The sequence below is a fragment of the Myxine glutinosa genome, chromosome 1 (genome assembly GCF_964187855.1).
Source record: "Myxine glutinosa chromosome 1, kmMyxGlut1.1, whole genome shotgun sequence".
In the NCBI taxonomy this organism is placed as follows: Eukaryota; Metazoa; Chordata; class Myxini; order Myxiniformes; family Myxinidae; genus Myxine; species Myxine glutinosa.
The window spans coordinates 65,926,235-66,058,232 of NC_136261.1; the positions used below are offsets into that span (position 1 = coordinate 65,926,235).

A 131,998-nucleotide genomic window follows, 5' to 3' on the forward strand; every position below is an offset into this window, starting at 1 on the left:
AAGAGATATAAAATGCTTGCATTGTATGAATTCAGGAAAAGGCAGTGGTGTTGATATTACATGTCCCCAGATTTTCTGAAAAACCCTTTGCCCTAAGTGTAGAAAATAGCTTGCCAAGTTTGTCTCATATTATCTTGGATTATGGGATTGCAAATGTATGACCGAAAGCCAAAGTGATTGCAACCCTAAAACCAGGGAGATATCATTCTCACGTTTGCAATTACCAACCAATAACTCTGCAAAGCTGTAGTTATCAACGGCTTAAGCGATTAATCCTTCTGTGAAGAATTCCTACAGTGGAATATGTTTTGAGTGACACTCAAGCAATCTTTCGCCTAAGCCACAGCACATGTGATCGAAAGCCAAACCATCGCCACTGAAAATGAAAACACTGGGATAAAAAGAAGTCCTTCGACACTGGGATACACAGGATATGCACCCAACCTTCTGAAACAGAAAGTTTCAAGTCGTATTTGACAGCAAATTGAGCTCATGGGGAAATCAGAAAAATGACCAATCACAGAGATCTGTGCGAGCCCCCAACACTTTTGTCAATGACCTGCTAATCTTATGGTTGGATACATGTTGTTTTCTGGCGCTCCAGAGAGTGGACACACTCTTTACTTTTTGCAAGGTTTGTGGAATGATCTGAGGTTGTCTTCGGTTGGATTTGCCTTCCAGGAGAATGCAAGTCGTTTTAAAGCAACTACCTCACCACAGAATTCAGAGTACCAAGAGTAGGAGGATGTATGGTTCAGATAATTGAATAGATGCGATGAATCTGTGCATAAAAGAGAGCAGGTTTCTGGAGAAGAATTCCCAAACTGAATATCAGTGGCAGTGTATATAGTAGACCAGTCCTGAAGTAATTATAAAAAATGTTTTTTGTTTATTTTACTGTGAATACGTGAAGCACAAATGTAGAAGCAGGTCACATGTGATGAACCGCAAATACGCGCAGGGTCCGCGAATGTTGAGGGTCGATTGAACTTCAAAACTGGAGGTTCTTGGAAGTATTATGACAGGCGATTTGTGTTATACAGTCTTCAAGTACTTCAGTCTTCAAGTTGGTGCAAACACATTCAATTTTAATAAAATAAAGATTGTATATGTCATATTCATGGTTATTAGTAACTAACAGTAAGTTTCCTGTTTGGAATGATTTTCAATTTTGTTTGAATATCAGAAAGGCAAACAGAGGACAAAATCTCACTCTCTGCGCTTGTGCGATTGGGACGAATTCAGAGCCAAAAGCAGACTTGTCTTCCGATTCATGTTCCGATTCGTGTTCAAAATATAACATTCAATATTAATAAGTTGTTCCTCGTTCATAAACTCATAAGACAATCAGACAGACGGACGGATGGACGTGACCCAATTGTTTAATGCCGCTTTTCGCTTTGCGTATGCGGGGTAGAAATCCACCATCAATTCAAACACTAATAAAAAAATACCACTCGGCCCATCCTTCACAAGGAAGTGTTCAAAAACAGCAGCAAGAAACGATGTGAACAAGGTTGGTGCAAACACACAGCCCTGCTTCACGCCCTTCTCAATTGCGAAAGGAGCCGACAGCCTATTATTAATTTTGATGTGACCATTCATATCGTGCAGACTCAAGCAGTCTTTCGCCGAAGCTACAGCACATGTGATCAAGTTCTTGCCACTAACCATCGCCACTGAATGAATCAGTGAGGTATCTGGCCTACCAGTGAGATACAAAGTATGAAATTGTTCAGCCTGACAGAGGTATACGCTCCGAGTGCCGGTGTAGGAGGATAAAATCACTCCCCAGGATGAAATCACTCCCCCTAGGATTTTAACACTCCCCCTTGCAGGATCAAATGACCCCAGGATTATAACACTCCCCCTATATATTTTGTGATTTAAACAATATGTATTGCATGGTAATGACATACAGCCATGACAAAGTTAATGAATATGAACATAAAATGATAAATGAATTTATAAACAGGGCAGAATGATGTCCTTTGTAAACGTCTCTCCCTAAAAATAAAAATACAATGTTTTTCGCATCCCTGTATTAAACTGGGTAAATCAAATAAAGAAAAGTATAAATTTAACATTCAAATAACTATATATTTTGATATTAGAGCATTCGCAGTAATCATTACGATACATTTACGATGTTTTATACGAAAAGGATATTTTCATTTCAACATATATGTCATTTTAAGTTACGTTCAATAACTTTACTTTGCTATAACTTTACTACCCCTAACCCTAACCCTATACATATAGATATGAAATGAAGTACACTGCATGATATAAAAAAACAAAAAAAAAAGCATAATAACTCTCATGTGAATATAAATGAACGGGAGTATTGATTAAATATACGGGGAAAACGGGACTCGTGTCTTCTTTTGTTGTATTGAAATAATGATGGGCTCAAATATAGTACATGTATTCAACAATTTAACATTAAGATCCGACAATATGATGCACATGCTCACACGGTATACACTAAAATACATAGTAAAAGCTCTGTTGATCATTGCAACGATATCTAACATCCTGTGAGTTATATTTCCAAAGTAACTAAATATATCTTTCCATTCTTTCTGGGGGATTGACTTTATCCTAAAGGGGAGTGCTTTGATCCTGGAGGGAGTGTGTTGATCCTGACAGGGGGAGTGATTCTGTCCTAGGATAATTACACTCTAGAGTGTGCCAGTCCTAGGAATAGTTCACTCTAGAGTGTTTTATCCTTGGACAGAATCACTCTAGAGTGAGATTTTAGGGGAGTGAGAGAATCCTGCTACACCGGTCTGGTTACCTCCGCCACCGGAGGTGGGCGGATGTTGTCTTTTTCCCACTGTCTGTTTTGCTGTGAACAGGATATTTAAAAAAAATGGAGGACAGATTCGGACGAAACTTGATGGACAGGTTGCGTTGGTGACAAGGAAGAATTGATTCAATTTTGCTGAAGTTTCGAATCCGCATCCGCATCAGATAATTTTTTTAAAGTTAATCTTCACCAGCGAGTGATTGGGCTAAAACCGATATATGGAGCAATATCTCAAACAGTTATGGAAGGATTTGGACGAAACTTGGTGGACAAGTTGGGTGTGTGACAAGGACGAATCATTGTGATTTTGGTGAAGATCCGAATAGGGATGCGGTCATTTTTGGTGATTTTGTACCCATACGAGAATTATATATATATATATTTCAGTGATTCTTCACCATGAGTGATGGAGTCAAAAACGATACATAGCATGATATTTGAAAAAGTTGTGGATGGATTATGAAAGATGGATGAGGTGGTTAGGGGACAAGAAAAAGCAATTAGATCTTGGTTCAGGTCCGGATCCAGATCCGGCCTATAAGTAGGATACAAAACATAAACTCTTCAGCCTGACGGAAGTATGTGTTCTCCCGATTGCCATTCTAGTTCTTCCTGCCATCACTTTATTTCCCCTTGTATCTTAATTTTACAAGCTCAAAACGTTTTTTTCTTTCCGCCAGATGCAAGACAGAATGAAATAAAAACAAATGAAACTCTGAATGGGGGAAATATCCCAGTAAGTATTTTTCTTTTCTTTAATATTTTATCTGATGGGAAAAAATAGTAAATAAAAAACTGCTTGTTCGGATTTTCAGGAGAATGAAGAAGAAGAAGAAGTGCAATACTCCACGGTGCACATCAAGAGTATAACAGCAGAGGCGGTGGAAGATTCCGATGACACAACTGAGTATGCTACACTGTAAAAACGTTAGAAAGAAGTTGCTGAAGCAGGATACGAACAACGCATTTTGTTACTTGGACTTATTGTTTAATAATTTCACGAATTAAATAATGAATCTCATTTATTGGCTGAAAATGTATGAACATTCCATTGGCTGAACACCATGATGATCTTTGCAGAGGCCCTTTTCTTAAGTCAGATGTTATTGTGTTAAGAGATAAGTGTAGTCTTTGATACCTTTTTTCAAATGGTATCCATGGGAATGTCCACACGTGGCTCGCAGACTTCTTCTGCTGTTGTCGTTAACGTAAGGCACCAAATGGAATTCTCTGATCTCCCCTTCCTGTCCAGGCTGGAGTTCCTCAAGGCAGTGTTCTGGGCACTGTGCTTGTTCTGCTCTTTATGATCTCTCTCACTCACTGGAAAATCCTATCTTTTTGCTGATGACCCCACTCTGCCGCTGCATATCTCAACCCTCAGATCGGCAGGCAGCAGCCCCATCACTCCATGCAGACCTGGATAAAATCACAAACCGGGCAAACAAGTGGAACATGTCTTTCAATCCTGACAAATCTCACACTCTCACGATATCTGTCCGAAAAGACCACCTGGACAACCCTCCCATCTACTTTCTCAACAATGCTCTCGAAGAAGTTATGTCACTCAAGCTTTTGGGTCTCACTATCTGCCATGATCTTTCCTGGGAAATCCACATTTCCAAGCTGGCCTCCAAATCCAGTCGCCGACTGGGCATCCTCCATCGTGCGGTCCTTTCTTGGTAATTCTCAGCTCCTCAACACATACAAAGCTTCATCCGCAGCTTGATGGAGTACTGCTCTCCCCTCTGGGCTGGTGCTCCTGCCTCACACCCAGCCCGGCTTCACGCTGTAGAAACCAAAGCTTTTACAATCATTGGCATCTCCCGCGATGAAGCTGATTCTGAGGGCCTTTCACTCTCTCACCACAGGCAGGTTGTGGTCTTTCTGTTTTCTACCGACTCCTCTCCGGCCTAGTTCCCCCTGCTCTCTCTGTGCTCTGTCCCCCAAATATTCCTGCAGGACACAATATCTGCCAGCAACCCTCTTATGGTTAAACTGCCAAAATCGAGAATCTCTGCTCACCTTCACTCTTAGGCTATCAGCTAGGGGGGTCAACCAGTACCAAATTGAGGGAGTAAGGCTAATAATGATTTTTGACAAGGTTTTTACCTCTAGAATAAGAAAATATGTGATAGCAAATTCAACGATGTAGCTAAATGTGTGTTATCACCCATTGATACATTTCAATGGGTGAAATGTATCAATTCATTGATACATTTCCACTATGTCGAAAATACGTGGTGGTGCGATACTTTTTTCCATGTGTATACTTGCAAATCTACTGAATGCCAGTTATTTTCGTGCATATTTTGTGCATAAAGTTGTTGCTATGATGGCAGCCATTTTGTGAAATTGGGCACCATATTGGATTCTATCTTCTTGGATTAAAGTTCAGATGATGTATTTCATACTTTAAGAGAGTTGTAAAGTCTTAAACATCTCAAAACGCAATGCTAATTGTTACAAATTCCTACAAGAATATGAAACATGGTGTTTTTAATAGAAAAACATGCATTTTGGCGGCCATTTTGAAAATGAGGTGATAACACCCATTTAGCTACATGGTTGAATTTGCTATCACATATTTTCATATTCTAGGGGTAAAGACCTATCCAAAAATCAATATTAGGCTTACTCCCTCATTTTGGTACCAATGGACCCTATTTTGGGGGTCTGGCTGATGGCCTATCTTTAATTCCCCTTTTTTCCTGCCTCTGGAACAAACTCCCCCACTCCCTTCAATCCCACTCCTCCCTCCAGGTCTTTAAAACAGCTGTTCACCACCATCTCTTATCTTCCCCTTTCCAAAACCCTGATCTTTTCAACTCCCATTAATACACCCCAAATCCACCTTTTTCAAGTTCCGTTTTCTTTCCTGAAATTCCTCGTAGTGCCCATTTGTTTTATCCCATGTACCCCACCCCAGCCCTCTCTTCCTCCACAGATCTCCTGATGTCCATGTTCTCAGCTGGTGTTGTACTTCCCTTTATCTCCCCCTCTTGTTTCCCACTCCCTTTATTATATGTCCTACGTGTTAGCTCTTACACGAGCCTCGACTTATTATACAAAAAAAAGGAAATTCAGTTAGACCAAACCAACAGTGGCCATGCATCGACAGCGGAGCCGCACTCCCAAGCAATGATGCAAACCCACAGGGATGTGCTTCCAGAATAAAGAAAAAAAAGTGGGATTATGGGATGTTTCCTTGTTATAGGTATCATTTTGGTGCCCATCCAAATTTGCCTTGATGGTAATAGGAGTCAACCCTGAGGCATTGCGTGGCATCACAGAGACAGACCTGGCAACACTTGTGCCCAGCTTAACTCACATATTAATATTATGTCCCAAAGGTGGTTATAGACATTTTAGATGTTTGGAGGTAACTTCCACTTCGGTTGGCATATTAATAGACAAAGAAACACACAACCCTTCTCTGGAAAGGATTGACACTTCCTCAAATTTTTGATCGCTTGCACTTGTAGCAAAATTTCTCCAGTTTCTTCTTCGAGGAGTTTGATTATCAGGTCTTCATTAGCACCTTCAGCCATACGACAGCAATGTTATTTCATGTATCCAACATCAGCTTGTCCAATTGTTTTTAACTACTGTTTCTACCCTAATCTTAAATGCCAAATGTTAATGTATTGGTCAGTCATCATTAATCCTGTCTCCACAGGAAGTGTCGCCATTTTTATTGGCCCATTAATGAGTAACACATTCGGTTCCTGGAATGAAAGACGGAGTTGTGTCGAAACAGTTGAATTCATCTACTTCTGCTGTAAGGACAGTTGATATAACTCCATATAACTTCAAAGTGAAAAGAAAGTAGTTTAGCTTGGAGCGAAAGAGGTGGCACATTTATATTAGAAAAGTAGTTCACTCCTGTAACAAGATTGTGCATTAAATAAAGATAATTTGCCATTTTAAAGCTTTAAAAAAAAAGCATTTCACTCTCTGAACATCGCGACTATTCACGATCCATTTCCCAACACCGCCTTTGTACTTATCACTCGTTCAACTTGTATACCCTCGAATACAACATGAGTGTGGGGGTGATTCCCTAATATCAATATGTAACTATTTTATTAGGTTGTTTCATCATTTCATGTTATAATTTGGATGAGAAGGTTCATTCAATCTCCCTTGTATACGAGGAATGAAGTCCTTCATCCAGCTTGTTTTGCTTTGAATCATAGAAGTGGAGGTTATTTCGTCGATTTAAAATTAACCGCCGCCGCCTTCCATCTGCTTGATCTGCCTCATTCACAACATCTCAATCACGATGTGTTATAGTTTGTCGCTCCACTGTATAGCAGCTTTGCATTTTGCCAAATGCATCTGCAAGCTTCTCTGGTTTCTGACTGTTACCCTGCACACGCGAAGCGAAAGCAATTGGTTTATGTCCATCTTATCAGTTTATGATTGGGGAATAACATATTTAAATCGAATATTGTATTTTGAATGCGAATCGAAACTTGAATAGTAAGACAAGTCTTTGTTTCACCATACCTTGGCTCTGAATTCGTCCCGGAGTGATAATATTTTTACTCTCCCTGCCTGGTAGTCAAACAAAATAGAAAATCATTCCAAACAAGAAACTTACTGTTTTTAAAGATTGTATAAAGGCCAAAAACAGCAGGCATGTGGAACTCATGTCATATGTTAGATAGGGTGATGTAATAGATCCTGCGGAAAATGGCGGTAACACCAAAATTAATTTATTTATATGACTTTTACAATCTTTATTTTATTTGAATTGAATTATATACTTCACGACAGTAGAATACAAATCATCTGTCATAATACTTCCAATAACCTCCAGTTTTGCAGTGCTTCAATTTCAACAACTAGGGCATGCCCGTACTATATCTATATCTAAAATTATATCCCCCCCTCTATTTACATGAAATGGTTTGGTCCATGAAATGTTTTGGTCCATTCGCAACGCCAAAGCGAACGGCGAACGCTTTACATGAAATGGTTTGGTGCATGAAATGTTTTGGGTTATTCGCAACGCCAAAGCGAACGGCGAACGGCTTGCGAGTACAGTGACAATCCCCCCGGGGTTTTAATTAGTTTTAAAACATCGTTTAACGCCAACATAGCGCCAACATAGTTTGCCGACGGGAAATAAATGAATACGCTCTCAAATGTGCCATCCGAGGCAGAGTGTGTCCGCCACGTTCGGCACACGCGATAGCTCGCTGCTCTCTGATTGGTTGAATCGTTTTTTGGACATAGCTCGGTAAGTAATTGTCCGATTAATATGAAACCTTGAAAAGGCACATCCTCGGGTCCCCAGCAATATACCTGGCAAGTTTAAAGTATATCGGACCCGTGGTTGTCGAGAAACAGCGGTCACAGACAAACAAACGTACAAACGTACAAACAAACAAACACACAGAGATTACTGGAATTATAGATAGATGGTGCAATTGGGGCGGTGTATAATGATGGTGTTCGAAACTGCTTCTGGTCTACTTCAATAGCATGAAACATCTGGATTTTTAAACGATCGTTAAAATTGTTCTTTTAAAATTGAAGTACTGCATATACCTGAACACTGGGTGGGATATCGTGTTCTGTGAACTCTCCGGTTATTTTGAAGTACAAGGAAATTTCCTTTGAATATTGTGAGAGGACAGTTGGTGGGAAGGGGAGATGAAATTGGTACAAAGATGAGTAAAAATCAAAGATTGGCAATGTGTAGAGAGTTGTTCTATTTGATTCAGTGGTTTTTGTTTTTCATGTGATGAAAACTGCAAGTTCACAATATTTGAGCAGGAGCACTTTTGCATCACAAACCTTCCTGTGAGTTCCCTGAATCCACCGTCATTGGTTTAATTGAAATTCGTTAATCTTTTCTCAAGTTATAGCACGACAGACAGACAGCTTCCTTTTATCATAAAGATGCAAAATTGTGATTGTAAACTTCCGGTATATATTTTTGTTTGTTTCATGCTTCGTCTATTGAATGAGTTTTCCAAAGTTTTTCCTTCATGTATCCACATGTGGAAATAAATTCCATTTTATTGTATATTTGACATTGTGTTTTGTCAGTTGTTCCTGTTCTGTGAAAATATGCTTTTGAAAATATTGATTGACTGGTGTAAAGCCCGCCAAAAATGACGTGTTGGAACAGTTTTTGACAGTCCAGCCCGGTGAGCATGCGGAAGTCTGAAGCCTGGGCCTAGTGCCAGGTGTGCTTGTATCTTCTTTATTTATTAGACATCCTACAGACATAAATTGACACTCAGTTTACTCTGCACGGTGCGTTGTACATAACATGCAGCAAATTTCACCACCCCGCACCTTGTATTTATTGTTATAAAAAAACAAAAACGCTTCTGGACACAAACCTTGAGGCTCAGTTTGCAAGCCATCGTCTACATTCCAATAGAAGAGACATAATTACTCTTCTTTTGGGTCTTCGGAGTCGTCGGGGTCTTTTGGGTGCTCAGGGTCTTTGCGTCCTTGGGAATCTTTTGCGTCCTCTGGATCTTTTAGTTCCTCTGGGTCTTTTGGGTCGTTAGTGTATTTTGGGTCTTCGGGTTCTTTTTTGGTCTTCTGGGTCTTTTCAATCTTTGGAGTTTTTATGGTCTTTGGGGTCTTTTAATGGTCTTTGTGATATTTTGATTCTTCCCAGTCTTCAGGGTATTTAAGAGTCTTTGGGGTATTTGGGATGTTTGGGGGGTATTTTGGGTCTTCGTGGTTCTTTTGGTCTTCAGAGTCCTTGTGGTCTTTTGTGGTCTTATGGGTTTTCATGGTCGTTTGGGTCTTCAACGGTTTTCAAGGTCTTTTGAGTCTTCTGGGTCCTTGGGGTCTTCGGGTTATTTTGGGTCCTCGGGGTCTTTTGGATCCTTGGGGTATTTTGGGTCCTCAGAGTCTTTTAGGTGTTTTAACTGGTGGACACATAGTCCTGTTCAAAGATTGCCCATCAAAACTCTACTCAAATCCCGCCTAAAGCACTACTCAAAGCCTTTAAAACCTACCCTTATGAAGGGGGACAGACATCACACAAATACACAAACACACATTGTGATTTATATGGTAGATTCTTTGGGAAAATCATGACGTGGCTGTTCCAGTGACCTCATAACGAGATGGAATGGTTTTCCTATTAAAGGTAAGCTCTTTGACCATCTTACAAAACAAACGTGACAACCATTGGAAATATCAACCCAAGTTGCAGTTTATTATTCAAGGTTAATTTACGTTTGTTGTTTGCATGTATTCAGTTAAAACAATTCCCACGCAACTGATTTAAATTCGGTGACATTCGTCTGAACATTTTCCTTTGTTGTCTGAAATTGGTTCACAACCGTTACATGTCCCATCATTTGGTTGGCCTAACTCTCTTGTCCATATTTTCTCTGCATTGCTATCATCCGGCATTTATAAGATTCGTTTTTCTTTCCAATTTGGTCAGAGTTCACATCAAAACAGTTGAAGGAATCTTTGCTATTCCGTTTAAGGAATCTTCACCTTCACATCAAAACCTTTGCTTTTCATGGAAGAGAAACTGTGATGTCATCATGATGACAACACGACTGCACGCCCAGAGGGGCATCGAGCAGTTAAAGAAAGCAAAGTCAAGGGTGGCACTAAGCAGATGAAAAGCAAAGCTGCTGACCTGATTTTGTCCTTGTTGGGGCTCGTCAGGCAACATATCACTGTTTCCTCCACTTAGTGACTTTGAAGCCATCCGGCTTATATACTGGCTAATGATGCCTCACTAACTGTGACTGGATCTCCAGCGATAAAGCTGATTCTGAGAGCCTTTCACTCTCTCACTGCAGGCAGGTTGGTGGTCTTTCTGTCTTCTACCGATTCCTCTCCGGCCCTGCATCCCCTGCTCTGTCCCCCAAGTATTCCTTCAGGACGCACAAGATCTGTCAGCAACCCTCTTCTGGTGAAACTGCGAAAATCAAGTCTCTGTGCTCACCTTCATTCTTTCATTCCCCTTTTTCCCCACTTCTGGAAAAAAAACTCCCATACTCTCCTGAAAGTCCTTGTAGTGTCCATCTTGTTTATACCATGCGTGTACCCCACCCCAACCCTCTCTCTTCCACAGATCTCCCAATGTCCCTGTTCTCTACTGTTGTGGTGCTTCCCTCTCCCTCCCCCTCCCTTTATTATATGTTCTACATGTTAGCTCTTACACCAGCCTTGACTGCGTATACAAAAAAAATAGCATAATTGGGGTCCTGATACCTCACCATGTGTGCACTGTTATGCAAAACATGGATGGAAATGAGGATGGATTTATACTGTGTTGCTCCAAGGGGAAAGTTCAATTACCTCTACTATTTACCATACCTGCTCGACTACAACAACTTTCTTCAGGTGATGATGGGAAATGTCGCAACTTCTGAAACAACATCCGAAGTTACAATTCGGCTTTAGCTTTTGCATCAATGGGTGCTCAGATCTCATCTCTTCCAGGAAATGGACCATACTGTTTCAAAATCCACGGTCAAAATTATCATCGCTGTGGTCCATTACATCCATCACATGTGGATGACCAACCAAACCACAATTTGTCCAGGTACGGACGCTATCTTTGAAAAACGTTACACCTCTATATCTCCGAAACTGCTCCATGCAAAAAATTGAAACGTGGCTCATTGTAAGGAACTCCGCATTTTGAATAAGTGTCGTTAATGATGACGTCATCGGTGCCTTAATTGTGACATCATATTCGAGAGGTACAAAGCTTAGTCTGTTCAGTTTGAAATTTATTGAGCGTGATCTACGCAACAATTATATTGGAGAATGTAAACTTATGATGTCATCGCTCCCGTGTTCTGGCAGCCATATTGGATCAACGAAAAAAAACTTTCCAAAACAGAAGAGTTGGCTCGCACGAAGTTGACTGCGCAGTGTATGTATTGTATTCTATGAATACCATCTCGTATCTCAACGAGTTGATGTTGAACTCTAAGTGAGAATAATTCTAAATTTAAAAAAACTTTCATCTAATGCACTCGAAGCACAGGTTCAACCTAAGCTCCAAACAGCTATTTCAGATATCTGGGATTTATAAAGAAACTATTTCTCCCATGTGCATGGACATGTATTGATATGAAGTAAATAAATTGTGAAGATTACATCATTTCTGTATTTGATGATGCCAGTACCCATTTTGTAAAACGCTACATATAGTATCCAACTCAAGATGTCCAAATGTCATACACGTCTGTGCCTGCAGGTTCCCCATGGGTGCTCCACTAGTATATTCATATATCTTTAAACGCAAAAAGAGAACCGAAATTATGAAGCTGTATCCGTCCTCGAAACCTACACTAGAGTCAAAAAACCAGTTTAGCAATTGTTTCGTGACAGTGTTGTTCTTCCTTCCTCTTCCTCTACTCGAACAGGAGAACCGTTCAATTGTCAGGCCCATTTGGAGGGGAACGTCTTCAAAAAAGACCCGAGCAGATGAAAGAGAATTGATACATTGTTCATGTTAAATTTTAAATTCATTTTCAAGATCTTTCCGAGGATTTTCCATGGCAAACTTCAACAACCTTCGCGGTCTGCTTCCTTTGATGTTTCTCTTTCCATGTATGTACATATGTCCTCCGATCATTTGCATTATTATTATATGTGATGCGATTTTGTATCATAAAGATAATGAATGGTAAGATGTATAATTTTAAATAGCATTTCAATTCATGTGGTGATCAGTTATAAAGAAAAACTTCGTCATGCAAATATTTTAATACAATGTTTTCATAAACACAATATGTTGAATAGAATATATTCTCAAGGTGATGCTCACAGTTGGAATCAATACCAAACGAGAACAGCGCTTGATAGAGAGCAAACCTCCACCAGGCTGAACAGTTAACGGTTTATAACCCACTGATATTTTGGATCGGGAGTCGGACCTGAACCAAAATCTAAGTTTGCTCTTGTCACTTACCCAACTCATCCACCTAGTTTTTTCATAAGTCGTCCAATTTTTTTTGAAATATCATGCTATATACAGTTCTTGGTCCTGTCGCTCAATGGTGAAGAATCACTTAAAATGAAGAAAAAAAACATATCCGAATCCGGATTCAGATGCGGATCTTCACCAAAATCTAATCAATTCGTCCTTGTCACACAGCAAACCGGTCCACCATGTTTCGTCCGAATCCGTCCACAACTTTTTGATATATCGTGCAAAACAGATTTTTTTATGTATCGGTTTGAGCCCAATCACACACTGGTGAAGAATCACTTTTAAAATTCTCTGATCTGGATCTGGATTCGGATCTTCACCAAACTTTGATCAATTCGTCATTGTCACATACCCAAACTCTCCACCAAAGTTCGTCCAAATCCGTACACAACATTTTGAGATATCCTGTTCACAAACAAACAGACAAACAAACAGGGGTGAAAACATAACCTCCATCCACCTTTGGAAGTGGAGATAATGAACACAATCCAAGACAAGTTCTTTATGATATATATATATACTAGCGGGGTCACCCGTGGGAATCCCACGGGCATGGATGTGTGTGACATTTCGACATATTGAGTTATATGCTGCACATTCATTTTTACAAAATGGTTACTGGCAAGTCATCAGATCCAGAAATGGTGTGAATTTAGTTATTTCACATAATATGTGACCCCTCACTCCTCTCCACCTGACACTCTCCTGTCTCCACCTGACACTCTCCTGTCTCCACCTGACACTCTCCTCTCTCCACCTAGCACTCCTCTCCTCTCCAAACCCTCACATCCCTCTCCTTTCCAATCCCTCACCTCTCCAATCCCTCACACTCCTCTCCTCTGCAATCCTTCACACGCCTCTCCAATCGCGCCTCACACTCCTCTCCAATCGCGCCTCACACTCCTCTCCAATCGCGCCTCACACTCCTCTCCAATCGTGCCTCACACTCCTCTCCAATCGTGCCTCACACTCCCCTCCAATCACTCCTCTCCAATCGTGCCTCACACTCCTCTCCAATCACGCCTCACACTCCTCTCCAATCGTGCCTCACACTCCTCTCCAATCGCGCCTCACACTCCTCTCCAATCGCGCCTCACTCGCCTCTCCAATCGGCTTTCCCCGTCTCGTTTCTCTCCTTTTTCTCCCGTCTCGTTCTTTTTCTTGCTCCAAATCGGCCCGTCGGAATCGGAAATCGGCCCGTCTCGCCCGTCGGCCCGTCGGAATCGGAAATCGGCCCGTCTTGCTTTTGTGCTTGTGCGTAAATAAATTGTGTTCATGACACCATTTCTGGTGTTGGGCTAGCGGCTAGGGTGCCGGCTTAGGATCCTGGGTTCGAATCTCGGTCGATCGCCGAATTAATGCCAGGGGGGTTGACTCAGCCTGTCATCCTTCCGAGGTCGGCTAATTGAGTACCAGTTCACTGGTAATTCCCTGTTTGTCGTTGAAGGCGGCAAAAAGGGTTGGCGTCAGGAAGGGCATCCGGCCGTAAAACATTGCTTCAAAAAGGGGACAAAAAAACAACAACTACCACGGTCCCCGAAAAGGCCAACCCCCGCTTTGCGGGGAAAAATGGCCTCTAAACGGTGGTTTTTACACCATTTCTGGATCTGATGACTTGCCAGTAACCATTTTGTAAAAATGAATGTGCAGCATCTAACTCAATATGTCGAAATGTCACACACATCCATGCCCGTGGGATTCCCACGGGTGACCCCGCAAGTTTGCATTGACGTTCGTCGATGGACTCGTTCGCCCGTCTCATTCGTTTTCTTGCTGCATCCTGTTCAAGTCTGCGTTCTTCATCGATCGTCTCATTCATTTTGGAAATAGAAGTTTCCACGCAGCGCATGAATTGTCACGATCCTCAAGAGGAATTTGTCTCGTAATCATCAAATGATAAATGGCAAGTAAATTATATTGTGGAAAATTAAAGATTTCAAATAAACCTATTTAAAGTGTATTCGCACATAACTAATTTTAAAAAACGAAGAAATATCTCTCGGTAATTTCCTGAAACATATTTTACTTCCGGCTAATAATGTTGAATTAAATAAAAACGAAGAAATATATGTCGGCATCATTGTTGACGTTTTTGTGACGACTGTCATCAAACGAAAAAGTAATATATCTTAACGGAAAAGCAAAAGCGAATTTTTAATATATATCGACACGTTGCCGTCGGTGTCATGTTGGGCGGTGTATGATACACCATGACGCGATTTTTAAAAATATATCTCTGCATTTTCCCGCGTGTGTGGAATGTTCTCAATTATTGCTGACACCGAGTCCAAAACCATCGATAAAAATGAAATCATATGGTGAGTTAGATTGGAGATAAAGGCGTGAGAGAGACTCAATGGCCTTGAAGTTGAAGTTACAGGCGTTTGAGAATTCATTTCGTTCTATAAACGGCAACTTTCATTGGATTTCCTTCCCGTTTTTTTTCAACCGAGTCGAAAACTATGTTAGCGACTGTGAAAAATGAAATGATATATCGAATTTTTAATATGTATCGACACGTTGCCGTCGGTGTCATGTTAGGCGGTGTATGATACACCATGACGCGATTTTAAAAAATATATCTGCATTTTCCCGCGTGTGTGGAATGTTCTCAATTATTGCTGACACCGACTCTAAAACCATCGATAAAAATGAAATCATATGGTGAGTTAGATTGGAGATAAAGGCGTGAGAGAGACTCAATGGCCTTGAAGTTACAGGCATTTGAGAATTCATTTCGTTCTATAAACGGCAACTTTCATCGGATTTTCTTCTCGTTTTTTTTCAACCGAGTCTAAAACTATGTTAGCGACTGTGAAAAATGAAATGATATATCGAATTTAAAATAGATATCGACACATTGCCGTCGGTGTCATGTTGGGCGGTGTATGATACACCATGACGCGATTTTAAAAAATATATCTCTGCATTTTCCCGCGTGTGTGGATTGTTCTCAATTATTGCTGACACCGAGTCTAAAAGTAAAACCATCGATAAAAATGAAATCATATGGTGAGTTAGATTGGAGATAAAGGCGTGAGAGAGACTCAATGGCCTTGAAGTTACAGGCCTTTGAGAATTCATTTCGTTCTATAAACGGCAACTTTCATTGGATTTTCTTCCCGTTTTTTTTCAACCGAGTCTAAAACTATGTTAGCGACTGTGAAAAATGAAATGATTTATCGAATTTGATTTGAAATAAAACTGGGGGAGAGCAAGACACCACGGGCCTACAAAACAGGACTCAAAGCTATGCGAGTTAATAAAATGGTGGATATTTGTTTATAGCCACTCCCAGAATGGGTGGAGCTATGGGTGGAGCTACTCTGCAAACCGAGTAAGCCACACCCCGGACAGACACCATAGCATCTTGGTAGTTCTGCTGCATAGCTCTGGGACTCCCTGCAAAACTCGACGGCAAAATGACGATACGACCGACAGGACGTTGGTTATCAGCAGCAACGTTCTGGACGTGGTCCAGTAGTCCTCTGTATTCCATGGCTCTAAGGGTTTCCTGATTTTGTTTGAAGTATTGCAGTCGATTTGCTTCTGCCTTGCAATAACCGTCGACAACATACTGCTGGAACAATTTCCCCGAAGAATGGATAGTGCTGAATTCATTTCGAATAGCCAGTCGGTAGGCATAGAATTCACGATGAGTTACCTTGTTTCGAACCGCAGTCTGTCGCTGGTGAGGCATGTTTATCATCCATCCAGGCTCGCCATGTGGAAAGAGAATGGGATATGTCATGGGATCAATGTGAGAGGAAAGTGGAGAGAGATTGTGTAAGCCCTGGTCATGCAAATGAACCTGGAAATCCCTGTTTGCAGGTGGTTCACCATCTTGTCCACTAACGAAGACAGCAGCAATTTCATCAGCAGTTGGTATGTTGTAACGTCTTTGGTCGTCTGCACACAGTCGACGAAAATGCATTTCCAAGGTAGAAGGGAGGCGATCTTCAAGGACAGCTTTCCTGATTTCTTCCTGTTCACGCTCGAACATAGTCTTGTAACATGTGACATAAGGATTAACGTCAGATAGTATGTTGTGCAGTTCTGCCATCAATTCTTGCAAACATCTGTGATTCTCAGGTCGATTCATACGTTCCTTTGTAGCTTGAGCTGTATCCAAAATAAATAATTGTGCAAATTGTGCTTGTTCATGTACATGTGATGGATGTAATGGACCACAGCGATGGTAAATTTGACCGTGGATTTTGAAACAGTATGGTCCATTTCCTGGAGGAGATGAGATCTGAGCACCCATTGATGCAAAAGCTAATGCCGAATTGTAATTCCGGATATTGTCTCGGAAGTTGCGACATTTTCCATCGTCACCCTGATAAAGTTGTTGCAGTCGAGCAGGTACGGCAAATAGTGGAGGCAATTTAACTTTTCCCTTGGAACAACACAGTGTAAATCCATCCCCTTGTCCTGTTGATTCATTTGTGAAATGGTGTGCAGAACAGTACACACATGGTGACGTCATTGGACCGCATTTATGCTCTTGAACAATATTATCGGATACTTCGGCCGGATCCATTATGGCTGCGGTTGTATATGTTTGCTGAGCACTCCAACGTCTTTGTTGCTCAGCATGCCGTGCGAGTCTGTGTTGGCGTTCATCGACGGTCTCGTTCCCGCACCTCATCGTTGTTGCAGCAGCATCCTGTGCGAGTCTGTGTTCACGTTCGTCGAGGGTCTCGTTCTCCCTCCTCATCGTTGTTGCAGCAGCATCCTGTGCGAGTCTGTGTTCACGTTCGTCGAGGGTCTCGTTCTCCCTCCTCATCGTTGTTGCAGCAGCATCCTGTGCGAGTCTGTGTTCACGTTCGTCGAGGGTCTCGTTCTCCCTCCTCATCGTTGTTGCAGCAGCATCCTGTGCGAGTCTGTGTTCACGTTCGTCGAGGGTCTCGTTCTCCCTCCTCATCGTTGTTGCAGCAGCATCCTGTGCGAGTCTGTGTTCACGTTCGTCGAGGGTCTCGTTCTCCCTCCTCATCGTTGTTGCAGCAGCATCCTGTGCGAGTCTGTGTTCACGTTCGTCGAGGGTCTCGTTCTCCATCCTCATCGTTGTTGCAGCAGCATCCTGTGCGAGTCTGTGTTCACGTTCGTCGAGGGTCTCGTTCTCCCTCCTCATCGTTGTTGCAGCAGCATCCTGTGCGAGTCGGTGTTCACGTTCCTCAACTGTCTCGTTCTCCTGTCTCATTCGTTTTCTTGCTGCAACCTGTTCAAGTCTGCATTGACGTTCGTCGACGGACTCGTTCTCCCGTCTCATTCGTTTTCTGGCTGCATCCTGTTCAAGTCTGCATTGACGTTCGACGACGGACTCGTTCGCCCTTCTCATTCGTTTTCTAGCTGCATCCTGTTCAGGTCTGCGTTCTTCATCCATTTTGGAAATGGAAGTTTCCACGCACCGCATGAATTGTCACGATCCTCAATAGGAAGTGTCTCATAATTATCAAATGACAAATGGCAAGTAAATTACATTGTGAAAATTTAATATTTCAAATAGACCTATTTAAAGTGTATGCGCAAATAACTAATAAATAAAAAAACGAAGAAATATGTCTCGGTAATTTCCTGAACTCGGTAATTTCTCGGTAATTTTACTTCCGGCTAAAAATGTTGAATGAAATAAAAACGAAGAAATATATGTCGTTTTGTGACGACTGTCACCAAAGGTAAACGGTGAATTCACTCGGTTTATTCGGTTCGGCTCGGTTTAAAGAAAAAGCGATAATGTCGAAATGTTGACGTCTGTGTCATGTTGGGCGGTGTATGATACTTGTTGGCTGTTGGGCGGTGATATGGTGTATTTTTAAAAATATATCTCTGCGTTTTCCCGCGTTGCTGACACCGAGTCTAAAACCATGATGGTGAGTTATATTGGAGATAAAGGCGTGAGAGAGACTCAATGGCCTTGAAGTTACAGGCATTTGAGAATTCATTTCGTTCTATAAACGGCAACTTTCATCGGATTTTCTTCTCTTTTTTTTTCAACCGAGTCTAAAACTATGTTAGCGACTGTGAAAAATGAAATGATATATCGAATTTAAAATAGATATCGACACATTGCCGTCGGTGTCATGTTGGGCGGTGTATGATACACCATGACGCGATTTTAAAAAATATATCTCTGCATTTTCCCGCGTGTGTGGAATGTTTGTGGAAAATTAAAGATTTCAAATAAACCTATTTAAAGTGTATGCGCACATAACTAATAAAAAAAACGAAGAAATATCTCTCGGTAATTTCCTGAAACATATTTTACTTCCGGCTAATATGTTGAATGAAATAAAAACGAAGAAATATATGTCGGCATCATTGTTGACGTTTTTGTGACGACTATCATCAAACGAAATAGTAATATATCATAACGGAAAAGCAAAAGCGAATTTTTAATATATATCGACACATTGCCGGCGGTGTCATGTTGGGCGGTGTATGATACACCATGACGCGATTTTAAAAAATATATCTCTGCATTTTCCCGCGTGTGTGGATTGTTCTCAATTATTGCTGACACCGAGTCTAAAAGTAAAACCATCGATAAAAATGAAATCATATGGTGAGTTAGATTGGAGATAAAGGCGTGAGAGAGACTCAATGGCCTTGAAGTTACAGGCCTTTGAGAATTCATTTCGTTCTATAAACGGCAACTTTCATTGGATTTTCTTCCCGTTTTTTTTCAACCGAGTCTAAAACTATGTTAGCGACTGTGAAAAATGAAATGATTTATCGAATTTGATTTGAAATAAAACTGGGGGAGAGCAAGACACCACGGGCCTACAAAACAGGACTCAAAGCTATGCGAGTTAATAAAATGGTGGATATTTGTTTATAGCCACTCCCAGAATGGGTGGAGCTATGGGTGGAGCTACTCTGCAAACCGAGTAAGCCACACCCCGGACAGACACCCAACAGATAGACAGACAGACAGACAGACAGAATCATCTACGGCTATTATAATATAGATTGTCACGCAACCGTGATTAACACCACAGTTGCGGATGGCCGATGACGAGAACTCAATAGCGGATTCCAAATCAAACACTGAAACTAAAGTTAAACGCGCGGAATGGCGGGACGGGACACAGCAAAGCTCCGCCGCCTTATCTAGTAAAATCCAACAGGAAAATGCGTTCAGATATATTCAGAAAATAATATAAGGATTTATTAACGGTTCCGAGAACAAAGAAATATGATGCTCTAAACCCCCTATATGGAGTACTCCCACTCACCAGAGTTACAAACCACAGGGCAGACGACGAAATGAACAAAGAGGGTGTGTGTGTGTGTGGTGCGCTCTTAGCTTTGCTCGCTCGGGAGCGTGGCGTGGAGATCGTGCAGGCCTCGGATGGCTAGGCCCTGACACGTGGGTGGGAGTGGTCTCCCCGACGCGACTCACTCGCCGACCCCAGTCCTCTCGCCCCGCAATTCTCAAACGCTCGCCCCGTCCGAAGGACCACGGTTTCTGGGGCTGTCGTCTCTGCCCGGCGCCTTGGAGATCGTGAGTGGTTGGCGATGGTGCGCAAGAGGCCACGAATACGGCCACCAACGGGGCGAACCTCGGCACGACAGCCGCCCACGCAAGCACGCGATCCAATCGCAGCGAAGATGGAGGGAACGAAGGCAGGAAAGAACGAGAGGGGAAAAATGTCCAGTGCACTCTATCACGACGGAATCCTCTCAGCTCCCCCAAATGGCGTCCGCTCCGCCTCGTGTCGTGTCCACCCACCTCCGAAGTCCTCTTCTTCTCCTTCGTGTCGTCACTTCCCTCATGCACCGTCACGCCCTCTCGTGACGTCCATTCGTCCGCCCTTCCCCATGACGTCAAAAGATCCACCCCCTTCTCATCGTGTCTCAGCAGGGTGCGTTTCGGTCGGTGTTGTTCCATTGATGTGAAAGGGAAGGGAATTAATTAATGTAGGTGCGCTAGGGGCATTAATTCCTACTGTCTAGGTGCGATGCCAAAAGGGACATTGGATTGACCACAGGGGTGGGAAAACACACAAAGTTACCCTCATCGCCATAACTACTTAGCACTTCCTGTCCCCGAACAGGAAATATAAACGCAATTATCCCGGCATACGCCCACACATACTAACTTAAAGGTACATCGTGGGTTCTAGCTATCGCGACATCCCGGAGCATTTTCCCTACTCAGATCTACTCTGCTCTACGTATTGCTCTACCAAATTCATAACAATATCATATATATATATATACATATATATATATATATATATATATATATATATATATATATATAATTATATAATTATATAATTATATTATATATATATATATATATATATATATATATATATATAATATAATAATATAATAATATAATAATATATATATATATATATATATATATATATATATATATATATATATATATATATATATATATATATATATATATCTCCATATATCTCCAGATATCTCCATATATCTCCATATATCTCCATATATCTCCATATATCTCCATATATCTCCATATATCTCCATATATCTCCATATGCAGCCTCTTCCGGTCCGGTCTGGAGATGACGCTGGCGTTACTTGGTCGCCGCTTCTCCGACTGGGCCTTTGTACATAGTTTGCTTTTCTGGTGGTCGTGGCGGATTTTTGACCGTTGGGTCTGCCCTCTCCTCGGTCCCGGCTCTGCTCTGTCCTCGGTCCCGGCTCTGCTCCTGGCTTCGCCTGCCCGGCTCCTCCACTGTTTCCTCAGGCCTGCACCCGTTGTTTGTGTCTGTTGTTTGCCACGGTGGCTGTTTGCCGCTGTGGTCTTGATTAGCGGCTGTGGTCGTTTGCCGCTGCGTTTGCCGCTTTGTTTGCTGCTTTGCCTCCTCGACCTTGGCCTCGTACTCGTCCCTTCCCTCCTGCCTGGCATGGCTCTGAGGTACTCCGCCGCAAGGCTCCTTCTGCTCAGCACTTACTCCACCCCATCGTGCATCTCTGCAATCAAATACCACGGACTCCTGCGACGACCCAGATATATCCATAGAGGCTCCGGTCGTAAGTTTGTTTATTTACAAACAGGTCACTTCATTCCCGTACTCTGGTCGGCTCAGCGCACTCCCACTCATCGTCCCAGCGCACCTGGTCACAGCAACGCACACGATCGCACCTCCTGTCTGCAAACCCTGGCTAAATCACCTGAGTTCATCCCCATCGTACAAAACAACATGAAGCTCACCCTGTTCAATACCTGGTCCTTCAAGAACAAAAGCCTCATCCTGAATGACTACATTCTGGAAAATAAACTGGACTTTTTCTGTCTCACTGAAACCTGGCAACAACCTCTGGACTACTTCTCACTCAACCTCACTACACCCAATGGATATTCTTACATCAATAAACCACGCTCGGAGGGCCGAGGTGGTGGAATTGCCGTAATTCACCGACAGGACATCAAGACCAGCCTCATCTCCATCTCATCTGCTCCATCATTTGAACACCTGGCTTTTAAACTCTCGGGTCACACACAGTCAGTCATGGCTGTTGTCTACCGCCCTCCCAAACCACACCCATCATTCCTGTCTGACTTCTCCTACTTTCTGACCCAGCTATGTTCCCTCTCCCCCTCAATCCTCCTCCTTGGTGATTTCAATATCCACACGGACTCCACTGACTCCACAATAACCACTGACTTCACTGATTTACTCACCTGCTTTAACCTCACTCAATATGTTAACTTTCCTACCCATAACCGTGGTCACATTCTGGACCTTGTCTGCTCTACTGGATTAATTTTTGCACCCTCTCTCTGGCTCCGACCTCACCCTCTCTGACCACTTAGCCATCACTATGACCATCAACATCCCCACCCCAGCACCAAGGCATTATCGCACTATCAACTTCCGTAAGCTAAACGCTCTTTCACCTACCTCATTCTCATTCACCCTCTCTGAAAAAATGTCCACTTCTCCCTTTGTTGACCTCCACACCCCTTCTGACCTCACTGACTACTACAACCACACTCTCTCCTCCTGCCTTGACCAGCTTGCGCCTATAAAAACCAAAACAGTTTCTTTCACCCATTCTGCTCCCTGGTTTACCCCTGAACTCCGCCTGATGAAAACTCGTGCTCGCCAACTTGAAAGACTCCGCAATAAAACAGGTCTCACAATTCACTCCCAAGCCTACAAGGGCCACCTACAACACTACAAAGATGCCCTCTCCCGCGCCCGCTCCGCCTACTACTCTCAAATTATCCACTCTGGCTCCGGAAACCCAAAAGCACTCTTCTCTACAATAAACAAACTCCTCAGCCCCCTGAACACCACCACCCAGTCATTCACAGTAGACAACTGCATCTCCTTCCTTTCGTTCTTCCAAAGCAAAATTGACAACATCTACAACAGCTTAACCACCACCGCACCCGCTCCCCCTCAAACCACCTGCCCCCCCTTATCCTGCCAACCCCTGTCTAAATTCTCCCCAGTCTCCCCTACTGACCTCTCTGAACTCCTCATAGGAATGAAAACTGCCACCTGCACTCTTGACCCCATCCCCTCCAGCTTTGTCAAGGCCTCCCTTCCTGCTCTCTCTCCACTTATCACTGCAACAATAAACTCCTCCCTGTCTACAGGCATCGTCCCACCATCCCTCAAAATTGCTGCTGTTACCCCCATTCTGAAAAAACCTGGACTCAACCCTGACACCCTAAATAACTTCAGACCCATCTCCAACCTACCCTTTCTGTCAAAAGTTTTGGAATGCGCTGTAGCCACTCAACTCAAACATCACCTCTCTGCCAATAACCTGTATGAAACATTCCAATCCGGATTCCACTCCAACCACAGTACTGAAACTGCTCTCCTCAAAATCACCAATGACCTTCTCCTCTCCTCTGACGCTGGCAACCTCAACATTCTCATCCGCCTCGACCTCAGCGCCGCCTTTGACACCATCAATCACACCATCCTCCTCACCCGACCTGAAACCACCTTTAACATTACCGGCACTGCCCTCTCTTGGATCAAATCATACCTCTCTGACAGACGCCAGTTCATCTCCATCAATAACTGCAAATCCCCCACTGCTCCCCTCCCCCAAGGTGTCCCCCAAGGTTCAGTTATTGGCCTCCTCCTCTTCATCCTGTACCTGTCCCCCCTTGGTCACTTAATCCGCCATCGTGTTCTCCAATTCCACTGCTTCGCCGATGACATCCAGCTTTTCATCTCCACCAAGTCCATCTCCACCGCCACCCACTCTATCCTGACAAACTGCATCACTGAAATAAAATCCTGGCTTCAAATCAACTTCCTCAAACTTAACTATGATAAATCTGAAATAATCATCATTGGCCCAAAAACGCTCACCAAATCCATCCATAACTTTGCCCTCAACATCGACGGTTTCCCAGTAGCCACCTCCCCTCACATCCGGAATCTTGGCATCATCTTTGACCAAACCCTCTCCTTCGACAAATACACTAAACAGATCACAAAGACAGCCTTCTTTCACCTGAAAAACATCGCCCGTCTCCGTCCATCCCTCTCCGTCCATCCTCCAGAAACCCTCATCCACGCCTTCATCACCTCCCGTCTGGACTACTGCAACAGCCTCCTCTATGGTTCACCCTCAATAATCACCAATAAACTCCAATACATTCAGAACTCCGCTGCCCATCTACTCACCCATTCCCGGACCCGTGACCACATCACCCCCGTCCTTTACAAGCTTCACTGGCTCCCCATCCCCCAGAGAATCCAGTACAAAATCCTCCTCTTGACCTGCAAAGCCCTCCATAACCTGGCCCCATCCTACCTGGCTGACCTCCTCTCCAGACACACTCCCACCCGCAACCTCCGCTCTGCTGGTACCAACCTCCTGACCCCCCCCCCCCCCATCCGGACCAAATTCAGATCCTGGGGGGACAGGGCCTTCTCCATCGCTGCTCCCACCCTCTGGAACTCACTACCTCACACCATCAGAGATTCCTCCTCACTCACCACATTCAAAACATCACTCAAGACCCACCTGTTCAACACTGCATTTAACATTTAACCCACAGCATTTAACCCCTGACTATCTCTTCTCCTTCTCCTTCCTTTTGCTTTGATTATTTACCTATTGGCTTTTGTCTTTTTGCACTTGTTTTTTGTAGTCTGTCAAAGCGTCTTTGGGCTTCTTGAAAAGCGCTATATAAAATAAATGTATTATTATTATTATTATTATTATTATTATTATTATATATATGTGTGTGTATATATATACCAAACAAACAAACAAGACGTCGTGCAGAGCACAATACTTGCAAAATTCACCTCCTCCCAAAAAGGTTTCCATGGATACATCAAGTTGTCCATTTCATGAAGATTAAAATTGACAATTTTAATCATAGCTCGGGTCAACCGGATGAAAATTGATGATTTTAGAAGTTCGACCTTGAGTTGACCTTTGACGTTTTGACCTCAAAAATAGTTGGTTACCCAATTCAGTGACTCAATATGTAAATGCTGTTCAACCTTCACGGCAATCGGATGAAAAATGAAGATTTTAGAAATTCGACCTCAAGATGACCTTTGAACTCAAAATCAATAGGCTTCTCAGTTGTGACGACCTCTACAACTTGTCAAAGTTGCATGACGATCGATTTGGAATTGTGACCTGTGGGCGATTGACAGACAACCAAACAGACAGACAGAATAACAAAGTCAACCTACCATTATACTTGAAAAATCTTCGATTTTGTCAGTAACAAACAGACAAACAGGGGTGAAAACACAATCTCCATTCACATTCTGGTGGAGAGGTAATTATGAGTAAAGTTTAAACCAAACCTTTACACACACTGACCTTTCACTTTTTTTGTTTTATGTTGACCATATGACTGTGTCTGATACTGGTCATTATAGTTCACCAATGTTCACAAACCTTTCACCCACCATCACAAAGCATAACTCACTAAAACTAGAACTTATAACACTGGGGGGGGATTAAAACACAAATTATAAATGTTTCTGGAACCTTATCTGTGATCTGCACATTTGGGAGTGCAATTTCACTTCATCTCGAAGTAATGGTTGTGGTCCCACTGAGTTCTTCAAAACTTTTTTCATTCAAATATCCGAGCTGTTGGATTGTCTGCCTCCGGAGGTGATTGTTCCCTTTATATAGTTTCATTCCTATTATGGAAAAGGAGAAGATTACATACAATGTTCATTTACGTGTTTAATTGCAAGATTACAAAGAACACTACAATTGGAAAGTATGAATCTCAAGCTTATAACTGTGAAAGTTATCCCAACAGTTTGCTCATAGAGTTGTTTTGTGCACAGTTTGATGTACGGACACACTATGTACATATTTTACCCCAAAGTATTGCTACATTTATTTGCACATAGCAATACTTATAGCATGGTAGCACTGTATAATTATAGCATGGACCATGGACGCGTAGGAGAAATCCTGATGTACTTAAGTAGGGAAACTGCAGCTTAAGATTGTTTATGTGTCTTCACATGTGGGGGAGGGTTGGGGGGGGGGGGGGGAGGGTGAAGCAGTGCTAATTAGCTATAGAGATTCAGTCTAATTTTCCCCAGTACGTGATTTTCCTTCTGTAATTTTCCCCTCACTGTTTTTGCTGACAAGCCTGGCCGTACCAAACCTCCCTTAAACAACCGCCAACTGCAAGCAAACAGGTTTCCAGACTAAGCACCGCCCAAAGGACTTAATAGGCGAACGCCCACTCACAAGACGCAGAGAAATGGCCGGTCAAGAAAAGCCGTGAGGCCATGCCCCTGAAGGTCATGATTGGCCCAGTATACGTGGGTTTAGCATGAGGCGATTTGGAAAGAGCTTCACGATTGGTTGGTGTGATGTCATCAACAAGCTTCTGGCGAGGAAGAGGAAGAGTTGCTCGATTGGGGTTTTTCAGACAAGAAGCTGCGCCATCTTGGCTGTTTTCCGACTCGACGGAGTTGAGCACGCTTTTGTGGCACTCGAGGAGCAATAAAAGCGGTGAGTTATTGGGCTCTTGGCACTTCAGACAGAGTGGAGATCGAAAGAGGGCTGTCTTTATTGCTCGCTTCACGGCTCTGTGCGCTCTTGTGGTCGACCGGCGCCAACTGGGCGCTCAGGCGCGCAAAGCGTTGGACTCGGCCACCACTGCCGACCTCATCAAACGAACTCGTTTGGATGAGCTAAGTGCTGGCACTAAAAAGGAACATTTTATTTTCATTGTACTTTCTCCTGTGTGTTCGTATTCGTGACAATGTGTGACGATCCTCAAAGTATGAATTTCAATTAGTTTACCTCAACATTTATTTAGTCTTGCTTTATTTTGTTATTAAATCGTTTGATTATTGGTTTGATTATTACTGGAATCTCCCACGATGAAGCTAACTCTGAGGGCCTTTCACTCACTCACCGCATGCAGGTTGGTGGTCTTTCTGTCTTCTACCGACTCCTCTCTGGCCTAGCCCCTCCAGCCCTGTCTGCTCTGTCCCCCAAATACTCCTACAGGTCACACAAAATCTGCCAGCAACCCTCTTCTGGTGAAACTGTTAGGGATTTACCCCCCACCCCACTAGGGATGAATCTGAGACATCTTAGACAGTTACAGGAGGATTTATTAGGTTTTTAACATGTACATGGGAGAGCTGCCATTAACAGCAGCTTCTCAACAAAACACATCAGGCTCGGGTCTTTATACTCCACAGGAAATAATTAAGCTAACTTCAAAGACAAGATGGAAAGAATAACAATTGGAGTTGTTTTTGTAAGGGGAAGCTATCAAGCCGCGTCCTCTCGTCCATGCTGCTTTTTCTCAAGGTCGGTGCCTGAAAGCTTCAACAAGCAGGCCATGTTATCACAGGCCAGGGGTAGTTTGCCAGCGTTGCTCAATTCCCAGAATTACTCAAGGGGAATTACTCAAGGGGTTGCTCAGACAACAGGGCCAAATGTGAAATCGCTGGCAATGGGATTCGATTGGAATCTACCACAAAGCTGCCAAAATCAAGACTCTCTGCTCCCCTTCACTCTTTAATTCTTCTTTTCTCCCACCTAAGGAACAAACTCCCTCACTCTCTTCAATCCCACTCGTCCCTCCAGGTCTTCAAAACAGCTGTTCACCACCATCTCTTATCTTCCCCCATCCAAAACCTTGATATTTTCTACCCCCGTTAATTCACCCCAGATCCACTTTTCTGAAATACCGACGTCTTTCCTGGAAGTCCTAGCTGTGTCCATGTGGGTTTTAGCTCTCCCCCCCCCCTCTTCCCATGCCTCCTCCCCCCCAAGCCCCCTCCCTCCCACAGATTTCCCGATGTCCCTGATCTCAAATGTTGTACTTCTGTGCTTCCCCCTCTCTCCCCAGTCCCCATCTTGTCTCACGCTTCCTTTATTATGCCTTATGTGTCCGTTTTTTTTTTTGTCATTAATGTTAGCTCTTCCACGAGCCTCGATCTTGTATACAAAAACCCCCCAAAAAAACAAAGCTGTGAGATAATTATCACTTAGAGTCTTTTCTCACAGCTTTTTTTTTTCTCTACACTTAAGGCCCTGATTATAATCATATATTGTCCAAATAATAATATGTTTGTTCACTTTGCATAAATAGCAGGAAGACGACCATCAGATTTTTGGTCTTCCCCCATCCTTGCTCCATCATTTTTGCTGTTTATAGCTGCAGGGAGCTCCTGACCCCGTATCCATCATTGATCCCATTCCCTGTTGTACTTCTTGTATCATATGAATCTGTTTCACTTGTTAATTTAATTTGATTCCTCAACTTCCATGATTTTACGTGATCCGATGATTCAATTATATTGAAATAAACACTTTGATGAACAAACCTGAAATTTTTTTATAAACAATTCCTCTCAATAACTCACAATGTTTTCTTGTGTTTTCAGGTGTTGAACCCTCACGAGCTGTGGAAGAGAAATCCGTGTTTGCAGGTGTGGGTGACGAGGTGACGCTGCCATGTTTGTTCAACAGATCATTGTGGGGAGAAGGGGCGCGGGTGGGATGGGGAAACATCATGTACCAAAACTTCCCGGATGAAGGATTCACTCGGCGTGGATATAATATGAACATTACCGGCCATGGAGTCAAAGAAGGAGATTTTTCTCTCCTTATCTCACCTGTAAGTTATTCTAATTCTGGAACATTCACCTGTAACCACCTTAATCGTTCCACTAACAAACGAACCAAACTCGCTGAGGTGAAACTCGTTACTGCTAAAGGTGAATATTTATCATTATGTTTATTAATGAATACAGTAATTAACAAACGCATGTAATTAATATAAATTAATGAAGTAATTATTAAAATATAATGTTTGTTCTGCACAGTGACGAGCTCGAGGAACCCTGTACTGGAGGGTAGTGAAACCACCTTGAGGTGCTTGATCTATGGAGGTGCTGATGTTGACGTGGAGTGGATGAGGGGGGAACTGTCGGTAGGAAAGGGAAAGGAAATGAAAGTTTCACAAATGGGGATCACTGATGGGGGTAAATGGACCTGCGTCGTCTCCACAATGAACAAAACCTGTCTCACCATCAACCACTTTATCAACGTCTATAAACGTGAGTTAATAATTTAACTCTCGTCCTCACAACTATGGGGTATTTTAGGACCCCAGGCAGAGATGTGCTATTTCTATATTAATTACGCAATGCACTCTGGGTTTTATGAGTTTGTTTACCTGTATGGGCCAGTAATAAATGTTTGTTGTTTTCCTATTTTATCCTGATTATGGGGTTACAAGCAAAATTGAAACTTGAGTCTCATATAAGGGTCCCAAAAGTTTTGGTTCATTGGTATGCATTGAAAGTCCCTGGTGTTGGGCTAGCGGTTAGGGTGCCGGCTTAGGATCCTAGGATCCTGGGTTCGGAATCCCGGTCGATCGCTGAATTAACGCCAGGGGGGTTGACTCAGCCTGTCATCCTTCCGAGGTCGGCTAATTGAGTACCAGTTCACTGGTAATTCCCTGCTTGTCGTTAAAGGCTGCAAAAAGGGTTGGCGTTAAAGGCTGCAAAAAGGGTTGGCTGCAAAAAGGGTTGGCTGCAAAAAGGGTTGGCGTCAGGAAGGGCATCCGGCCGTAAAACATTGCTTCAAAAAGGGGACCGAAAAACAACAACAACCACAGTTCCCGAAAAAGGCCAACCCCCGCCTGCGGGGAAAAAATGGCCTCTAAAGGTGGTTTGTTAAAGGTGGTATGCAGAGGTATACCACCTTTACACTTGATTTTGCATTTGTAACTGGGTTAGAGTCCCTGTGCTCTATTCCCAGTGAATGACGACCGGCAGACGAAGAGCAGTAAGGTACACAATAGCACTTATCCTCCAACTGATTTAAGAAGGGCAAGACAACTCTGATGAAAGTCCTGATGCTGACATATTTGGTTCCAAAGACAACCATTTATCAGAGCTGTCTGATAACAGTGATACTGAAGGACTGAATAACACTGAATGTTAATAAATCAGCTGTTACATATTGTTTATTGTCACGTCAGATAACCTTCTATCATGAAAACATCATTCCATCAATGTATGTTTAGACAATGTAAATTTCAACAAATCGAGTGGTTGTTATCAGATGGGGTCCTAAAATACCCCTGTTGGTTGTTTGCAGATGTAAAATATGTTGGAAGGACGAATGTTAACCGTCATCATGTTATGGAATTTATATTTAATTTTCGTTTTATTCACATTTGTTATTTAACATTAAACAGTCAATTCCTCGTGTTATTAAACATCCCATTCCCTCTCTTACAGGAGGATCACGTGATGGTGTAAAGAGATGTATTTTTATAACTCCAGTTAACAGTAACATCACCTTACCAGGTGTGAATCGTCACAGCACTCGATGGTATAAAGTGAATGAATCAAAATCTCTGATGAAGGATCGAGATGAACAAACAAATGGGAAATTCACAATCACCGAGGATTTCTCACTTAGAATCGCCGATGTTCGTCCCAACGACACCGGACATTACGAGTGTCGATCTGATCCGGTTATTTATGATATATTGGTTGTCACCGTCACAGGTAAGCTGCACTGACAGTTATTTTCTCAGAAAAATTGAGTTTGAAATATATTTTTGTTGCAAAAATAAACAAATTAACGATGAAATACTTCCTTCCACCTCCAGCCCGAGTAACCCCCAAGAACGAAGTTTCTGAAGGAACTGTAGTGAATTTGACCTGTGACCTTTCACATCCTGTACCGGGTGTAACGTTCGGGTGGCGCCATGAAACAACTGATCGTGACGTCAGAAACCAGTCCAGTTTCAATTTCACATTTGCTCCTGAAGATGCAGGAAAATGGATGTGTGTTCTGTATGGAGAATCAGGAAGAGTTATCACAACAATCTCACAAACAATTACAGAAGGTACGTTTTGCACCTTTTGGAAACGTGACTCGGCTAATCAAGCTCATCAACAGAAGGGGAAAGTTACAAAACACCAATTAGCAGAAGATCTAATCTATGACATTGTTCACATTAACAAAGAAAGCTATTTGCTAAATGTGATTTAATATTGTTCAACAATGTGCAGCGTAACAAGGATCCTCAGCAGGAGTGCAGAGAGTGTGAGGTCAAAATTAAAATGGCCTGCCCTTTTCAAAAGTAACCCTGACCATGAATGATGTGAAGAATCCTGGATTATCCTTTTTTATCCAAATGGAAAGCCTTGCTTTCCAGAACTATTATAACTGTATCTAAATAATTTCAATTGCTTAAATAAAAGTTTAAATAATTTCAATTACTTAAATCTTATTTTATTTCTAAAGACGTCACGAAGGAACTAATATAACTGTATCTAAATAATTTCAAATTCTTTAATTAAAGTTTAAATAATTTAAATTACTTAAATCTTAATTTATTTCTCAAGACGTCACAAAGGAACTAATATAACTGTATCTAAATAATTTCAATTGCTTTAATTAAAGTTTAAAGAATTTAAATTACTTAAATCTTAATTTATTTCTCAAGAAGTCACGAAGGAACTAATATAACTGTATCTAAATAATTTCAATTACTTGAATTAAAGTTTAAATAATTTCCATTACTTAAATCTTATTTTATTTCTCAAGACGTTATGAAGGAACTAATATAACTGCATCTAAATAATTTCAATTACTTGAATTAAAGTTTAAATAATTTCAATTACTTAAATCTTATTTTATTTCTCAAGAAGTCACGAAGGAACTAATATAACTGTATCTAAATAATTTCAATTACTTGAATTAAAGTTTAAATAATTTCAATTACTTAAATCTTATTTTATTTCTCAAGAAGTCACGAAGAAACTAATATAACTGCATCTAAATAATTTCAATTACATAAATTAAAGTTTAAATAATTTCCATTACTTAAATCTTATTTTATTTCTCAAGACGTTATGAAGGAACTAATATAACTGCATCTAAATAATTTCAATTACTTAAATTAAAGTTTAAATAATTTCCATTACTTAAATCTTATTTTATTTCTCAAGACGTTATGAAGGAACTAATATAACAGCATCTAAATAATTTCAATTACTTGAATTAAAGTTTAAATAATTTCAATTACTTAAATCTTATTTTATTTCTCAAGAAGTCACGAAGGAACTAATATAACTGTATCTAAATAATTTCAATTACTTGAATTAAAGTTTAAATAATTTCAATTACTTAAATCTTATTTTATTTCTCAAGAAGTCACGAAGAAACTAATATAACTGCATCTAAATAATTTCAATTACATAAATTAAAGTTTAAATAATTTCCATTACTTAAATCTTATTTTATTTCTCAAGACGTTATGAAGGAACTAATATAACTGCATCTAAATAATTTCAATTACTTAAATTAAAGTTTAAATAATTTCAATTACTTAAATCTTATTTTATTTCTCAATAATAATAATAATAATTCATTTATTTTGTATAGCGCTTTTCCAGAAGCCCAAAGGCGCTTTGACAGAGTGGAAAACATAATGCATAACAATACATGAAAACAACAACAACAAAAACAACAAACTCAAGAAGGAAGAACTATTATAACTTGCAGGTTACCGCTTACAGATGAGTGACAGCCCCACAACAACTACATGTAAACCATGATCGACATATAAACACAAACTTTGTCTAAAAAATTACAAATTACAAATCTCACACTCTCACTTTGTCTCTCCGGAAAGACCGTCTGGACAACCCTACCATCTACTTTCTGAACAATCCTCTTGAAGTTCTGTCACTCAAGCTTTTGGGTCTCACGATCTACCATGATCTTTCCTGGGAAAACCACATTTCCAAGCTGGTCTCCAAAGCCAGTCACTGACTGGACATCCTCCGTCGTGCAAAGTCCTTCCTTGGCACACCTGAGCTCCTCACCACATACAAAGCTTTCTTCCGCAGCTCAATGGAATACTGTTCTCCCCTCTGGTCTGGTGCTCCTGCCTCACACCTAGCTCGGCTTCACGCGGTTGAAACCAAAGCATTCAGAATCATTGGAATCTCCCGTGATAAAGCTGATTCTGAGGGCCTTTCACTCACTCACCGCAAGCAGGTTGGTGGTCTTTCTGTCTTCTACAGACTCCTCTCCGGCCTTGCTCCCCCTGTTCTGTCCGTGCTCTGACCCCCAAATAGTCCTGCAGGAATAACCTGTAACAACAAATTAACAATAACCATATATATTTTCACAACTATATTTTCCAGGAAATGAACTTGACTCTACACTGTCAAAACCATCAGCGGTTGTCGTTTCACTTCAATTTTTCATTTCTAACTTCACCCCTAAATGTTGGCACCCACAGTGAGGCTCACAGTTCATTCTCCTATTCAATAACCTTTATGCAATTAAATGTACAAAACATGCATGGAAATACATCTTTTTCTCCTTGTCCTGTATGTGATATACGTACCACTGCCAGAAACGTTGTGTGAAACTGAATGCTTCAGCAACAAACAATGCTTTTCTAAAATACAGTTATATAAAAATATATTGCACATTATACAATTATAGATTGGACATTGTGTTTCTATTCCCTGGTGTTTTGTTCCACAGATCAAGGCATTCAGGATTGTATGATATTCATTTGGATATTCATTGCATATGTGCTGCTGTTGGCCATTGTGTCATCACTCTTGCTTTGGCACCTGCTCAAGAAGAAAGGTAGGAACGAATCTTTGCACATGATATGGACTTTGACTGAATATTAACTATTTACTGAGAAATAAACTTAAAACGTGAAAGCAAAGAGACACACAATTCACTTGGTATGCAGTGTTACCAAAGCGAAGTTTAAACAAGTGAGGGTTTCATGAACCCTCATGTAATTTATGAAATTATAAACATTACATTACACCAGAGCAACAAAAGGTATTTATTTTAGTGTGCTGTGATGTCCGCTTAAATGAAATATAATTTATTTCACAATATGTAAGATGTTGATAAAATACCAATGGCATACCAGGTTATATATGACGTGATTGTTGGACAATATAAACCAGGTCTAACACGATCCCACTGGTGTTGTTTTGTTGAACAGGAAAGAACCAGAAGAATTCCAGGAATAAATAGATGAAATGAAATACACAACATGACATGTGAAAGTTTAAAATAACCGGATCCATACCTGATGATGATTTTATATAGCTCAGGACCATGTGCTCCCCATTCACCTGCTCGCTGCATCAACCAATTTAACTTCGTAATTGAAATATTTTCATACACAATCGAGTTCATAGTCCTGAGCTGTGGGACAAGGACCATCCTGTGTTTACTAACTCGTTTCTGATAGACTTTAGCAGTGTTCCATAATTTTCTAATGTTCAGTAAAGATTGTGCGTTAATTTTGTGCAACGAGTGGTGAAAGTTTTGCTGCAATTAGCCAATGAACAAAATGTGCAAAACATTGTTTTTCATTTTCATAACCGCCTCTCCTCTGGCCGAGCTCGAGTTCAATCTGCTCTCTCAGCCCTCAGACCCTAACTCAGCTTCTCCAGGATGCATGATTTCCTCCAGTATCCCTTCCCCCTCCTGGTACAACTTACAAAAATCCAGACTTAGCGTACACATGCACACTTTGGTTCATTCCATCCTGAGGCTGTTCAATCCAAATCTTCCTTCACAGACTCCAAGCAAGCCGTGCACCATCATCTCTTGTCATTCTCCATTAACCCGACCGAATGCAACACTCCCTCTCTTACTTACATGTTACTGTGTTTCCTCCTTTCGTCTCTCTCATTTTACCTGTGTTAATTCCCTTATTTGTTATATATAGATGTGGTCAGACTGACAGCACATTGCATTTTCTTTCTCCCTTTGTCATGTCGCTCTTCCATGAGCTGAGTTTTCTAGAAAAATGCCACTAACACCATTCTGATAATTCACCTGTTTAAATATTTTGAAAAATAAATTTTGTTTTTCCTTTTGAGTGTTGTCAGCTTTAAACGCATTGGTTGGGGACATGATACGTATAAAAATTGCTGTGATTAACAATGGCTAATGCTGTAATGCAGCGTTTCCCAAACGTTTTCTGATCGAGTACCACTTGGCGGTCCCGTACCGTCGCCGCGTACCACCTGGTTCCAGAAAAACTCAATCCGCGTACCACCTGGTTCCAGAAAAACTCAATCCGCGTACCACCTGGTTCCAGAAAAACTCAATTCGATAAGATATCAGGCTTATTTCAATTTAATGCGAGGGCTGCATCTGTTTCTTCTCCACCAGCTGGCTGATGCGGGGCATAACTTTGCTCACAGCACATCGGAAATCATGAAATATATCAGAAATCAGAAATAAAAAAATTATCAGGCCAAATCATTTTTTTTAAAGGTTGAGTCGCGAACCACCTGGAAGGCCCTCGCGTACCACAGGTTGGGAACCAGTGCTGTAATGAGACTGGATTAGCAAGGATTAATGGCAGTGGACACTACAAATGTGAATCCTGTCTTTATTTATGATGATTATCATTCATCTATTCACACATCTCTATTCACACCAGTAATGTGTCCACAACCATCCTTGACAATGTTGTGGAATGTCGGCCAAGGCCCTCACTTTTTCACCTTTGTTAATCCGTCCCCTGCACATCAGGAGACGGGGTTTGGTAATCGCTTATGTCTGTCTATCTGGGCCGTAACTTTTTTTTTTACCATTTAAGCTATTGTTATCAAATTTTCACCAAAGCTTTATCTATCTATAATTCCACTAATCTCTGTGTGTATGTTTGTTTGTTTGTCTGTGACCGCTGTTTCTCGACAACCACGGGTCCGATACACTTGAAACTTGCCAGGTATATTGCTGGGGACCCGAGGATGTGCCTTTTCAAGGTTTCATATTAATCGGACAAGTAGTTACCGAGCTATGTCCAAAAAACGATTCAACCAATCAGAGAGCAGCGAGTTATCACGTGTGCCGAACGTGGCGAACAGACTCTGCCTCGGACGGCACATTTGAGAGCGTATTCATTTATTTCACGTTGGCAAACTATGTTGCCGCTATGTTGGCGTTAAACTATGTTTTAAAACTAATTAAAACTAATTTGCGATTCTTTCGCTTTCCTGCGCTTTGTGCACGCTATGGCGATTTCTTTACCAAACTCTGCAAGCTGTTCGCGTTGGACCAAACCATTTCATGTAAATAGAGGGGGGGGATTGTCACCGTACTCGCAAGCCGTTCGCTTTGGACCAAACCATTTCATGTAAATAGAGGGGGGGGGATATAATTTTAGATATAGATATAGTACGGGCATGCCCTAGTTATCATAATACAGAGAAGGCAAATTAATAATTGTATCAAAAGGTCAAAGGTCAGCATTACATAAAATCATCAATTTTCATCCAATTGACCTGAAATTTCAATTTACCATTTCAGTTTTCTCAAATTTTCAACAAAACTTTATTATGGTAATATGTAGAAAACAAATTAATAATTTGGTCAAAAGGTCAAAGGTCATCATTACATAAATGATCAATTTTCATCTGACCTGAAATTTAAAGAATTTTCATATTGAGTCACTGAATTCGTTCACCAATCATAAACTAAAAGCTGATTGTTTTTTTTATATCAAAAGGTCAAAGGTCAACATTGCGTAAAATTGCCAAATTTCACGCGATTGACCTGAAATGTAAAGAACTTGCATATCGGGTCACTGAATTGGTTCGCTAATCAACAGGTAGGAGTCGATTGTTTTTGGGTTTTTTTAGATCAAAAGGTCAAAGTCATCAAATGCAAAAAATGCTGCATAAAATCATCAATTTTCATTTTTTTTTTTTTTTTTACTGTTTTCGTTATTTGAGCTTATGGAATTAGACAACATCTGAATACAAACGGATGTGGACAAGCTTTGCATTTTCAGATGCTTTCTAGTTTGCTGTTAGATTTGTTTTGCTTAGCCTAGTTTTTTGCCTGTATTTTTCTGCCTGGCCAACTTTCCCCCTCCTGCACAGTGGTCCTGTGAAGTTGTTTCATTATTTCAGGACTCGGTGAAGGTTTTGCCAGGTTTTCCTCTTCTTTTTCTATGTAGCTCTTTGTATTTAGTGGCTTTCACCTTGTTTGTGGCAAACAAGAATAAATAAATAAATAAATAAATAAATACACAAACTAAAAAGTATAATTGAAAACAAGGAAGTTACGAGCAAGTATGACCCAATTATCCCATCAAGTGTGAACATAGAAAACAAAGCATTGTGACCGGATATAGTACTGAGGTATAAAAAATAAACAACAGTATTACTAATTGAGGTATCAGATGACCGGTGTGCCTTTACAAACCAGTGTGCCCTTTTTGATCATCTGTTGTGTACATTTTACTACCCCCAGTAAATGTTTTATCTACTGTATCCAATGTGGCGACACGCATTTCTTGTGGAACATGAAAAAAAAATCACAATTCGATAGACATTTACCTTTTCCCGTTTTTACCTGGGACATGTCGTAGGTCTACAAGAGCTTCTCGTTGCTGTTGTTCCTTCTTGTGGGTCGGTTTTTGAAATGTGCACCCATTGGTCAGACAGCTGTCTGACCACACCCACATCTGCCGCTTGACTCCACCCACCATAGCACAGAGATCAATTATATGGCCGCCATATTGCTTCCTGGTGGGCCTCTACTGATTATACACACCCCAGGTTTGTTGCGTCAGATTTCCATTGGATTTGTTGGGGTCGAGTGATATTTACGATGAGAGACTTTAGCGTGGAAGGAAAAGACATCTGGGGCGTTTGGGATCCGAGTCAATCCTTCATTCCAACCACAACCATGCGACGTTCCACTCCTTCCCACGCACATTTCAACATGAACAAACGGAAATTTAGCTCTCAACTCCCTACCTCCACATAAGTTTTAGTAAAAACTTTTTAAAACTTGCCTCAATCATAATACAATAGTAAAGTTTATTGGCTCTTCATCTTTTTGTATTAAAAAAAATAAATTGGAAGAGAGATTACAAATTTCCAACAAAGAAAAGTATACTTTCCTGTTTCCTTCCTCATATTGCAAAAAAACCACATTCAGCTGATAAAAAAACCACAATCACGTTCAGCAAGAACAGAATGGAAAAAAACACTTCCATTTCCACTTGTCCTCAATCTCCCTCTGCATTGTGCATATAGGTTGGGTGTTGGGCGTTCAGGTCCAGTAAGAGTTGCAGCAAGAGTTCAAAAACCTCCAAAATAACAGCAAAAAGTGAAAGGAATCGGTTTGGGTTCATCTTTACTGGTATTCTCGTGGTTTTACCAAACCTAACATGAAGAACTTCAACATTCCTCAAAATCTTCTTCTTACTTTGACGTTTCTGCTTCCATGTGAGTATATTCAATGGAGCACCATGTGAGTATTAGTCTTTGTGAAGTCTGAGTGTAATGGAGTTTAGCAATGGAAATTTTAACCTCCGCCACCAAAGGTGGATGGAGGTTATGTTTTCACCCCTGTCTGTCTGTTTTTCCGTATGTCTGTCCATTTGTGAACAAATTATCTCAAAAAGTTGTGGACGGATTCGGACTAAATTTTGAAGAGATGTAGCGTATGTGACAAGGACGAAATGATTCGATTTTTATGAAGATCCGGATTCGGATCCGGCGAGTAGAATTTTTAAGTGATTCGTCACCATTGGGAGATTGGGCCAAAAACGATACATAGCAGGATATCTCAAAAAGGTGTGGACGGATTTGGACGAAACTTGGTGGACATGTTGAGTGGATGACGAGGAAGAATTTATTTGATTATGGTGAAGATCAGTATCCGAATTTGGAACAGAGAAATTTTTAAGCGATTCTTCACACTGCGTGATAGGGAAGTTCTAAAGAGCACAAAGAGCACATCTAGAAACTAAATAGAGCACAATGTTTCAAAAAGGTAGAGACGCATTCGGGCGCAACATGATGGATAGATTGGGTGTGTGACCGGGACTAATTGATTCAAATTTATTGAAGATCCGAATCCGGATCCAACCGGAAATGAGAAGTTTTTCAGTTTTATGTGATTCTTCACAATTGAGAAATGGGGCCAAAAACGATATGTAGTATAAAATATTAAGAAGTTGTGGACGGATTATGACCAAAACTTGGTGAATGCGGTGGTTAGATGACAAGAACAAGTTGATTTTGGTTCAGGTCAGCATATCCGGGCTATCAGTGGGATACAAAACGTAAACTGGTCAGCCTGGCAGAAGTATACGCAAAACCGAGTACCGTTGTAGTTTTCAGTGTACTCATCTTCGTAAATAAAGGATTTTAATTGTCACGGTAACTAGAAATATAACAGATGCCAATTGCTTTCTTTGGTAATAACATTATTATTTTGTATTAACATAATTAGTATTGCATTTCGAATTTTCCCAATATGGTATGTGGGGTAGTATTATAGAATTCAACAATGTAAATAAAACATTAAGAGGGAAATAATATTTCAATTGATCGTGTATGCCAAAATTGTGTGAGATTGAAGCAGATATACCGCACATACATATACATATATACAGTATATATACACGTATATATAATTATTAGACTACGGATTTTTATGTTAAGAAAATAGGCCTTTTATGTTTTGAAAAGCGGAATTTTTTTTTTTTATGTGAAAAAATCCCGAAATTTTTTTTTCCCCGGTTTTATTAATTTTTTATTATTACCAAGTTTTTCAGAAATCAGTCAAAAAAAGAACAAAAAATGGTAAGCTTTTTCCTGCACAACATTAAGCACTCTGGGCTAGCAAACAGGTAAAAAATGACGTTCAGGTACCTTTATTGCAACCGCATTGTTTGATAAGTAGAGGACTAGAAGAAATTGACAAGACCCTTTTAGGAACGGTTAAAGTAAGTGTTTGAAATCATTATCTTGGTAATGTTCTCCTTGGTGAGGCGGTGTCGGCAGTCAGTGAGGACGTTTCTGTAGACGGAGAAGGACCTTTCCACGTCGACGCTGACGATGGGGCAGTACCTCAAGAGGGGGATGTCAGCAAGCTTGACTCCAGCCGGCACACCAACCTCAGATCCGTGCTGATCTCCATCCAGGATCAAAGCCACTGTCCTCAGCACACCAATGTCTTCTATAGGTGCCACACTGGACGAGGTGGGGACGAAAGTACCCCTCCTTGGACAAGCGTCCCGCGATGATGTTGGCCACATATCAACCTGCCGAATCGGTCGTCTCGTCGACGGACAGCCAAATGGGCTGCTGTCCGAGGTCGGCACAGATCCCCGCCAAGGCCTCGTCGTAGCACTTGTCGAGGTAGTGCTTTCGAATCCAGCTTTCATCGGGGATCTGGAGAGTGATGTGCTTCTCCAGGAACGACCGGAGGGCAGGGTTTTCCAATTTCGACCATGGGATGCCAGCGGCCAGCATGGCCTGGCACAGCTCCTGACCCACGACGTCGCACTTGTGCCTCTTTCCGCCACCAAAGTCCCCCATGGTGGCTTGCGTGACCGTCCTCTTCTTCTTCAAGGCCAAGTTGCTCTTGTGGCGGTCTCCTCGGACATGTTGGGCCAGCTCAGACGTCTGCTTCGCCCGGAAAGTCTTTTCACAAGCTCGACAGAAAGCCGTGTCACTCGACACGTACTTGAAGGTGGCCCCATCGCCGCCAGCATTGAATTCCTTCAGCCACTTGTCACGAAGAGCAGCACTCATCTTGATAGGAGACTTGTTCACACTTTGTGTACACTCTCTCACTGTAGTACACCGCCTCACTGCTGTACACGCTGGGGACGCAACGCACGCAAGTGGACGCAACGTTTTGTTTTTGAGATCGATCGCAGTTAAAAATTTCGATCGCAGTTTAAAATTTCGATCGCAGTTTAAAATTTCGAAACATTCCCTAATTTTTTTTAGCATTGCCAGACATTTTCGACCAAAAAGGGCATTTTATTTTATTTTTCCCGAAAAAGGGCGAAATATTTTTTTTCTCCGAAAAATAGCAAAATAATTTTTTGCGTGCAAAAAAGCCATTTTATGTGAAAAAATATTTTTTATTTTTTCACATAAAAATCCGATGTGCAATAATTATATATATATATATATATATATATATATAATTATAGAGAGTGATCATTCCATGTCAAATATGCATTTATAATTATTTCCAGAAACTTTGTACTTCTTTTCCTTCAATTTTGAAGGAAAACCATCAAGTTACCATCAATTACCATCAAAGGCAAGTGATATACCATCAATTTTTATATCGGGACATTGCATATTATTTAGCCATCTCGATCTCTTCTTTATATTTAGTCAACTTATAACTTCTCAACCAGAGATGAAGCTTTTGCAACTCAGTATTTAGGATTCCGATAAGAGTGGAAAATTTGAGTGGGAACAAAAGACATTTGAATCGTCTGCAAAAATATTACATTGTAATGGAATGGATGTATTTGAGATATCATTTATGTAAATTAAAACAGAAGCGGACCTAATATGGAGCCTTGGGAACTTTATATTTGATAAGTAATATTTGATAAGTAAAGTAATCTGGTGGAATCATAAAATGTGTATGGTTTTCTATTTGACAGATAATTGTTAAACCATAATATTGTAATTTCCATAAAAGGGTATTGTGATAGAGTTCCAAAAACCTTGCTAAGATCCATAAAAACACCAATGTTCCGTCTGTGATCTGCCGAGACACTCATAACTCTGTCATATGATTGTGCAAGTACTAAATCTGTGAAGTGTAGTGTTCTAAACTCATACGTACTAAACTAGAACGGTAATCGGTAGAGAACATGCCTCCGCCTGGGTGAACAATTTACGTTTTGTATCCCACTGATCGGCTGGATCTGGATTCGGACCTAAACCAAAATATAATCGGCTTGTTCTCGTCGCCTAACCAAATCATCCACCTAGTTTTGTCATAAGTTGTCCACAACGTTTTTAAATATCATGCTATATATCAATTTTGGCCCCATCTCTCAATGGTGAAGAATCACTTTTAAAATGAACAAATTCTCGTATCTGGATCCGGATTCAGATATTCACCAAAATCGAATCATTTTGTCCTTGTCACATACCCAACCTTCCACCAAATGTCGTCCAAATCCGTCCACAACGTTTTGAGATATATTGTTCACAACCAGACAGACAGACAGGGGTGAAAACACAACCTCCATCCACCTTCAATGGCAGAGTTAATAATTAGGACCATGAGAACAACCACACGCAGCACTGAACTTATCAATATGTATATTAAAACAACTACCTAGTTCGACACATGCTAACACAGGGAGCTGCAGTTAACAGATTAAAGTAAGTTTTTATTAAGATCATAAAATGACGCCAAATAGAATTGGTGAAATACAATACGAATAGAACAAATATTATATATATATATATATATATATATATATATATATATATATATATATATATATATATATATATATATATATATAGTGTATAACTGTATATGCACAGTAAAACCTCGCAGCCAGCTTAAATCTCTACAATTGGCAAAATCGCAAACGGCAAAAGCTAATAATATAGCATCCAAAAATCATTCATAAATTAAAAAAAGAAGACATTTAAATAGAAAAATAAGAATAATTGAGCAAAACAATATCAAACTAGATGGTATTCTTAGAATATTTTCCCTGCGCAATAAACTTGGTGCGAGCAAACTCTTGTTTTTGAACTTTTTTTTTCTTTGATCCAATATGGCTGCCAGACCACGTGAGCGATTACATCACAAATTTATATTCTCTCATATAATTGTTGCATAGATCACACTCAATAAATTTCAAACTGATCAGACCAAGCGTTGTCCCTGTCAAATTATGACGTCATAATTACGACACCAATGACGTCATCGTTAACAACACCTATTCCACATGTGGAGTTCTTTGCAATGAGCCACGTTTCAGTTTTTTCCATGGAGTGGTTTGGAGATATAGAGATGTAACGTTTTTCAGTTCTTCCAAGATGGCGCCTGTACGACATGACCTATTACATCACAATTATCATTAAAATAATCCACAGGAGGAGGCGCTTCTGTGGTGAAAATTTAATGTTCATCAGACCAACAGTAGCAGTGAAAAAAAATTCATACTGATCGGATGAAGCGTTATACTTGTCAAATCATGACGTCATAATGAAGGACCGATGACATCATCACTAACACGTTTTATTCCCCATGGGGAGGACTTGACAATGAGGCATGTTTCAATTTTTTTTCCATTTTGCACTTTCAGAGATATAGAGGTACGAAGTTTTTCAAAGATGGAGCCTGTACCACATGACTTATGACATCATAATTATCATTACAATATGCTGCAGGAGGAGGTGCTCCTATGATGAAAATTTTATGTCAATCGGACAAAGAATTGCAGAGAAAAAACAATTCATACTGATCGAATCAAGCGTTGTACTTGTCGAATTATGACGTCATAAATAAGGTACCGATGACATCATAATTAACACATCATATTCCCCATGGGGAGTTCTTTGCAATGAGCCATGTTTCAATTTTTTCCATGGAGTGGTTTCAGAGGGTTTCAGAGGGTTACACTCCTCCGGAGGTGTAACGTTGTTTAAATTTTCCAAGATGGCGCCTGTACCAACCTATGACGTCATAATTATCATTAAAATATTATACAGGAGGAAGCGCTCCTATGGTACAAATTTCGTGTCCATTGCACTGACAGTTGCAGAGGCAAAACATTTTTCATACTGATCAGATCAAGCATTGTACTTGTCGAATTATGACGTCAAAATGAAGGCACCGCTGAAGTCATCATCATCATATAAAGCTGATCTTTCCTGGGAAAACTACATTTCCAAGCTGGCTTCCAAAGCCAGTCGCCAACTGGGCATCCTCCGTCATGCGAAGTCCTTTCTGTGCACTTCTGAGCTCCTCACCACATACAAAGCTTTCATCTGCAGCTCAATGGAATACTGCTCTCCCCTCTGGGCTGGTGCACCTGCTTCACACCTAGCTCGGCTTCACGTGGTTGAAATCAAAGCATTCAGAATCATTGGAATCTCCCGCGATGAACTGATTCTGAGGGCCTTTCTCTCACCGCAGGCAGGTAGGTGGTCTTTCTCTCTTCTACCGACACCTCTCCGGCCTTGCTCCTCCTGCTCTGGCTGTGCTCTGCATTCCAAATATTCCTGCAGGACGCACAAGATCTGCCACCAACCCTCTTCTGGTGGAAACTGCCAAAATCAAGACTCTCTGCTCACCTTCACTCCTTCATTCCTCTTTTCTCCCGCCGCTGGAACAAATTCCCACACTCTCTTCAATCCCTCTCCTCCCTTCAGGTCTTTAAAACAGCTGTTCACCACCATCTCTTATCTTCCCCCATCCAAAACCTTGATCTTTTCTACCCCCGTTAAAACACCGCAAATTCGCCTCTTTCAATCCCCAACTTCTTTCCTCGTATTCCTTGTTGTGTTCATTTGCTTTATACCATGTACCCCTCCCTCTTCCCCAGCCCTCCCCTTCCACAGATCTACCGACGTCCTTGTTCTCTGCTGTTGTGCGTGTGTGCTTCCCCTTCTCTCCCCCTCTTGTCTCCCGCTCCCTTCATTGCATGTTGTATGTGCCTGTGCATGTTTTCATGTTCAATGTGTTAGCTCTTACATGAGCCTCGATTCTGTGTACAAAAATAATAATAATAATTAAATATCTTATTTCCCATGGTGAGTACTTGAAAATTGGCCTTGTTTCAACTTTTTCCATTGAACACTTTGGGGGATATAGAGGTGTAACGTTTTTCAAAGATGGCGTCTGTACCACGTGACATATGAAGTCATAATTATGAATTTAAAAATTGTTCACGCGGAGGCGCTCCAATGGTAAAATTTCGTGTCAATCGGACCAACGGCTGCTGAGAAAATGAATTTTTAAAATGCAGACACGTATGTACGCATGCATGTACGCACCCGAATGCTTAAAATTGGTTTTCGCTTCGCGAGCGCAGATAACAAGTACCATTTACCATCAATAAGAAGGCTTTTCTGCTGAGAGCACCTGTACAGAACAGTACAGGACAGGATAGTATTGTATTGTGATTAATCTCCCAGGAGCAACACACAGTTGCCTCACGTCTATTTTATTAGTCCCCTACCGGTGTACACTGGAGGGAACTATAGGTTTGCACGCCGTCCCTCCGTCCGTCAGTCCGTCAGTCCGTCAGTCCGTCAGTCCGTCAGTCCGTCAGTCTGTCAGTCCGTCACACAAAGAACAGTTTTCCGGACTTTTTTTTCTAAACGCTTAATGCTAATGATTTCAAGCTTGGTACATGGTTTCCTCATGATAAGTTGCAGATCATGTTCGAACTTCACGACGTTTCGATCATTTTTGAAAAAGTTATGGCACTTTGAACTTTGGGAATTCTGATAATTTTGATGATCCTTAGAATATTTATTGATGATCCTTAGCCTGTAGAATATTTTAATGGTAATTATGATGTCACAGGTCACGTGGTTCGGCCGCCATATTGTTTTTCGTGAAAACACGAAAACCCCTTTTTCTCTGCAACGGCTGAACAGATCGAGGCCAAACTTTGCAGGCAGAATCGCATATGCATGACGAACAAAAAAGTCAACGAGCATGACGCCATGCGTCACAAGGTTTCACAGCTATGACGCTTTTAAGCATGAACATTTAAAACCGAGCTCCTCCCTCATTTTTGATCCACTCGAGGGGAAACTTCACAGATCTGTTCAGCATGTCAGTCTACTAAAATGTCATTTTGGAATTTGCGATAGGGCACGTGGTTTGGCAGATATCGTTAATTAAACGAAAATATTTTAAAAATGGATATCTTGTAGCGGTTCCCGCTGAATGTACACAATCGCCTTGCACCTGCCAGGACGCGGCCAGGGCGCGATCGCCATGCCGGGCTCGTCCGGACGGGCCCAGACGCACCTCTCCTAGGCATGCCCGGACTCGCTGTTCCCGGGCATGCCCGAACCTCCCGGGCACGCCCGGTCTCGTCTTTCCCGGGCATGCCCGCTCTCGCCTTTCCAGGGCTCGCCCAGAGCGCCCGGGCACACCCAGCCTCGACTTGCCAGGCCGCGTCCAGGACGCCCGGGCATGTCCAGACTCGCCTTTCCAGGGCTCGCCCAGAGCGTCCGGGCATGCCCGCTCTCGCCTTTCCAGTGCTCGCCCAGAGCGCTCGGGCACACCCAGCCTCGACTTGCCAGGCCGCGTCCAAGACGCCCGGGCATGTCCAGACTCGCCTTTCCAGGACTCGCCCTTGACACCCGGGCATGCCCGGTCTTGGTTTTCCCGGGCAAACGCCCCAGCATAAATGTGTATATATATTGCTGCCCAATAAACGGGCTTATCAGAATACCTGAGCTGTTTTGTTTCAATAAAGCAACTCGGACGAATTCCGTCTTTGGTCGCGTCAATTCTTTCGACTCGCGTTGGAGCGCAGCTCCTTCACTGGTGACCTACCGACATGGAAACGGCAGTGACTCTTAAACTGCCTACCTTCTGGGAGGCTCACGCGGCTGTTTGGTTCGCCCAGGCGGACTCCCAGTTCGCCCTGCGAGGCATCACCGCGGACGACACCCGCTTCCACCACGTCGTGGCAGCGCTCGGTTCCGCCACCACGGCCCGCGCCCTGAGCTTCCTCGAGCACCCGCCGGCTGCTGACAAGTATGACGCGCTGAAGACGCTCCTCCTCGACGCTTTCGCCCTCTCACCGGCGGCACGCGCACGGCGCCTGCTTGACCTGCCCGAGCTCGGCGACACGCGCCCGTCCGAGCGCATGGACTATATGCTCTCGTTGCTCGGTGAGCACTCTCCGGATTTTCTGTTCCGCGAGCTGTTCCTTCGCCAGCTGCCTCACCCGGTACGCCTCGCCCTGGCTGGCACGTCGATCACCGATCCCCGCGCCCTCGCCAGGGAAGCCGATAAGATCTCCTCGGCGGGCCAACACATCGGCGCGGCTACCTGGAGCCTGCCGCCGTCCGAGGCGACGCCCACGACGCCCGAGCGCCCTGCGCGGTTGGAGGCCGAACTGCCGGTGCAACTGGCGGCCGCCACGCCGCGCCGACCGCTTCCGACACGACGGCCGGGGCCTCCACCTGACCAGGCGTGGTGTTATTACCACGCCAGGTTCTGACACAAGGCTCGGACGTGCTGACCCCCGTGCACTTTCGGCAAGTCGGGAAATGGCCGGGCCGACGTTCATTCCCAGCCATGAGCGCCGGCCACTCGGGCAACTTCCTTTTTATTCGGGACAAAGCGTCCGGGCGGCGTTTCCTTTGTGACACCGGCGCCCAACTGAGCGTCATACCCGCCTCCGAGCAGGACAGGCAGGACGCCGTTTGCGGCCCCTCTTTGGTCGCTGCTAATGGCTCGGCCATACACACCCACGCGACGTCAACCTCTGCTTCGGCAGCCAGCGCTTTCAGTGGACCTTTGTGACCGCCTGCGTCCCCGTGGCTTTGCTGGGCGCCGACTTCCTCTGCGCGCACGGGCTGCTGGTCGACGTCAAACGACGTCGCCTTGTCAACGCCAAGACCTTCAGCTCCCTGGCGTGCACGATGAGCAGCTCCGCGCCGACCGAACTGGCGTGCGCCCTCCCGACGGCGAACGAGTTCGCTCGCCTGCTCGCGGAATTCCCGGCCCTCACGCGGCCGACGTTTTCGGCCATCACAGTGCGGCATGGGATCGAGCACCACATACCCACTACGGGCCCGCCGGTCTATGCCAGGGCCCGCCGCCTCGACCCGGCCAAGCTCGCCGTGGCAAAGGCCGAGTTCGACGCGTTGGAGCACCTTGGCATTGTGCGGCGCTCCAATAGCGCGTGGGCCTCACCACTGCACATTGTGCCAAAGCCAGGGGGCGGATGGCGCCTGTGTGGCGACTACTGCCGCCTCAACGACGCTACCACCCCCGACAGGTACCCGATCCTGCACATCCAGGACTTTTCCGCCCGTTTGGCGGGACGGGTCATATTTTCCAAAATTGACCTGATACGGGGATACCACCAGGTACCTGTCCGGGCGGCCGACGTCCCGAAGACGGCCGTCATCACGCCGTTCGGCCTGTTCGAATTTTTGAGGATGCCGTTTGGCCTCAAGAATGCGGCCCAGGCATTCCAGCGCTTAATGGACGGCGTACTGCACGACCTGCCATTTCTTTTCGTCTATCTGGACGACATCCTCGTCGCCAGCACGTCCCGCGCCGAGCACCTCCTCCACCTCCGAACACTATTCGGTCGCCTCAGCGAGCACGGCTTAATTGTCAACCCGGCCAAATGCCACTTCGGCACGACGACCGTTGACTTTTTGGGCCACTGCATCACCAAGACCAGGGCCGTGCCGCTGCCGACCAGGGTCGAGGCCATCACCACGTTCCCGCGTCCCCGTTCCATCAAGGCCCTATAAGAGTTCCTCGGCATGGTGAATTTTTATCACCAATTCGTGCCCCGCGCTGCTCAACTCATGTGGCCCCTTTACGAGGCCCTCCGGGGCAAGCCGGCCAAGCATGACATCGTTTGGTCCGCGGCCATGGACGCGGCCTTCCCGAGCGCAAAACGGGCCCTCGCTGACGCAACGCTGCTGGCTCACCCGGTGCTCAACGCGCCCATCGCCCTCACTACGGACGCCTCCAACAATACGGTGGGCGCCGTCCATGAACAATGGGTAGACGGGGTTTGGCAGCCACTCGCTTTTTTCAGCCGGCAACTCCGGCCGAACGAGTTAAAATACAGCGCATTCGACCACGAGGTGCTCGGTCTATTCCTGGCCGTTCGCCATTTCCGACACCTCCTGGAGGTCCGCCTGTTCACGGCTTTCGTCGACCACAAGCCGTTGGTCTACGCAATGGCCAAAGTCACGGAGCCGTGGCCGGCCCGCCAGCAGCGCCACCTCTCCGCCGTGTCGGAATTCACCACGGACATCCGGCACGTCGCCGGCAAAGACAACGCCATGGCCGACCGTCTTTCTTGGGCCAGCGCGAACGCGGTCCACCTCGACGTGGACTTCGCGCTCATGGCGGCCGACCAGACCACCGATACCTCGGTGCAGGCCCTCCGGTCGGTGGACATGGGCCTCCGCCTGGCCGACATACCCTTGGCGGGCACCGACCTGCTCTGCGACGTCTCCCAGGGCCAGCCTCGCCCCATCGTGCCCGTTTCCTGGCAGCGCCGCATCTTCGCCTCCATCCACGGCCTTTCTCACCCGGGCCGGAAAGCTTCTCAGAAGCTGGTGTCGGCGCGTTTCGTCTGGCACGGCCTTCGACGGAACGTCCGTGACTGGGCCAACGCCTGCACGGCCTGCCAGCGGGCCAAGGACCACCGCCACACCCAGGCCCCGCTAGCCCCTTTCACCGTGCCTGCACGGCGTTTCGACCACGTACACGTGGACCTGGTCGGTCCCCTGCCCCCATCGCGGGGGTTCACCCACCTGCTCACCATGGTGGACAGGACCACCAGGTGGCCGGAGGCCGTGCCCCCTCACCTCCATCACCACCGCCGACGTGGCGCAGGTGTTCACCGCCATCTGGGTCGCGCGCTTCGGTGCACCGGCGGACATCTCGTCCGACCGCGGCCCACAGTTCACGTCCGAACTTTGGGGCGCGGTCGCCCGCTCGTTGGGGTGTCACGCTGCACCACACCACGGCCTACCACCCCCAAGCCAACGGGTTGTGCGAGCGGTTTCACCGCTCCATGAAGGCCGCACTCATGGCCGGCCTTCAGGACGACGGTTGGACCGACCGGCTGCCGTGGGTCCTTTTGGGCCTCCGCACAGCTCTCAAAGAGGACCTCCGGGCGTCCGCCGCCGAGCTCGTCTATGGCCAGCCGCTCCGCGTCCCGGGCGAGTTCGTGCCCGACGCTACCAGTCCCTGGTCCGCCGCACACCAGCGCTCGGACCTCCAGGAGGCCGCCCGACGATTTGCCCCCGTGCCAACGTCCCGCCACGGTGGCCCCCAGTCCTACGTCCCCCCGGCGCTTCGCACAGCGGAGTACGTCTTTGTGCGTCATGACGCGCACCGGGGCCACTCCGGCCGCCGTACGACGGGCCCTTCCGGGTCCTGCGATGGGGCGACAAGTCCTTCGTCGTCGACGTCGGCGGCCGGTCGGACCGGATCTCTGTGGACCGCCTCAAACCGGCGCACGTGGACGTCGACCGACCACCACGGTTGGCCCTTCCTCCGTGGCGAAGCCGCCCCCATCCACAGTTCCCCCCGCTCGACCACCCACCACCAGATCGGACCCCCCCCCCCCCACGACCCTCCAGGGGTCGCTTCGGCCGGGTCATCCGGACCCCCCTTAAATTGACCCTGCCGGTGCAGGTCGATTCTGGAGGGGCGTGTGTAGCGGTTCCCGCTGAATGTACACAATCGCCTTGCACCTGCTAGGACGCGGCCAGGGCGCGATCGCCATGCCGGGCTCGTCCGGACGGGCCCAGACGCACCTCTCCTGTGCATGCCCGGACTCGCTGTTCCCGGGCACGCCCGAACCTCCCGGGCACGCCCGGTCTCGTCTTTCCCGGGCATGCCCGCTCTCGCCTTTCCAGTGCTCGCCCAGAGCGCCCGGGCACGCCCAGCCTCGACTTGCCAGGCCGCGTCCAGGACGCCCGGGCATGTCTAGACTCGCCTTTCCAGGGCTCGCCCAGAGCGTCCGGGCATGCCCGCTCTCGCCTTTCCAGGGCTTGCCCAGAGCACTCGGGCACGCCTAGCCTCGACTTGCCAGGCCGCGTCCAGGACGCCCGGGCATGTCCAGACTCGCCTTTCCAGGACTCGCCCTTGACACCCGGGCATGCCTGGTCTCGGTTTTCCCGGGCAAACGCCCCGGCATAAATGTGTATATATATTGCTGCCCAATAAACGGGCTTATCAGAATACCTGAGCTGTTTTGTTTCAATAAAGCAACTCGGACGAATTCCTTCTTTGGTCGCGTCAATTCTTTCGACTCGCGTTGGAGCGCAGCTCCTTCAATCTCTTGAATCGCTAGGACCTCAGACCGTGAGTTGGTAATTATATAATTCACACAGTGCAATACGTGCAGGCCGCTCCACGGAGGGACCTTGCGGGCTTATCAACGAGGCGAGGCGTGACACACATGTGTCTCAGCATACTTCAGATCAAATTTGAAAACCAGCATCAACCGTGCATAAATTTGCATATTCGATCATTTTTGACAAAGTTATGGCACTTTGAACTTTGGTAGGGGACATGTATTGCAGCACAATACTCAGAATGCTGGTTATATATGTGCCTTTGCCTTAGTAGAGACAGGAGCGCGCAGTCTTTAATAATGTGTTTTGTTATACGTGGAGCGGCCTGTCAAACATTGCATGCGTCTTCGGTGGCATCTCCAATGCAACAGAACAAACTGAATACTGGGTTCTTCTTCTTAACCATAATCATCACCCTTGTTATTTTCAGAAAGATTATTTTGTTCCTTTCTGCTGTTCTTTTTATTCTGTTGCATCTTCATTAAAAGTGTTAAATTAACACACGTGCAAAATCTGCCAGGTGAAAAAACTGAAAAAGTGAAAAAAAAATAAAAACTTCTTTAAATCGAATGAGTTTAAAGGGGGAGGGGTTCACTTTTCCGCGGGTACATGGAAATATAGGCGCAGAGGGAGAGAAAGGGTGTCTGAAAGTTAAGCACACATACGTGAAATGGCAGAGCGTGGACAGGTGGATGGTGAGGTTTGACTCTACAGGATATATTTTAAACAATTTTAAGTTCGCAGTTGCGAGGAGACAGGGCAGCACGTAGAAAAGCCGTTATAAAAATAAATAACTGTTTGAATCTATAATAATAAAAGGCAGAGTGTGTGTGTGTGTGTGTGTGTGTGTGTATCCCCTCCATAACTCCAAAACCATGAAACCTAGCGGCCCCAAACATTGCATGCATACCTCTCGATCTCCAAGAGAACGCATAGATGAAAACTGGATGTTTTGTTGTGTTAAAACACCCTTTTTGAAGAAGATTAACAAGGTGCTCATACCAAAAACCAATAGAAAGCCTTACCAAAATGGCGGTCCTCCATCTTGTTCAGCCCACTGTCACATTGCTGGGTTCTTAAGCCACCATTCCGTTTTGGCCTATTGAGATTGTTCATCCACTAACAGGGAACGTGAGCTGGGTTTAGACCGTCGTGAGACAGGATTCCTGTGCTGTAGCTGCTGATATGGGTGGATATTTGGAAAGACAAGGGTGTCCAGAGAAGAATAAGGTAAGTCTTGTGTTTGTAACCCTTATGGTTTTTGATTTATGAATCATACTAAAATACGCAATTTGCTGTCTGTCTGTCTGACGATTTTGACCGTGATACATTCGGTTGTTACTTATCCAATCTCAACTAAACTTGACAGGAGGACTAAGGGTAACACAATGAAGGTTGTAGCATATTAATTTGCCCCTCTCCCCAAGGGGATTTTCTCCGCCAAGGAGGTTTTTCCCACCAATGGGGATGCATGTTGATGTGTATATCCGTGCTAAGAGAGCTTTATCGTGCCGTTTTTCCAAAGCCGCTTCTAATAACAAAAGCATAATATCAATGTTATTACAAAACAAAATTAATACTAATAATATCCCACTTCCCCAAAGGGTGATTACTCATTGAATAAACACAGTGTTATTGTTTAACACTGTGTTTAACACTGTGTTTCTCAGCACAGTGTTAAACTGCACAGTTTAACACTGTGCTGACAGCAGGTTTGCATTTTATAAATGGCTTATCATGGTGTTTCATGTGAGTACTGGCCGCTACCAGAGGTAAAAATATTATAAACCACAAACACGTTTGATTACCTTTTTAAATAGCTGCTAATGCTGTTTAACACGAAACTGAAAGAAATTTGGAGGAACCTCGACATCCGTGAGGCAAATTTTACTTACGGAACTGAGTGAAGATCTACTCTAATCTATATATCCCACAATGGTTAATAACGTGACCCTTTCTGCCGTGAACGTGACGTTTTCTGTGGCGGCCATTTGAAACGGTTACTACTGCTGTTTAACATGAAACTGAAAGGGAGGACACCCGGGGTATGTTCATTGACCAAACATCTATAGCTCATACTTGCCAAGCCAGCTGTTCATTATCTACAGGTTTGAATGGAGTGCTTGCTCGAATGCTTAAGCCACTTGATGAGCGCTGTTAGGGATATTTTCCTACAGTAGTATGTAATCGATGAACCAAAAAATTCAATGTCCATCAACTTGTCAGAAGAGAGTCACAAATTTTAATTCTCGAGGAGGACAACACTTTCTGTCTGCCAGAAAATACACCGCAAGAAACAATAACCTTTATCAAACCATATCACAATTCACAAATTACATTGCAGGATTCACAGAAGGTCCCAAGTGAAATCCTAGTACAGCAGAGATGCACAAAGACATGCCACACCAAACACCAGCATGCATAGAATACAGTTAACATACAGTGTAAACATACAGAATTGACCAGCCAAGTAAAACATCCTAAGTACAGCAAACCAACATCTTACAGACCCAGTGCTAATCCTGGCTATTTGGTCATCCGTTCTGATTTTTAAAACATCCTCAAGTGGAAGGAGCAAGTGGAGGGGGGAGGAGTGAAGAGAGGGGAGGAGAGCAGTAGGATTGGTTGGGCAAAGTTTGGGTGGGAGGGAGCAAGTGGAGGGGGGAGGAGCGAAGAGAGGGGAGGAGAGCAATAGGATTGGTTGGGCAAAGTTTGGGTGGGAGGGAGCAAGTGTCGAGGATGAGGTTGCTCCCCGCTGACAGCAGGTTTGCATTTCAAATTCTTTAATGCGGTTTTCTGCTTTTCCATTGTCTCCTGCAAAACACCTCGGAGCCCCGTCTCTCTAATCCCATATGAAGACTTCAAGAACATCTGAAGGTCATTCTCAGCGAAGTGGATATATCTTTTACTCATTTTCGACACGACAAGAACAAAGACCACTTACTTTATTTCAAAGCACTTTTTTTTTTAACCATTTTGTGGTTTTTTCTGTAATTCATTTATTGTTTGATGCGAGGGTTATTATACCATATTACGAATTAACACACTAGTAACATGGGTTTTGATAAGTCATTTAAAACTTCAAAATAGGCATGCAATTAAATAAGAAAAGTCCATACTCAATTAAAACAGTCACTTCAATAGCTATGGCAATCCCATCCTTTTTCAATTTGCAAACTCATCTTTTCCCTCATAAGTCAAATCCTACTGCAATCCCACAAAAGATTTTACTGAGAAGCAGGGAGCCAGAGAGAGCTAGCCTCCATGGATTTTCTATAGGATTTTTCATATTTCAGACTAACCCTTATCAAATACTAATAAGCTATTTTGATTCAGTGTTTAATTATCGTTCTTGTTGAGAGATTTTCCTGAGAATGCTGGCAATTTCATAAAACTATTTATTAAATAAAGTCCAAGTAAGAAAGAAAATAGCGTGCGCTGGGCCCATTTTAACAATGGTCAGCGGAGAGCAATCCTTTCACCCCCCCCCCCCCCCCCCCATTGCTTGACTCTGCAAAATAATCACCAAGTACTTTACATTCACTTATCAAGACAATATCTAGTTCAGACTTCGTGCTGAGTCGATTATTCACAGTCACAATGAAAGCTTGCACACCGAGCACATTGGTAAGCAAACCTTGATAATGCAGAAATTACCTGGTTAGACATTGTGGCATCAGTTGTATTATTTAATTATTTACCAAGAAAACAATATCTTTTCTCCAATTTGCTTATATAATTCAATAAGACATACTCGATCCAATATCACATTATTTTCCAAAAACACATCCCATCTGTATTACATATTCCCCTATTTGTAATAATGTTCCATCAGTCATTGCTGACAATATGTGGTTCACCATTGCTTCCACTAAGAATTTTTACTCTTCTCGAGCCACGATTCTGGTCAGTGCCGGAGACAACTTGCCAACTGCAGGGGGATCCCAAACTTTGCATGGAAACCACAAAAAGACACTTGCAGACTAGGAATGGAGGTTTGTGGCTCCTAGAAATGACTTGCTTCATAAATTTACACTTCCACAGCGCTCTACAAGAAACTTGGTAACTGAACACACCCTTCTCCCCAATATTATTGAGGCCCGACTGTAGATCTACTGTAATCTATATATCTCATAGGAATGGCCCTTCCTGCTGCCCCCTGTGGGGAACAGGTGCACTAGTGTTTTCAAATATGGCTCATAGGCCTCGTGCCTCGGCTTGCTCTTGGCTGGATGTTAGACTTTAGGCCATGTGGATTTTGGCAAATCAGGTTGGCTAAATGAGGTCTTTCGGTCATGTTATGAATATTGTTATGTCGGTGGGGTAGAGTGATATGTAGAGTCAGATAGATTTGTGGAGGTATCGTGCACTGATTGTCATGTGAAAACCTTGATGTAATAAGTTCTGTTTAGATGGTGTGTTCGGATTAAGTTGTATATTTGTCCTTGCCACGAGGGGGCAGGGCATGTTAATGAGCTTAGGGGATAAGGGTAAATTACCCCTTGTACGTTGTTCCCTCTGTGATTTATCCTTTGTCCCTAATGGCACCACATTAGACACTAGGAATCAATCGCCCATTAGTACACTAATTACGCAATTAAGAAATAATAACTAACCGGAAGCCAGACATCAATACCAGGGCTAACAACCCCGCCTGGTTGAACACACATCGCACAGGCAGGCCGGGAGCCACGCCCAGAAGGACTCGCAATTGGGTGGGAGTCGACCAACCAAAGGCCAGGTTAAGGAGGGAGCCGTGACCGGTCACTTACGAAGCAAGAAACTACCAGCCGATTGGGGAAAGAAGGAGGAACAGTAAGCAGCACACCGGTTGGCCAGATACCATCGAGGACGTGAGAGGCGGGGCTGAGTGTGAGTGGTGGAGAGCTAAACCTGTGGGGTTGGCCAGCAGGGATTGGTGGAGAAGCGCTGATGACGTAGAAAGCCAAAGTTAAAAGTATGAGGAGACCAACATTTTTGCTCTTGCTCTTTCTCTGGACTTTCTTCTTGCCCTCCTCCCTTGCTCACTGACCCTGGACCCTTGCTTATTGCCCTTCACGCCGACATATTCATCTTCTTGTTGGTATCGGATTTTGGTGGGGAGATGAAGTGTTCAGAGACACCACCGGGAGATGTGCAGAGTTCTGCAGGTGGGAACGACGCGCGACTTGCCGATACAGCGTGGCGAGGCCTGGTGCGAGTGCTGCAGCGTGAACGGGTACGAGGCCGAGTTCCCACCAACGCGCTCGTTTTGCATGCGCACGATGTCTGGACCCCTTCGCAGACCCTGGCGAGACCCTCATGAGCTGATCAGAGCTAAGTGCACACACACACACGGTTATTTTTATTTATCTTCCCTTTGTCTGTGTTTAGGTCTGGTGCGGGAGTGCTCCATATAGGAACATTATTTATTATCATCGCGCTTTTCTTTTCCCGGCATCCGTTGTAATAAATGGTTTTATTATTTTCTCTGTACATTTCTAAATCCGTGTTTGTGTAAGTTATTTTCTTTGCAGGCTTTGGAACTGCCGGCGTTTGTGAAGGTAAGCTCTTCAGCCTACTCCTCCTCTTCTCTTTCTTCTTCCTCCGGCACCGATATAATAAATCCGCTATTTGAACTGAACCCCTGGAGTTGAAGCTCACTTTGGTTATCCGTGATTTTCTCCTGGTGTTAACCAAGGGGAATCACACAACAATATCATTGCGTGCATAAGCTTAGTCCAAACCAAAAAATATTCATGTTTAGCGTAACCGCCCGCTTCCTTTTTCGAGGCCGCCTCCTTTTTTTTTCCTTTTTTTTTTAAACATCGTTCGACTGATCGCGAGCAATCAATTTTCTCACTCTCTCGATTTGATAGTCTCCATCATAATTGTTTCATGGCCGCTCACACAAAATAATCCCGTCTGTGATACATGTACATACAGGTCCGGCAGTAATATGCGGCTGGTTGTTGTAGACTAGCAAAACGTGGAGCGTGCTATAGAATGTTAGCGCTAGCGCTAGCGTGCTAGCGTGCTGTAGTTTCTACATGCTCTGATTTCGAGACAGACTTGTATTGTAATAATAAAATAGGTAAGATATTATTTGCAAATCTCATCTTGAATTTTTCTGTATACCTGTATAAAGACAAAAGAAAACAAAGTACAGTATGCAAATATATGAAATGGTCTCTTTTACTAGTCTTTTATTAATATGTTACTCAGTACATGTTGTATTTTGTCAACACAGATCGTCAAGACCCAAACATTCTACATGCATTTCAAATCTAAAGAAACAAAAAAGCAGGCGACCATCTTGGGAAAAATGAGCCTGGCGGCCATTTTGAAAAAAAAAAAGGAAAAAAAAGGTGCCTCCTCCTTTTTTTCAAAAAGGCAGGACGCTAAACATGTTTTGTTTTTTTGGCCTTATTAGCTTTCGCATTATGTTAGGATGGGCAATGCATGCCTTATACATCGGGAATCGGGAATTCCTTTCGGGAAAATGTAGTTTTTGCTTCGAGCGGCCTCACAGGTTTATTTTAACTTGGATTTGATTTGTATTTGCGGTTTTTGTAGGAGCTGGTGTGGTTGAGCCCTTGACTACAACAAATTTGGTGAAAATTGGATAAATTTTGACTAACTTACGAGATTTAAGTATGTAACATGGGAAATGATGATGATTGGGGATCTGCTTCGAGCAGCCTCGCGAGTTTATTTTAACTCAGATTCAATTTCTGTTTTAGTAGCAAGTTAATGTCGATAAAGGCCCTGGTAAAAGAAAATTCGGTGAAAATCCGATGAATTTTGAACAACCTACGGCTTTCAAGCACAACATGGGGATTTTTAGGTCAGATTATCTTCTCAAATGTTCCTCAAGACCTAGAGGGTTTGTTCTAACACTGATGCGATTTCTGTTTTCGGTTTTGGTGATCGCTGGAATGGTTTAACACTCGACTGCAACAAATTTGATGGAAATCCGATATATTTTGACGAACTTACAAACTTTAGGAATTTAACGTGGGAAATAATGACCATTACAATGTTAAGTACAACCCTCTCCCCTTCCTCCCCACTCCCTCTTCCTCTCCCTCCCTTCCCCCTCTCTCACTCCCCACCATCCGCCTTCACTCCCCTTCTCCTCCTTCCCCTTCCTCTCTCTCTTGCCCTCCCCTTCTCCACCCTTACCCCTCCCACTCCCACTCTCCCTTCCCCTTCCCTCCTCTCTCCCCCACCCCCCTCTCTTCATATTCCCGGCATGAAGAGACTCTGCATTGTCCGGCAACGCCAGGTACTTTTGCTCGTATTTGAATAAGTTTGATTTAGTGGTAAGTAGGGTGGACATGCTGGTTGGTGGACACGTTATATTTATGGTAAGATGTGCATGATTTGATGTATTATCATATAATGGGAGTCATAATCTACCATATAAAACACAATGTGTGTGTTGTGTATTTGTGTATCTGTGTATCTGCCCGCCTTCATAAGGTTCCGTTTTAAAGGCTTTGAGTAGCGCTTTTGGAGGGATTTGAGTGGGGTTTTAATGGGCAATCTTTGAACACGACTGTGTGTCCACCGGTTAAAAGACTGAAAAGACTCCAAGGACCGAAAATACCCCAAGGACCCAGAAGATCCAAAAGACCATAAAGATCCAAAAGACCCAAATGACCCCAGGATCCAAATGACCCAGAGGACCCAAAAGACCCCCAATAACCCAGGAGAGCCAAAGGCCTCTGAAGACCCAAACGACCCTGAGGACCCAAAATACCCAAAAGACCCTGAAAAAAAACCTGAAGATCCAAAAGGTCCCAGAAAACCCAAAGGACCCACAATACCCCAAGGATCCAGAAGACCCCAAGGACTCTGAAGACCCAAAATAATCTGAAGACCCAAAAGACTCCAAAAACCCCAAAAGACCCTGAAGACCCAATATACCCCAAATACCCAAAATATCCTGAAGACCCAAAAGACCGTTAATGAACCAAAAGACTCAAAAGACCCTGAACACCCTTAAAGACCAAAGCACCACAAAAACCCAAATGACCCTGAAGACCCCAACTTTCCCAAAGACTCGTAAAGGCCCTGAAGACCCAAAATACTGAAAAGACCCCAAGACCCTCAAAGACCCCAAGACCCTCAAAGACCACAAAGACCCAAAATACCCAAAAATACGCCAAAGACCCAAAATACGCCAAAGACCCAAAATACCCCAAAGACCCAAAATACCCCAAAGACCCCAAATACCCCAAAGACCCCAAAAGGCCCCAAAGACTGAAAACATCCCAAAGACCCAAAATACCCCAAAGACCCTTAAAGACCCCAAAGACCCAAAATACCCCAAAGACCCAAATATCCCAAAAACCCTTAAAGACCCTGAAGACCCCAAAAACCCACGAAGGCTGAAAAGATCAAAAAGACCCAGAAGACTGGAAAAACCCCAAAGACCCTTCAAGACCCCCAAAGACCCAAACGATCCAAAACACTGAAAAGTCCCCAAAAATCCTTAAAGACCCTGAGGACCCAGTGGACCCCAAAGACCCAAAAATACCCCAAAGACCCAAAAATAACCCAAAGACCCAAAATACCCCAAAGATCCAGAGGACCCAAAATACTCAAATTACCCAAAAGACCCTGAGGAACCAGAAGACCCAAAATGCCCAGAAGGTACAAAAGACCATGAAGACCCCAAATACCCCAAATGACCCAGAGGACCCAGAGGACAAAAAAGACCCCCAAGGACCCAAAAGATCCCGAGGATGCAATAAGACCATGAGCACCCAAAAGATGCAAATGACCCAGAGGACCCAAAAAGACCCCGAGGATTACGAATACCCCAAAGCAGAGTAATTAGATGGTGGCTTGCAAACCGAGCCCAATGTCGGTTTACAGAAGTGTTTTTTCTTTTTTAATCACAATAAATACAAGGCCCAGGGAGGTGAAATTCGTGATGCGTGTAGAGTAAAGTGAGTGTTCATTTACATCTGTAGGATGTCTGATAAATAAAGAAGATATAAGCACACCTGACACTAGGCCGAGGCTTCAGATTTTGGCATGCTCACGCTGCACCTTCAAATAAACTGTTCCAACCCGGTATTTTTGACGGGCTTTATACAAGTATGTAATGATACATTAAATCATGTAGCGAGTAAAGTTTGATTAGTGATGTTGCATTGATGAGTTGACTGACTGCCTGGAGGCAACTGAGGTTGTGGATTTACTGAGGTTGTGGATATACTGACGTAGGTGATCTACTGATGTGGATCTATGACCGAGGTTGTGGATCTGCTGTTTGGAGAGGTCCTGGGTTGAAAGGACCAAAATCTCAAGAAAACAAGACTGAAAGTCTAACAGTGGCATAGCCGGGCTTGTTTGATACTTTAGTTGATGACGATAGTAAGACCTAGGTGGGGATACCAGTTAACAGTTAGCATATAATGTAAGTATTACATTTTTTGACTTCAGGCATGGACAGCCTGTTCGTGAATGACTTGGGTAAAAAACGGCGAATGGCAAACGATGAACCAATGAATTCTACATTTGTGTGCCACCTTCAGTGGAACGTCAGGCATTGACAGCACATTCTCTCTATTTTCATTCCAAACAGCATCATTTATCATTCCAATCACAGATTCATACTATTGTATTAATATATCAAGTTATATTTTAACCTCTAGTAACTTTGCAGTCACTATGAAAGGATTAGTGTTACAATTACATTTATTATAATATTAACGTTACGTTATCATTATTACGAAAATGATATTACGATAAAAAGAACCGAGGATAATTCCTTACTTCCGCGGTTACACTGCTTATCATTGATTCATGAACCATACACCGCTTCAATCCATTACCTTTCCATTCACGACATTGGGATGAAAGTGTTATGGTTATATTTTCGATATTATTATTATTACTACGAAAACGATACTACTGAAACTATACACTACTGTATGAAGAAACCTGGGCTTAATTTGTTTGAAGCTGTCCGAAGGTGAGGCATGAAGCCTCAGGCCTATACGTACCGTATTGTTGGAAGACCCATATAGCCAATGCTTTTGATATTTGATGGTCATTTTAACAATCGGTTTGTTTGTGTTTCGCACTGAATGAAAAATGTAAAGGTAGAGCATGGTGATTGTCATATATGACAGGTTCGACGATATGTTCGGCCTGGACGAAATTGGAATTAAAATGGCGATGTGCGGAGTCAGCCGCCGTACCGCCGTAATGACATCAGACGTAATAACATCACCCTGTCATGTGACCAGATCCTCAGCTCTGATTGGTATACGTTTGAGGGGACATACGGACGGACAAACACTGTTCTAGACGGCTTTGCCCTATGGGCTATGCCGTAAAAACGGTGCACAGCTGATGATCCGTGCCGTCAGGAAACCAGTCACTTGCTTACAGGTTAAGGTTCTTACAGGAGGTAAGGGAACTATGTTTTGAAGTTTAAAATTTAAATAAAGTTGAATATAGGATGTTGTGAAATTAACATCATTTACAGCAATTCTTTAAATTATATTATATTTTAGGACTGGCCAATACTGTACAATTCATTAAAAGTATTTGTATGAGACCAGGTGTGTATGTGTGTGACTAGGTGTGTGTGTGTGTGTGTGTGTGTGTGTGTGTGTGTGTGTGTGTGTGTGTGTGTGTGTGTGTGCGATTATGTATATGACTATGTGCGTGTATGTGTTTGACTAGGTGCGTGTATGTGTTTGACTAGGTGTGTGTATGTGGATGTGATTATGTGTGTGTGTGTATATGTGACTATGTGTGTGTATGTGACTGACAAGGTGTGTGTGTGTGTGTGTGTGTGTGTGTGTGTGTGTGTGTGTGTGTGTGTGTGTGTGTGTGTGTGTGTGTTTGCGGGGGAGGGAATCGTTTCACACCCCATAACCTAATCGCCAATCTGATACTGTGTGCAGTTCTGATTTTGTCATATTGATCTTTGCTTAAACTCCAATATATAGATTGTAGAAGGTTCTCATGACATTTCCCATCAAATATACATTTAATGAAAAAACGTGAAATGTTTACAAACAACTCATTAATAAATTGTAATGTTTTCCTGCATTTTCAGATGAACAGCAAACACGAGCTGTGGAAGTGAAATCTCTGTTTGTAGCTGTGGGTGACACAGTGAGGGTGACATGTTTGTTTAACAGATCACTGTGGCATGAATGGGCTCAAATCGGATGGCTCGAAGACAGTAAATCCTCACACAGAGACTTCCACTTGTACAAAAACTTCAATAAAGAAGGAAAGAATCAGAGCACAGATAAGGATATATTTAATAACGTAAACATGACTGGCAGTGGAGCCGAAGGAGATTTTTCTCTTCTTTTCTCACCTGTACATTTTGAACATTCTGGAAGATTCACCTGCTACTACAGAAATACTTCTACTCACATCCTCACAAAGCTCAAGGTGGTAAAACTCATTACTGCTGAAGGTGAGTAATGTAGTGTGGTTGGCAACCCCCTTGATTATCCAAAATGAGGAATTACTAACCACATTGAAGGCTATCTCTGAGGATAATGGAGATAATGAGGTTTGATAGGACGAATTCTAGAGCGGTTTAACATCAACCTGTAGTCCAGCGAGGTCAAATACCTTACAGGTTATATATCAGGTCTATTAACAATTTTGCCTTTCAGGTATTCCAAATGAGGCCCAACATTGGTGGCGGGGGAGTGGAGGGATGTTTGGGTAACAAGGAACACTATGTTTCTTTAAGAAGCAAATATCTTATTATATTTGCTATTATTATTAAACGAGAGGACACAGAATGAAATGCCGGACAGAAAGATGGGCAGAAGATACACAGGGAAGACCAACAGCTGAAGGTAAACCCCAGGTGTGTACATACACACGTCCAATCATGAAAATTGAACCAGTCAAGTAAGAAAGGAAAGCATGTGATGAAGAACCCCAGGTTGTTGTAAAAGTAGTACATGCTGGCACAGCGAGCAGTCCGAAAGGTCACGAGGAGGTGAGGATCATAAGCAGAGTACACAGCTGTCTCAAGGGGAAGGGGCAAGCAAGAAAACCACCAAGTTCAGGATGCGTGTTTTTATTCTCCACTCCTAGCTCCATGTGGCAAAAATCTCTGTCTCATCCCCCACCCCAGACAAAGGAATCACCAGCAACAGGGATGGTATTTTTGACCCAAGCAGTCCTCCAATCACTGGTCACTTTGTTCCTCTGCTTTGAGACCCTGTTCCTGTGGACACTGACAAGTCCAAAGTCACATACTAATGGAACTCCACCTCTCACCCAGAAACAGACACATGGGAGGGGTCGTTTGCCCACTCCTTCCTTGGTCGGTGGAAAGGATTTTTTTTTTTTTTTTTTTTTTTTTGTATACAAGATCGAGGCTCGTGAAAGAGCGAACATTAATCACACAGAAAGACAAACAGACACATAAAACAAATAACATCGGGAGCGGTAGACAAGATGGGGAGAGAGGGGGAAGGACACAAACACAACATTTGAGAGCAGGGACCGAGAGACATGGAGACATCGAGAGATCTGTGGGAGGGAGAGGGCTTTGGGGGGGAGGCATGTGAAGGGGGGGAGGCATGTGAAGGGGGGGGGGGTGGGAGAGGTATAAACATATGGACACTGCCAGGATTTCCAGGAAAGAAGTTGGAATTTCAAACAAGGTGGATCTGGGGTGAATTAGTGGGGGTAGAAAAGATCAAGGTTATGGATGGGGGAAGATAAGAGATGGTGGTGAACAGCTGTTTTAAAGACCTGGAGGGAGGAGAGGGATTGAAGGGAGTGTGGGAGTTTGTTCCACAGGCGGGAGAAAAGAGGAATGAAAGAGTGAAGGTGAGCAGAGAGCCGAGATTTCGGCAGTTTAACCATCAGAGGGTTGCTGGCAGATCTTGTGCGACCTGTAGGAATATTTGGGGGACAGAGCACAGAGAGAGCTGGGGGAGCAAGGCCGGAGAGGAGTCGGTAGAAGACAGAAAGGCCACCTACCTGCCTGCGGTGAGTGAGTGAAAGGCCCTCAGAGATACCTTCATCGCGGGAGATTCCAATGATTTTGAAAGCTTTGGATTCAACAGCGTGAAGCCGAGCCAGGTGTGAGGCAGGAGCACCAGCCCATAGGGGAGAACAGTATTCCATTGAGCTGCGGATGAAAGCCTTTTATGTGGTGAGGAGCTCAGGTGTGCCGAGGAAGGACTTCGCACGACGGAGGATGCCCAGTCGGCGACTGGCTTTGGAGGCCAGCTTGGAAATGTGGTTTTCCCAAGAAAGATCATGGCAGATAGTGAGACCCAAAAGCTTGAGTGACAGAACTTCTTGGAGAGGATTGTTGAGAAAGTAGATGGGAGGGTTGTCCAGTCGATCTTTTCAGAGAGACATAGTAAGAGAGTGAGATTTGTCAGGATTGAAAGACATGTTCCACTTGTTTGCCCAGTCTGTGATTTTGTCCAGGTCTTCAGAGAGTGAGGAGGCTGCAGACTGCCGATCTGAGGGAAGAGGAATGGAGCGGCAGAGAGTGGAGTCATCAGCAAAGAGATAGAGAGGATTTTCCAGAGAGTCAGAGAGATCATTGATAAAGACCAGAAAAAGCACAGGGCCCAGCACACTTCCTTGGGGAACTCCAGCCTGAACAGGAAGGGGAGATGAGAGAAATCCATTCAGGGCCACACGTTGACTACGACCAGAGAGGAAGTCCGCAAGCCATGCATGGAGATTTCCATGGATACCATAGGAGGAGAGTTTGGTGAGCAGAGCTGGGTGCCAGACCGTATCAAAGGCCCTTGATATGTCAAGGGAGACAGCTCTGATTTCCTGTTTGGCATTGAGGACCTCCATCCATTGTTGAGACAGCAGAAGCGGCATGTCCAGAGTAGAGTGACCTGGTCTGAAACCAAATTGATGATCAGAGATCAAGCCATTGGAGAAGAGGAAAGATTTCATATCCGAAGCAATGATGGATTCCATGACTTTGCTGATAATTGGGAGCAGGCTGATTGGTCTGTAGTTGCAAGGATCTGTTTTTGCACCTTTTTTGTGTAAAGCGGCAATGTTAGCTGATTTCCAGGATGCTGGCAGATGATCTTGAGCAAAAGATAGGGTGAAAAGAACAGAGAGAGGGTGAGATAGAGCGGCAGAGCAGGATTTTAGGACCCGTGGGCTGATGCCGTCTGGTCCAGTTGCAGAATCAGAGTCGAGGTTTGACAAAAACTCCTCCACCTTGTCAGGAGAGAAGGACACAGAGTCCAGGAGCAGTTGGGTTCGACTGGGAAAGGTGGGAACAGAGAGAGATGGGTTTGGGACTAAGGATTTTGAGGCGAACACAGAGTTGAGGCATTCGGCTTTGTCACGTGCGATGTCAACTGTGTGGCAATTTGAGGTAAGGGAGGGGATGGAGGGGGAACAAACACCAGAAACGGATTTGACCAGACGCCACCAGGATTTGGAGGAAGGAGACAGGTTTGAGAGTTCATTCTTGAGTGAGGAGAGATAGTGCTTCCTGGCACTCCTGAGGGTAGGCACACACTTGTTCCGAGCTTGCTGGAAGGAACTGAGATTTCCTTCAGTTGGATTAGCCTTCCAAGAGGCAAAGGCAAGTTGTTTCAGGGCAACTGCCTCACCAGAAGATTCAGTGTACCATGGACGGGAGGAAGGGTAAGACAATTGAAGGCGAGATGGGATAAATCTGTGCATGAGAGAGATCAGTTTGCTTTGGAAGAATTCCCAGGAAGAATTGATGTCAGAGGCAGTGGAGATGGGAGACCAATCCAGACGATTGATGGCTGCTTGAAGACCGTCCCAGTCGGCCTGAGAGAAATGCCAGACTCGTCGACGCTGAGGAGGCTCTCTGAGAATGGCCAGAGAGATGTCCACTTTGACAAGCACATGATCAGAAGAACCGATTGGAGCAGAAGAAGAGCAGCAGACATTAGCAGGGAAGTTTATTATAACCAAGTCTAGAAGAGAAGATACTCCATTGGCTGAGATCCGGGTCGGGAAATTGACAGATTGTGTCAATCCCAGTGAGTCACAGAAGTCCTTTGCTGAGGTGCCATGACTAGTGAGAGAGGAACCCACACCCAACCAGGTGGCATGATGACAGTTGAAGTCACCACATATGAGGAAGAGAGCGTTGGGATGAGTGGATAGAAGTTGGTCCATGTTGTCAGACATTGAAATGTAGATGGAGTCATCACTGTTTGGGGGACGGTACAGAACACATATGAACAAAAGGTGGGAGCGGAGAGGAAGCCGTAACCAGAGGTACTCCTGCGGGTGAGGAGGAAAGAGAGCAGTGCAAGGAGAGTGAGGAAGAGAGATACATGTGTATTGCCCTCTACACTTGCCCAGTTCAACACAAGGGAATTTCACGGATAAGACATGAAGCTGTCTAGCCAGATATTGACAAGTTTGGCCAGATATTCCCATAGTGATCCACAAAAAGACAACTTAACCTAACCACATGCATTTATACTTGTGGTTACAAGTTAATTTGGGGTGGAGGATAAGAGTGGGACAACCGCACATAACAATCTAGAATGACAATCTAGAAAAAAAAAGTTCTAGCCATGACCATATCCCCTAGTGGATTTCATCAGCTCTGGCTTAGGTCAGTGGAGCCCATTCCACATGTAAATGTACCTACCCAATTGCTGAGACTCCACAACTTACTCAGTATGGATGGAGATGCCTGAATGGTACTGTAATGTGTCTGCCTTGCATTGAATACCACAGGGCGACACGGATGACCAAACAAGCTTTCACTCCAAGGCGTTCAATTCAACGGCGGACCTTAGTTACACGCGAGAGAAAAGAGAATGACGAACTTACCTTCATGTATTCCACCGGAAGTCTTCGAACCTGCGACAATTAACTCAAGCCCGATACAGATATAAAATGTACAAAAATACCGGCTTTATTAAAGGCAAAAAAACAAAATAATACATAGCAAAATAAGATTCCGCAATGAGACGTCCCCAGACAGACTCGAATACACACAAAGGGAAAAATAACTGTGAAAATAAATGCGTTTTTTTTGTGGGCACTTAGCTCCGAGCTGCTCTTGAACCTCATCGGGAATCGTCACAGGCCAAAACGTCCTTGCGCAGGAACCACAGGCTGCACTTCCGCGAGCGGGAAGTAGGCCTTAGCGTGCCCTTGTTCACTCAACCACACTCCTCCTCCCGATCGTCCAGACTGCCAATGCCCCGGTGCAAGAGCGCTACAAAATGTTCACGTGCTTGTCAATGAATCTCACTCACTCAGGAGCGCAATGAACTCTGACCGCTCGCCGTGTAATCCCGAAGCAGAGTGAGACATGAAATCGTCACTGTTTACCACCAAAGTGAGAAGATGCGAGGAAATCAAGAGGCAAGAAGAGAAAAATGTCCGGGGTGGGCGTTCCTTTATACTCAAGGCTCTGACATCATCCGTGCCTGCTCCACCAATCCAATAGTCCCATCTTAGCAGTCCTTGCACCAATCAATCCTGGACCAATCACTGCTCTTTGGGGTGTGGCCTCCCAGACCTCCCTGCTTGTGTTGCAATTGACGGCTGCGGCACCAGCGGTAGTTGAATGTCCAGGATCCGGTCGCTTTTATTTAGTGTTATAAATGCGTGAATTCCTGGCGATGTGTGCGTGCTGCTGGTGTCATAAGGAACAGAGGAAAATAACAGAGGCCAATACATACTGGGATTAATTACCCATAATCCCTAACTAATTAACATAACCCCACCCCTCGTGATGGGAATGAAGATACGCGCTTACACAAGATACGGTCTACCTGATCCCTACTTATGATACATGGTGTTTCTTCTTTTTCACGACAGTCGGAGCACACTACCTATGCAATTCTACCTGGACTAAGGCAACCACTGCCTACCCCCTATAAACGTAACAGTACCTTCTTGTTCGAATACATCATAGCACATTTTTCATTTTCTATATTTCCCTGCAAGGCCATGGGATTCCTGCATCGATGATGGTGTGTACTAGTTAGGCAGCTGAGATATCCTACAAAGTGGAGGGGATGTAACAGCGTGTAGTGTCCACAGAGTTTCAACTTCAGGGAAATCATCTCAAACTCCCCAGTCATCGCACCTCCCAGCACCAATATTGGCTCTTGCTGTGCCCTTGCTAGGGGGGAGGGGGTGAGGGGGTCAACAAAATAGCCTTCCACTACATGGCCAAAAGTATGCAGACACCCCTTATAATTAGTGGAGTTGGCTGTTCCAGCCAAACCCATTTCTGACAGGTATATATAATCAAGCACACAGCCATGCCATCTCCATAGACAAACATTGGCAGTAGAATGGGCCATACTGAAGAGCTCAGAGACTTTCAACATGGCACCGTCATCAGATGCCACGTTTCCAACAATTCAGTTCGTCAAATATCTGCCCTGCTAGAGATACTCGGGTCAACTGTAAGCGCTGTTATCATGAAGTGGAAATGCCTCAGAGGAAAAACAGCTCAGCCACGAAGTGGTAGGCCACACAAGCTCACAGGTTTCCAAGGAAATGGGTTTCCTCACAGGAAATGGGTTTCCATGACCGAGCAGCCACACACAAGCCTAAGATCACCATGCGCAATGCCAAGCGTCAGCTGGAGTGGTGTAACACTCACCACCATTGGACTCTGGAGTAGTGGAAACGTGTTCTCTGGAGTGATAAATCACGCTTCACCATCTTGCGGTCCGACGGACGAATCTGGGTTTGACAGATGCCAGGAGAACTCTACTTGCCCGAATGCATAGTGCCAACTGTAAAGTTTGGTGGAGGTGGAATAATGGTCTGGGGATGTTTTTCATGCTTCGGGCTGGGCCCTTGTTTCCAGTGAAAGGAAATCTTAACGCTACAGCATACAATGACATTCTAGACGATTGTGTGCTTCCAACTTTGTGGCAACAGTTTTGGGAAGGCCCTTTCCTGTTTCAGCATGGTAATGCCCCTGTGCACAAAGATAAGTCAATACAGAAATGGTTTGTCGAGATCGGTGTGGTAGAACTTTACTGGCCTGCACAGAGCCCTGACTTCAACCCCATCAAACACCTTTGGGATGAATTGTAACCTGCAGAAATGTTCCAACATCTAGTGGAAAGCCTTCCCAGAAGAGTGGAGGCTTTTATATCAGCAAAGGGGGGGGGGGGGGGGGGACCAACTCCATATTAATACCCACGATTTTGGAATGAGATGTTCGATCCTCGGAGTTATCATTTTGGAATGAGATGATTTTGGAATGAGGAATGGGAGGTATGTATTCTATCCATAGTCACGAAGGGCCTTTCTTCCTCTGGTCTGACTGATCCTGATGCTCCCCTTACCGGATTATCTTTCCACTCACATCCTGGAGGAAGGGGATGCGAGGCAGAGCAAAAACTCCACATTTCTCTCAGTAGGAGTTTGTACCACCTAGAGACACCAACAATTTCCCCACACACAAATCTTACATCACCATACTTTCTCCTAGGCTGATAATCCGTATTTAGTTCCCTGCCGTACATCGTAAAAAAAATTCCTTTGTGCCATTGCTTGCATACAAAAAAAAGTAAAATGGCAACCAGGACTTTGTCAAAACGTACTAACAGCATAACTTTCCACAGATGCACCGGTCTAGTCCTCTGATTGGTTGGTTGTCACCATTCCACAGATGCACCGGTTGTTGGACCATCCAACCTGGCTTGTTGTCACATGCTGGGAAATCCCATCACTCGCTCCCTGTGGCTCAAGGAGAGGCTGCAGATCCAACCTCCTAGGCAGTTCCCTCCTCAGGCCTCTGAGTTTGGAGGTACTGCCACCAAGGTGCAGCCCAGAAATACCTCTCCATGTAGCCCTTCCGATACCACCTATAACAGGTGTCCAAAAAGGGTACCAGCTCCAGGAATCCTGTGGGTACCGCCTTTGGGATTTGGCCAAATCAACCCAGGACTGTGGCCGATTTTTCACCCCAATGAGTTTTGACCACCATGCAGAACTGCCACAAGGGACACTCTGTGGTCCAGCTGAGTGCAAATATTGAGCTGGGCATCTGACAAATCGTCAGGAAAACCTTCAGGCCTATTGACCCATCCAGATTGACTAGGGGGTTTGTTTCTCCCTTCGCTGGTGAAACTATCCCTTGGTTGGCCGAATTCAACAGGTGGATCAAGTTCCCAATGGATTGTTTCTTCATTATTTTGGGAGCCATACAGTCGGTACCAAAATAAGGCTGCCAGCAATGGTCTCTGGGTCAACACTACCTCTTGACTTACAGACACACAATCCATGTCCCTCAGCCACTTTTGCACTTCAGCAATCTTCTCGCTTATCCCACTGTCACAAGTGATCAACTGCTTCTTCATGATAGCTTCAAAACCTAAATCATCCAAATGGGTTCCATTTGACCCTTTTCCAGTATAGCCTGCTTTTATTTGGCTGTGTGGGACTTCAACTTAGACTTTGCAGGCACGACCTCAATCCCCATGGGCACTAAATCACCTTCTGCTAATACCAACTCTCTGTGAGCCGCAGGCTTTAAATTAATCTCTGTGAGCTCTAACTCACCTCTGTGGGCTGTAACTTACCCTCCTCAGGCTCGAGCTCATCCTCCATGAGCTTAAACCCAGCCTCTGCAGGCTCTAGCTGCACCTCAATGTACTCCAATTATGTCTCCTCAGGTGTAAATCACATTCCGCAGGCGCTCATGCATGCTCAGCAGGTGCTAATTGACCCTCCAAGGGCTCCAACTTATCTTCTGCAGGCTGTAATTCACCCTCCATGGGCTCTAACCTATCCTCTGCAGGCTCAAAGTACACCTCTGCAGGCCCTATCTCCTGCACCTAGCCCATTAGCTCCCCATGTTGCTTCATTACTTGGATGAACACTTGATCGGCTGAAGCAAGTTGACATCTGCACTATCACGATGGAGCTCCACGACAATATTTCCTTCAATTTCCATCCCTCTGTCGACTTTTAATTTGTCAACTTTGTTTCCCCATTCCTGGAGAAAAACCCTCTAGAGAGTCTAGAGGAATGAGAATAGAATCCCAATCCTGACACCGAATGTTGCATGGATCCCAACTTCCAATAACTGTAATAGAGGCAATTAGTGACGAAAGCAGAGGATAACTCCGAGGATACTTAACCTATTAACGTTTCGCATGGACCAATGCTGGAGAAGGTGAAAGTCAACTCGTAGTCTGGCAGGGGCTAATAGCTCACCGGTTAGAAATGAAGACAGTTAAATCGACAGGATCATGCGGTGTACCACACACATCTCTTGAAGAAATCAAAAACAAATTAAAAAGACCATGGAACAAAACCCCACACGCAAAGATTGAAATGACACACGAAAGACTACCCCAGTTATGGACGTGGATGGACATACACGCACACGCACACACACACACACACACACACACACACACACACACACACACACACACACACACACACACACACATGGTGTGGTAATGGTACTTGATGAATTTGGAGTTGATGAATTAATTTGAGGTACCGTACAAATGAATGCACGATGAACTGGAAATGATGCTGAACAGGAATTGATGTGTAGAGAAGGGTTGGAGAAGAGGTTGTTGAACTGAACTGCCTATGGTAATACAAGGTATTGGCGACAAGGATGGTTACCTTGCGCTTACACCACCGGTTGCATTCCTACAAAGTCTGGGTGAGCCTCTGATACCTTTTACGTCTTGGATGCGTCTGTTCAAGAACTTTGTGCGGGTAGTAAATGAGGAGGCACTTTCTGATGTGAGGAAGCAAGCACTGCTTATACACTGCCTCGGAGCTGAAGGGAAGTGTTTATTCCATACCCTCCCAGTTGCTCAGTGGACAGTCAAGAATGAAGCACTTGCCTGCATCTGGGCAACTGAGAAATGGCATAAATTTCTGACCCCACAGAAATGGCACCTGTGGAGTTGGAAATTTATCCTGCATACAGGCCACAATCCACTGACCACTGTGCTATCTTTGAAAGGTCTTGGTCGAGCTGGAATGAGACTTGCATATTGGTCTGCACGTTTACTGTCATTTAACGATGAAATTGTATACAAACCTAGCCATGAAAATGTGATGGAAAATGGAGATTATTTATCTTGTGTGCCACTTCACATGACAGAGCCTTACCGCGAACCAGAGTTTGCAGAACTCCGTGGAACGAGAAGGTTCTCCACTCTGTAACTTCACAGTGCATATCACCAACTTTAGGCTATGAAAATCGACTGTTCTGTTCTGAATTCGGAATTGATTTCACATCCCGTGCATGGCTCTCATGGCATCATCAGCCTTTGTCATGTCAAAAGTGAACATTGTTTTTGAACAAAATAGGTTTTGTCAGCGAGCACAAAGATCGGATGAATCGACTGCTCAGTTTGTTGCTTCTTTATGTGAGATTGTGGTTAATTTCGAGTTTAGAGATCTTTTAGAGACAAAATGATAAGAGATCAGCTCGTAGAAAAAGCCCTTGCAGGTTGCACACATTAACATTTGCTTTTGGAACCAGAGCTTACATTGCAGAAAGCCCTTGTAGTGGTGGGCCAAACCCAATCAGCTATGGCAGAAGCAACAGCAATTACATGCAGAATGCCACCATAGTTCCATGTTGTAAATACAATACCAGCACGTCCCAGAGGGAAGCAATACCGATGTGATGCAGTACACAGGAACACTTCAAATGAACCTGCAAAGCCAATATTTTCACAGGCTCAAAAGGTACACCAAGGGAGAACATGCTGTCGTTGTGGATCTGCAAATGCTGAACTCGTCATTGTGCCTTCTGGAACACCTTTACTTGGCATGGACCTCTTCACTGCTCTCAAACCGAATATGGTCAACGGATCTGTTACCCCAGCATCAATGCCAAGCATCTCTGTTCACCAAACATCCGCTTGTGAAACATCTAAACCTAACTCCATCGAAACTCTAGGCTATGCAAAAGGATTTGTGCACAGAGTAAAGACAAGGCCTGATGTGATGCCAATCCAGCAGAAGCTTCGTCGCTTACCTTTTGCTGTCCGCGATACTGTCTCAAGAATTGAAACACTTAACAAGGCAGATATCATTGAGAGAATTCTCTTTTGAATGGGTTTCACCTATCGTCGTTACACAGTAGAAAACAGGAGGGATACGACAGTGTATTGATATTTGTGAGCCCTATAAATCAATCATATTAGACAGTCATCCACCCCCACATACTGAGAAGGTCTTTCCAGAACTCTGTGGAACGAGAATGTTCTCTACTCTTCATCTTCAAAGTCCATATCATCAAGTGCTCTTGCATGAAAAAAGAAAGAGACCTTATGGCTTTCATCACACAAATGGACGTTTCTGTTATTGCCGGATGTCTTATGGTCTTGTCTCTGCTCCCAGTGCATTCCAGCGAATGATGTCACAGATCTCAGTTGGACAGGAGAACATCTCGTGTAACCTAGATGACAATTGTATATGCCTAGTTCCCTGAGAAATATGAGGAACGCCTTAAAGCTGTTTTGCATCATATTGATAAAGCGGGCTTAAAACTGCATTTTGAGAAATGCCACTTCAGGAAGACAACTTTCTTTTCTGGGTCACATGATCTCAGACATTGGCACGAGTCCAAAAGCAGAACATGTCGTGACAGTAGCACAAGCATCGATCACCCCCAAAGGACGCCTCTGCTCTGCATTCTTTTCGTGGTTTAACTTCTTGGTACTCCAAATTAAATCACAATTATGCTGCATTGTGGAGCCTTTCCATGCCTTACTACTGCACAAGAATGCTGACTTCTCCTGGACCGATGCTGCACACACTCAATTTGAAAGGATGAAAAGAATAATTGTTAACAGCCCTGAACTTGCTATGTTGGACCCTACTCTGACCACATATGTCAGATTATGGACTCTGAGCAGTGCTCACTCTACTTCATGAGGTCTCCACAGAGAAAACAGTAGCATTTGCTTCACGAACACTCAAATAATGCGAACGCAAGTACCCAACAGTGGAGAAGGAAACACTTGCCTGCATGTGGGCAACTGAGAAATGGCGTACTTACCTGTGGGGTCGGAAATTTATCCTGCGTACAGACCACAGTCCACTGACCACATTAATGTCTTTGAAAGGTCTTGGTCGAGCTGGAATGAGAATTGCACGTTGTTCTGCACGCTTACTGTCGTTTAACTATAAAATTGTACACAAACCTGGCCATGCAAATGTGACTTCAGACTGTTTATCTCGGTTATCACTTCCCACCACAGAGCCTTACCATGAACCGGATGTAGAAATGGTGGCTCTTGTGTCCGGTGACTTCTCTGCTGTGGCTGTGGAACGATTCAAGCATACTTGTAACAGATGCTCTGTTGAACACAAGGTGGAAAATATGTCTCAAGAGTATGGCCTTGCAATGCAAAGTGCATTGACCCAAATGTACTTCCCTTCTTTTGCACATTCGGAATGAACTGGCTCTACATTGCTTAATTTGTGACACTCACAGTGTGATAGTGCCGACAGAACTTCAACCCAAGTTAAGCGAACTTGCCCATGATACGCAACAAGGAAGTGCAAGAACTAAACTGCGTGACCTCTACTGGTGGCCAGGGACAGACTCCCAACTAGGAATTGCCATTAGGTCCTGTATTACTTGCCAAATGCATGACAAGATAGCTCTCACTTGGGTTCTACCATTACAACCAGCCAGAGAAGGGTTGGAGAAGAAACGCCATTAAACTATTGAGGTGAACTGCCTGCTTTTGCTGTCACTTACTATACAACAGAAGGGAAAGCAAAGGTTGAAGAACCCCAGGGTCTTGTATAACCTATACCTGCTGACAGAAGAGCGAGTGGGTATAAGACAGCAAACCAGAGTATAAATGAGGACGCCATACTTGTACATACAAGTGAAGCATGATACTATCATGGAGTGATAGCCGTCCCAAGAACAAAGAGCAGCCAAGAGCCCGGCTCAGCTAGGTATGTGCACTTTTCCTCTTCACTCACGCCATACAGCAAGCATCCGCTCCCCTCCCTCCCCCACACCCAAAGCCAACCAACCACTGGATGCAAGGGATGATGGGGGTCGGAGGTGGGGGGGATCTTTCCACCACAAAGGGTCCACCAATCACCAACCACGATTTTTTTTTCATCTTGAGTGTTTTGGTGCTCCTGCTGTGAGAACCTGGTCCCACAGAGGCTGACGAATCCAGGCTCGCACATGAACTGAGGTTCCCCTCTCACTCACTGATGGAAAGCTGTGAGGAGTCCTCCAACCCCTCCCCCACCACATCCAGGTAGGAGGGCGGGTGATGTACATACCGATCTCTCCACTTGCCCGGCCTAGCCCAGTTTGACTTTGGTGGAACACTAGAAGACATATCTTAAACTAAAAAGTCGAAGATGGACAAGGTTCGGCCTCCAGGGTGAACTGCAAAAAAGACTATTTAATCTAACCACATGCATAGCACATTACATTTTCGAAATGTTCTAAAATATGGCCAAATATAAACGATATCTAGGTCTTAAACTAACTACTGTCTCTGACAACATGAACATAACAATAATGATCATTATATTAATTAATTTGTATGACAATTTAATAAAGTTGGTTTACATTGACGAAGTATATAATGTTTTGTTTCACACAGTGACGAGCCCGAAGTACCCGGTAGAGGAAGGTAGTGAAACCACCTTGAGGTGCAGCATCTCTTCTGGTGCTGATGTTGACGTGGAGTGGATGAGGGGGGAACTGTCGGTAGGAAAAGGAAAGGAAATGAAAGTTTCACAAATGGGGATCACTGATGGGGGTAAATGGACCTGCATCGTCTCCACAATGAACAAAACCCGTCTCACCATCAATCACTTTATCAACGTCTATAAACGTGAGATAATTATTTAATTATTGTCTTATTATATAATTTATCTTTAACTTCACTTTTATTCACATTTGTTATTTAACATTAAACATTCAATTTCTCGTGTTATTAAACATCCCATTCCCTCTCTTACAGGATCACATGATGGTGTAAAGAGAAGTATTTTTATAACTCCAGTTAACAGTAACATCACCTTACCAGGTGTGAATCATCACAGCACTCGATGGTATAAAGTGAATGAATCAAAATCTCTGATGAAGGATCGAGATGAACAAACAAATGGGAAATTCACAATCACCGAGGATTTCTCACTTAGAATCTCCGATGTTCGTCCCGAGGACACCGGACATTACGAGTGTCGATCTGATCGGGATATTTATTATATATCGATCATCATCGTCACAGGTAAGCTGCTCCACCTGGAGTTACCCTGTGCTTGCGAAACGGAAAGTTGGTTTAGGCATTCGTTTGTGTACGTGGGTACATGTGGCGTATGTGCGTGTCTGCATTTAAAAAATTTATTTTCTCGGCAACCGTTGGTCCAATTGACACAAAATTTTACCATAGGAGCACCTCCACCTGTATAGTTTTTGTACACCGCTCCTTTGCTCTGCCATCTCCAGGCGCTGAATAACGGCATTGCCGGGCACCAAAGGGGGCTCGGCAATGACGCACGCTGAAAGGGAGTACTCAGTTTTCACTCTGGTGGTTTGTTTGTTTTATTGTTTGTTTGTTTGTTTGTTTGTCCGGGCGATATCTCAGCCATCATTTGAGCTAGGAAGCTGAAATTTGCGCACAATAGTGAGCAAGTACTTCGTCAAAAACAATATTTTTTGTTTTTTGATTAATCAATTAATTGATTCGTTACTTAATTATTATCGATTAATTAAGTACTTATATATTTCCTTTCTCTTCTGGGCATTATCTCAGGCACCTTTTGAGCGAGGAAGCTGGGACATGACAATGACCAAGTGATTTGGCTGTAAAGGCTATTTTTGATTTGTTGATTAATCAATTAATCGATTAATTATTTAATTATTCGATTAATGACAGAAAAAGTTTTTTTTTAAAGTTTCAGATTCGGATGAAATGGTGGTGGTTTATGTGTTATATTAGCAAATTGATCAATTATTTAAATCTTTGTTGTTATTATTTATTTATTTTTATTATTAATCATTTATTTATTTTATTTCTCATCTGGGCAATATCTCAGGCACCTTTTGAGCTAGGAAGCTGATATTTGGACATCACAATGACCAAGTGATTTGACTGTAAAGGGTATTTTTGATTTATTGATCAATCAATTAATCGATTAAATATTTATTGATTAATAAATTAATTTTTTTTATGAATGACTTATTTAATAAAATTTCTAAAAGATACATCTTCTGATGAAGCACTAGTGGCTTAGTTATGCTATTAGCGAATTGATTTAGAAAATATTTTATGACAATCTTTTATTGATTTTAATTATGCAAGTAAGCAATCAATTATTGTGCACGTCAACTTCCAAATATAGTCTCTGTGAGCTGCACGGCGGTATTGCCGGCCGCCAAAGGCATCCCGGCAATGCCACGCTGGAGGATATTTATTTATTTGGCATAGGGGCGGAGTACTTTGAATGTATCTGTACTTGTTTTATTCATAATTATGACGTCATGGTCACGTGGTACGGACACCTTGCAAAAACGTTACATCTCTATATCCCCCAAACCACTCGATGGAAAAATCTAAACATGGCTCATTGTCAAGTAATCCCCATGGGGAATAAGATATGTTAATCATGTCATCGGTACCTTATTTATGACGCCATAATTCGACAGATCAGTTTCATATTTATAGAGCATGATCTACGCACCAATTATATTAGAGGATATAAATTTATGATGTCATCGCTCACGTGGTCTGGCAGCCATATTGGATAAAAAAAAAAGAAACGTTCAAAAATAGAAGTGTGGGCTCACACCAAGTTGGCACAGGGTAAGTATGCAATGAATACCATCTAGTTTCTTCAGATATTCCGAACAATCAAAGCCCACCCCACACGTTCCTGGAATTCAAAGATGGCGTCGGACAAGAACTCTTCGACCGTGCGGACCCACAATGCACCACCGGGCTCAACATTTTAATCCGAATTATTTTTCACAATCAAAATGAACATGGATCAATTAAATAGCAGTAGAACTCTAAATTTGAAGCGTAACCACTTTAATTCTTCCAAACATCATTTGATGAGTCATTGCATCCGGTAACAATCGGTTCATCAAATTCACCTCAGACATCAACTCAAACGTTGATGTCTGAGGTGAATTCAAAAAAATCAACTCGAAAAGCAAAAGAACCAATCAACCAATAACCATACATTATGAATCTACGGCATTCACCATGCCACATTAAGATTAAATTATGTGTTTGATACAGATTTAATTGATTGTATTAATAAATAAATTGAACTATAAAACACTTTCACCACCAGCCACAGTGACCCCAAACAAAGGTGCTTCTGAAGGTACTACACGGACTTTGACATGTGATCTTTCACATCCTGTACCCGATGTAACATTCGGATGGCGCCATGAAACGTACGATCATGATGTCACAAACCACTCCAGTTTCACTCTCACATTTGCTCCTGAAGACCCAAGAAAATGGATGTGTGTTCTTTACGGTGAATCAGGAAGAATTATCACAACAATCTCACAAACAATCGTAGAAGGTACGTTTTGCATCTTTGAGAATTTCTTAAGGTAAGGAGTTTAAAATCCGCACTGAATTATGTCTTTTGGAAATTTTTTTTGAGGTGGGATTTTGAATTGTGTTCTTACCTAGGCAAACTGTAACAGTGTAACTGTAGTCGTTAATTACAACAATCATCTGCATTATGACTTCACAACGTTTGCAATATTGTTTGCAATTATACACAATATGGGATAAAATTCAACAGAGCATGTTCATTTCTATTACTATAAAATATTGTTACAGACGCGGGTTTTAGATGTTATATTGACCGAGCGGTGGTGTATTTAACCGCGTCCGAACAGTTCCTCCCCGATTCCACCCGACGTTGACCCGATCGCCCCACAGATATTCAATCGGGAAATCTCTAAAGCGACCGAAAGAGAATGAAAAAGAAGAAGAAGAAGAATACGGAGGAAGAACAGGTTTTATTATACACACACAAGCAATGGATGGAAGAAGCAGTAACACAGCGAATCCTTAACTTACACTATTCATTTTTACTTAGCCCCAAGACAAACGAGCAGGACAGGACGTTCACACTTACACAGGGGATAATGCAGGCAGGTAAGGCTTGAGATGGAGGCAAGGTCGGGGGGCCGCCGTTCGCAATTCCTCGCGGTTTTGGCGGGAAACCCTCGTCGTGTATCCGCTGTGGTCGACGGCACGCGCTGGTTCGGCACACCTGCTCCTCTTCTGGGGTGGGGCCGTCTCCCTCCTTTCAGCGCGTCTCTCCAAAGCTGGTCTCCTTGCCGAGTACCTCTCCTCTTTTGCTTGGAGCGTTTCGCATCTCACCGCCTCTCTTTGGTGCAGCCTCTTTGCTCCTCTCCCAGGGTCATCTCCAGCTCATCTCCAGTCATCTGGAAAAGCAGTCCCTTACAGTCGCTTTTATCACCTCGGGCGAAATCAAGCCGCCGGCTCCGAGGCCACGCCTACCGGGTCACTCACCGCGGTGTTGATTGGCTGTTAGGGCTGGTTCACTCCTTCCCTCTCATGACGAGGTGGAGACACGCCTTTCTTCCCCAACCTTACCTCGTGGCCAATGGTGGTTTGAAGAAAACCGGCCAAAATGCGGAAGGCAACTGGAAGGGAGGTTTTGGGGGAAATTGGAAGGGCCTACGCTTATTTTGTTTGATACAATGCAAAGTCAATCTAGTGGGAAAACACATACTTAGCCTACATGGAATAAGGAAATACACTATTTAAAAGATATATCGTGACCTGCGTGTACTTTTCATGCAATTTAACTAGGACGCTGACTGCGACCATTATTTACATTACAGGGTGGTACTGTACGTTTGTAACGTTCACATTGTAACGTTCACATTCGTTACACTTCCTCCAAAATTGTTACACTTCTCAAAAACCGTTACACTTCTCAAATTCGTTACACACTTCTCAAAATCGTTACACACTTCTCAAAATCGTTACACTGCACCCCCCTTTCTTCAGGTCCGTCCTCGGGCCTATTAAACTTTAACTTAGTGTGACACGTAGGTGTAATTCCCTCTACAATTAACCTGACCCTGAGTGTGACAATTTTAAAACACAAATAAGTATGTCCCCCTATTGCATTGCATCCTGTCTAACAGACTCAAGCCCACAGCTAACCGAATTACGGAATTATTCTCAAACTATACATTTACGGTGGGGAGCATTATTTACAATGACGTGATTTCTTATTTACAACGCAACCCAGGACCTGTGTTTTGTTTTTTTTTCTTTTTAGGGAACAAGAGAAAGAAATTCCTGTTGGGAGGGAGGAGACAGCACGCATTGCATCGATGCACCAGTACCAATACCACCAAAGCACCCAAAAGCACCAAACACCACAAAGCACCCAAAAGCACCATCCAGTGCGCAGTCACCATGGCTCATAATAAACACAACAAAACAACTGGTGGTGGTCTTCTCTTTCTCTGCTGGGCCGATGTTCTTTCCGACGTCTTCTGGCTTCATGCGGCCTAGTTGGAAATAATAAAAAGCACAACTTGTGTCCATTTTTTATTTAGGGCCTCAGGGGCCAACTAAGGGTGGTCCACCTGTTTGGCATAGGTGCCACCTTACCGAGGTCCGCAAGCAAGATTCCCTGGCCACTATGGCCGGTTTCCAACAGAGGTGCCCTGCCCCAGAACCTGGGGTCCATCAAGTGGTACTTGGCCGCAGAACAGCGGTCCATAAAGTGGTACATCAACGCAATGCATGCTGGTTCTGGGAATCTCGGGCGCACAATGGCCACCTCACGCACGCTCCCATCGGCACCCAATGGCGCACAGGTCATGTGGGAGACAAAAGAAGGACAATTGAGCGAGGGGTAAGGTCACAAGGGTACACGTCAATAAGGCAATGCAAGGTGAAATGCGTACGGAGGCCAAAGTGAGAAAGCTCGTCCCTACCGTACGTCACCCCCCTGTCACCTACCCTACCCTTGTTCTCACCCCATATGTACAAAAATCTACACATTTACAAATTCGTCACTACTGTCACGTCTTCCCCATATTTCCCCTATACCAAATTCGTCTCCACAATCCCTTTACTTCAAAATTTGCCATCACCAATTCATCATCAATCCTCATAAGGAGGGAGAGATGGAATTACGCACAATGTCACACCCACGTCATGATGCGTCTCACAATCCAAACATTTGCATCATAAAAAATAATCAAAACATGGCATGGTGTGGAGTACCTGTCACCTCAGGTGAGTGGATGCAGATGGTGCGAGGAGATCCTTCATCCTAACTATCCTCTAAATGACTTTAACACACTTTACACTACCCGGGGTCTTTCCCTGCCAATCCATTGGCTAACTTACACGATGGGTTCTAATAACCAATTCCCATTGACTAACTGTGGTGCTTCTCAATTTGGGGTCTCACTCCCCCGATTCATCTCCCGGTGCTCTAGCACAATTTCTGGGCTGCGACGTGTACCTCTCCCAACAGGTCTACCCACCTGCACACCTCCACCACTGTAGTTGCCACCCGAGCTTACCTAGCTCCTCACCCTAACCTAACTACTGGGGACAGCCCCTCTCCTGGCTCTGTCACCCCATGGTGCCCTCTGGCACTGGGCTACCCGGGTCCGTCCTCCGGATCCTCGGGCCCCATCCACAACAACTACTACCGGCTCCCAGAGCCCACCTGCGGCCTCACCTGGCCGACATCCTCACAGTGGTGGAGTGCCCAAACCAACTACACACACTAACAGGCTACACGCCCAGCCATTTCCACAGCACCAACGCACCCATCCACATACCATTCTGTCACCCGCACCACAGATGCCAATATCCAACCACAATTTACCTGTACCCTCTACCTAACACTTACACTACCCGCCCCGGGTATCCGTGATGGGGGTCCACTCTTCCCCCATTCACACCTTCGCACCATCCACTCCACTCCACAATTTCCACCATTCTCACTCCACGACCATCCATTCCACTACTCCATACCATTTATTCCATACAACCATTTATTCCACACACCTGTCCTCCATTCACCTGTCGTTGCACACCTGTGCAATCATACCTGGTGCCACCTGCACCCTCCTTTCTTCCTGGACCATTTGGTCAGCACAACACGCAATCACCACTACTCCCTCATACACTGCTCCATTCACCTGTTCAGTTGCACACCTGTGCAATCACACCTGTTCCATTCTCACCTGTTCAATCCTCACACACACGGCATCATCTCAGCTAACTACTCCCCTCTGAAACTTGCGCTTCCCAGTCGTCCCTTTAAACTATTGCGCTCCCACGTCATTATAATCCACACTAATCTACCTGCGTCCCCACTACAGGTATCAGTCACTAACTAACTTAACGTCACCTAATGTCATCTTCGCTAGATCCCTACAATATAACCTAACCCACCCGGGCTAGTTTTCACTGCCATACACCCCATAAGCTATTGCGCATTTGCCCCACGTCTGTGAGGGATGGTGGATTTGCCATCCCACCACATCGGGGGTCTCTCACTATAAATTTTGCTCGTCCAAATGCCAACCAATTCAAAAAAATTTCATTTACTGCCAATTCTACTCACTTTTCGAAATTTCGTATCAATTCACTATCACTATCACGATCACCATCATCACAGTCCGCTATATCCTAGCCTCGGTGCGTCATGACATCATTAAACTCGGCTTCGTAAAGCCGAGCAATGAATTCGGGTGGTTTGGTTGCCTGCAGGTTGAATCCGTCCGGCTTTCGGTTCAAGGGAGGTGGTTTGGTTGGACCGAGGCTCCACGCACCATCTCGGCGCGGCACCTTGCGGTCCCGGGCCCGATGGCTCAATCTCCCCCGGTCGGAACCCCGTCCCCACGAGGGGGCACCGTTCCGCTTCCTCCCACTCGCCCTCGAACCGGACCGGTCGCCTCGCCCGACAAAGCGCGGACTCGACCGTGCGGGGCGGGGCCAAGCCCGAATCGGCGACGCTTCGAAGAGAAGCGACGCAGCATCGACCCGCACCGGGCCTCGCACCCCCCCACGCACCGAGCGCTCGCATCGGCTATCCGTCGCCCTAACCGCTAACCTGGTTACCATCGATGCTTTACTTGCATGCTTACAAGCATACGCTACCCCTTTCACCCTCACAAAACCTGGCGTTCCAACGCTGTCCGTACATTCCACCAACGCTCTCCCTGTTACACACCATACCTCTCGCGCACACTTTGGTCCACACCTCTCCTCCGTTACGTCCTCCGTAACACTCACCATGGGCGTGCACTCTTGCATCCACCCACTAACGCGCTCACATGGGTTCTCCCACACCCGCGCCATGACCAATTCAGGTGTGCTTTTTCGCACACGTTCCACCACCACCTTACTCTCCGTGTCACACTCACCCTCGCACGTACACTCCGTATTGCTCTCACTCCCTGTGTCACACCCCGTACACACCGACGTGCATTCTCGCTCGCACTCGGTTTCACTCCCACACTTTATAACACACCCACTCGCCGACGCACACTTTTTCCTCCCACGCGTGCCATTTCCACTCACACGGGACCCTTCACCAACGCCCGGATGCTTCCTCGATCCCAAGCGCGCGAAAATTCTTTTGTTGCTAAACATCCTCTTACAAAATCTCCCCGCACAATATACAGCACGTCTCACCTTCGGGGTTCTTCTTCCTCCCTGCACCAAAACCTGCAAACTTCCATTTGGATTAGCGAGTACAGCATCAGGATGTGCATTTAGACTTTGAGCAATTTCCATTCCTTCCTCCGATTGTTGCTCTTTTAACTTTAAGTCCCCGGTCTCTCCAATTTCAACTATACCCATAATTTCTTTGTTCACCTCGACGACCGTTGGCTTTAATAAAATTCCCTCTACCTCATCGGTCGCCGGCTTTTCCAAACCCCGGGTCGCGATTTCTACCCCCGTCATTGTACCCGTGCTTTCCTCCGCTTCGCTCAACCAGCGCTTTTCGACCCGCTTTACCTCCTCGTGCACCCCTGGGACCCTTTCGCCCACCATGCGATCCATGGTCTCCCCACATTTTTGCATGCGGTCACCCATTCTGTTCGTTATTGCTTCCATTTTGTTTAACAATCGCCCACTGTTAGCCCTCCTTTCGTCCCTAATTACCCCCATTTGGCCCCCTATCTTGTTTTCCATCCCTTTGAAATTATCGTCTGTTTTTACCATAAAGGCCATCATCTGTTTCATAAACAGGTCCAATTCATTGGCATCTCGGGTTCGGCTACCGCGACCACGGCCGCGGCTAAATTTGGTGCCGCTACACCCACGTGCGCGAGGACGCCATTTCGTGCGCCTGATACCCCCTCAACCACACCTTCTTTACTCTCCTCCACCCTTTCCTCCACATACATTTCCCCGAGGTCCTGGGTCGATTCCACCCTGTCTATCTCTCCCACCGACATCCGATCGCCTTGATTGTCCATGGCGCGATCTCAAAATTCGGGTTTTGCTTTATAAAACAAAATAAATTTCGGCAGCTTGTAATTTTGAGCGCGTTAAGCGCGCTTCGGGTCCGATTTCGGGTCCGATCTCCCTCCTCGACACCAATTGTTACTCTAATAGTACAATTGGTGTTCCAAAATTTGGGCCTAACAAATTTAGTCCCAGGTCCGAATCCAACTCCTCGACACCAATTGTTACTCTAATAGTACAATTGGTGTTCCAAAATTTGGGCCTAACAAATTTAGTCCCAGGTCCGAATCCAACTCCTCGACACCAATTGTTACAGACGCGGGTTTTAGATGTTATATTGACCGAGCGGTGGTGTATTTAACCGCGTCCGAACAGTTCCTCCCCGATTAAAACCCGATTCCACCCGACGTTGACCCGATCGCCCCACAGATATTCAATCGGGAAATCTCTAAAGTGACCGAAAGAGAATGAAAAAGAAGAAGAAGAAGAATACGGAGGAAGAACAGGTTTTATTATACACACACAAGCAATGGATGGAAGAAGCAGTAACACAGCGAATCCTTAACTTACACTATTCATTTTTACTTAGCCCCAAGACAAACGAGCAGGACAGGACGTTCACACTTACACAGGGGATAATGCAGGCAGGTAAGGCTTGAGATGGAGGCAAGGTCGGGGGGCCGCCGTTCGCAATTCCTCGCGGTTTTGGCGGGAAACCCTCGTCGTGTATCCGCTGTGGTCGACGGCACGCGCTGGTTCGGCACACCTGCTCCTCTTCTGGGGTGGGGCCGTCTCCCTCCTTTCAGCGCGTCTCTCCAAAGCTGGTCTCCTTGCCGAGTACCTCTCCTCTTTTGCTTGGAGCGTTTCGCATCTCACCGCCTCTCTTTGGTGCAGCCTCTTTGCTCCTCTCCCAGGGTCATCTCCAGCTCATCTCCAGTCATCTGGAAAAGCAGTCCCTTACAGTCGCTTTTATCACCTCGGGCGAAATCAAGCCGCCGGCTCCGAGGCCACGCCTACCGGGTCACTCACCGCGGTGTTGATTGGCTGTTAGGGCTGGTTCACTCCTTCCCTCTCATGACGAGGTGGAGACACGCCTTTCTTCCCCAACCTTACCTCGTGGCCAATGGTGGTTTGAAGAAAACCGGCCAAAATGCGGAAGGCAACTGGAAGGGAGGTTTTGGGGAAATTGGAAGGGCCTACGCTTATTTTGTTTGATACAATGCAAAGTCAATCTAGTGGGAAAACACATACTTAGCCTACATGGAATAAGGAAATACACTATTTAAAAGATATATCGTGACCTGCGTGTACTTTTCATGCAATTTAACTAGGACGCTGACTGCGACCATTATTTACATTACAGGGTGGTACTGTACGTTTGTAACGTTCACATTGTAACGTTCACATTCGTTACACTTCCTCCAAAATTGTTACACTTCTCAAAAACCGTTACACTTCTCAAATTCGTTACACACTTCTCAAAATCGTTACACACTTCTCAAAATCGTTACAATATGTTGTATTGTAGCGGCTACCACTGGGTTTTCACAATCGCCTTGCACCTATCAAGGACGCGGAGCGATCACCATGCCGGGCTCGTCCAGGACGCCCGGGCAGGCCCGCGCTCAACTTGCCAGGCCTCGGTCGGGACGCCCGGGCATGCCCGGGCAGGCTCGCCCTCAACTTGCCAGGCCACAGCCAGGACGCTCGGCCACGCCCCCTCTCGCCTTTCCTGGGCAAACGCTCCGGGATAATGTGTGTATATATATTGCTGCCCGATAAACGGGCTTTTCAGAGTACGTGAGTGTTTTGTTTGAATAAAGCAACTCGGACGAATTCCAGCTTTTTGTCGCGTCCATTCTTCCGATCGACGTGGGAGCCCGAGCTCCTTCATTGGTGACCTACCGACATGGACACGGCAGTGGCCCTTAAACTGCCTACCTTCTGGGAGGCTCACGCGGCGGTTTGGTTCGCACAGGCGGACTCCCTGTTCACCCTGCGAGGCATCACGGCCGACGACACCCGCTTCCACCATGTGGTAGCAGCGCTCGGTTCAACCACCGCGGCCCGCGCCCTGAGCCTCCTCGAGAGCCCGCCAGCCGCTGACAAATACGGCGCGATTAAAAAGCTCCTCCTCAATGCTTTCGCCCTCCCATCGGCGGAACGCGCATGGCGCCTGCTCGACCTGCCCGAGCTCGGCGACACGCGCCCTTCCGAGCGAATGGACTACATGCTTTCGCTGCTCGGCGAGCACTCTCCGGCATTCCTGTTCCGGGAGCTGTTCCTCCGTCAGCTGCCTAGCCCGGTACGCCTCGCCCTGGCAAGCACGACGATCACGGATCCCCGTGCCCTTGCCAGGGAAGCTGACAAGATCTCCGCCGCAGGCCAGCGCATCGCAGCAGCAACCTGGGGCCCACCGCCGTCCGACGCAACACCCATGGCGCCCGAGCACCCGGCACGGTCGACGACCGAACTGCCGACGCAATTCGCGGCCGCTACACCGAGCCGACCACCTCCAGCACGACGACCGGGGCCTCCACCTGACCAAGCATGGTGTTACTATCATGCCAGGTTCGGACAGAAGGCCCGGACAAGCCGACCCCTGTGCACCTTCGGCAGGCCGGGAAATGGCCGGGCCGGCGTTCATTACCAGCCATGAGCGCCGGCCACACTTGCAACTTACTGTTCATCATGGATAAAGCGTCCGGACGGTGCTTCCTGTGCGACACCGGCGCCCAACTGAGCAACATACCCGCCTCTGCCCAGGACAGGCAGTCCGCGGTTTGCGGCCTCTCCTTGGTTGCAGCCAACGGATCGGCCATCTGCACCTTCGGCCCACGCAACGTCACCCTCTGCTTCGGCGGCCAACGCTTTGCTTGGACGTTTGTAACCGCAAACGTGCCCATGGCTCTGCTAGGCGCCGACTTCCTCTGCGCACACGGACTGCTGGTGGACATCCAACGGCGTCGTTTAATCAACGCCGAAACCTTCAGCTCCCTGGTATGCACATTGAGCAGCTCCGCGCCGACCGAGCTGGCATGCGCCCTCCCGGCGGCGAACGAGTTTGCTCGCCTGCTCACGGAGTTCCCGGCCCTCACACGGCCGACGTTTTCGGCCGTCGCAGTACGGCATGGGATCGAGCACCATATACCAACCACGGGCCCGCCGGTCTACGCCAGAGCCCGCCGCCTCGACCCAGCCAAGCTCGCCGTCGCCAAAGCCGACTTTGATGCTTTAGAACACCTCGGCATCGTGCGGCGCTCCGATAGCACGTGGGCTTCGCCACTACACATCGTCCCAAAGCCAGGGGGCGGCTGGCGCACATGTGGCGACTACCGCCGCCTTAACAACGCTACCACCCCTGACAGGTATCCGATCCCGCACATCCAAGACTTCTCCGCCCGTCTGCCGGGACGGCTCATTTTTTTCGAAAATTGATCTCATACGGGGATATCACCAGGTACCTGTCAGGGCGGCCGACGTCCCTAAAACGGCAGTCATCACGCCGTTCGGCTTATTCGAATTCTTACGGATGCCGTTTGGTCTCAAGAACGCGGCTCAGGCATTCCAGCGCTTGATGGATGGCGTGCTGCATGACCTGCCGTTCCTTTTCGTTTACCTGGACGACATCCTCGTCGCCAGCACGTCCCGGGCCGAGCACCTCCTCCACCTCCGAACACTGTTCGGGCGCCTCAGCCAGCACGGCCTCATCGTCAACCCGGCCAAATGCCACTTCGGCACGACGGCCGTTGATTTTTTGGGCCACCACATCACCAAGAACGGGGCCGTGCCGCTGCCAACCAGGGTCGAGGCCATCACCACGTTCCCGCGTCCCCGTACCATAAAGGCCCTGCAGGAATTCCTGGGAATGGTGAATTTTTATCACCGCTTCGTGCCCCGCGCTGCTCAACTCATGCGGCCCCTCTACAAAGCCCTCCGGGGCAAGCCGGCCAAGCACGACATCGCCTGGTCCGCAGCAATGGACGCGGCCTTCCATAGCTCAAAGCGGGCCCTCGCCGACGCAACACTGCTCGCTCACCTGGTGCTCAACGCTCCCATCGCCCTCACCACGGATGCCTCCGACTACGCGGTGGGCGCCGTACATGAGCAATGGGTGAACGAGGTTAGGCAGCCACTCGCCTTTTTCAGCCGGCAGCTCCGGTCGAACGAGCTCAAATACAGCACGTTTGACCGTGAGCTCCTCGGTCTACACCTGGCCGTCCACCATTTCCACCACCTCCTGGAGGGCCGACCTTTCACGGCGTTCGTCGACCACAAGCCGTTGGTTTACGCAATGGCCAAGGTCACGGAGCCGTGGTCGGCCCGCCAACAGCGCCACCTCTCCGCCGTATCGGAGTTTACCACGGACATCCGGCACGTCGCCGGCAAAAACAACGCTGTGGCCAACTGTCTTTCCCGGGCCAGCGCGAACGCGGTCCACCTGGGCGTGGACTTCGCGCTTGTGGCGGCGGACCAAACCACCGACACCATGGTGCAAGCCCTCCGGGCGGCGGACACGGGCCTCCGCCTGGCCGACATCCCCTTCGCGGACACTGTCCTGCTCTGCGACGTCTCCCAAGGCCAGCCTCGCCCCATCGTGCCCGTCACCTGGCAACGCCGCATCTCCGCCTCCCTCCACGGCCTTTCCCACCCGGGCCGGAAAGCTTCCCAGAAGCTGGTGTCGGCATGATTCGTCTGGCACGGCCTTCGTCGGGACGTCCGCGATTGGACCAGCACCTGCACAGCCTGCCAACGGGCCAAGGTCCACCGACACACCCAGGCCCCGCTGGCACCTGTCACCGTGCCCGAACGACATTTCGACCACGTCAACGTGGATCTGGTGGGCCCCCTCCCCCTGTCACGGGGGTTCACACACCTGCTCACCATGGTGGACAGGACCACCAGGTGGCCGGAGGCCGTTCCCCTCATCTCCACCACCACCGCCGAAGTGGCGCAGGCTTTCATCGCCACCTGGGTCGCCCGCTTCGGTGCACCGGCAGACATCTCATCAGACCGCGGACCACAGTTCACCTCTGAGCTGTGGGGCATGGTCGCCCGCAACCTGGGGGTCAAGCTCCACCGTACTACGGCCTACCACCCCCAAGCAAACGGGTTGTGCGAGCGATTCCACCGCTCCATGAAGGCCGCGCTCATGGCCGGCCTTCAAGACGGCGGTTGGGCCGACCGGCTGCCATGAGTCCTTTTGGGCCTCCGCATGGCCCCCAAGGAGGACCTCCAGGCATCCACCGCCAAGCTTGTCTATGGCCAGGCGCTACGCGTCCTGGGCGAATTCGTGCCCGACGCTACCAGTTCCTGGTCCGCAGCTCACCAGCGCTCGGACCTCCAGGAGGCCGCCCGACGGTTTGCCCCCGTGCCAACATCCCACCACTGTGACCCCCAGTCCTACGTCCCCCCAGCACTTCGCACAGCGGAGTATGTTTTTGTGCGTCACGACGCACATCGGGGGCCACTCCGGCCGCCGTATGACGGGCCCTTCCGGGTCCTGCGACGGGACGACAAGTCGTTCGTCATCGACATCGGCGGCAGGTCGGACCGGATTGTGGTGGACCGCCTCAAGCCGGTGCACGTGGACGTCGACCAACCACCACGGTTGGCCCTTCCGCCGCGGCGAGGCCGCCCCTCGTCCACGGTGCCCCCCACTCGACCGCCCACCACCACACCGGACCCCCCCCCCCCCATTACCCGCCAGGGGTCGCTTCGGCCGGGTCATCAGGACCCCCCTCAAATTGACCCTGCTGGTGCAAGTCGATTTTGGGGGGACGTGTGTAGCGGCTACCGCTGGGTTTTCACAATCGCCTTGCACCTATCAAGGACGCGGAGCGATCACCATGCCGGGCTCGTCCAGGACGCCCGGGCAGGCTCGCCCTCAACTTGCCAGGCCGCAGCCAGGACGCTCGGCCACGCCCCCTCTCGCCTTTCCTGGGCAAACGCTCCGGGATAATGTGTGTATATATACACAAAGAATTAAGTTAAGCACCCCTACACAACGAATTAAGGTAAGCACCCCCTAATATATATTCTTTGTGTATATGTATACATTGGCATATATTCTAAGGTATGTGAGATCAAATAATGATTGGTATGACATTAGCAATTATCCATTGATGAAATGCAGATGAGTGCACTCATCTGTGACGCCCATCGCTCGTGCAGCACGTGTTATCATCCACGTGGTCGTGATTTTCTGTAAATGCACTATCATCACGGGTTATTGCAAGTCACGCCTGAGCTCGTGTGGGGGTTACATGGTCATTTTCTCGTAATGGTGGCTCGTAGACGGTTGTCGGACGGAGAACGATGGCGGATAATAGGCATGATCGAGTCCGGAATGTCCAGAAAAGCTGTAGCTCGAACGTTTGGTTACCACCATTCGGTGATCAGTCGGTTGGTGCAGAAACACCAGGAAACGGATGCGGTGAAGGACCGCCCAAGGTCTGGAAGACCTCGCGTGACAACAGTCCGCCAAGATAGAGCGCTTTTGAGACTGGTGCGACGATATCCCTTCGCCTCGAGCCATGTCCTGAAGGACAACTGGCTGCCCAACAGAAGGCTATGTCACCGTACCGTGAGGAACCGCCTGAAATCGGCCGGTTTAAGGTCAAGACGAGTGATCAAGCATCCAAGGCTACTCGAACGACATCAGAGGGAGCGTTTGGCATGGTGCCTAGCGCGACGTGGATGGAACATCCGGTCTTGGAGGCGAGTTCATTGGTCGGATGAAAGCCGGTTCTTGCTGTACGTGACAGATGGGCGTGTTCGGGTGTGGCGCCACAAAAACACCGCGTATGCACCTAAAAACATTCAACCAACGGTACCCTTTGGTGGTGGCTCGATTATGGTCTGGGGATGCTTCTCCCATGACTGTAAGTTGGACCTGATAACTGTGTGAGGTAACCTCAACGGAGAGCGATATGCCGAGGAAATCCTGAATACCACCGTAATCCCGCACTTCGATGACCACACCCTCGCCAGCAGACCCATCTTCATGGATGACAACGCCAGGCCTCACCGTGCGAGACGCGTCCGAGCCTTGCTGGAGCAAGGTGCTGTGACAACCATCCCCTGGCCTGCGTACAGTCCTGACCTGAACCCCCTCGAGCACGTTTGGGACATGTTGGGACGACAAATTGCGAAGATGGTCCCTCCAATAGCCAATCTGGATGAATTGGAACGTGCATTACATCGGGAATGGAACAACCTGCCACAGCAACGCATACGACGGCTTACAGGGTCTATGAGACGTAGGGTTGAGTCAGTGATCCGATCACGTGGGTCCTACACACGTTATTGACGCAAAGATCGCTAGAGGTCTTCTCAGAACAATGACTGTACGTTAGAAAACATAAACGTCATCCACACTGTCCGTGATGGACCTATAGCTCCATACTTAAATTGAGGTGAAAATATGCCTAAAATTCCCAAAAAATTTCACCTTAAATTATTCAGAATAAAATATTGAAAACGGCATGATTGTTATGTTTTTATGTGACCATAATATCACTTCTCCAGAAAATATAGCAATATCATGGGTATATTACACTGTTTTGACGACAACAAACTTGTAATGTGCGAGGTTGTAAAAAAACGGGGGGGGGTGCTTAACTTAATTCTTTGTGTATATAATAATAAAAGGCAGTGTCCATCCGTCTGTCCATCTGTCTCCTCCATCACTCCAAAACCATGAAACCTAGCAGCCCCAAACTTTGTATGCATACACCTGGACCTCCAACAGATTGCAAGAATGCAAACTGGGTGTTTGAATGGGATATAACATCCTTTTTGAAGATGATTAACGAGGTGCTCATAATAAAAACAAGTACAAAAAGTTTTAATTAAAACAAAAGCCACGTCGATGTTACACAATGCCTAGATGCAGCTGTGCCTATAACGTCGATGTTATAGGCACAAGACGGTTTTCCGGTCTTGCTGGCGACGGTTCGTTTTTTTCGCAGGTCTCCACGCTCTCCATCGAAATCGAAGTTAAGTCATTGTTCCAATTTGTATTTTCGTTATAACTGTATTTCTTTTATGGTGTATGTACGTATATTGTCCCGTCAAAGATTTTCGGTGCAAATCTTTCATACCTGTATTGAAAATCGCGTTAATTCGTGTCGTCTCGAGGCCCTGTACAGTGTACACTGTACAACCTTGAGGCTTTGTTTTTCTCTCAGCGCCTGTCGTTTGTGATCCAATAACTTTCGTTCTCTGTTTTCGCAGTCTTTCCACCCCAAAGCCTACTTCCTTTTGCAAATCTCAACTCAAAAAAACAAAAAAAAAAGACATTACCTTCTCTGTGCTCATTCGTTTATTCTTTCTTATTCGTTCGTTCGTTCTTCGACCACGTGTTTCTCCCCCATTTCCCCAGATAGATTGTCAAATTTCAATTCGTTATTTTATCGTCCATGTGATATTGTTTGATTATAGTTAGTTTTGGTTTGAATTTCCTGTAACTCGTATTTAATTAATCGTGTTCTGCTCCTCGTGTGTGGCCTTGTACTGTAGTTGTACCCCCGTCGGTGTTTTGTTAACTTAAGTGTGTTTTGCTTGGCTCTTGGTTTTTTCCCTTCTACCCCGAACATAATACTGTCTAACGTTCTAAATCCCCACCCCCCCCCCCCCCCCAAAAAAAAAAAACCAAAAACATTTATTTTATTTTCTCCACGTGTACTGTTGTCTCATCCTGTATTTTCTGTCCAGGTGTGCTGTTCGCCCCACCCCAATTATCTCCTTGCCATCCACCGTTTGCCCTGTTCACGTGACTCGTGGTGGTCCCTCTCGGCTCTCCCCCCGTTGGTATTTTTGTGCATATAAGATTGTTCATAGTTCTGTTTAAATATTTTTAAATATGTTTAACCTTTCCCCTTCTGTTTTTTATTCAGTGGTATATTACAACACGCTGTTTTTCTTCCTATTTAAAAGGCTTTTCTCAATTTCCTCTCCAACTCATTCCACTTCAAAAAAAAGAAATTCAATATCTTATACGTCTCCCTCACTACATGGTCTAAATTCACATTCATTCCATCCCTCCTCCATCATCCTGAACCGGATTGCTAACTTGAAAATCACAACAAACCCAATTTGTTATCAATGTTCGTCTTTCATTAATCATCCACTTTCTAAACTCCCCTCTTGCCCCTCCCATCCAAATCCCCCCCCCTTGCACCTACACTCCGAAACTTCCCCCTTGCCCCTCCACTCTTAAACTCCCCCCTTGCCCCTCCACTCCTGAACTCCCCCCTTGCCCTTCCCCTCCTAAACTTCCCCTTTGCCCCTCCCCTCCTAATCCCCCCCCTTGCCCCTCCACTCCTGATCTCTCCCCTTTCCCCTTCCCTCCAAAACTCCCCCCTTGCCCCTCCCCTCCTAAACTCCCCCCTCACTCCTGCCCTTCAAAACTCCCCCCCAATCCCTCCCATTCAATTCTCCCCCCATACCATTCCTCTCCAATTCTCTCTCCTCCCCCCTCCTCCTCCAAGCTGCCTCCTCCCCACTTCGTCTCCCTTCTATCTCATACCTCCACCCCCCCAAACCTTCTACTTTCCTCTGCCCCCCCCCTCAAACAACCCCTCACTGTGCCGCATCCCTTCACCAGCAAACCTTTCATCCTCCACATCCTTCCCTTTCTTGGAACTCTTCTGCAACATCTGAAACACTATCAACTGCTCTCCCTACCTCCCCCTCTCATCCTTCATCTTACCCTACTCCTCCCCTCCCCTGTCCTGTACCCGATGCTCCCCCTCTCTCTTCATTAACGGTATGGACCTCAAACATCCGGGGCCTTCGCTCAAACCTGACTGATCTCTCCATACAGGTTGCTTCTGACAATCCAGACTTGATCTGCTTAACAGAGACTTTCCTCCTTCAAGATGTCTCTGATTCCTTAATATCTCTTCCTGGTTACTCCCTCCTCCGGTATGATAGACCTGAGCCTCGGCCTGGTGGTGGGGTGGCTATCTTTGTCAAAAACTCTCTTCCTCACTCTCCTTGCACTGCTCTCTTTCCTCCTCACCCGCAGGAGTACCTCTGGTTACGGCTTCCTCTCCGCTCCCACCTTTTGTTCATATGTGTTCTGTACCGTCCCCCAAACAGTGATGACTCCATCTACATTTCAATGTCTGACAACATGGACCAACTTCTATCCACTCATCCCAACTCTCTCTTCCTCATATGTGGTGACTTCAACTGTCATCATGCCACCTGGTTGGGTGTGGGTTCCTCTCTCACTAGTCATGGCACCTCAGCAAAGGACTTCTGTGACTCACTGGGATTGACACAATCTGTCAATTTCCCGACCCGGATCTCAGCCAATGGAGTATCTTCTCTTCTAGACTTGGTTATGACAAACTTCCCTGCTAATGTCTGCTGCTCTTCTTCTGCTCCAATCGGTTCTTCTGATCATGTGCTTGTCAAAGTGGACATCTCTCTGGCCATTCTCAGAGAGCCTCCTCAGCGTCGACGAGTCTGGCATTTCACTCAGGCCGACTGGGACGGTCTTCAAGCAGCCATCAATCGTCTGGATTGGTCTCCCATCTCCACTGCCTCTGACATCAATTCTTCCTGGGAATTCTTCCAAAGCAAACTGATCTCTCTCATGCACAGATTTATCCCATCTCGCCTTCAATTGTCTTACCCTTCCTCCCGTCCATGGTACACTGAATCTTGTGGTGAGGCAGTTGCCCTGAAACAACTTGCCTTTGCCTCTTGGAAGGCTAATCCAACTGAAGGAAATCTCAGTTCCTTCCACCAAGCTCGGAACAAGTGTGTGTCTACCCTCAGGAGTGCCAGGAAGCACTATCTCTCCTCACTCAAGAATGAACTCTCAAACCTGTCTCCTTCCTCCAAATCCTGGTGGCGTCTGGTCAAATCCGTTTCTGGTGTTTGTTCCCCCTCCATCCCCTCCCTTACCTCAAATGGCCACACAGTTGACATCGCACGTGACAAAGCCGAATGCCTCAACTCTGTGTTCGCCTCGAAATCCTTAGTCCCAAACCCATCTCTCTCTGTTCCCACCTTTCCCAGTCGAACCCAACTGCTCCTGGACTCTGTGTCCTTCTCTCCTGACAAGGTGGAGGAGTTTTTGTCAAACCTCGACTCTGATTCTGCAACTGGACCAGACGGCATCAGCCCACGGGTCTTAAAATCCTGCTCTGCCGCTCTATCTCACCCTCTCTCTGTTCTTTTCACCCTATCTTTTGCTCAAGGTCATCTGCCAGCATCCTGGAAATCAGCTAACATTACCGCTTTACACAAAAAAGGTGCAAAAACAGATCCTTGCAACTACAGACCAATCAGCCTGCTCCCAATTATCAGCAAAGTCATGGAATCCATCATTGCTTCGGATATGAAATCTTTCCTCTTCTCCAATGGCTTGATCTCTGATCATCAATTTGGTTTCAGACCAGGTCACTCTACTCTGGACATGCTGCTTCTGCTGTCTCAACAATGGATGGAGGTCCTCAATGCCAAACAGGAAATCAGAGCTGTCTCCCTTGACATATCAAGGGCCTTTGATACGGTCTGGCACCCAGCTCTGCTCACCAAACTCTCCTCCTATGGTATCCATGGAAATCTCCATGCATGGCTTGCGGACTTCCTCTCTGGTCGTAGTCAACGTGTGGCCCTGAATGGATTTCTCTCATCTCCCCTTCCTGTTCAGGCTGGAGTTCCCCAAGGAAGTGTGCTGGGCCCTGTGCTTTTTCTGGTCTTTATCAATGATCTCTCTGACTCTCTGGAAAATCCTTTCTATCTCTTTGCTGATGACTCCACTCTCTGCCGCTCCATTCCTCTTCCCTCAGATCGGCAGTCTGCAGCCTCCTCACTCTCTGAAGACCTGGACAAAATCACAGACTGGTCAAACAAGTGGAACATGTCTTTCAATCCTGCCAAATCTCACTCTCTTACTATGTCTCTCCGAAAAGATCGACTGGACAACCCTCCCATCTACTTTCTCAACAATCCTCTCCAAGAAGTTCTGTCACTCAAGCTTTTGGGTCTCACTATCTGCCATGATCTTTCTTGGGAAAACCACATTTCCAAGCTGGCCTCCAAAGCCAGTCGCCGACTGGGCATCCTCCGTCGTGCGAAGTCCTTCCTCGGCACACCTGAGCTCCTCACCACTTACAAGGCTTTCATCCGCAGCTCAATGGAATACTGTTCTCCCCTATGGGCTGGTGCTCCTGCCTCACACCTGGCTCGGCTTCACGCTGTTCAATCCAAAGCTTTCAAAATCATTGGAATCTCCCGCGATGAAGCTATCTCTGAGGGCCTTTCACTCACTCACCGCAGGCAGGTAGGTGGTCTTTCTGTCTTCTACCGACTCCTCTCCGGCCTTGCTCCCCCAGCTCTCTCTGTGCTCTGTCCCCCAAATATTCCTGCAGGTCGCACAAGATCTGCCAGCAACCCTCTGATGGTTAAACTGCCGAAATCTCGGCTCTCTGCTCACCTTCACTCTTTCATTCCTCTTTTCTCCCGCCTGTGGAACAAACTCCCACACTCCCTTCAATCCCTCTCCTCCCTCCAGGTCTTTAAAACAGCTGTTCACCACCATCTCTTATCTTCCCCCATCCATAACCTTGAACTTTTCTACCCCCACTAATTCACCCCAGATCCACCTTGTTTGAAATTCCAACTTATTTCCTGGAAATCCTGGCAGTGTCCATATGTTTATACCTCTCCCACCCCCCCCCCCTTCACATGCCTCCCCCCCTTCACATGCCTCCCCCCCTTCACATGCCTCCCCCCCAAAGCCCTCTCCCTCCCACAGATCTCTCGATGTCTCCATGTCTCTCGGTCCCTGCTCTCAAATGTTGTGTTTGTGTCCTTCCCCCTCTCTCCCCATCTTGTCTACCGCTCCCGATGTTATTTGTTTTATGTGTCTGTTTGTCTTTCTGTGTGATTAATGTTCGCTCTTTCACGAGCCTCGATCTTGTATACAAAAAAAAAAAAAAAAAAAAAAAAAAAAAAAGACAATCCTATTGATTCGATTACTTGATGTTATTTTTGTGCAAAGTGAAAATATATCTCGGAAATTTCCTGTGTGTGGCGACGAATTTTTAATATATCTCGGCATTTTCCCGTCTGTTATTTCAGGCGGTGTATGACTGACCATGCCGCGATTTATAAAAAATATATCTCGGTTCCCGTGTGTGGCGACTCGTGAACGAAGCTATGCTCCTCTCTCCACATTATTGTGACGACGTATAAATTAAATATTTCATCGTGACGATTGTCATCAAATGGACGAATTTTTAATATATCTCGGCATTTTCCCGTCTGTTATTTCGGGCCGTGTATGACTGACCATGCCGCGATTTAAACAAAATATATATATCTCGGCATTTTCCCGTCTCTTATTTCGGGCGGTGTATGACTGACCATGCCGCGATTTAAAATACTAGGGCATGCCCGTACTATATATATATCTAAAATTATATCCCCCCCCCTCTATTTACATGAAATGGTTTGGTCCATTCGCAAAGCCAAAGCGAACGGCTTGCGAGTACGGTGACAATCCCCCCCCCCCTCTATTTACATGAAATGGTTTGGTCCAAAGCGAACGGCTTGCGAGTACGGTGACAATCCCCCCCCTCTATTTACATGAAATGGTTTGGTCCAAAGCGAACGGCTTGCGAGTACGGTGACAATCCCCCCCCCTCTATTTACATGAAATGGTTTGGTCCAAAGCGAACGGCTTGCGGAGTTTGGTAAAGAAATCGCCATAGCGTGCACAAACGCGCAGGAAAGCGAAAGAATCGCAAATTAGTTTTAATTAGTTTTAAAACATAGTTTAACGCCAACATAGCGGCAACATAGTTTGCCAACGTGAAATAAATGAATACGCTCTCAAATGTGCCGTCCGAGGCAGAGTCTGTTCGCCACGTTCGGCACACGTGATAACTCGCTGCTCTCTGATTGGTTGAATCGTTTTTTGGACATAGCTCGGTAACTACTTCTCCGATTAATATGAAACCTTGAAAAGGCACATCCTCGGGTCCCCAGCAATATACCTGGCAAGTTTCAAGTATATCGGACCCGTGGTTGTCGAGAAACAGCAGTCACAGACAAACAAACAAACACACAGACACACAGAGATTACTGGAATTATAGATAGACTAGGGCATGCCCGTACTATATATAAGCTAGGACGTGCCCGTATGTGGGTGCCCGTTCCTTGCAAAAAAAAAAAAACTGCAAAAAAAAAAAAAACTGCAAAAAAAAAACAATGGTTTGGTCCATTCGCAACGACCACAGAACCCCCCCCCCCCTCTATTTACATGAATGGTTTGGTCCATTCGCAAAGCCAAAGCGAACGACCACAGAACCCCCCCCCTCTATTTACATGAATGGTTTGGTCCATTCGCAAAGCCAAAGCGAACGACCACAGAACCCCCCCCCCCCCCCTCTATTTACATGAATGGTTTGGTCCATTCGCAACGGCAAAGCGAACGGCGAACGGCTAAATCGCCATAGCTCGGTAAGTACTTGTCCGATTAATTTCAAACCTTGAAAAGGCACATCCTCGGGTCCCCAGCAATATACCTGGCAAGTTTCAAGTATATCGGACCGGTAGTTGTCGAGAAACAGCGGTCACAGACAAACGTACAGACGTACAGAGATTACTGGAATTATAGATAGATATATATCTCAATGGACTTGAAGTTACAGGCCTTTGAGAATTCATTTCGTTCTATAAAGGGCAACTTTCATCGGATTTTCTTCCAGTTTTTTTTCAACCGAGTCTAAAACTATGTTAGCGACTGTGATAAATGAAATGATTTTTCGAATTTGATTTGAAATAAAACTGTGTGAGAGAGGAAGACACCACGGGCCTACAAAACAGGCCTCAAAGCTATGCGAGTTAATAAAATGGTGGATATTTGTTTATATGAAGGCTCTCCCAGAATGGGTGGAGCCATGGTTCCCAGAATGGGTGGAGCTTTGAGGTTTTGTCTTCTCTGCAAGAACAAGAAGAACAACAAGAAGAAGAAGAAGAACAACAACAACAACAACAGCAGAGGGCACTCTATGAGCAGCATCCGCGACGCGGCTAAAAATCCAATGTGGTGGTTTACCAATATGGCGGCCCACCATCTTGGTCATCCCACTGCACCTTGCTGGGTTCTTAAGCCGCCATTTTGTTTTGGCTGACTCAAACGTGCTTTGCCTTGGAAACACGATCGATAATTATCTTTACATATTTGAATAATATCATCAAAATCTGGATTCGGATATGAGGATTGGATGCTGTAAACGAAATAATCTTCAAATCTGGAGAGAATTCTTAAAACATTTACCATATCTTGCGATTTTATAATAAGTGTGTGCATGCAGTTATTTAAGCAAGGCTGTGATTCTCATTCTGAGCTTTTTTTTATTTATTCAACTCAATAATCGTTTTTAACTTAATTCTTACTTGCATGGGAACTGCTCGGAGACGCGTTTTTTGAATGAAACGTTTTTAGCAAAGAACACTTTTTTTAGTCGTTGGGACAGCTGTTACTGTTAGACAGAGTCAAATCTGAAGTTGGAATTTTGAAGATCAGTTCAGATGAAGAATTTGTGGAGCTTATCGCATTGTGGTTTTTAACCATGTGTGGAAATGAAATAAAGGGGTGGAGTGGGGGGGGGGGGGGAGGGGGAGGCAGATTGAGTATATCTTATTCCCATCACGAAGAGACTCAATGTTACCCGGCAACGCCGGGTACTTTTGCGAGTAATGTATACTAGTACCCTACTGCAAAGCCGCAATGAGCCGGCGAAGCCAAAGCCTCTTGCCACTATTTTACCCATCACTATGGCATCAGTAGGTTATGTAGTTGGTAGTAGGTAGGTGTAGTAGGTACCGTACCTAGTTCAAAATGACACCATTTGCATTCTGGATGAGTAAAATTTATAAAATTTACTTCTTGATTAATTCGGTGAATTCCGTCTCAACTTCGGATATTTCTGGCCATGAAAAACTATCCCCTATGGCCGCGAGATTTCTAATAAATAATTCTTCGTCAATTTTAGAATATTTGAGGCTGTTTTCAGCCTCCGAAACGTGGTAATAAGCTTTTTTGAAATATTTTTTCAAATGCTCGAATCTCATTAGTTCCGGTGTTTGGTGAAGATTTTCGTTGAAGATAACCAGTGCCCGTGCGGGCCCGGGGAACGAGGTTGGTCTTAAAGTATTTTAATTACAAATTAAAACGGGCGCCAAAATTTAAATTTTGACGGGCGCCAAAAAAAAAAAAAAAAAATTAGAGTTGCATAAGATTGTGAATCAAAAAAAGACGGGTGAAACAAACTCCTATTGAACTTTTCTCAATTTTTTATGCATACTTCTGCATCCGCTGGCGGCCTCCATGGAGCGATTGGTGCGTCAACGCTTCGAAATTATCAAAGGATTCAGCAAAATCTGGCTTTTCAACATAATACGTACACGTTCATTCACAACACCGGCTTCACCGGCTATAATTTACTTCTATAAAATATTTTTAGGATGGAGTCTTGCCACTATTTCAGCCAAGTGGGCGAAACTTGTCAGTGCCCTGCGCAGTGCAGGCAGGCCTTCACTTAACGCTTCTTTGCTGTTCACGCATTTATCCAGCAAAGGTACAAAATTTTTGTTTTTTGTGATCTCCATGTTGTTTGTCCCTCAAGTATATTAATGTTAGTCAACCAGGTTGTATACCATAGGTTTTCTCTCCGTCTGTCTGTCCGTCCATCCTACCTGTAGTTTTTCAGACATTTTCCCCATACTGAAACTGGGTACATGGCTTTACTATGATTAGTTACAGAACAAGTTCGAGTTTCAGGGTTTTTCGTCAATTTTTCACATAGTTATGCAGTTTCTGGACTTAGAACAGTAGGGGGCACGTATTGCAAAGCAATTATTGCTCTTGTTGAAAGGGGAATTCTCACAGTTTCACTCTCCCTTTCTAACTCAAGGTGCTATCAGGAAAGAGTGAACAATAGTAAACAGTAAATTAATGTAGGATGTTATGATTCATCCAGTTGAATTAAATCAGTACAAAGTTTATAATTGAAAATGCTGAACTTACAAGTCGGTAGAGCCGAAGTTTCGGCGAGAATCCACTCGCCTTGATCACAGCAGATGTTGAAGTGAAGAAGCAGCTTGAAAATGGTCACGTGACAGCAACATTGGTTGAGTGAATTGGTCTGTTGACCAATCCGGGGGTGCCATGACAATTGCAGAAGACGTGGGAGAGATGGAATAGCGTCGTCCCACGTCCCACACAGATTAACTACAAAGATTAACTGACAAAGATTAACGTGACAGATTAACGAAACAAATACAAAGGGTGCCCAATAAAATGAGTCATCTGAGACTTGTGGGGTTATCTGTGTTCATCGTGTTCGCAATGGAGAATTTCTTGCACTCATTTTTGCACTCATTTTTTTCCCTCCAAATTTTGATTTGGTAACTATGCCCTGAATGTACGTATAGTAGTCAGGGCCCTTAGGGATATTTTGGTTCAAATTCTTCCAAAAGCATCAAATTTGGCGCAGATGTTGCCCATGACATACTCTTTCGATTTTTGACGGGCGCCAAGGGCGGTACGATCCGGGGACCATACCGGTCCATCCCGCCATGTCACCTGACCTATGACGTCATAATTAGGATATGCATCCAATCACATGGCGTACTATAAGTGGTCAAAGTTCAAAATGAATCGATCGAAAAATGAAGGCAGGGATCCATTTTTAAGGTTTTCATAAAATCCAATATGGCCGCCAGGTCACATGACCTATGACGTCATATTTATGACATGTATACAATCATGTATACATGAACCCGGATCATGATCGCACAAAAATTAAACACAAGGATATGGCATACAGTTCATAAAACATCAAAATCCGTACCTTTGTAATTAGACTGATGAACTGCATATGCCTGAAAATTAGGAAATAGACATGTAAATATTTCCTCTAATTGTCAAAAATAAGGTCAGAGTTCGATTACCCAACCCAGAAACATAAAATGGTGAACCTCGCGTAAATCTTGACAAAAAACTCAAACACCGACATGTTTGACTCAAAAATGACCTTTAAGATGACCTTGAGGGTTGACCTTGACCTCGAATCATCAAAATAACATCATAATTGGATTCCTCGACCTCGAAAACCCCTGAAAAGTGGTATCATACATGATTCCAACCCTTTTGGTTATTTAACTGATTTTCCTCTAATCCGGGTGGTGGCCATTTAGTATTTCGCCAATATGGGGCCCCTGGGGGGGGGGGGGCCTGTCTTGGCGCCCGTCAAAAATCGAAAGAGTATGGCATGGGCAACATCTGGGCCAAATTTGGTGCTTTTGGAAGAATTTGAACCAAACGGCCCCAAAATATCCCTAAGGGCCCTGACTATAGGTCCATTGCAATTCTCATGGTTCATTTTCTCATTGCAGAGCCTAAATGCAATGAAATGTTGTGTTTGTGTGCTTCCCCTTCTCTCCCCATCTTGTCTACCGCTCCCTCTTTTTATATGTTTATCTGTTTGATTTGTTTGTGTGATAAATGTTAGCTCTTTCACGAGCCTCGATTCTGTATTTTAAAAAATAATAATAATAAATGTGCAAAACTTATAGAAATAACTTTTTATTAACTCTCGTTCTCAATGTGATATGTGTTCAAGAGTTATAAAAAACTGTATTAAAAAAATAATAGTTTCAGCAGTAAGAAGCAATGCGTTTCCAAAAGGAAACTAATTTTAACTGCAAACCATTTGTTGTATTCAATTCATCCTGGTGTTTTGTTCTACAGGTCAAGGCACTGAGAATTGTAGAATATTCATTTGGATGTTCATTGCATACGTGCTGCTGTTGGTCATTGCTTCAGAACTTTTGGTTTGGTACCTGCTTAAGAAAAAAGGTAAGAAGCAATGCTTGCACATGACGTAAACTTAAGACTGAACATTTACGTGAAAGATTTATATTTGCTGGGAAACAAACTTGAAAAGTGAAAGCAAAGGGAAACGCAATCATTGGAATTCACTTTATCCATCATGTTCCTTAAACGAAATGTGAAAAACTAATAACTAATAACCTCTAATGGCCTCTAATAAGAAAAATGGCCTCTAAAGGTGGTTTATTCCAAAAGTCCCTGGTGTTGGGCTAGCGGCTAGGGTGCCGGCTTAGTGATTCTAGGATCCTGGGTTCGAATCTCGGTCGATCGCTGAATTAACGCCAGGGGGGTTGACTCAGCCTGTTCATCCCTTCCGAGGTTGGCTAATTGAGTACCAGTTCACTGGTAATTCCCTGCTTGTCGTTAAAGGCTGCAAAAAGGGTTGGCGTCAGGAAGGGCATCCGGCCGTAAAACATTGCTTCAAAAAGGGGACCGAAAAACAACAACAACCACAGTTCCCGAAAAAGGCCAACCCCCGCTTGCGGGGAAAAATGGCCTCTAAAGGTGGTTTTTTTAATTTATTTTTTTTTATTCCAAAACGAATAACAGGCATTGTTGAGATAATATTATTTTTGGAAATTTTGAACAGGACACAATTGCAAACAAGATTTATATATATTTTAATGAAAGTGTGCTATGATAGACATTTTAATGAAACATCATTCGTTCCGTATTATGTGAGATATGTGAGATGTGGATGTAATAACAGACACACCAGGTTATATATTATGTGTTTATTTAGATCATATAAACCAGTTCTACCACAATCCCACTTGTATTGTTTTATTTAACAGGAACGAACCAGAGGAAGTCGAGGAATAAATATATGAAATGAAACACACAACATCACATGTGGAAGTTTCAAATCTCCGGATTCGTACCTGCTGATGATTTTATACAGCCCAAGAACACGTGCTCCATTCACCTGTTGCAGCTCCATCAATCACTTCATAAATGAAATATTTCCATGCACCATCGAGTTCACATTGCTAAGCGCTGCCACAAAGAGCATCCTGCGTTTACTCACTCATGTTTCGGATGCACTTTGTAAGGTTTTTTTTGCTGACGAAATGCTCGGGTGCCCTGCTGTCTCTGGGTGCCGAGTGAAGCTTGACCAATGACGGTCTAAGCAACCTGTGATGAAAGCTTTGCTAAAATTGCCTGATATACTATGTAAAAACATTCATTTGCAATTTTCAATACACTATAATTTGATATATGTGTCCTTGTATGTGTCCTTGTGATGGATGTCGCCTCTGGATAGCCCCGAGAGGATGGCGTGTCTTTAAGAGACTATGATCGCCAGTCACACCAGAACTTCCCGCGGGATCCCACACCCAGAGCCATGTTACCATCTACCCGAAAAAGCCCAAGAGCAGGTCCTGTACTGGCGGTTACGCAACAGCCCTTAGTTAGTCGGCTGAGCGGAGCCAACGCTACACAACTACGCCTGAGATCGAAATTGGATAACAAATCAGTTCTGGCCAAACACCTCAGCAGTCTTATGCCTCCATCAGAACCGACAGAATAAATCAGGACAGTTTCTTGAGGAAATGGCTTTTAGTGACAATAATCAAAAGGCAAGTATTTACATGGACACAAAACAATGAAATGACACATATGTACAACAATTCATCACAGCGAGTATACTTTCCAAAATTATACCCGACATGACAGACCCGCCTTCGGAACCTTACCAGTGACTTAATACAATACAGTATGCCACCAGCGTATATCCGATGTGGAAGGGAGAGATGAGTGATTGGCAAAGGAAGATGAGGTGAGTGATTGGCAAGGAAGACGAGAAGACAGAAAGAGATAGATGTGGACAGGACAGATCCCTGCACTCTTGTCTCTGTCTCTTTCCTCTCTCTCTCTCTAACTCTGTCGTGACCCTGACTTTGTGAAGGTGGGGGTACACCATCCTGGATGTGGGGGATCTCTGCGTCGCTCCTGCAAGATTGATCAGTCGTCTCCGTGCTGCGGGCTTGTTCAAGGGAACTGTCCGGGCCTATACAAAACAACAACAACAACAACAACAACAACAACAACTACAGTTGGATTTAAATCCATGTAATCACTTTGGCCACGAATGTATTTTTGCCCATATAGTAACAATACACAGGACGGTGTTGTCATCCAGGAATGTTGTGACCAACAAAGGAGTTGCAACAAAGGAGTAGTCCATTAGGCCCATCAAGCCTGCACAATGGTTATACCCACCTATGCTTGTTTGTCTGTGGTCTATCCTTTTTAAATGCTGAGTGTAACAGAAGGAGGCAGAACACATCATTATTAAGGTCTTTGGTATGGCTTCACTGAGGTCTGGTTTAAACCCTCAAGGTTCCAGACTCAAAGAGGATGCATACAATTATAACCAGTTATGCCCCCAAGTTAATTTAAGGAGGATGAGGCCGAATTTAAGTTGTGATGTATTTTCTTTCTCTCGAGGTTGCTCCCTTGGGACCATCATATTGAGTTGGTGTGTGGATTGTGCAGAAGCTGAGGCTGGCTGACCGTTAGTTAAAGGGTAGCTGTCCAGTGAGAACGAGCAGTTGGTGTGTAGATTGTGCAGAAGCTGAGGCTGGCTGACCGTTAGTTAAAAGGCAGCTGTCCAGTGAGAATGAGCAGTTGGTGTGAAGGCTGAAACAGCACCACGGATACAATCTTACCTTGCCCGTTTACCAGACTGTCGAAGACGCTGCACACTTACCCATCTCCCACCTCACCATTGCAAGGACACACAATCTTCTTTTCTCCAATTACCTCTTACTTATCATTTCTCCCTGCTAGTAGCTTCTTATTTTTTTTTTTGACAAGATCAAGGCTAACGTACATAAGAGAAATGTAGTGGAGGACTGGTGCTGACAGTGGAGTAGGGGGACAAATAGCAATGTATTGAACAAGCAGGAAACATAGCAATCTACAAGTAATGAGGTATAGATGAGGGATGGTCAATGAGGGCAAAAAAGATTGCGAGTAATGTTTTCAGAATAAAATCAGGTGTTCCTGTAGGTTTCCCCTGTGGGTAATGCATTTCACAGCAAAGGCTCAACCATGAGCACCAAGGAGCTTCCAAAAGACCTCCAGGATAAAGTTGTGGAAAGGCACAGATCAGGGGATGGGTATAAAAATATTTCAAAGGCCTTGAATATCCCTTGGAGCACAGTCAAGACGATTATTAAGAAGTGGAAGGTGTATGGTACCACCAAGACCCTGGCTTGATGAGGGTGTCCCTTCAAACTGGATGACCAAGCAAGGAGGACTCTGATCAGAGAGGCCACCTCTTGGTGGTCGATGACATGATGACATGAATTGGCCATGATGGCCAATGACAACTTTGAAAGAGATACAGGCCTTTATGGCAAAGACTGGTCACTGTGTGCATGTGATAACAATATCCCAAGCACTCCACATGGCTGGTCTGTACAGTAGGGTGGCAAGAAAGAAGTCATTACTCAAAAAAGCCCACCTTGAATCCCATTTGAGGTTTGCAAAAAAACACTACGGAGATTCTGAAGTCATGTGGCACAAAGTTTTGTGGTCTGACGAAACCAAGATGGAACTTTTCGGCCTAAATACAAAATGTTACATTTGGCACAAACCCAACACAGCACATCACCCAAAGAACACCAACCCTACTGTGATGCATGGTTGTGGCAGCATCATGTTATGGGGATGTTTCGCATCAGCAGGGACTGAGGCACTTGTCATGATATAAGGGTAAAATGGATGGAGCAAAATACAGAAAAATTATAAAGGAATACCTACTGCCCTCTGCAAGAAAGCTGAAATTGGGAGGGAAGTTCACCTGTCAGCATGACAATGACCCAAAGCTATACTGGAGTGGCTAAGGAACGAAAAGATAAATGTCCTTGAGTGGCCCAGTCAGAGCCCCGACCTAAATCCAATCGAAAATCTGTGGCATGACTTGAAGAATGCTGTCCATCAACGCTCCCCACACAGCTTGACTGATCTTGAACAGTTTTGTACAAAAGAATCAGCAACTATTGCCCAATCAAGGTTGCAAAGTTGGTAGAGACCTACAGTATACCCAACAGACTCACAGCTCTAATTGCTGTCAAAGGTGCTTCTACCAAGTATGAACTCAGGGGTGTGGACAATTATCCAACCAAGAAATTTTAGTTTTGCATTTTAAATAAATTTTCTGGAATTTGTACAATTTGTTTTCCCTTGGAAGTTGTGGGTTGCGATGTGTAAATAAAGGTGGAAAAAGTCTGATTTAATGCAATTAAATTCCAGGCTATAAGGCCACAAAACGTGATAATTTTGAAAGGGCGGTGCAGACTATATATAGGCCCTGTATATGTAAGTACATATTGTTACGGAACCCAACGTCGGCCTCTGTTCCCCTTCCCGAGGGGGGATTAATCCCCTCGTCTTTGACTGACCGACTGGGTCCCTGGCGCTGCACAGCTACCTCCGGAAAGGCAGGTGCACAGCCCCGTTCGTACCGCGGTCAGATGTTAATTGCCGAGCGGTTTTAGCAACCGCGGCATGAACTATTAACAGAAACTAACCCGATCCTTGAACGTTGGCCAAAATCGTGCCACAGGTTTTCAATGGGGAAATCACTAAAATGACCGAATGTGAAGAAGAAGCAGAACAAAGGTAGGAAATACAAATATGATTTATTTACGAATTACTATTTACACAATCAAAGAAACCAAGGAAGAAGGAAGAATAAGAAAATAATTACAGAAAGAGGGACGGATCAGAAGGACACAGTGCAACGCTAGCTTACCTATGGCAGTCTTACTTACAAACCCAGGACAGAACAAACAAAGACAGACTCACACGAATGGGCAATGAAGGCAGGCACGAATGGCTGGAAAGGGGGGAAGGTTCAGCTCGGACCAGAGGACGATCGGGCCGGGAGGGAGCAGCCACACTGCTCCCACACAAAACTCTCCACACTCTCGTTCGTCCGGCGGCATTGCTTCGTGGCCGCGGGTCGAACTGCCGTTAGAAACTCAACCCCACCCAGCTGCGGTGGATTCAGCGGCGATGGACTCCTCACTCATCTGCTGTGGGGGCTTCCTTGGTCAGCCACTCCACTGGACTCTCCGCTCCTAAACTGGACTGGACTCGACTGGGCTTCGGTGCACTGCCAACTCTCTCACACATCTGCCGTCCCTCCCAAAAGGCTTGCGCGCGCGCTTTTATATCGCGCCTCGAGATCAATCCGCGGGCTCCCAGGGCACGCCTACCGGGTCGCTCACTGCAGTGCCGGTTGGCTGGCACAGGCTCTTTTGCTCCACCTTTGATGACGATGGGCGGCCAATGCCCTTCATACGGCTCCTCCCCCTGCTTCTCCGATCTGACCGCGTGCTCAATGGAGTCTTGCGGCGAAAAACACGGTCCCAAAGCAGCAGCGGCGAATGCAGAAAACCGCACGCAGAAAACCGCCCAATGCAGTTGGCAATGGCTGACAAAAATGGGAATGCGAAGGGAATCTACCTTATTTGAATTCGGTGCAATGGAGTGTCAATTAATGTTTAATTGCACTTTCTCAGGGGCGACAGGCCTATCAGTCTCGATTGGAACAAGTAGTCCCTCTCTGTACTGCCAACCCCACTCAGTTGGCAGCAGTTCATTCCCCTGCCACTGCTGAACAGCATGGTATGCTCTGTAGCTGTGGAATTTGGTAGCTGCCGAAGTAGGTGGGAGTGTTTCCAGCTTGAAACCAGATGACGTCAAAGATGTTCTATGGATTGATCGGAAGTACATGAGATATCGGTGTTTTTCCGTCTAACCGGCGGACATCTTGAATTTTGAAAATGCCACAAGGTGGGACTCGTGGGACTTTGTACTGTGGGTATCCACATGGTATTCTGAAGCTCTGTGCAAAAAATCAGCTTTCTACTAATTTCTTCTAGGCTTCCCCTTCATTTTTGGCTAATGCTCCTGGGCTATCGTATATTTAGTATACTACTCATATTTAATACACTACTCATATATTTAGTATACTCATATTCATTATATGACTCATCTTTATTACTAGCGGGGTCACCCGTGGGAATCGCACGGGCATGGATGTGTGTGACATTTCGACATATTGAGTTAGATGCTGCACATTCATTTTTACAAAATGGTTACTGGCAAGTCATCAGATCCAGAAATGGTGTAATGAACACAATTTATTTATTTCACATAATATGTGACCCCTCACTCCTCTCCACCTGACACTCTCCTGTCTCCACCTGACACTCTCCTCTCTCCACCTAGCACTCCTCTCCTCTCCAATCCCTCACATTCCTCTCCTTTCCAATCCCTCACCTCTCCAATCCCTCACATTCCTCTCCTTTCCAATCCCTCACCTCTCCAATCCCTCACATTCCTCTCCTTTCCAATCCCTCACCTCTCCAATCCCTCACATTCCTCTCCTTTCCAATCCCTCACACTCCTCTCCTCTCCAATCGCTCCTCACTCGCCTCTCCAATCGGCTTTCCCCGTCTCGTTTCTCTCGTTTTTCTCCCGTCTCGTTCTTTTTCTTGCTCCAAATCGGCCCGTCTCGCCCGTCGGCCCGTCTCGCCGTCGGCCCGTCTCGCCCGTCGGAATCGGAAATCGGGCCGTCTTGCTTTCTTGCTTGCGCGTAAATAAATTGTGTTCATTACACCATTTCTGGATCTGATGACTTGCCAGTAACCATCTAGTGAAATCGTATTCGTACTGAACCCGGGGTGATGCTCGCTGCTCGTTGACACCGCTAGGGGCGTGACTATAAGACCCGCTGCTGCGGACGGTGCTCCGAGACTTCTCCTGTGACACGTTACATCTGGTAGACTCGCTAACGGTACGCCAGCATAGAATATCCAGCTTGCTTGCATTGAATGTTATGAATGGTCCCATGTGATGTCACATCGTATACTTATTGTATTTCCTGCCTTACAGGATGATGTTATGATCTAAATGGAATTTAACCACCCGTTGGACTAAAGTTGTGTGGACCTGATTGGTTTTCCACAACACTTAATTCCATTTATATCTACCGACATGGCTGGCAACAAGACGCTGGCGGTTGCCGTATTCTGCGTCGACCCGCAAGCCCCGGATGGTGGCTTGCAACTGAAGCACTGGCTCAGAACATTGGAGAATCATTTCGACGAGCCTGAGACCGCGCCGACGGCAGCCGCGAAGCTAGCAACACTTCATTCAAAAATCGACTACAGGGTGTACAACTCCATCGCTCAATGCGCGACGTATGACCTCTCGATCGCGGAGCTCAAACGGCTGTACATAAAGGAAAAAAGCCCGGTGTATGCACGATATTTGCTGCAAACGCGACGTCAGCAACCCAACGAGGCGATGGACCACTACGCCCAGGAGCTCCGGCAGCTCTTGCTGGACAGCACCAGGGAGCCACGGACTCCCGCGCAGTCTCAGGATGATCTTCTTTTAGATGCCTTCATTGCAGGGGTCTCCTCCCAGGAACTAAGGCTCAAGCTCTTAGAGAAGACCGACCTGACCTTCACTACGGCACTCGAGCAAGGGAAAGTATACACCGAAGCGCGGATGCAATCGAACACCTATGATTGCACGCGCCTCTTGGCGGGCACTACACTACACGCCTGGCCGGAGAGTGCTACCGCCGAGGACGCGGACCTGCTCGCGGAACTCCGGGATGCTCCGGAGGAAGACCCAGTCCTGACGGCTGCCGTTACGACCAGACCCAAGGCCTTACGCGGGGCCGCATGCTTTTTCTGTGGGGGGCCACGCCATGCCCGGCCCGTGTGTCTGGCACGAGACGCTATATGCCATTTGTGCTCGCAAAAAGGACATTACGCGAAAGTGTGCAGGAAAACGGCACGCGGCTCATTGAATCGCGCGGTCGCGGTCGCGCGGGCGCGGCGACCTTGAATGGGCTCATTGCGGAGCCTGCGAGCCGAGCCCGAAACCCGGCGCCTTACCCGACTTCGAAGGGGAGGGCCCCTCTCTGCGGGCCCCTGGGCGCTCAGACGTCCTTGGCGGGCGTCACCGGACAGCCACCACAGTCTCATCCTCAATCGGGCACGAAGTACGTGTCCTTGACCAAACTCCGGGCCACGCAAGGGGCTTTGAAGCCTCGCCAAGCCCCAGCGGAACGTTCTCCTCGTGTTGTCCACGAGCTAACGGTGGCCCTCACCCCGGAAAAGGCGATTTCGAATACTACGGAGGCCTTTTTCTGCCAAAAGTGTCAAAAGGCGATTTCAAATACTACGGAGGCCTTTTCCCGTCAGAATTGTCAGATTTTGAATCGTGAAACACCGGAATGCTTGGGAAAGCCCTCTGATGGCGTTAATGGATTCCCCATGGTCAACGCAGACTCCGGCCACGACGGCAAAACTGCTGCTGGCATAGGATCCACCCGCGAGGCTTGTCCGACCCATTCGGGGGGCTCAGTCCCACTCCCAGCAGCCTCGTCTGGCCTGGCTCAAGCCCTTATTCCCCTCATGGTCGAAGGCCATTGTGTTTGGGCCTTGGTGGATACAGGGTCTACGGATAGTTTTATCGACCAGCGACTTGTGCTCAGGCATGGATGGCGGATCTGGAGGTCTACGAGACGGATCTTCATGGCTTCCCAGGGGCTTCGACTCAGCACGAAGGGGGAATGCCGATTGAAACTCGTGCTAAAGGGACGGGTTTTCCCTGATGTACACCTTATGGTTTTACCCGCATTATGTGCTGATATTCTGTTAGGACACGATTTTCTTAAGCTGCATGGACGTCTGGTAATGGAGTTTGGTGGGCCTGACACGCTTGTTGTGGGGGCGGACGACGCGCTTGCGGTGTGCGCCCTAGCGCAAATGGACGTCCAGCCGCTTTCGCTGTTCCCCAATCTAACCTCCGACTGCACCCCTGTCGCGGTGAAATCACGGCGCTACTCTCGCGCAGATATGCAATTCATTGCGGACGAAACGGCTCAGCTCTTGAAAGACGGCATCATAGAACCTAGTAGGTCGCCGTGGCGCGCCCAGGTCTTGGTGGTGCGCAGCGAGGCCCATCGCAGACGCATGGTAATCGACTATTCCCAAACGATTAACCGCTTTACACAGCTGGATGCCTACCCCCTTCCGGGGATGGATGCGCTGGTGCAACAGGTGTCCCAGTATTCGGTCTATAGCACTCTCGATCTCCGCAGTGCGTACCACCAGATCCCTATCTCTAGGGCGGATCGTATCTATACCGCATTTGAGTCGGGGCAGCGGTTGTACCAATTTACGCGATTGCCTTTTGGGGTAACGAACGGGGTCTCTTGTTTCCAGAGGGCCATGGATGACCTCGTTGCGCGGGAGCACTTAACCGATGTTTTCGTCTACCTCGATAATCTTACGGTTTGTGGATATGACCAAGGGCACCATGATGCTAATGTGAAGCGCTTCCTTGAGGTCGCGCAGAGGTATCACTTAACTATGAACGAGGATAAGTGCCAATACTCCCTACGCACGATAGATCTTCTGGGGTACACCGTGACCCATGGCTCTGTCGCTCCGGATAAGGAGCGTCTGCGACCTTTGCTCGACATGGCCCCTCCCTGTGATCGGGCGTCCCTGAAGCGTGCCCTTGGGCTGTTCACCCATTACTCCAAATGGGTGCAAAGTTTCTCCGCGAAACTTCGCCCCCTCGTGGCCTGCGACACCTTCCCACTGAGTCCGGCCGCATTGGCGGCCTTTGAAGGCCTTAAGGCCGACATTGCCCGAGCCGCCGTGGCGACAATCGACGAGAGCGGCTCTTTCGTCCTCAAAAGTGACGCCTCGGATCAGGCCATCGCGGTGACCCTCTCCCAAGGGGGGCGTCCCGTGGCTTTCTTTTCACGGACTCTTACCACCGCTGAGCGGAGACACTCGTCCGTTGAAAAGGAAGCGTATGCGATCGTCGAGTCTATTCGGCGATGGCGCCCGTACTTACTCGGGCAGAGCTTCCAAATCATCACGGACCAGCAAAGTGTTGCGTTCATGTACGACACCTTACACGCCCAGCGCATTAAGAATGAGAAAATCACTCGCTGGCGTATCGAACTCGCCGACTTCTGTTACACCATCAAATATCGCCCGGGGAAGGATAACCGGGCCGCCGATGCCTTATCACGACCGGCTACATGCGCGGGTATCACCTCTTTGGAGGGCCTACGGGTGCTGCATGCCACTGCGGGCCATCCCGGCGTAACGCGTTTCGCTCATTTTGTGCGGTGTGGCAATCTCCCATACTCGATTGACGATATCCGCCGTATCTGTCGCGACTGCGCTATCTGCGCGGAAATCAAACCGCGTTTCTATAACCCTCCCATGGGGACTCTGGTTAAGGCTACGCGACCGTGGGAACGCTTGGCGATGGATTTCAAGGGCCCATTGCCGGTGTCGAGCGGCTCTCGCTATCTGCTCACTATCGTCGATGAGTACTCGCGATTCCCCTTTGCTTATACGTGCGCGGACATGACTGCTGCCACGGTGATGCGATGCTTACAGAACTTGTTCTCAATGTTCGGTTACCCGGCCTATGTCCATACCGACCTGGGTGCGGTCTTCTTGTCTCAGGAGGTGCGCGGCTATCTGCTCCAAAATAACATTGCTTCTAGTTACACCACGCCGTACAGACCCCAGGCTAATGGGCAGATCGAACGCTTCAACGGGATTATCTGGAGGGCCGTCATGCTCAACCTCCGGACCCTCGGCCGGGGCCTCGATAAATGGGCTTGGTCGCTACCTGCGGCGTTGAACTCGATCAGGGCTCTCCTGAGTACGGCAACCAACCAAACTCCCCACGAGTGACTTTTCCACCACCCCAGGAGCACGGGGTGTATACGGTCTTTGCCCAGTTGGCTCGCTGGGCCCGGGCCGGCCTACCTTAAATGGGCGGTTCGCGCGAGCAAGTACGACCCCCTAGTGGACAAAGTGCAGATTCTCCAGGCTAATCCTGAGCATGCTCGTGTGATGACGACTGATGGCTGTGAGACTACTGTCTCCGTACGTCACCTTGCCCCTTGCGGGGTCGCTGACCTGAGTAGGGAATCGGACGAACCGATCGAACCCATCTATGAGACTATGGCCTCTCCCGACGCTCCCATCGCCGAAAGTCTACCGACCCTCCCCTCGCCGAGTCTACCTGGGCCCGACGACTTGGAGGTACCCCCTTCGTCACCCGACCCTGATGGCGCCTCCGACGCCGGGGACACAGGGATACGTGATGCCGTACCCGGGGAATTTCGGACGCGTGCTGGCAGAGAAATTCGCCGCCCGGCCCGATACGGTTGGGTCGACTGATGTTCCGCACCCTGTTCGTGCTGACGCTCACTCGCTTTTAGCCGCACTGCCATATAATTCTGACGGGGGGAGAATGTAGTGAAATCGTATTCGTACTGAACCCGGGGTGATGCTCGCTGCTCGTTGACACCGCTAGGGGCGTGACTATAAGACCCGCTGCTGCGGACGGTGCTCCGAGACTTCTCCTGTGACACGTTACATCTGGTAGACTCGCTAACGGTACGCCAGCATATAATATCCAGCTTGCTTGCATTGAATGTTATGAATGGTCCCATGTGATGTCACATCGTATACTTATTGTATTTCCTGCCTTACAGGATGATGTTATGATCTAAATGGAATTAAACCACCCGTTGGACTAAAGTTGTGTGGACCTGATTGGTTTTCCACAACAAACCATTTTGTAAAAATGAATGTGCAGCATCTAACTCAATATGTCGAAATGTCACACACATCCATGCCCGTGGGATTCCCACGGGTGACCCCGCAAGTTTGCATTGACGTTCGTCGACGGACTCGTTCACCCGTCTCATTCGCTTTCTTGCTGCATCCTGTTCAAGTCTGCGTTCTTCATCGATAGTCTCATTCATTTTGGAAATAGAAGTTTCCACGCAGCGCATGAATTGTCGCGATCCTCAAGAGGAAGTGTCTCGTAATCATCAAATGATAAATGGCAAGTAAATTATATTGTGGAAAATTAAAGATTTCAAATAAACCTATTTAAAGTGTATGCGCACATAACTAATAAAAAAACGAAGAAATATCTCTCGGTAATTTCCTGAAACATATTTTACTTCCGGCTAATAATGTTGAATGAAATAAAAACGAAGAAATATATGTCGGCATTATTGTTGACGTTTTTGTGACGACTGTCATCAAACGAAAAAGTAATATATCTTAACGGAAAAGCAAAAGCGAATTTTTAATATATATATCGACACGTTGCCGTCAGTGTCATGTTGGGCGGTGTATGATACAGCATGACGCGATTTTAAAAAATATATCTCTGCATTTTCCCACGTGTGTGGAATGTTCTCAATTATTGCTGACACCGAGTCCAAAACCATCGATAAAAATGAAATCATATGGTGAGTTAGATTGGAGATAAAGGCATGAGAGAGACTCAATGGCCTTGAAGTTACAGGCGTTTGAGAATTCATTTCGTTCTATAAACGGCAACTTTCATCGGATTTTCTTCCCGTTTTTTTTTCAACCGAGTCTAAAACTATGTTAGCGACTGTGAAAAATGAAATGATATATCGAATTTGATTTGAAATAAAACTGGGAGAGAGAGCAAGACACCACGGGCCTACAAAACAGGCCTCAAAGCTATGCGAGTTAATAAAATGGTGGATATTTGTTTATAATTATATGAAGCATCTCCCAGAATGGGTGGAGCTATGGGTGGAGCTACTCTGCAAACCGAATAAGCCACACCCCGGACAGACACCCAACAGACAGATAGACAGACAGACAGACAGAATCATCTACGGCTATTATAATATAGATACTATTCATATATTTATTATACTACTCCTGTATTTAGTACATGACTCCTATATTTAGTATACTACTCATATTTAATGCACTACTAATATATTTAGTATACTACTTATATTTAGTACACTACCCATATATTTTATACCCTACTCATATATTTAGTATGCTAATATTCATTATATGACTCATATTTATTATACTATTCATATATTTACTAGCCCAAACCCGTGGAACATCCACGGAAGGGAGGATGTGGTGTATGGATAGAGTGTACCATTTTGGATGGCATAGGGGATTTGCTTGTCCGAGTAAGAGTTAGGAAGAAAGATGAGAATGAAGAGTGCGTATATGAACAACGATCGCCGACACCGGCACAAATGCATGCTCTGGATTGTCCACTCAGTGGACGGCTTGCTTTCGCCTTCGCCTGTCCAATCAGCGGACGGCTTGCTTCGCCTTCGCCCAGCAGATGCCAATACGATGGCGTCATAAGATGGCGTCGTATCGGCAGTTAATCGGATGCTTTTGGGTCCCAACGTCGGCCAATTCAGATTTTTCGAGTATGGCTGTATGTGATAAACAAAGAGCGCAGTTCGTAGATCGTAAATCCATTAGTGCCGTGGGCATCGGGTCACTGGGTGCGGCGTAAAAGGGATAACAAAGTCGAGTCCTTATGCTATTATTATATAGACTAGCCGAAACCCGTGGAACATCCACGGAAGGGAGGATGTGGTGTATGGATAGTGTGTACCATTATGGATGGCATAGGGGATTTGCTTGTCCGAGTAAGAGTTAGGAAGAAAGATGAGAATGAAGAGTGCGTATATGAACAACGTATTTATTGCAATCTACTTAAATGACAACGCTACAATATACTTTTGAAAATATCACGTACCGTCTCGAAGTCAATGGCATCCTTTTATCTCTTCGTATACAACTCTGATTTCTACCTTATCGTGAACAGGGTAAAGCCTACTTTGATAATCATGAACGGTGGCAGATGCAGGAGTTGGTGAAACGAAAGGGGGGGGGCTGATCATGACCTACCCTACGCCAATATGACTCGGCCAGCTGATTCAGAGACAACGCAGGAATTGCAAAGTTACCATCATATTGAGTCAACTTACACACTGGTCTTTGAGGAACAATAAACTGCTCTATTCACGGTGCTTAAGTTAATCCTTCAAATCATTTAAAAACAACCCAACGTTGACGAAGCATGGCATAGGAGGCCCGTTCAAAAAGTTCACGGAACGACGTACTCTCAAAGGTCTGAGGCCAAAATGTTTTTTTTCCCCCCCCTTACACAACGGAAACAACAACTGGATAGGTAGGGCCGAGGCCTACGCCGACGTTTCGTCACTCGACGAAGTACACTTTGTTTTAAGCTTTCAGAAGTTGAAGCCTTGGTATTTATTGCTTTATATGATACTGATGGGCTGCTCCTTGGTTTCACTTCGTTGTAATCACAGTATATGGAAGAAATTATGGTAAACCCACCTGATGAGGTTAGTGTACAGCGTGATCGACGACACCGGCACAAATGGCGGAATGCATGCTCAGGATTGTCCACTCAGTGGACGGCTTGCTGTCGCCTTCGACTGTCCAATCAGCGGACGGCTTGCTGCGCCTTCACCCAGCAGACGCCAATACGATGGAGTCGTAAGATGGCGTCGTATCGGCCGTTAATCGGATGCTTTTGGGCCCAAACGTCGGCTAATTCAGATTTTTCGAGTATGGCTGTAGGTGATAAACAAAGAGCGCGGTTCGTAGATCGTAAATCCATTAGTGCCGTGGGCATCGGGTCACTGGGTGCGGCGTAAAAGGGATAACAAAGTCGAGTCCTTACGGTATTATTATATAGATTATACTACTCCTGTATTTAGTACACGACTCGTATGTTTAGTATACTACTCATATTTAATACACTACTCATATATTTAGTATACTACTTATATTTAGTACACTACTCATATATTTTATACCCTACTCATATATTTAGTATGCTAATATTCATTATGTGACTAATATTTATTATACTATTCATATATTTATTATACTACTCATGTATTTAGTACACGACTTGTATATTTAGTATACTACCCATATTTATTACACTACTCACATATTTAGTATACTACTCATATTTAGTGCACTACTCATATATTTAATACCATACTCATATATTTAGTACATCCCCTCATATATTTAGTACCCCACTCATATATTTAGTATACTACTCATATATTGAGTACACTACTCATATATTTAGTAGTCCTGGTGTTGGCTTAATGGTTAAGGTGGCTGGCTTGTGATCTTTGGGTCGTGAGTTCAAGGCCCTCCCTGCCTGTTGAATTAACACCATTTGAGTAGACTCAGCTTGCCATCCCTCCAATGTTGGCAAAATGAGTAGCAGCTTACTAGGAGCTTCGCGTATCCTGCATTGGAGTGGCGATCCATCCAGGATTGTTCCCGATGGGCTCCCGAAGCATTGTCGAGGCTTACGTATCTGAAGATGCAAAATGAGTGGTCTGCTCTGTCCATATATTTATTATATTACTCATATATTCAATATACTACTCATATATGTATATATATATATATATATATATATATATATATATATATATTGTTATAGATCGCGGTTAGGATGTTATAGACCGAGCGGTGGTTTAAAACCGCGACCTAACAAAACTCACCCGATTCCACCCGAACGTTGGTTGTATCGCACCCTAGCTGCTCAATGAGGGAAAAGACAAAAGCGACGCAATGCAAGAGGAAAACGGAGACAAAAAAAAGGTTTGAAATATTACTACTGAATTTATTTCTACTATTTACACACAAGCAACAAAAAGCAATTCAGTTTATTTACAAGTACAAGACGCAGGTGACACAGTGCAAATTTAGCTTATCTACAGACTTAACTTATTACCCAGGACAGAACAAACAAAGACGACTCACACGGGGAATGCCAGGGATGGCAGAAGGTGGATGGCTGGCGGGAGAGGAAAAGGTCCAAGGGGGGGTCTTGCAGCACAACCGGCGCGTTCAGCAGCCGCCGTTCCGTTTCGGCCCTGCTCCGAACCACCGTTCAGGCCCCCTTTGGCGGTGGGGTGGCGCGGCTGCGGCGGCCTCCGTCCGCTGCGTTCCCAGGACTTGTCTCACTGGTCTGGTCCCTCAACCCTCAACCCTCAACTCTTTCTTGCTTCTCTCACTTCTCACCACCGACTCCTCTCTCTGGCAACCGACCGTGACCAACTCCTTGCAACCAACTCCTCCTCTTTTCACAACCCTTCTTTTTCCAACCCAGAGTGCATCTCTCTTTCTTCTTCTTCTTCTCTCCCACTTCCGGTTGCGCCCTTTTATAGCGCCCCCAGCGATCACGCCCCCGGCGCTTTGGACACGCCCATCGGGGCGCTCACCTCGGCCCTGGCTGGTCGCACGACCCTCGGGCTCCGCCCCGGACGACGACGGGCGGGCGCGCCCCTCCCCTCCTCTGACGAGGTGGAGACACGCCTTTCTTCCCTGACTCGAGCCTCGTGGTCAATGGCGGTTATTGGAGGGGAGGTAATATGGGCAATCGAGGCTCGCCAATGACGAGAGGGGGATGTAATATGAGGTCATTGGAGGTTTTGGAGGGGATGGAAAGGGAGATTTTTGGGGATGGGAAGGAAAGGGGGTCTATTCTCTTTCACTGGTGCAATGGAGTACTTTTAATTAATGGGAGACACAGCCTTATCCTAAAACACAGAATAAGATATAACTATCGAACATGAATATCCTATGATTGGCTGACGTGTATGCTTGTGGACTATGGGACGCCCTTTTGATCTTACACAGCTCCGGAGGCAGGAGGCACAGCACAACAACAATAATAATAATCATACAGCACACAATAAAAAATATATATATACAGTCCTCATATCCACAACACTGCACTCTCCTCCTCTTAGGCACGTCCCGGGCCTACAACTTTTAGCTTTAGCGTGACACGTAGGTGTAGTTCCCTCTATTTTTAACCTGACCCTGAGTGCGACAGTTTAAACATAAATAAATGTGTCCCGCTGCTCCATTGCACCCTGCCTAACAGACTTTCGCCCACAGTTAACCGAATTGCGGAATGGTCTTCAAACTATACACTGACGGTGGGGAGCATTATTTACAATGACTCTGCTTTTATTTACAAAACTAACCCAGGACCTGTAATTGTTCTTTCTGGGGGGAGGACAGTCTGCTCTGCATCAATGCACCATTAAAGCACCCAATAACGCACCAATACACACCCACGCACCAATCGGTGCAGTCACCATAGTTCATCAGTGTTCCATAAAAATAAACCAACAACCCCTAACCCTGCAGGTGATCTCTTGCTCTTCGGCTCCCTCTGCTGGTTATTAATATTTCTCTTCCAGATGTTGTCATTTCCTTTGCTTTGCTTACTGGCGGCCTATTTTCAATAAAACTTGCACCCGATGTGTCCTTTTTATTTATTTATGGCCCACCAGGCCGACTATGTGTATGGTTCACCTGTGGGGCATTGGTGCCCTGTGGCCAAGGTCCGCCAGCAAGATTTCGGGCCCTCATGTCCGGTTCCAGCAGAGGGGCCTTGCCCCAACCCATGGGGTCCATAAGTGGTGCTCGGCCACTGACATGTGGTCCATAATGTGGTGCATCGATGCAGACAGCTGGTTCTGGGAATTTCGGGCGCACAATGGCCGACCCACGCACGCTCCCCTCGGCGCCCAACGGCGCTCAGGTCCTCATGTGGGAGACAAAAAAAAGGGGGGACAAGACAGATGAGCGAGGGGTAAGGTCTCAAGGGTACACATCAAAAAGGCAATGCAAGGCGAAATGCGTACGGAGGGCGAAGTGAGAAAGCTCGTCCCTACCGTACGTCACCCCCCTGTTACCTAGCCCACCCTTGCCCTTACCCCATATGTACAAAACCTACACATTACCAATTCGTCACTACTGTCACGTCTTCCCCATATTTCCCCTATATCAAATTCGTCTCCACAATCCCTCTACTTCAAAATTTGCCATCATCAATTCATCATCAATCCTCATAAGGCGGCAGAGATGGAACATCAAAGCACAATGTCACACCCACGTCATGATGCGTCTCACATTCCAAACATTTGCCCAATAAAAAATAATAAAACATGGCATGGTGTGGATTTCCTGTCACCTCCGGTGAGTGGGTGCAGATGGTGCGAGGAGATCCTTCATCCTAACTATCCTCTAAATGACTTGAACACACTTTACACTACCCGGGGTCTTTCTCCGGCCAAACCATTGGCCCTCTTACACTATGGGTTCTAACAACCAATCCCCATTGACCAAACTGTGGTGCTTCTCAATTTGGGGTCTCACTCCCCCGATTCATCTCCCGGTGCCCTCGCACAATTTCTGGGCCGCGACGTGTAGCTCTCCCAACAGGTCTACCCACCTGCACACCTCCACCACTGTAGTTGCCACCCGAGCTTACCTAGCTCCTCACCCTAACCTATCTAACTGGGGGCAGCCCCTCTCCTGGCTCTGTCACCCCATGGTGCCCTCTGGCACTGGGCTACCCGGGTCCGTCCTCCGGATCCTCGGGCCCCATCCACAACAACTACTACCGGCTCCCAGAGCCCACCTGCGGCCTCACCTGGCCGACATCCTCACAGTGGTGGAGTGCCCAAACCAACTACACACACTAACAGGCTACACGCCCAGCCATTTCCACAACCCTAATGCAGCCATCCAAAGACCATTCTTTCACCCGCACCACAGATGCCAATATCCAACCACAATTTACCTGTACCCTCTACCTAACACTTACACTACCCGCCCCGGGTATCCGTGATGGGGGTCCACTCTTCCCCCATTCACACCTTCGCACCATCCACTCCACTCCACAATTTCCACCATACTCACTCCACGACCATCCATTCCAATACTCCATACCATTTATTCCATACATCTGTCTTTCATTCACCTGTCGTTGCACACCTGTGCAATCTCACCTGGTGCCACCTGCACCCTCCTCCTCTTTCTGGACCAGTTGGTCAACGCAACACACATCACCATCACTCACTCATACACTGCTCCACACACCTGTTCAGTTGCACACCTGTGCAATCACACCTGTTCCATTCTCACCTGTTCAATCCTCACACACACGGCATCATCTCAGCTAACTTCTCCCCTCTGAAACTTGCGCTTCCCAGTCGTCCCTTTAAACTATTGCGCTCCCACGTCATTATAATCCACACTAATCTACCTGCGTCCCCACTACAGGTATCAGTCACTAACTAAACTTAACGTTACCTAAGGTCATCTTCTCTAGATCCCTACCGTTATATCCTAACCCTCCCGGGCTAGTTTTCACTGCCATACACCCCATAAGCTATTGCTCCTTTGCCCCCACCTGTGAGGGATGGTGGATTTGCCATCCCACCACATCGGGGGTCTCTCACTACCAATTTCGCTCGTCCAAATCCAACAATTCAAAAATTTTCCATTTACTGCCAATTCTATTCACTTTTCTAAATTTCGTTTTAAATCACTATCACTATCACCATCACCCGTCTACTTATTACATCCTCTCGGTGCGCCAATTCACATCTACAGCCCGGCTTCGTACAGCCGAGCACTGAACGCGGATTCTTTTGTGCTGGCGGCTGGATGCGTCCCGCATTCGGGGCAGGGGCGGGGGCGTACCCGGGCCGAGATCCCACGCATCACCTCGGCGTGGAGCCATCCAATGTCCCGATCTCGACCTGCCGGCACGTCTCAATAGAAAGTGGTCGCCATGACGACCCTTCCTATCGGGCGGCCCGCTCCGCCTAGTGGAGCCCGGACGCGGCCGCTCCACGCGAGGCCCAGCGTGGATCGCGCACGGCGATCCTTTCGAACCCGCCGTGGCTCGGATCTCCGCTGGTTCTCGCGGCACGCGAAGCCCGGCACGCACCGAGGGCCCGATTCGGCTAAAAGTCGACCTAACCTTTAACCCGGTTATCGTCGACGCCTCACCTGCAGGCTTACATGCATACGCTACCCCTTTCGTGCTCATACATGCAGCCGTTCCCATTCTCTTCGTACCTTTCCTTACACACCTCGGTACACTCATTCCGCTCACCGACTTGGTCACACACCTGACCACCGAACACCTTGGCACACATTCGTCGCTCGCACACCTCACCAATACACCTCTTCGCGCCCCTGTCTCGGTCACCTCCTTTGTGACAATCACAGGTGTGCTCTCACCCGCACACCCAACCACGTGTCTCACTACCAATTCCAGCGTGCATTCCCACTCACGCTCTACCATTCCAGGTGTGCATCCTTCTATTCCATGTGTACATCCTCGCTCACCTGTCACAACCAGCTCACTCTCCTTGTCACTCTCACTACTCTCACCTCCACTCTCGGTCGCGCACTCACCCTTACTCTTGACAGCATGCGCTTTCCCCATGCACCCGTCCGTCACACACCTTTCTCGCGCATCCTCCCGCGCACACTTCTTCGTTACTTCCTCCGTAACACTCACCACAGGCATGCATTCTCCCTTACTCTTGACAGCATGCGCTTTCCCCATGCACCCGTCCGTTACACACCTTTCTCGCGCATCCTCCCGCGCACACTTTTTCGTTACTTCCTCCGTAACACTCACCACACCGCGCTTCCCTGTGCTCCCTCGCACACGCGCTTCGACCAACTCACTCTTGACGGTACACTCACTCCTCGGCGTGCACTTTTTCCTCACACACCCCATGGTCGGACATTCTCGCACACCTCTTTTTTCGCACACCTGTCCTGTCACACACCTCACCAACGGCCTTTCACGAACACCCGGATCCAAACCAATCCCCAAGCCGACTGAATCTCCCCTCACATCATGTACATTGCCACTCACCTCCGTACCTCGTCGCACCTCCTCTGCCACCTGCAAACTTTTTATTTGGTTAGTGAGCATCACATCATGATTTGAACACAGACCTTGTACATATTCCATGACTTCCTCCTTTATCTCCCTCTTAGTTTCTGTCCGTCCCTTCTTAATTTCACTCACCTCTTCTCCCACTTCCTCTAGTTTTTGTTTAACCTCTTTTATTTCTCGGTGCGTCCCCTCAAGTTCGTCCTCTAAGGCTACCGTGACCGTCTCTATGTGCATCCTCACCTGCCGGTCCTTTGTCTCCATTATCTCTGTCACCTCCTCCACCCTCATTGTCAGTTCCTCCCGTACCATCTGACATTGCCTCTGCGTCGCTATTAATTCGTTTTTAATTTCTTTTTGTGTCGCCTTTAACCCTCCGAGTACTGCAGTGTTCCTTTGAACCTGCTCCACTAATTTAGTTTGTCCCTCTGTCAGCTGCTCCACCTCCTCCGTCAGATCTTCTATTCCCCCTTGTAACTTAGCCGTATTATTTCTCACCTCTTTCTCTATACGCTTTTCGCCTCGCTTTACCTCCTCGCGCAGCCCCGAGACCTCCTCACTCACCCCTCGTCGTATTTCCTCCATCTGGTTCCCCATCTGTTCGATTTCCCGGGCGGATTGTTCCCCTATTTCCCGCAATTTGTCCTCCATCCTATTTTCTAACCCCATTAACCCATTTTTCACCCCCTCTAACTGATTCTCCTGGGCAGCCATTCTATTTTCCACCCCCGTTAACCCATTTCTCACCTCTTTTATCCCGTTGTCTAACCCCTCAAAATTATTGTCTAACTTCTCACCGGTACCCCTCGCTTCGTCCCTCATTACCCCCATTTCGTTTCCCATTACCCCCATTTGGTTCCCCATTACCCCCAATTGCTCACTCTGAGCATCCATCCGGTTCCCCATTACCCCCAATTGCTCACTCTGAGCATCCATCCGGCCCTCCAATCGCTCACTATTCTGGGCCATAAGGGCCTTCATTTGTATAAAAAAAAGGTTCAAATCCATTGGCATCTCCGGTTCGATTACCGCGACCATGGGCGTGGCTAAATGTGGCGCCGCTGTAATCACGTGCGCTAGAGCGCCATTTTGTGCACCTGAAATTCCCGCAACCACATTGCCATTTTCCTCCTCCCTTTCTTCCCCGAAGTCCTGGGTTACTTCTAACCCCTCTATCTCTCCCACCGGCATCCCGTCGCCTTGGACAGCCATGGCGCGATTTCAAAATTCGGGCTCTTCCTTTAAAACAAAACAAATTTCGTACTTTATAATTTTGAGCGCGTGAAGCGCGCTCTGGGTCGATCTCACTCCCCGACACCAATTGTTATAGAGCGCGGTTAGGATGTTATAGACCGAGCGGTGGTTTAAAACCGCGACCTAACAAAACTCACCCGATTCCACCCGAACGTTGGTTGTATCGCACCCTAGCTGCTCAATGAGGGAAAAGACAAAAGCGACGCAATGCAAGAGGAAAACGGAGACAAAAAAAAGGTTTGAAATATTACTACTGAATTTATTTCTACTATTTACACACAAGCAACAAAAAGCAATTCAGTTTATTTACAAGTACAAGACGCAGGTGACACAGTGCAAATTTAGCTTATCTACAGACTTAACTTATTACCCAGGACAGAACAAACAAAGACGACTCACACGGGGAATGCCAGGGATGGCAGAAGGTGGATGGCTGGCGGGAGAGGAAAAGGTCCAAGGGGGGGTCTTGCAGCACAACCGGCGCGTTCAGCAGCCGCCGTTCCGTTTCGGCCCTGCTCCGAACCGCCGTTCAGGCCCCCTTTGGCGGTGGGGTGGCGCGGCTGCGGCGGCCTCCGTCCGCTGCGTTCCCAGGACTTGTCTCACTGGTCTGGTCCCTCAACCCTCAACCCTCAACTCTTTCTTGCTTCTCTCACTTCTCACCACCGACTCCTCTCTCTGGCAACCGACCGTGACCAACTCCTTGCAACCAACTCCTCCTCTCTTCACAACCCTTCTTTTTCCAACCCAGAGTGCATCTCTCTTTCTTCTTCTTCTTCTCTCCCACTTCCGGTTGCGCCCTTTTATAGCGCCCCCAGCGATCACGCCCCCGGCGCTTTGGACACGCCCATCGGGGCGCTCACCTCGGCCCTGGCTGGTTGCACGACCCTCGGGCTCCGCCCCGGACGACGACGGGCGGGCGCGCCCCTCCCCTCCTCTGACGAGGTGGAGACACGCCTTTCTTCCCTGACTCGAGCCTCGTGGTCAATGGCGGTTATTGGAGGGGAGGTAATATGGGCAATCGAGGCTCGCCAATGACGAGAGGGGGATGTAATATGAGGTCATTGGAGGTTTTGGAGGGGATGGAAAGGGAGATTTTTGGGGATGGGAAGGAAAGGGGGTCTATTCTCTTTCACTGGTGCAATGGAGTACTTTTAATTAATGGGAGACACAGCCTTATCCTAAAACACAGAATAAGATATAACTATCGAACATGAATATCCTATGATTGGCTGACGTGTATGCTTGTGGACTATGGGACGCCCTTTTGATCTTACACAGCTCCGGAGGCAGGAGGCACAGCACAACAACAATAATAATAATCATACAGCACACAATAAAAAAAATATATATACAGTCCTCATATCCACAACAATATATATATATATATACAGTGCATTCAGAAAGTATTCAGACCCCTTCACTTTTTTCACATTTTGTTATGTTGCAGCCTTATGCTGAAATCGTTTAAATTAATTTTTTCCCTCATCAATCTACACTCAATACCCCATAATGACAAAGAGAAAATAGGATTTTAGAAAGTTTTGCAAAGTTATTAAAAAGAAAAAAACTGAAATATCACATTGACATAAGTATTGTCGCGGGAATGCCCTCGGTTAATACCATAGGATTGCGGATGGCCAAACGGGCTTTAACGGAGGCGTTTATTCAATGACGGATTTTGACTATGCAAGCATGGGTGGAAAAAGGAAGAGGAAGAAGCGGCGAGCGCTTACCTGACGCGATCTCATCAGCAGCTCCAATCCTGCAGGGAATGAACTCATACAGGAATCCTGGTTAAAATGTACAAAAATAACCGATTTATTATGTGGAACCTGAGAACAATGAAACGCGACGATAGAAACTAAATCCTATATTGGGACGTCCCCGCACAGATTTGGAATCTTACTGTAATTCACCAAATGTCCGTCTGTCTGTTTGAAGGTACCGTAAAAACTGCTGAACCGATCGCAAATATATTTTGGGTGGGTAATCCTGGGACCCCTGGGAGTAAAATAGGCTATTTAGATTTCCCAATTTCAGCTTTGGTCTCCAGCATTCTCAGGTTTGGGCTCCCACATAACATTCACATTCGCATAACGTTCATTGTGACGATGTTGTGACGATGTATGTGTTCGCGGTAGTGTTTGATGTGACGGTGTGAACGTAATTTCGTAATGTTTTTCGTTTCGTAATCCTTTAATGAACGTTTAATGTTTAATGAACGTTTAATGCCCTTCGATGTCCGGGGCCGCACGCGCGCTACACTGGACGGGCCAGCATATACCTTGCCCTTCGCCATCATGCTCGGGTAAACCGCTGAGCCCCATCCGTGATGGGGACTGGGGCTTGAGACAGTGCCCCACGAACGAGGAATTCCCAGTGAGCACGAGTCATCAGCTCGCATTGATTAAGTCCCTGCCCTTTGTACACACCGCCCATCGCCGCACAAACATCACAATGAAACACAATCACAATTCACATATTCGTGCAATTCGAATAATTACGAATAAATAAATTCGAATTCGAATATTCGAATATTTTCGTCACAATGAAAACATCGTCACAAACGGGTACTGGAGACAATGTGACAAACGCCACAAACGGGTACAATATTGGAGAGGCCATTGCCAAAACGATTTGTTTTCTCTGGTATGTGTTTCTGGGCGGGTACCGTTTCAGATAAACCGGTAAAATGCCTACCAAACGGAAAGCCTCATTAACGAAAACGTCCAAGGAAGCTGTTGCAAGAAAGAAGGCTCGCCTAGATGAGCTTTTCTACATGCGGATGTTGCTTCACACGGTGGCCGGACCAAAGTCCTACAGAAACCTGAGAGCCTACAATGGAGTGGAGCATCCCACCTACCAAGCTGCCGCCTCATGCTGGAAACAAGATCTTCATACCGAGGATTCCAATCATTCCATCCGAAAACCTGTTCCCCTTCCAGATGCAGCGAAAACAATTCCCTGTCCGACTCTGCTTTGCAATGACCAGTAACAAGGCTCAAGGTCAGACATTAGAAAAGGTAGGCATCTACCTAAAGACAGATTTCTTCAGCCATGGACAGCTTTATGTTGCCGTGAGTCATGTTGGCAGCAGTGACAATATAAAAATGTTTGCCAAGAACTTCAAAGAGAGAAAAGGAACTTTTATCAGCAATGTCGTCTATCCTGAAGTTCTAAGCTGAAGAAGAGGTACAAAATCATTCAATTATTTTCCCTAAAGAAAAGCGTACAGTTGATATCACGATTTGAAGCACAATGGAATAATATTTACCGATATGAACAGTGATGTGGCTTTTATTGAAATTCTAAAGATACTGTTTTGATTTTAATGATTTACGTGTGATATGATTTGACGGATGTTTATATGAATCGTTTAAAATAAAAAATTTCTGCCTTCAATTTCTGATATTTTGCCTTTTCATTTCGGCTTCCCAATTGAAGCCCCGCTCGTAGGGTGGGTACCGTTGCTAGTGATAGGGAACGCTTAACTGAACCCTTAAAAGAGATTTCTCAAGACGAGGCTCAGACTCAAAGGAACTAAAGATCGTTCAATTCAGGTCGAGATTTATTCTGAATTTCGGAGAGAACTTCTTACACAAAATATAACCAAGATATGATGCGCCATTTGGTTGAAGACTTCTCTCTCTCTCCTTCTCTCCCTCACTTCTTCTCTCGCAGCCTCGGAGCGTTTTCTTAAGTAGATCTCCGCTGCTTTGATGTTGGTCGATTGGAATTCCGAGGTCACCACAGAGCTTGGTGGACTCCAGTCTTTCTGGCACCAAAGCCCATCTGGTTTCTATTTTGGAATCACTAAAAGCTTTACAAAAATGGCTATCACGGAAAAGAGAGAACAAGGTCACTGTTTGGGCCTTAAAGGTCAACCATTTCTGACAAGTTAATCTCTGTGAGTTGACATCTTGCATTCAAACCCGGGCTAAGTCAACACTTTTCCATTAGCCTTTCACTACAATGACAAAGGTTATATCTCCAAGATGTCCCCTTATCGCTTTGGTTCCATTCCCAAGGCATTGCTCACGCTACGAGCTTTGAAAACACATTCTGTTTTTTAATACTAATTTAACAGTAATAATAATAATAATAATTCATTTATTTTGTATAGCGCTTTTCAAGTAGCCCAAAGGCACTTTGACAGAGTGGAAAACATAATGCATAACAATACATGAAAACCACAATTGCAAAAAGACAAGAATCAATAGGGAAATATTTAAAGCAAAAGGAGGGAGAAGGAGAAGAGATAGTCAGGGGTTAAATGCTGTGGGTTGAATGTTGAATGCAGTGTTGAACAGGTGGGTCTTTAGTGATGTTTTGAATGTGGTGAGTGAGGAGGAGTCTCTGATGGTGTGAGGTAGTGAGTTCCAGAGGGTGGGAGCAGCGATGGAGAAGGCCCTGACCCCCAGGATCTGAATTTGGTCCGGATGGAGGGGGTCAGGAGGGTGGTACCAGCAAAGCGGAGGTTGCGGGTGGGAGTGTGTCTGGAGAGGAGGTCAGCCAGGTAGGATGGGGCCAGGTTATGGAGGGCTTTGTATGTCAAGAGGAGGATTTTGTACTGGATTCTCTGGGGGATGGGGAGCCAGTGAAGCTTGTAAAGGACGGGGGTGATGTGGTCACGGGTCCGGGAATGGGTGAGTAGACGGGCAGCTGAGTTCTGAATGTATTGGAGTTTATTGGTGATTTTTGAGGGTGAACCATAGAGGAGGCTATTGCAGTAGTCCAGACGGGAGGTGATGAAGGCGTGGATGAGGGTTTCTGCAGCCGTGGAGGAGAGGGATGAGCGGAGACGGGCAATGTTTTTCAGGTGAAAGAAGGCTGACTTTGTGATCTGTTTAGTGTATTTGTCGAAGGAGAGGGTTTGGTCAAAGATGACGCCAAGATTCCGGATGTGAGGGGAGGTGGATATTGGGATACCGTCGATGTTGAGGGCAAAGTTATGGGTGGATTTTGTGAGCGTTTTTGGGCCAATGATGATTATTTCAGATTTATCACAGTTAAGCTTGAGGAAGTTGATTTGAAGCCAGGATTTTATTTCAGTGATGCTGAAATAACTTGCCTCTCTATATCTTTACAACTCCACAATCCCTCATTTTATTTATTTTTGTTTTTATAAACCATTAATTTAAACATCAATTGCAAAATACTCAAACCACAAATTTGATAATCCAATTTTCAATACCTAAGGCATACACCGTCATCCTGGAAGAATCTGATCACAAAACATTTTTGTTCGTTGACTCTTTCCATGTTGATAATTCATTTCATTTCATTTGCATCATAAATATCTCTGCAAACAACACTTCACCTTCACCAAGACACAACAATTTAAATTTACCATTTTAAAATAATAAAGCATCTGCAACATTTGGCAATACGTTTTGCTTCAAAACAAATGTTGACTTTTTGTTTGAAAAGAATAGGCTGATCACTTGTGTTTGAAATTCAAGTATGAAACATTTTCTTCTGATGTCTTCATAGCACCTACACTATTTCGTGTAGGGTTTCCGCTGTTATGATAGCTGAGCGGAATCATAAACTGACCCTGCTCTGCATGTAGCATCCTTGCCACTCTTGCTGTGAGCCATAGTAGATTTGAACAAGGCCTTCGTCCAGTTGTAGTTGACTTGACTCCTCACTCATCATGAGTGGGCAGCAAGTATTGATGTGATGTTGGTTGACCAGCAAGATGTGGAACAGAGATGCCAGCTGCATCCACAACGATGTTAGGACCATGGTGTTCAAGTTGTCCCTGGCCAATGCCAGGAGCAACCAGCAGAATCGTGCACAGCCGTTGTAGAGGAAGAAACACAGCCGTCCGCTTACGGCTCCACGGTGGTTCCCCGGAAGTTGGTGGAGCAATGACACACGTCACCGCATCCAGTAGAAGTTGCAGGTAAAATGTCGTCATCCAGCAATTGCTGACGTGATGAATGTTCGAGGCATTCAAACAAAAGTAAGTGATCGCCTTTCTTCCATGCGTTGCAGTGTGACCCGGGCAAATGGTCACATAAATTTTCCTTGGTGAAGGTAAGCATCCATACTCCAATCTTGCAAAGGAGAATGTCTTCATCATTCTTTGAGAAGGAGGGTGTATGCCAAGATTAACTTCATTTTTAGCCACAAATTTTCTTTCTCGAACTTCTTCCCAATTGCCATTATCACTCCATTTGACATGTGATCTGGTCTTATCCTCTACTCAGCCACATCTATATCTGCTTTCCACACACACTGAATCAAATATGGTACATCTTAACATGAAATCACCATGTTTTAACTAATCATGTATATCTTATAACAACTTCACATTTAACAATTTGTTGTTTTCCTCAAAACATTCAAAAAGTTATATTCATTTATATACTTCACACGAATAATATCCAAATGAGGTATGTATTTTATACAACTAAACTAAGAATAGCATTTACAATTGCTTTCAGGTTAATATAATTTGAAAAATTAAACTCATGCAGTTATTTTAACACTACTCAAAGAAAATAAATGCATTTATAATGAGTATATATGATTAAAATCACAAATAG

General features: G+C 45.7%; 2 protein-coding genes and 1 long non-coding RNA gene across 5 annotated transcripts in view; 2 read left to right on the forward strand and 1 right to left on the reverse strand.

Annotated features, from left to right (window-relative positions):
* Positions 1-8,856, forward strand: part of LOC137424751 (T-cell surface glycoprotein CD4-like) — a 57,466-nt gene extending 48,610 nt beyond the window's left edge. For both annotated transcript variants that reach the window (XM_078772649.1, XM_078772654.1), the window contains exons 7-8: positions 3,493-3,548; positions 3,628-8,856. In XM_078772649.1, the coding sequence (XP_078628775.1) occupies positions 3,493-3,548; positions 3,628-3,735 (164 nt within the window). In that variant the 3' untranslated portion in view covers positions 3,736-8,856. The remainder of the gene's footprint in view (positions 1-3,492; positions 3,549-3,627) is intronic.
* A 21,342-nt stretch (positions 8,857-30,198) lies between these two features.
* Positions 30,199-37,767, reverse strand: LOC144890830 (uncharacterized). Its single transcript, XR_013622528.1, has 3 exons — positions 37,641-37,767; positions 33,270-33,373; positions 30,199-31,061 (listed from the first exon to the last, which is right to left on the reverse strand). It is a non-coding gene; the product is annotated as an uncharacterized LOC144890830 (long non-coding RNA).
* A 478-nt stretch (positions 37,768-38,245) lies between these two features.
* LOC137424739 (T-cell surface glycoprotein CD4-like) lies at positions 38,246-104,723 on the forward strand. Of its 2 annotated transcripts, none has more exons than XM_068112510.2 (7): positions 38,246-38,546; positions 62,193-62,564; positions 75,715-75,948; positions 76,078-76,347; positions 78,419-78,658; positions 103,368-103,475; positions 104,303-104,723. In XM_068112510.2, exons 2-7 carry the CDS (start codon positions 62,417-62,419, stop codon positions 104,341-104,343), a joined length of 1,041 nt encoding a protein of 346 aa, XP_067968611.2. In that variant the 5' UTR covers positions 38,246-38,546; positions 62,193-62,416; the 3' UTR covers positions 104,344-104,723. The 2 variants fall into 2 exon arrangements, with proteins under 2 accessions (XP_067968611.2, XP_067968602.2); XM_068112501.2 differs by having other exon boundaries at positions 38,304-38,521.
* The last annotated feature ends 27,275 nt before the right edge of the window (positions 104,724-131,998 follow it).

What these genes read in the sequence shown, in the direction of transcription:
- LOC137424739 (XM_068112501.2), top strand. Translation starts at nt 38,464, where the DNA reads ATGAAGAACTTCAACATTCCTCAAAATCTTCTTCTTACTTTGACGTTT. An exon ending in ATCGATCATCATCGTCACAG is followed by an intron (nt 76,348 to 78,418) that starts GTAAGCTGCTCC and finishes TTTCACCACCAG; the next exon opens with CCACAGTGACCCCAAACAAA. An exon ending in GTACCTGCTTAAGAAAAAAG is followed by an intron (nt 103,476 to 104,302) that starts GTAAGAAGCAAT and finishes TTTATTTAACAG; the next exon opens with GAACGAACCAGAGGAAGTCG.